The sequence below is a fragment of the Vipera ursinii genome, assembly GCF_947247035.1.
Source record: "Vipera ursinii genome assembly, chromosome: 4".
Classification (NCBI taxonomy): Eukaryota; Metazoa; Chordata; class Lepidosauria; order Squamata; family Viperidae; genus Vipera; species Vipera ursinii.
Window position 1 is genome coordinate 20,462,408 of NC_139514.1, and position 134,400 is coordinate 20,596,807.

Genomic DNA, 134,400 nt, shown 5'->3' on the forward strand with positions numbered 1-134,400 from the left:
TTTTAAGTCTTATTTTAAGACCTCGCTACTAAATAGGGTGTGTGGACAATCTGTATACCAGTTTGGATCTTTCTGTGTGTTCTGGAAGAATATGAAGAATTTTGATATCCCTGTCAAGGAATGAGGCCCAAGTGTCTTTATATAGAAAGATTATGTTTACACGATAGCTATTATTGTCAGGCCAACCCTAGCTATTTTGGCATTGCTGGTAAAATTAGTTTTGCTGTCTTTCCTCCCAGAGGCAAAACAGTGTAGCATATGTCTTCAAATTTTCAGCTGAAAAAAATCAACCACCTGGATAGTATTATTTTTTATTACTGTGTAGTTGAGATTTGCGTGTTGGAAAGAAACTAGGGGAATACCAGCCAAGGTTAACTACTTTAATTTCAGAGAGAGGAGAAAAGAAACATACTTTGATATGCTGTGACTTTGACTGAATTTTATCCAGAGAGAATAAACTAATTGTCTGGATCCACTGGGGTTTTTATATTGGATATGATACGGAGTTTGCTTTTGTTACTTTGTTTAGCAATTTATCACTGAAACTAGATGGGGAGAGTGAAACCCTGTAGGTTTTTGAGGCTTTAAATCCATCAACAGTGGAAATCTCCCGGGCTGTCTGCATGGAGTGGCCCTTGACCCTTATTAGGATGCACTCAGAAGATAGAGCTGGTAAAGGACTGTTAGATATAGGATATAGGACTGTTAGGTTGTTGATATAGGATGCCCAGTGCTTTTTTTGTAATAGAACGCACCGGAACAGAGTTCCGGCCCCTTTTTCCGACAGATTTTCCAAGTTTTAAAAGTAACTTTTGAAAATTTGATGTTTGGTCCACGTGGACTTGAATTGCCCTGTCGAGCGTAGCAGGTTGGCGGCAAAATCATTAAAATGGTGCATGCGGGCTGCTTGTGTGTCGAGTCTGATGCATGCGTACTTCGTCCACACTGGTTGTGATGGTATTGCTCCACTTGTGGCACTGCTCGGCTTGTGATTAACAAGATGTGAGTTCCAGCACCTTTTTCTTACAAAAAAAGCACTGCTTATGCCCATTTTTCACACTTACAACCATTGTAGCATCTCAGTGATCATGTGATCAAAATTTGGACGCTTGGCAACTGACTCATATTTATGGAAGTTGCAGTGTCCGAGGGTCATATGGGGAAACCAGATTTACTTAGTATGTTGTAGTATGTTGTTATAACAGTAATCAATTACATACACACACACACACACACACACACATAATATAGCAAATATTATGAGTCTCTCTGTGTGTATGTGTGTGTATACACACACACACACACAACTACTGTATTGTGATTTTTTAAAAAAACCTACCGTATTTTGCATATTTCACTAAGAATTTTAAACCTAATTCCAGGGCAACTCCCTCCCAAGGCCTCTGATTACCTGAAACAAGGCTGCTGGATGGCTATCGGTGAATGCAATAAAGGTGGAGAAATATTGATGTTTTGTCCCCTTTTACTCTAGCATGTCTAGCTCATGACTGATTAGGTTCGCTCCTTCTCAACTGAGCCTAGAGATGCTCTAAGCAAGTCCTTTCCTACTTCATCTCCCTTAGCCTCTCTGTAAACCAGGAGTTCCAGGATCCGTGGCAGCAGATAAATTGAGTGTAATCAGATCCATAGCCCTAGCTGGCCTTTTATAGCTGCAAGGGCTTTGGTTTATTTTTTTTTATTTATTTATTTTATTTTAATTCCATTTATATCCCGCCCTTCTCCGAAGACTCAGGGCGGCTTACAAGCTTAGCAGTAGCCTTCATTCTATGTATATGCCTGCTTATTAGGGCTTTCACACACACACACCCCAAGCGGCATTATTACAAAGTCAGCTTAATTGCCCCCAACAATCTGGGTCCTCATTTTACCTACCTCGGAAGGATGGAAGGCTGAGTCAACCTTGAGCCTGGTGGGACTCGAACCTGCACTAATTGCAGGCAGCTGGTGTTACTTAAGGAGGCGTTAGCCCACTGCTCCACCAAGGCTCATGGTGAACCACGCAGCAGCAGACCTTCCAGAACAACCTGACGGTCCCATTGAAACATAGTTGGGTCCATTGATTGCCTGGGGTGGAACAATCTAATAATTTTCTATGGTTCCTATGACACACTGAAACAAAAGCTAACTGTACGAGTTTGATTCACATAACATAATAACTAAAATGTGGATGTCCACTTGGTGGTTCTGTATGTGATACAAGTGTATAGCATAAACAGTGAACACAGATGGAAGTCAGTCTCCTGAACAAGGAGTTTTCAGTGTTCCTACTCATGAAAGCATGAGGATAATAATCTAATGAATGCTAAAAGCAGGTTTGCAGGCCAAAGTTACTAAAGAATGAGATGAATGTTTCAGATAAGGTGCATTTCTCCATATGTCAAGGGCAGGATGAAATAAGCCACAAACCAGGAAATCTTCACAGTTGAATGGGGACAAGGGATTAGCTTAGTGTTCAGTGAATTGTACAAATCCAAATATAAAACTATAAAGATTTCAGATTTCATTCACTTATTAAATTTGTAAACTGCCCAACACCCAACAACTCTGATTATTGTAGCCATGAAGTTTTCTTGGCAGAATTATGGAGGTGTCTTGCAGTTGCCTACTTTGAAATTTCTTTTCCAGCTTCATGTTCTTAGATGATAGGTAGGCCTACAATTTCCAGATAGTTCTTATCCTAACATATTGTTCTGTTCCAGCCTATGACCGGCCCTGTTTGAATGTCAGGGACAACCCCCTTTTTATAGTCAACAGGCTGGAAAAAACCCAACCAAATTTATTGACAAAGAAATCAAAAGTTCAAACAAGAGTTAAATGAAAAGTTCAAACAAGAGTTAAACAGGAATAACAGACCAGGACTCTAGCAGAAGATCTTCAAATGGTTGCCTTCAGTAACCAGCACCTCCCACACCTTCCCCTTTTATCAGCAGTCCCAAGGTGTGGCTTCTCATTGCCTTCTCCTGAGTTGCCTCATTGCCTTCCTCTGTTTTGTTCTGCTAGATTGCCTCCTGCTCCTAGCGTCCCTGAACAGAGCCAGCTGTGGATCATCTCCTTCCAATACCTCATGCTCACATGGCTGAGTCTGATGAGGAACAAGATGGGAGGGGCCAGGCTGAGGGTCCTGCAGTGCATCAGAACCTCCCTCTGATACCAAAGGCTCTCCAAACCCCTCCTCCTCCTCCTCTTCAGAATCATCAGACTCAGCTGCCGGAACCACAGGCTGACGCTGAATCACAACACATATCTACTTTTTGATTCATTATGTGCCTCAATTTGTTGTTCACTCTTAGTAACCTCATAGATAGATAAACCTTTTAAGGAACAGATGTACATGGAGAAGATCTTTCAGGTCTTCCAACTGTGCATTCACTGCCCCTGCAATTGTGTCTATGCACCTTATTATTGCCTTGTTCTTTTATTCTTTTCCTTCTGCTTTCTCAGCATTAGATCCTTCTCTAGAGAGCTGGGTTTGTATAACATGTCTGAAGTAAATAATTTGAACTTGGTCATTTGTTTTTCAAGTGAGAACTCTGAGTTGATTTGTTCAATGATCCACTTGTTTGTTTTCTTGGTGGCCCATAATATTCTCAGGAATTCTCCAACAGCAAAGTTCAAGTTCCTATCTTGCTTTCACTTTTATTGTTCACTTCCATAGAGGTGTCTGTGGAATGGGGAGCAAGTGGTTGAGGGAGAAATGATGCAGTATTGCATTGTCAAAATACAAGCTCTGTCCCCTGTGCATCGTGATGTCCTCTGCATGTACAAAAGAGGCTCAGATTGAAATGGACCTAGCTTGATATAGTGTTTAAGGTGCTAGAGATTATAATTCTAATGCTCTCTTACACATGAAAGCTGGTTGGGTCATTTGGGGCAAATTCCCAACCCACCTTAGATGGTTGTTGTGGGGAAAATAGGAGATAGGAGCCTTATGTATGCTACCTTGAGCTATACAAAATAAATACCGAATATTCTAACCAAAATTCATGTTGGGGGAATGGGCAAGGATATATTTATCAGAAGGAGACTTATGTAAAGCTGTGTGCATATTTAGTATGTTGCAAAATTAATGTGGGAAAAATTGTAAGATTGTTAGAGGATTCCTTTCTTCCTGTTACTTAATGACCATAGAGTAGATGAAAAAAATGTCTGTTTTTCTCCTATTGCTCTGAAATACCTCATTAAAAGAAATACACCTGGCACCAAACCAGTTTTAGTTGTATAATAGTACTCATGATGTATTTAAGTACCCTTGTCCTGGATTAACTTATACAATCAAGGGAGCATCTGAAAAATAACAGTTTTAATATTGACTAGACAGCCTATATACCCTGTTGGGTCATCGTTTCAGAGATATTTCCTTATCTAAACAGAGAAACAGATTGATCAAGGGGAGGCAAAAGAGTGGCAGGAACAAAAACAATTTCCAACTTCCTGCCAGCTTCCCCATTGTGTTTCCTTGTAAAAATATGGCAAGGAGCATCGGAAATTTCCCTTCCCTTCCTTTCCCATCCTGCAGGTAAGTGGTTCCTGCTAGATGTGGGGGATAGTGAAATATTGTGAGATTGGCTAGGAATCTATCACAGAACATTGAAAATGAAAATCATATCAATAGCCAATAGCACTGAAGCAGCCACAACTTTCCCAAATTTCATTCCCCTGGGAGTCCGAGTCCCAGATTTTGCACAGATTCTGTAAGTTAACCCATCGGTTGCCCTATGATGCTGTTTCATCCAGTTAAAAGTCATGACAACAAAGGTTTTTAGTTGTATATAGATTTATTAAATCTTTCTCCAAGCAGCCCTTCATTTTTATAAATCTTAAAAGAGTAATATGCAATTAACATGATCAAACAATTTATACAACTTGAAACTAAACAACTTGAACTACTACTGTTTTGAAGGATTTGCTTCCTGAAATGAATTTTGCAAATCCCAAGTAGAAAATGAAAGTGTAGCCTTAACTTGTCAAATGAACCAGGGTATATTCTATGATATATTGTTGTTTTAATTATGTCTTTATCAGTTTTTAAACATCTCTTTAGTCTGATATATTAAATGATTTGGATGTCTTCAGTGAGATTAGAAAAAGAGAAGGAAAGTCAATATAAAGTGACTTCTTAACATGATTCTTGGAATCAAGATGGCAAAATAAGCTCTCCTATGCATAGTCTTATGGAACAAAGCAGAAAAGAGATTTGATTAATTCCTACAGAATTACCTGATGCTCTGCCTTTGTTCAGGTGAATGCAACCATAGGAAATAACCGCAGGAAGCATCACCAGTCCAACCCACTGCTTACAGGCAGGAAAATGAAGCAGTATATCTTGACAGATCCTTATGTAGCCTCTTCTTTCAAATTTCCAGTTATGGAGATTTCATTTGAAAGAGCCTGTTATTTTCATAGTTAAAGCAGAGCGGAGAGATATTGAAGCATGGGATTCAAAAGAAGACATCTTCGATTTTTTGGATTTCTTTGAAAATGAAATGGACCATAATGAAACTTGGAATTGTGGTTCCAAAGCACTCTATTAAAAACATGATTAAAGATACTGAATACAGAATTTCATGAAGAATTTGATTGAACTGCTACCTAAAAGTCAGACTGTCTGTCACCTTAAAACATTTATTGGGGGTGGGGGTGTGATCTCTAAAGTTCAGTTTTCTTCCGTGCTGACATATTGCGTAGCTTCTACCAAGAACCCACTGTCAGGACATTTTCACAAATGATGCTCAAAATCAGAATACAAAAATAATTTTAAGAAGCTCATATGAAATTCAGTACCTTAGCTAAATTACCCAAACAAAAAAAACACCTTTGAAATTATTTAAAGCCAATGGATTTAGCTGGATATCAGGAGAAATATCCCAATGATAAGAGCTGTTCAACAATGACATGGGCTTTTTAAGGAAATGATGAATTCTGTTTACTAGACATTTTTAATGAGAGACTGGGTAGTATTTGTGGAGGATGCTGTAGCTATGGATTTCTGCATTGGGTAGGGACTTGAAATAGGTCATCTCCAAGATGCCTTCCGACTATTAACTTCTGATTCTACCATTTGAGTTTCACTCCTGTGACTACACGAATTATTATAGGCAAAAACAGAAACTTTACAGTATTTGCCACTGACTTCTTCCAGAACTTTTTGATTCAAGAAATCAAGGACTAGGAGACTAGCCAAAGTCTTAGACTTTCCAATGGTTTCCTATTCCTGTCCTTCTGTAGCTTTTTTGAAAAGAGTAAGGTTGCTGCATCTTCAGTTAAAAGCTATTTTAACTGAATTTCTGTTTCACAATAACATCCCTGGTGGGCTCTGCACATCATCCAATGTCATAGGATTGGTTTAGGATGTTGTGTGGATACAACCACTGTGGTGTGCAGATTGTGGTTTAAAGTTAGGTATGAATACAATCAGTTGAAAATCAACAAAACCTACTTGAGCATGCCTTGTTGCAACTTAAGATGTATTATTTCATAGGCTTAGATGGAGAATACATATTGCATCAGGCTGCAGCAAATGTTATATACATATTTCTGCAGGGCAATGGTGATTTTATTAGGTACTTGTGAGGAACTGAAATAGTAAATATACAGGCAATACCTCTCACATTTCGTATGTTTCAACTTAGTTTCAAAACAAGTTAAAAATGTTTGACATCCCTCTTGCCATCAAATTAAAGGTGGCATTCTGCTAATGCTTAGAGCAGAGGTCCCCAACGTTTTGGGCACCAGGGACCGGTTCCATGGAGAAAGGTTTTTCTGCCTGCATCCCACAAATGGGGCTTTGCTTGTTTGTGTGGCCCGCTTGCTGGCATACTGTGGCCTGGTATTGGTCCATGGACCAGGGTTGGGGATCCCTGGCTTAGAAGACAACTCCATGCTGACTGCAAACTAATTCTTACTTTACAGGGCTGAAAACTCTCTATATCTATCTATCTATCTATCTATCTATCTATCTATCTATCTATCTATCTATCTATCTATCTATCTATCTATCTATCTATCTCTATCTCTCTATCTATCTATGTGGATCTTTGGTCATTCAGGTTTTTCCCCGCATAGAGTTGAAGGTGTAGAAGCAACGTTTCGACAGAATCCCATCCGTCATCCTCAGGCTGGTGGCTTCAGCTTCCTTCTTCTGGGAGAAGCATGTGGTAGTGGCTGTTTGTTCCTCTTTTTGTCTGTCTGTCTGTCTGTCTGTCTGTCTGTCTGTCTGTCTGTCTATCTATCTATCTATCTATCCATCCACACACACACAAATCCTGTGGCTGAACTTCGATGATAGGGACACTTACCACCTAAGGAGGGTCTTCTTCACAACCGAACCCCGGAACATTTTCAGGAGGGTCACAAAGAAAAGAGCTCCAAGTGCGTCTCTGAGATTGGCTTTTGCTCAAACCGTCTGGAAGCCTTCAAGCCTTCAGCCAGCCGTTTTGTAGAAGACCCAGGTTCCCACGTGCAGAACGGCATCCCAGCCTCCGGGCTGGGGAAGAACTCTGGGCGGGGTTTCCTAATCAGCTTTGCGCCCCGGCACAATAAAAAGCGCAAGCACGTGGGCTACTTCTCAAGGCCACCCTCACCTCGCGGCGGTGCGGCTGGGCGGCGAGGCTTTTCTCCTTTCCTCCCGCGTGGGTTCCTCAGCAGCCAGCTGTATTGCTGCAGAAACGAAGGGCGCCCGCCTGAATTTGGAGCCGCTGGAGTGCAAACGGCTAAGCCGCGTTACAAAAAAAATGACCCGAAACAGGGTTAGGCAGAAGAAGTCAATGGCTCTCAGAGGAGGACAAGCCCACCTCAGCTGCCCTCAGAAAAAAACGCTCCCTCCGCATTCAGGGGAAGATTCTCGGGGAGGAAGGCGTCCCGAAGTTTTGCAGCCTGCTCCCCCTCCAGACCAGGGGTCTTCAAACTTGGCCCTTTTATGACTTGTGGACTTCAACTCCCAGAATTCCTCAGCCAGCTTTGCTGGCTGAGGAATTCTGGGAGTTGAAGTCCACAAGTCATAAAAGGGCCAAGTTTGAAGACCCCTGCTCCAGACCCACCCCCCTCCACCGTCTTCTGGTGGTTGGACTTCCGGGTAGCAAAAAAAAAAAACAAACCTCCGAACCTCTGAGGTCTCTCTCGAGCCCCGAAAGGTTGTTCCGTGCGCGAATTCTGGAGACGCGTGGAAGCCTTTTCCCAGGGAAGTGGTGAACGCGGGCTTTGCCGCTTTCAAAAGCGCGTGCGTTCGTTTGCAGAGCGCGTGTTTCTCCCACCATAAAACTCCGTCCCAAGTAAACGCATTGAAGCTTTTGTTTTTGTTAAAAAAAATAAATAAATACCACTGAGCCTCCTGGGAAAACTGGACCGGGCTGAATGCACAAATATCAAGCTTTGAAGGGTGGGGGGTGGGGGGTGGGGGGTGGGGGGGTCCTCCCTTTTACATACTCAGCGGATTCAATGACCAAACACCTAACCCAAAGCAAAAAAAATAAATAAAAAAAATCAAATCCCAACCAGCTTTTACTTTGATCTAAGGCCGTGCTGCTCTTCCTCCCTCCCCACCTCCCTCCCCCCCCCACCTCTTCTGTGAGCTCCTGACTCAATTGCGGCTTCAAAGTTTCTGGTCCGCATCGTTTTCTGTCCTACTGCATACCACGGACCCAGGAGTGTCGCAGACCAGTAAAAAAAAAAAAAAATGGGTGCGTGCGTATCGGTCCCGGTGAGAGAGCGAGCGAGCGAGCGGCGATTCGATCGCCTGGAGCAGGCTGGGTGTGGGGTAAGCTGTCTATTGCAGCAGGTAATGTTGAGCGCTAGGACCTGGGAGAGCCTCTCCGCCGCCCGCAAGCTGGACTACCTTAAACCCAGCCCAATGCCTCTTCCTGCGCCACTTTTCCCTGCGTGCTTGGATGGGAGAGCCACAGACGAGAACCGCAGCAGCTCGGGGCTGGAGTACAACAACGCCCGGCCCAGCTCTACCGAAAGCTACACCTGTTCCGAAGCAACTCGACGAAAAGATCCCCCGCACTTGGACGGAGCTGCCTTGCCGCTTGCCTGGGTGGTTCGGGGCTGGACCGTCTCTCCGGGCTGAACCGAGGAGCATCCGCGTAGGATTCTGGATAATAGATCTGGACGTCAAAAAGTTTTTTAAAATATTATTATTTTAAGAAATCCCGTTCTCCTTTCGGGGGGAGGATTTGCCTCGGCCAGCAAATGTGAATGTCCCCCTCCCATTCTTCTCCCCCCTCCCTTTCCCCTCCTTTTTAGGATTCATGCTGATAGATGCAGCCTGGTATAGACTAAAAAGAGCGCATGTCTTTTGGGAAGCAGAACCCATAAAAAAGCCTGGCGGCGGCCGGGAATCTAAGATGCCATATATCGATATTGTATGTCCCCACTGCCCTCTGTAACGCCTAAGGCGTCGAAGTTGCTATGGTCATTCCGCTCCTAAACCCAATGGAGAAACTACGGATTTTTATTCTTTTTACGGCTGAATGGGCAGAAGACCTCACCGCCTGCTAAGAGCCCCGGGAACATAGACCTCGTCCGCTGCTTCTAGACCCACAACCCGAGGGGCTGAGAGCTATGTCCCGGTGCGGAGCGAGCGCGCTGCTTTTTTCAGACTGAGTGGCGATTTGACCTTGAACCTGAGGCCAGCCGAAACAGCGGGCTGCTTTTACTCTGGTGTCACTCTGTTGTTTTTTTGTTTGGAATCCGTGCGATTATTGATGGATTAAAACAGAAATCTTTTCCCCCGCCTTCCCTCAACGTAACTGCAAGTGGAAGGGGAAGAACGGAGTGGGAACACATTCTTTAAAAAATAAAAAGAAAAAAAGAAGAAAAATCTTAGGTTGGCCACCAGCAGTTACAATTTGCTGCCAAAAAAAAGCGCTTACCTTCCCCCCCTCCTCCTCCTCCTCCCCTCCCCCGCTCCTGATGGCTCCTTTAGGTGAAGTTGGGAACTATCTCGGGGTCCAAGACGCGGGGCCCTTTGGGAACGTGCCCGTGTTGCCGGCGGACAGCCCGGTTTTGTTAAGCGACCACCTGGGGCAGTCCGAAGCAGGTGGACTCCCCCGGGGGCCTGCGGTAACGGACTTGGATCACTTAAAAGGCATCCTGAGGCGGAGGCAACTCTATTGCAGGACTGGATTTCATTTAGAGATTTTCCCCAATGGTACGATCCAAGGAACCAGGCAAGACCACAGCAGATTTGGTAGGTATGGGCGATTAACCCCCTGGTGGCCGTGGGAGGGCTATGCCAGAAGTCGTCCTGACCCCCTTTCCTGCGCAAGGTGGGGGGGGCGGGGAGGAAAAGGAGTGGGAGCTGCTGGGGGATGGCGCCGTGGTGAAGCCCAGCAAGTGTCCAAGTAAGGGTGGGGGGAAAAAAGAGCACCATAGCTTGATAAAAATCACAGATGCGGCCCGCGCTCTCTCTCTCTCCTTCCTTTACTTAGGAGTAAATGCAAGCGTTGATAACCAGAGGGAAGGGTCCTCTTTCCGCAGAGGTGCAGCCCGTCTTCCTGTGAACCCGTTTCCAATCGGGGCAGGAATTCTCTGTCTGTTTAGCTGGGCGCCTCTTCAACTCTTAAGTAAGCGCCAAGCAAGCAGACGTGCAGAGAATTGGGCTTTTCACTTTCGTAATCCTGCAAAGTGTTTTCACGATCTGTTCTCCCTACTCCCCTTTCCTATCTGCTTCCATCCACCTGCCTGAACTGCAGCAGACCTTGTCGGCCGTCCCTGCGCTAGCTCTTCCGCCGCTAAAGGGACCCCTCTTTTTTCCAGAGAGAAGGACTGTCCGGACCGAGCCAGCCCCGCTGACTGTCGGTTACCGGCACAATAAACCAAGATTCGTTTGGTCCCGAAATAATTCTAGTACGATTCTTCTCAGCCAGTAGACAGCTCTGCTTCCCCAGGGTCTCCCATCCAAGGAAGTCGCCCTTTTTCATCTCCTGAAATCAGCCAGGTGACCAAGTTTGAAAGATTCTGTTCTGGAAAGGAAAAGAAGCCTTTGCTTTATCTTCGCGTTTCTGTTGCATGGGTGGGTGTCCGCATTCTTAGATACCCAATATCAAATAAAAGACCCGCGCTGGCTAGCAGCTAAACACGGACTTCGCTTAAAGGTTTTTATTTTTTAAGACCTCTCTCAAGGAATCTTCTCTGTGACTCACCATAGACAGCCGATGAACTTGTTCAGCCTTTCCCAACTAGCCTTACTCCAGAGGTCCTGGAATCGCAAATGCCTTTGTCCACAAATAGCATGATTTGAGAATGATGGGAGTTGTAGTTCCTATCTCTTGGCGGAGTGGGGGGCGGGGCGGCGGATGCCATGCCACACATTCATAGGGACCGTCCGTGAGTTTTGGTTTATATCGCTGGGTTTTAAGTCGCGGGTCTGATTTAATTGCACGGACTGAACTTTGGAAAATGGATAGAATGAAGCAATCCCACTTAAGAGAGCCGGGCTCCAAATGCTGTTGGAAGGAGTTGACTTGCGGGGAAATCCACCTGACTGCACTTGGCCCAGATCATAAAACATCAAGTTCAGCGGTGATTTCCCTTCCCTTTCCACCGTCATGCTTTAAGGCCAAAATCTCCATTTCATGTCTTTTACTGCTTTCAAGAGCCATTTGGAAATGCCGCAGTTCTGCGAACAGGTCTTGTTATAACCCTCCACCTCCTTTTATATTCTTGCCTGAATTGCCTTTCCTTAGCTCTGAGGACACGCATCCGATTTTCAGCCCCTCCACCAACCCCCGCCCGGTTTTCGAAGAGAATCGGACTTGCGAAGCTCCTAGGAACACCTTTCCTAATAAAAGGTTGTTAAAAGTGTGGCCCGTCTCCTAGACGCGGGGGGCGTGTGTGTGTGACATGGAAAGGAATCCAAGAGGCGGTAGCAATGCCCGAGGGAAGAAAGTTGGGCTATTAAACAAGAATTGGTTTGGAGCCTGCTCTGTCTTCTGCACGCCCCTTTTGCTCCGAAATGGCTTTGCGTGGCCCTTACGCAGCGGTTGAGATCTGGTGCAGGGTGTGAGCATGGCTATATGTATATGTATAGGGCTATACGCGCGCGCTCTGAAAGACCGGACTGGAAGCGTTACGGTACATTTTCGGGCGCGAGGTCGAAAGCCGGAAGCGGCGGTGTGTTAAAAGGCGAGATCTGCAGTCGGGTCTAACGCTCAGCACCAGTCCGCGGACTCAGCCGACAGCAGGTGTACGGTGGCCGAGCTGCTGCTGCTGCTGCTGCTGCTGCTGCTGCTGCTCCCTCGCGCAATTGCGCGGCGGCAACAGCAGCAGCTGGAAGACAATGCCGCGGGGTCCTAAACTCCGCCTTCTCCTCCTCTCGCCACTCCCTTGAGGTGGCCTTGAATTGAATAGTCAATCCCCTTTACAGGAGAACAGTTCTTTAAAAACAAATATCTAAGGCAGCGTTTCCCAACCTTTAGGAACTTGAAGATGCGTGGACTTCAACTCCCAGAATTCCCCAGCCAGCTATGCTGGCTGGGGAATTCTGGGAGTTGAAGTCCACGCATCTTCAAGTTCCTAAGGTTGGGAAACGCTGATCTAAGGGGCACCGCTATGCCAGCGGTTCAGAGGAATGCATCATTTGCAGTTAAATTCAAGAGTCTTCCTTTGATTTAAATGGCTATCCATCTTACCTGCCACAACGCCAGCCTCTTAAAGTGGAGAAGACCGACCCTTGTGGAAGTCTTAAGAATGGTGAGACTTAATTAGTACTCCGAAGCACTCAAAGAATCCCAGGAGAGCAGATCTGATGGCTAAGAAGACAGTGGCAAATCACTTCTGCATCGTTATCAGGGAAAACATCATGGGCTGTCCATGTGTAGTTGACTTTGACTCAAGGAAACTTTACTTAGGGGACTTTATTACACAGAATGGGGAAATTATGCCAGCTAATATTCTGTTTTATAAATCAGAAATACTGTTTTGTGCTTCTCTGAATGTAACAAAAATCCAGCTGTTTTCTTCACTTATTTGAAAAGAATAGCTTTGGAGTGATGCACAGGAAAAATTGAAAGATTAGGTAAAGTGATAGAGCTTGATGTGGTGATATCCTCTTTTCTAGCATGATGTTTGCAGAGTTGTCAAAAAAAAAAGTCAAGTGGCATCCACCACCATGCAATCCAACCCTTTACCCTTTAAATGTTCATCACAATACACACTGAAAAAAGGTGGTGCTTAGATTACAGTACTAGTTGTTGAGGTTTGTTTTTACATCCACTGGCAATACCCTTGTTTTCTATTGGTGTTGGAGTTCAGATCTGGTAACTTTGGGCTGGGTAATTGTGGTTGCTGAAGTCCAAATTGTGTAGAAAGTGCCAGTGTGGTCAATGTGTATAGTAATAAGTAGTAAATATGGGTTTTTTCATCACAGGAAATTATACAGTGAAAATTATAAGCCTGCAAACCCCATGACCACCCATTTAGGGCAGATTCCACTGAATTCAGTAGCTATTTACATTTAACTTATTACTCCACCATTAACTGAATAAATCCAACTTCCTTTGTTGATAGGCCATATTTTCAGCATGCATATTGTATGAAGCAAACTCACAGGTGCTATTTCTGAAGCTGTGCAGCCTGCAATCTGATTTACAGTATGTCCAGCTGTTGTAAAGGAATCCTGATTGTAGATGAACTAGATTAATAGAGCAATAAACATGAAAGAAATAAAAGCTGCATGCACAATTCAGATTCCTGGAATGGCACCTGCAGAGCACAGGTGACTCCAAAAGAATAAAAAACACCTGTGCTATACATTATATTTTTTAGAAAGAGAAAAACCTAGGAAAGAGCCTCCCTGAATATACTTGGCAAAACATCAAGCTTTATATATCTTGACTTCTTTTATACCTAGTTTGGTTTCTAGATTCTACAGAGACCAGGGCAGTTATATAAAAGCTGTAGAATATGCTTTTTAAGAAGCTTGCCTTTTTATTAAGATTAGTAGCAGAAATTCATTCACTCAAAATGGAGTGTGTAATGCCATCCCTAACACTGATTTCCGTTCAATTCAGAGGAATATTTTAGTATGTTTGGGGACTGCAGTTAGTAATGCAACTAAGATATTCATAATAACTTCTAAAAAAACTCTTCCAGATGTGCAGATTCCAAATTTCCAGCATATCTAGAAGGCACTGGGTCTGGAAAGGCTGTTCTACAGTCTATCTCTCAATAATTGTATATAGTTTTCAGGTTATTTACCCATTTATTTAGGCAACCACCAAATCTGGACTGCAAAAATTCAGGCGATTCATGGTAGAAATATAGAAAACTCTTTGCCGTTTTTCTAGCAATTATACTGATTTTTGCATTTGATTTAAAGTCCATAGTAGCTTCATGCCAAAGAATCTAGTGTATAGATTCACTGTGGTGTTTATACCCTCCTCACATTAATAAATGTGTTCAGCGATGTAAAAAAAACCTATCTGCCATTTTTATCTTGCTGTAAAGTTTACACCAGAATAAATCTGTTTAAACTGTGATAGTGTTGCTTTTTCCGCAACATTTTTCTTTTACTCTTCTGGACTTGAAACGCGATTCTGGGTGACCAAGCCCATTTTTTAACATGTCACTATGCAAAATATCGCGTTCTCCCCAAAATTTAGTCAGCAACGTGTCTCTAAAATCCATGATCTCTAGAAGTAGGGTGGAAAGGCGTGCCTCTTGGCGTTGGCCCTTCTCTGCACTACTACCACACGAATCCTTCGTGGTTTTCTGTTACTGCCCCTCCCCTTTCCGCAGTTAGCTGCTGGCAAAAGGAGGGAAGAGAGAGAGAGAGAGAGAGAGAGAGAAGGACTAAATCGCAAAGTAACCATCCACAGCTTAGTCAAATAAATTCAGCCCGAGTAATTAAAGGCCGCGGCATTGAGACAGAACGCACGCGCCATTTGGAGCCGCGCGCTGTATTCAGTGAGCTCTACGCAATAGCGGGCAGGGAGAACCCGGCCGCTGCGTGACAGGACGGTTCACACACCTCACGGATAAGGGTGGAGGGCCAGTTCTGACGTAGAGAAACCCGTGGTGCAAGGTTAAGTCCCAAGCGCCGTTCTCAGTCAGGGGTGGGGGCTGGGCGCACCTCTCCGTGAAGCGCGGAACGTGCTCAAGCGAGGTCTTGCGAGGCCCTTCAACCTCCCGCAGTGCACCCAAAAGTAGAGGGCTGGGCCACAGGAATCCGGAAGGCCCCTAGGTGGCGGCGAGCAAAGCAAAGCACAAACTCCTGGAGGCCCCGCGGTCGTCCGGAATTGCGCAGCACAAAGATGGGAGCCTTCTTCGCGGCTCCAAGCGGCTTTCAATGTCAAGCTCCCCCCCCCCTCCTCCTTTTTGTAGACCAGGGGTCTTCAAACTTGGCCCTTTTATGACTTGTGGACTTCAACTCCCAGAATTCCTCAGCCAGCTTTGCTGGCTGAGGAATTCTGGGAGTTGAAGTCCACAAGTCATAAAAGGGCCAAGTTTGAAGACCCCTGTTGTAGACTGTCCGTCGGGGCGTAAAATCCAACTACCGCAGCAGGTGTGTGCTCCCTTGCCCGCCAGTTCCTTAATTTCCCCGGAGCGGGCTAAGAAATTCAGTGGCAGATAATCGCTGGGAAAACGGAGAAAGAGGGACCTGCGCTAAGACTTTTGGGGACAGTATGCGGAGGAAGCCCTTCTCTGGTGTTTTTTTTTTTTTTTGCCCAGGATATCCGCTGCTTTCCCCGGCTGAGGCCTTTGAAGGTGGTGCCGAAGGCGGAGGAGAGAGAGGCAGACGCGCGAGCCTCTCCCTCGGAGGAGTGACCTCGCCTCGTGGCCCGCTTTTATTTCCCTCGTTGCCTGCGGCTGCTAAACAGAGCTTGCTGCTTCGAGAGCTATTTTTGTCTTTTTCCTCGCCCTTTCTTTTCCTTCCACCGTGCAGCCGCAGAACCAAAACTGAAATGCAGCCTACAGGCTTGTTTTAGTTTGTGCTCCCGTGTAAACTGAGGGTTAGGTGTATGTGTCTTCCTTCTTTATGGTTTCCCATTTTCTCCCTGCCCTAAAGAGCTTGTACAAAAGATGAGGTATCAAAGACCGCCGCTGCTGAAGGAGACCACCTTATTTTCTACTTGTTCAGAAAGCAAGATTAGAAAATGTGACGACAGCAAAAAATGTTCAGGACTTTTGTGTGTGGGGGGGGGGACGTTATGTAGGTAAAAATTGCTTGACATTGCAACATCTGATTGGGAAACTGCCCTTTACACCAGGGGGTCTTCAAACTTGGCCCTTTTATGACTTGTGGACTTCAACTCCCAGAATTCCTCAGCCAGTGTGCCCGGCTGAGGAATTCTGGGAGTTGAAGTCCGCAAGTCATAAAAGGGCCAAGTTTGAAGACCACTGCTTTACACAATTGGAAAGATTTAAATGGATGCTCATTTACCAGGGAAGAGGAACTGAGGAGCAGATCATGCATGGAACAAGGGATTGCTTGGTGTAGGTTTATCCGACATTATGGTTCTACAGTTGGTTTTGTACAGCGTGCCAGGCTAAGATAAGAGTTGGACAGTGTGTAATTTTTGTATGGAAGCCGGGTGATTCTCTTAATATGTTGGGCGAATCAAAACATCAGGTTAAGCTACAATATGGCTTATTATTTGGGCAATGTATGTTATGTGGGTCTAATGGTGAAAAAGATAGAAGAAAGAAGGACCATTAGCATCAAGGTGAATAGACTTAGTTACCATAGTGATAAGTACAGTGTTGGAAAAGTTGAAGGACTAGGTTAGGGACAGATCATGAAGATAATATATCTGTAGTCGGTCAATAAAGTCTTGATGTTATGTAATAAATCAAATGTAATGTAAACTTAGGAAATGTGCTTTTAATTCAAATTTACATTTTAGTACATTGTGTGAATCCATCCTGTGGAGGAAGTTAAGCAATACAGAGTGCTTGGGGCCATCTATTTGCTTATTAAGATAATTTCCTGGATAAGTCCCAAATTCCATAGTTTTAATCTATCCATACTATCTTAACCTATATTCATATCAGAAGTATTTAATCAAATATGTAAAGGATATTACTGACTCTCCAAACAATTTAGCTGAGGATTCATATTTATTCAGAAGAACAGAAGCACTAGAAGGGGAGGAAGAGTTATGTTAGAAGTATCTATAAGGTAAAGTTAAAGGTTCCCCCACACATGCGTGCTAGTCATTTTCCAACTCTAGGGGCCGGTGCTCATCTCCGTTTCAAAGCCGAAGAGCCAGCGCTTGTCTGAGGACGTCTCCGTGGTCATGTGGCCGGCATGACTAGACGCCAAAGGCACACGGAATCCTGTTACCTTCCCACCGTAGTGGTCCCTATTTTTTTACTTGCATTTTTACATGCTTTCGAACTGCTAGGTTGGCAGAAGCTGGGACGAGTAACAGGTGCTCACTCTGTTAGGCGGCACTCGGGATTCAACCCGCCAAACTGCCGACCTTCTGATTGACAAGCTCAGCGTCCTAACCCACTGAGCCACCGTGTCCCTATCCCAAGTATCTATACCTGCTCAAAAATCTTCAAGAATCTTGGGGGAAAAGGGTCTTTGAAATGGAGTTGAACTCTAGGAGGCAATGGGACTGCATCCATACAAGCATTTGGGGAAGAGATTTATCATTTGCTTCTTCAAAGATTTTTTTTCCAGCAGTCTAATTAATATCCCTGGAATTTTCATCTGGTCCCTCATCAAGCAAACTTTAAAACTTAATAGTAGACTGTTGGAATGCTATAGACATAATTTATCTTATTTATAACTATATTTGGCAATCTCTTCTGACATTATGATTAGCAAGTATTGAAATGTTTGTTGGATGACTTAGCACTTAATTAAATATGACCATTAAAAAGCTAACGGTCAGGTTGTTCCATCTCCTTCCCCACCCCCCCATCCAGAACTGTTTCATCACTAGATTTGACAGTGTGTTTGGCTGGACCTATTGGAAAAGTTTGACTTCTGTCATAATTTGGGATTTATACCTATGGATGTGGCCTTATTGAATGGTGTAAATTTTCTGCCCATGATCTCTCAGGTAGATTGATTAGATAGGCATGTAATCTGACAAGATTGTTTTTTCCTGAGAAAAAAATACTGATCACTAGCAGAACTCAGTTCGGTCAGAGTTATGCTTTTCTGGTAGTACAGTTTAAACTTAAATTAGCAGACTAACATAACCTTTGATGATAAACATGAAATATTAAATAAGTTGGCTTAATAAATAACCTTTATTGTCATTTTTTACTATGGGCACAATGGCACACATTAAAAATGAAATTTAGCAGAGAGAAATATAAAATGATCTTAAGAAAAATAAATGAAATCTACATGTATAAGATAGGAGTATTCTGACTTGGTAATGATACTGGTGAAATAGGAATAATAGCTTATTGACAACTAAATAGAAGTTGATATGATGTGGTCGCCAAAAGAACAAATGCAATTTAAGCTGCAGAACTATAGCTTCTAATAATTGTTCCACTTTATTCTCCATTCTGCTTACCATATTTTAAGGAGGATTTAGACAATAGGGATGATCAGGAGTCTAGGAATTAAGTTCTCAGGACAGGTGGAAGGAACAGGGCATGTTTAGCCCTGAGAAGAGTCTGTAGGTAGAGGCATACAGGAGCACTCTGTAGCTACCTGAAAATATATTGCCTAGATGGCAACCTTGGCTCTTTTATGACTCGTGGACAACTCCCAGAATTCCTGAGCCAGCACAGCTGGCTCAGGAATTCTGGGAGTTGAAGTCCACGAGTCATAAAAGAGCCAAGGTTGCCTACTCCTGGCCTAGAAGAAGGTCTCCCATGCCTTAGGACAGGATACGGAATGCATTTTGAGTTATTTTATTTATTTTATTTTAATTCCATTTATATCCCGCCCTTCTCCGAAGACTCAGGGCGGCTTACAAGCTTAGCAGTAGCCTTCATTCTATGTATATGCCTGCTTATTAGGGCTTTCACACACACCCCAAGCGGCATTATTACAAAGTCAGCTTAATTGCCCCCAACAATCTGGGTCCTCATTTTACCTACCTCGGAAGGATGGAAGGCTGAGTTATGGGAGAGCAAACTCCAACTGAATATTAGTAGAAGATTTGTGCATGTGTGCACCTTTGAATTAGTGTTGACTCCTGGCAATTGCCACGACAAGTCTGCAGTTTTCTTTCCAATATTTTTGAGAAGTAGTTTTCCATTGCCTCCTTCCAGGCAATGTGTGCGACCGGCCCAAGGTCACCCAGCTGTCTTCATGCCTAAGGTAGGACTGGAACTCACAATTTCCCAGTTTGTGCGCCATACTAGGTCTCTTAGTTCAAAAGTAAAATCAAGTAACTAGAGAAGTGGTGAGCTCCCATTTACTGACTATATTCAGGTGAACATTGAGCAGTCATCTGCTAAGGGTGCTTTAATTTGGATTCTTGCTCTGAGCAGGTAATTGGAATCAGCTTCAAATAGCTCTTCATTCTGTTACCATAGTTGTCTTTTCTGTACATGAGTGATAGGCTGTCTTTAGGCCCAATAGTCCTTTTGGCATTTTTTGGATCTCTCAGATAGCTGGAATACAGGACAGTTTCTCTCTTATCAAAATGACTACCATAATATCCTGGGTACTGACACCTTTTCCACCTACCTGAAGGAAGCTGTTGAAATTGCTTTGTCTTGCCTCAAATACTTTCTACTATTCAAGTTAACTTTTGTCTTTTTTCCCCTGGGCAAGTGTGCATACATACACACTAAACTGTGGGCTATGGCAAATTTTTAAATTTTCTAAGAACAGAGTGTCCTCTATTTAACAACCATTCAGTTAGTGATCATTCAAAATTATAATGTCACTGAAATGAGTGACTTATGTCCAGTTTTCATACTTAATGACCATTGCAGCATCCCCGTAGTTACATGATCAAAATTCAGGCACTTGGTAACTGGCATGTAGTTATGACAGTTGCACTGTCCTGAGTTCATGTGATCACCATTTGTAATCTTCCAGCCAGCTTCTGACAAGCAAAGTCAGTGGGGGAAGCCATATTCATTTAACAACTGGTAATTTGCTTAACTGGCAAAAAAGGCAAAACTCGGCTGTCTTGCTTAGCAACATAAATTCTGGGCTCAATAAGTTGAGGACTACGACTACCTGTATATCTTGCAAAGACCCCCAAGGAAGTAACATTTATAAGATTTTAGGCCATCACCATTTTTGGCATCCATGACATTTATCAACAGTCTATATGTCAAACTGCAGAAGTAGGGTACTCCCTTTGTATTATAAATTCTTTCCTAAGTTACTTCTCACAATAAATGTATGAAACAGTAAACACCACATAGTTTGTTGAAGAAAAAATGAGATGGAAATTAAATCACATATCTTGATTCTTAGAGGTTCCTGCAAAATATAAGCCTTCCTGTCACATACACACCTGCCTGTTTTAATGATGGGCATTTTAAAAAATGAAACATTGGGCAGGTGTGTGGGTTTTCCCTTTTCTACAGAGTTATAGAGTCCTTAAATAAAAGATGCCTGTTAACTTTTATTATTTATTCTGTTCTGGAAGCAGAGCCAACACTTTGAAATGGGGAGGCATTTGGCAAATATATTTCCCATTACCTTCAGATAGTTTTCTTTACATTTTTCTCCAGGCAAAAACAATTTCTGAATGGAAGATAATTAATCCTCTTAGATGGAAGGACAGGAAATTAAAAAAAACAGCAAAAACATGTTTCTGGAGAGGGTCTGAAGAGTCCCTGTTTTTTTCATTCTTCTGCAATCTGTGACCTTCCATTCATAGCTTGTGACTCCAGCTCACATTGGTGATGATGCAGCAGTCAGATCTTTGCAAAGACTGGGGAAAAGCTGCAGCTGCAACACAGTTGGGATTTTCAGAAAGACTGCAGATGAAATGCAGTAACTGCATATTCTACATTCAACTATATTGCCAACAGTTTTATGGAATCTGATGACACAGTTGCAATGGGCAGGATATTTTCAGTTCAACAGATAGAAAATACCCGTATCATTAAGCTGGCCCTCAAACCTACATAGTTCTAGTGCAGGGGTAGGCAACCTCGGCTCTTTTATCACTCATGGACTTCAACTTCCAGGATTCCTGAGTCAGCATAGCTGGCTCAGGAATTCTGGGAGTTGAAGTCCATGAGTGATAAAAGAGCCGAGGTTGCCTACCCTTGTCCTAGTGGCTTGATATATTAATTCCCTTTAAACCGGACCTTTTCATTAGTTCTGTGGGTACATCCAACTGATGCAAGTATTGTTTTTGAACAAATGATGCAAAATGAATGGATTAAAGGGAAGCTAATTATGAATCTAATTTAATAAATACCTTCAGATACTGTTATACACACTGTAGTTTTGGTTATAAGAGGGCTTACATATATCCTCCCCTTCTCAGGATCCTGTTTTGCATCATGGGTGCATGGGAAGACACAATTTGTCTTGATTTCTTTTTTGTGTGGAGTTGGGGAGAGGGATTTAATTTCCAGCTTTTCTAATACCTGCAGCAACTTAAATAGGGGATTTGAAAGTACTGTATTGTCTCTTTTAGGGGTTCAGCTATATAGCAAACCATATGGTTTGTTTGGTATAGGCTTAGCGTGATGGTTGGTATGTGCTTGTCAAATTTTTATTAGATTTCTTTCCTGCCTATCTTGCCTTTGGATGATTTATGACTTGGTATTTTACAGCCCCCCCATTAAGTTGATAAGAGTATCCAGCATGTGTATTCCAAGCCAACATTTTTAAAAATTCTGGTGTTCATAATTTAGTGATTTAAGCATTGTCAGTCTCTGTTACAGAAAATAGTGTCACAGCTGTACCCTGGATAACTCTCATTGCCATGTCCTACTTTTTGATGTACTGATTGTTACCTCATTATTTCCGAGTTGGAAATTTCTCCTTGGTGTTTAAAATTCTCCTTGGAACTTGGAAGTATTTCAATTTTCAGCCATTCTTTTTCTTTGAGGAGTACAATTAGATAGTTTTACTTGCTAAGAAACATACATGTGAAACTTGCCCACTTCTAAGACTAATACTTTTGGCCTTGTGTTACTTTATGTCTTCTGAGATTTTCTTTTTGAATAAGTGATGCTCCGTTTAATACTACTAAGTTGAACTATAACCCTATATCCTTTTCTCTATTTTTTTTCTTTTTCTTTATACGTAAATACTAAACTCTGATTAATTATAATGCTCAGGGAAGATAGGTTCCAGATTCAATCTGAAATTGACTTGTTTGAAATTAATCATAGTTACAATTAACTGTAGAGTGCCATGATCCATTGCAAACAGTTAATGTAAAGCAATTTTTAAAAAAACTCTTTTGCCATAAATAGTGCTGATCTGATTGCTAATTCTTATTCTATCTCAGTAAAGATGCCAGGGAATGGTAGTTTGTTTTTAATGTGGAAAAAGTAAGAAAAGCAAACGATAAATCTTCCTGGGGTGTTTTTCACCCATCAAGCACCACCTACTAGTAGCAAAAACAGCCACCAATTAATGTCTCTTGTGGGAATGGGTGAATGTAGCTAAGTACCTTGAACAGCGGGATTAGCAGTGGTCAAGTTGCCCATTTAATATATCACAGGTATAGAGGTGTCCCTCACCTGTTATCTGTTAGGCATGCTAATTCTGAATGTGGGCCTTGCACTCTTCTGGAAGCATGCTAAATCTGTTTCTCAGGACAGCTTATCTGATGGATTGCAGTCATGAGAGCCACAGAGTGAAGTGGGAAGGGAAAGGAGTTTTCCTGAAGGTTCTGTTCAGTACAGATTTTAGTCTTTGCTGGTGTTCTGGAAGTCAGGTGGTTTATTTTTTCTGAAGATGATCTAGCACTCTTTCAAACAGTGCTAGACCTATGTTAGAAGCACTTGGTTCACTTGAAATGGGAGGGGGTGATGAGGAATGAGAGAGTTCCATCCTCAGCTAGTTCTACCCTAAGGTAAAGGTAAAGGTAAAGGTTCCCCCGCACATGTGTGCTAGTCGTTTCCGACTCTAGGGGCCCGTGCTCATCTCCGTTTCAAAGCTGAAGAGCCAGCGTTGTCCGAGGACATCTCTGTGGTCATGTGACCGGCATGACTAGATGCCAAAGGTGCACAGAACGCTGTTACCTTCCCACCGTAGTGGTCCCTATTTTTCTACTTGCATTTTTATGTGCTTTCGAACTGCTAGGTTGGCAGAAGCTGGGACAAGTAACAGGTGCTCACTCTGTTATGTGGCACTCGGGATTCGACCCACCAAACTGCCGACCTTCTACCTAACCCTGTCCTAACCCACTGAGCCACTAGTTCTACCCTAGAATAACCAAAATGTCATAAAGAGTAGCTGCTTTCCATGCACCTCCTCCGTACAACAAATGATATCACCATGTGAAAACCCTTTGTAAGCAGAAACACCAAAAACCCTATAGGGAATGGAACCAGAAATATATAGATAGCAGAACCCATTTCTTTCCTGTTTGAACTAATGTGTGCAGCACCGAACCCATCTGTTCTCGAAAAACAATCCCCCCACCCCCAAACTGTTAAACCCATGTAATAAGGAAACTATGTAATATTTGATCAATGCTTTGGAAGATGCTGGAAAGGCAGTCTGAAAACAACTGTGTTATGCAGCCAAAACCAAAATGGCCTTGGAGGCCAGTGTCCAGTGATTTCACAGGAGAAGTCATACTCAAAGCAGCCTAAAGTAGCCAGTGAGACTGCCAAATCCCAACCTCTAACCACATTGGTTGATTAAGAGTTCGAGATTGCATTCATAGTATAGATAGAACAGAGAAAGCACAGTCCCAAGAGTGGAATAGGTGAAGATGGTTTTAAGCAGCCTCAATTGTGGGCTGGGGATGAGATGATGGTCTGAAGATGACCTTAAGGTAGAGGTAGAAACATAGAAGAGGCATTCTTTCAGATTCTTTGACACCAAGTTGTGAAGGCATCACATCTATTGATAGGTAGTACTTGCCAAAGAAATAGGTATTTAATGCATACACAACAGTAATTTTGTTGATACAATTGTAATTTTAAATCTATAGTGGTTTAATGGATTGCATATAAATAGCAGTTATAGGTTTATTATTTTGTTAATAACGTGTTAATTCCTTCAGTGCTAGAGGGAATTCTGAAGAACCTAGGATTGTGTGCTGGGATCAGGATATTCCAAAATATTTAAATGCATTGCTTAGTAATGAAAGTTCTGGTGCCAATTGAGGTCATAAGTTGAGGACTATCTGTAAGGTAGCACAGCAGGATTTGGGAGAGATTTAAATGTTAAGGGTGACAAAAAGCTTTATTCCAGTATTAGAAGGACTGCCAGGAGAAACATCCTTCTATGGGGCTTAACAGTAAGGTAAGGTACAGTGGGATAGATTGCATTACAAAGTATTTAGTTCTGCTTTTGTGGAGAGCAGAACAGATGCACAACAGTTTTATTTCAAGGAAGCCTTAGCTCAGCTTCAAATTCTGGATTGAAGAAAAGCTTGGATTAAATCTTCCAATTCTACAGCTGGGTAGAATTGGGTAAATGTAAATCAGAATGTGGACTTCCTGATTTTAAAGATCTATCAGTTATGCTTATAGCATATCATATGAACCTAGCTTTTCTGGTTATATTCAATAAATGATCAAACAGATAATAGTTTAGCATGTTTTGTAAATATAGGTCACCTTTTTGCAGATGAAAAATATGTTTGGTCGCCTACCTTTTAAATGTCTCAAGGAGAATTGCAGTAAACTGCATACATTCAACAGCAAAATGAAAACAGTTGAATGCAGATTGAAAGAATGTTACATTATACCCAACAGGAAATGGCCATATGCAGCTGGCATGATGATTCATAAATATCTTTACATTCTGATGCACAGATTGTGTGTATTACAGATGAGTAATTCAGGGCTATTCTTCATAGCCAAATTAAAGTGCTATCTAGAAACTTATACTGCTATCATGCCAACTGAAACTTATAACGGTATAACTTTTGCTATCCCATTGGTCGTCCCTAGCTTGTAATGAGCATAGCGCTAGCAAGCATTGCTGTCTATATACCATAGATGGCATGGTGGGGTTGGGATGAAGATTCTCTTGGCTTCATTTTGCTTCCATTCCACTCAATATCACCAACTGGAAGAAAACATTCTATAATTCTTTTTAATACAGGATAGCTTAGACAAAAGGTAAATTTTGACAGATGGCTAAACTAGCAAGTTTAATCATTGTTCAAACTTGTTCTGATTTTGTGTAAATGTTTTTTATATTCAAAGGGAATAGTGCTTTCCTGGAATAGCTCAGTGGGTTAGGACGCTGAGCTTGTCGATCAGAAGGTCGGCAGTTTGGCGGGTCGAATCCCGAGTGCCGCGTAGCAGAGTGAGCGCCTGTTACTCGTCCCAGCTTCTGCCAACCTAGCAGTTCGAAAGCACGTAAAAATGCAAGTAGAAAAATAGGGACCACTACGGTGGGAAGGTAACAGCGTTCCGTGCGCCTTTGGCGTCTAGTCATGCCGGCCACATGACCACAGAGACGTCCTCGGACAAGCGCTGGCTCTTCGGCTTTGAAACGGAGATGAGCACCGGCCCCTAGAGTTGGAAACGACTAGCACGCATGTGCAGGGGAACCTTTACCTTTACCTTTACCTTTAGCCCAATCAACAACTGAGTTATATTCTGAAGCATCAAAAAGGGAGCTAGGTTTTTCTATCCTGCTTCCCTATCCTGCTTCAGAACGATCCATGCAAAATTATGCAAAAAATATGCAAGTATAGAGAAATTGCCCAGATAAAAATTTAGTCAGCTTGTTCTAAATGTGCAATTGAGGTTCTAATGCTAGGCCTTATGAAGCCATGACTTTAATGACAAAAGCTGTGAGACCAATTTTCATGAACAGTGGCATTATCAAAGTCTTGGTACATGTAGCCTTTCAGTTAAAATCATAATTGAGCCCACGGTTATAGTTGTAAGTCATAATGGTCATAAAGTGAGTCACCACATGACTGCATCTGATTTTACGACCGTTTTTGTGATGATTGTTAAGCAGCAGTCATAAGGCAAACCCATTGCTTACTAAGGGTGGTTTTTGGCGGAAACCAGAAGTAAATGCCATTTTCTGATAAAAACTGTTTAAATTGTTTTCACATGACCATGGTGTGCTGCAAATATCTGTAAATGAGGGCCAGTTGTGGGGAGGAGGAGCAGCTGTTAGAACTTCAAATCCAGGTTGTAAATCCCATTTTTGGAGACTGTTGAATGGTTGAACTTTGAATGGTTCCTAAGTGATTGGTCATAGGTTGTATAGAATTTAAGGAGACAGGCTTCAAAATGAGAGATCCTTGTATTTAAGATACAGTTTATTTCAACATATATGTGGGAAAACCCACATTATAGGTAGTATTATAAACCAAATCCAAATCATTTTGTACTTTGATTATGGTGGGACTCAGATCTGTCTAACATACCCTAGATTTGTCACTTTAAGTAGCAATAGCACTTAGACTTATATATCACTTCATAGTGCTTTATGGCCGTCTATAAGTAGTTTTACAGAGTCAGCATATTGCCCCCAACAATCTGGGTCCTCATTTTACTGACCTCGGAAGGATGGAAGGCCTGAGTCAACCCTGAGCCGGTCAAGATTGAACTCCAGACTGTAGGCAGGATTTGCCTGAAATAGTGCATTCTAACCAACTCCAAACATCTCCAATACTGAATGCTTGAAGTATTATAGCAAGCATTCATAGTTGCAGTATATAAAAAGCTGAAATCAATGATTTCATAGTTGTTTCAGACTGTTCATCAATTTTGAAAAATCTGCAATAAATCTTATGTTACTTTCAGGAATTATCCATTGTAAACCAGACCCCTGAAATCAACATGGCAACTACATTTCCAGTGTTCTTTTACATTAGTATGGAAGATACCAGATTTATTAATGCAGAACCCCCAATCAAGGGTTGATTCCAGTTAAGGCCTTTATTGTGCAAACACTTTCACTCACAGGTCTTGCCATTTCATTTTTTTTAAATTCAACCAAAATTTGAGGGAAAAAGGGACTAGACTTTAGATTAGAAGTGTATGGAATCTTTTGTGTGAAAATACCCAAGATGAAAGTTTAATTCTTTCTAATTGACTATGGTAAATACTCCTAGAAGAATATTGATTGTTTTGAATTATTATTTGATAAAACTATTATTCTAGTAATTTTAAATGTGTAGATTCCAGTAGGCCGCCGTCATCCAGGTTGTAAATTGGATGCCTTTGCAATGATGAATAATAAATAAAGCAAAGCTCCATAATAATTGCATAGAACTTTACATGACAAGTTACAGAACTTCCCGTCAATTTTTTTCTGGCTGAATTTCTTTGCTGAGATAGATGAAAGACGTGCAATTATTATTTTACAAAATCTAGTTTGTGCTTTTCTATTAGTCATTTTCCTTATGCATTAGTAGAGATTATGACTTTATTCTCTTCCATTAAAATTCTTTTTCCATTCTCATTCCAATAAACCAGACGTCTCAAACTCGCAATGTCACGTTACATTGCGCAAGGTATTGGGACAGTTTTGCCATTGCTGGCAATGGGGTGGGCACGGCTTCCGCGTGACACATCTGGCCCATGGGCTGGCAGTTTGACACCCCTGCAATAAACCCTTACCTGTTCTCATGTACATTTTAAGCCTGTACCTTTGCTATAACCATTTTTTTGAAGTTTTCAACATTTCACTCATATTAAAAATTGATGTTCAGGAAATGTTTTCTTTAGACATTTTGAGTTAAATTCTGCTTTGTGTTTAACCAGATTCTGAATAATCTTTCATGGATAAATATTGTGCTGCTTTTGCCCTTTAAAGTAGCCTTCAAATGTTCCTTCTAGCCTATCTGCAGGTTCTGCCATGTGAACAGTTAGATCTGCTCAGGCACTTCACTAGAAGGACTTATAAAATAATCTTCGAACAAGTATTTTTAAGGTCTCGTCTTTTGGTTTGACTTTCATAGGAAGCCTGAGTTGCATAATTTCAGAAACTAAGGACGAGTCAGGTATCCCCCTTGCTGACTAACAGATTTTATTAACAGGCCTCAGCTTTCATCAGCTGCAGCTCATTTTATCAGATGCATAGGGTGGCTAGATTGATGAAGAATATAAATTGGGATAAAGTGGGGGAGGGTAGAGGGAAGATGAATTGGTTATGCAGATGCAGATAACATATCAGATTACAAGTATCAATTAACGTGTATGTTAAAACCCGTTGCCTTTATTCTTTATGAATGATTTGTTCTTCTGCAATAATTTAAGGAAAAGCTCAACACTGTTTGTCTTACGTATTAGGACTGCCTGTACCTCTAATAACTGCTGATGTGTTGACATTTTTCTTTTTGGTAGAAAAACATCTGCAATTTTAGCAATATGTCTGAATCAATTAAAAGTCAACACAAATATTAAAACAGGAGAATGGAAGCTAGGTTAATACGCTTGCTTTATATCTTTTGCAGGTATCCTGGAGTTTATCAGTATAGCAGTAGGCCTGGTCAGCATTCGAGGGGTAGACAGTGGACTTTATTTGGGAATGAATGAAAAAGGAGAACTATATGGCTCGGTAAGTATTTTGCAGTTAAAAATATGTCTTTACCTAGTCAATTTTAATATTTTTGTGTCTAATTAGCTTCTTTTAAGATATATTATTCAACCATATCATCAGTGATTATGTAACATGTTTATGTTTATGTTTATTGGACTTATATACCGCCCTTCTCCCGTAGGACTCAGGGCGGTTCACAAGGAATTTAAAATAAATACACATTACAAAAGTTAAGAACAATTAAAATACCGTAATTAAATTTAGTCCTTGAATAAAATAAAAGCCCTATTAAACTCCAATTAAAACCCAATTAAATAAAATTACAATTCAAATTCTCAGTCCTGGCCGGAAAGCTCAAAGAGCCAGGTCTTCAGGTCCTGGCAGAATGAGCAAAGGTCAGGGGCAGTCCTGAGCTCTAGGGGCAGCTGGTTCCAAAGGGCAGGCGCACCCACAGAGAAGGCCCTCCCACTGGGTGTTACCCTCCGGCAATCTTCCTAACATCATTAGGAAGATACCCAAATCTATCAATGCTTATTTCTCATTTTCCCAATTTTATTTAATTCAGTTTTACTGAATCTTAGATTTCATTTAAAGAAAGTCATACATTTTTGTATGCTTTTCTTCTGTGTGCTCAGAATTTGATTTTTGAGCATTATTAATGTAATCTGCTTTATAAGTAATCTGCTTTATAGGTAATCTACAGTTAAATTCACAGTCTAAGACTGCTGGAAATTTAACAATTCAAGTCCTAAAATATTATTATTATACTATAAAACTAGACATTGGGATGAGAGAACTGAATTATAAAAGTGCACCTTTCAAGGAATAATAGAATAATGGTTTAAATCTTTATTGAGGCATAAAATGTACTAGTTAACTTTGGTACTTTCTATCTCTCAATATTTCTATGTCAGGACAATTTTGTATGGATAAAATTTAGGCTGCTTTGAACTCTGGAAGAAATGCGGTATATAAATATAACAGATACATAAATACGATCCTTTTAGTAACTATTGCTATTAGTAATACATAAATATGATAATCAGGTTGTATATGCACTGTCATGATCTGCTGTTTGTGTTATTTTATCTATAATGTTATACTGGCATATCACTTACCTTTATTAAGTGTAGATAAAAACTTCTATAAATCAAAATTAATTCCTGGTGATTATCTAAAAATATTCCTGTAATTCTCAAAAATAATAAAGATCTGTATTATCTTCTGAGTTATTCCAATTTCCCGATATTATCTATAATCCTGGAATTTCCTAATGATCAAAATATCAGGAAAACCACTCAAATGTTTGCTTTTTCAAGAATAGCCAAAGAATACATCAGATGTATAATTCCGGTGCTGTTGGCAAAGCTTTTAAATGGCATATAAATAAACTGAGGTAGGACTTGGTGTAGCAGAATACTTAAAAATTCTAAGGCATTCCAGTCCCTCTGGAACCATAATAGGTTGAATGGCATCTAATAGCTATACTGGAGCATGTTGCATTTGGTGGACACAATAGATGAAAACTGCATCTCCAGAATTCTACGTGGACTATAATATAATTTCCAAAACCTTACATAAGAAGTTGCTTAATATTTTTGTTAGAGTTATCTGTCCTCCTTTCAAGCTTCATAACCAGAGAAAGCAAGTGATATCACTGGCATATAGTCATAATAAATTATCCTCGGGGGAATGCTCTTCTATTCAGAAAAAACGGTCCCACTTCATCTTGTATCTTTTTCGTCCTCAGCTTTAGAAAGTTAGTAAATATTTATAGTTGAAGATGAACTGTCAGTGCATATTACATATCAGAAAAGCACAATAGGAAGGAAAAAAAGCAGAATGCTGAAGTGAATTACTTATTATTGGTGTGGGTGAAATACCTCTTTCTCTCCTCCCCTTCTCTCTCTCTCTCTCTCTCTCTCTCTCTCTCTCTCACACACACACACACACACACACACACACACACACACACAGAGTGTAACCTATTAGCCCCCGAGTAGCAGCGGTTATACTACAAAATACAGCTATGTGCCATGATATTTCTGAAAATAAACGGGCCTGTAAACGAACTTTTTCCTCATCCTACCAAAGCAATTAAGCAGTTAGAGAGTTATTAAATGCATGCAGCAGGCCATGGAAAAAGGGCAGGACATACAGTGCAGGACAATTTCAATTTCCCACACTGGGCAAATCATAATTGATCATGTTCTAGAACAGTGTTTCTCAAACAGGGAAACACAATTATAGAACACTATAACTTACAAATGTAAGTTAGGAGAAGTTGATATAGCATGCAAGGGACATTGGAAAAGTAGCTGGCTGAATTGAATAGTTTTCCATAGACCAACTGTTTAATAGCATGGATTGTCCTCCAGTTATTCTGGAGACCATTGTGAAAGATGGATTGTTTCAGCTCCACATTTGTGCTCTCAAGTTCAATTGAAGGCATGTATTGGGCTGAAAGACCTGAGGTCTGATTCAGTATCTTTTTTCCATGGTATCTGAAAACCATCTCTGAAGAAAGCAGAGGCCTAGTTGCGTTACCATTATAAATGATTATGGCAAGAGACATATAGCACTTTCTTTTCTACTAGTAAATATAAAACCAAGTTAGCAATCTTATGGGCTAGTGAAAGTGCTTATTTGTTTCCCTCCAAATAGGAGATTAAAAAATTAGACCCGGGTATTTAAGGGCCTTGATTTGTACTATGTTGATATCATTTTCAGATGATTATTATGCCTAACATAGTTTTTTTTAATAATGATCGCTGTTTTTGTCTTGGAATGATGATTATTAAGTAAGTTATGATGTCTACATTATGGGGGCAAAGTCTTGGATTTTCTGCCTTAATTCTACTTGTATTGTAGATAAGATGTGTCATTGGTATAAAGAAGGACTGCCAGTTTAGTGGGATGTAGTTCATTGTTAAAATTTGGCACATGGAGTTAAACTGGAAAATGTGAGACTAAAATGCATGTTTGCCTCATTCCTTTCTGAATAGAAATTAGTACAGACAGGCAGTCAGGAAAAACTGCTTTGCCATGGCATGAAGTTATGTAATTGTGTTATCAAAAGTAGTACTGTAGTATCCAGTCAATTGAGGAGAACTAAATCAATTGAAGAAGACTCTCACTCTCTGTATTTCTTCCTCAACTTAATTTGGCCTTTCCTAACCTAGAGTCATTTAATTGAGTGGAATTCAGTTCTCAAAAGTCCTATCCAGCACAAGTACATTTACAGGTATGAATAAAAGGCAATAAATTTGTAAGAACTGAGTTCTACATTCCCCTATGTTTATTCATGTAGTGGTATACCATCACTCATTTCTGTATTTGCAAATTTTATCAATACATCTGAATTCTGTGACCTTTCAGAATTTTCTCTTCAACTCTGTGAAAGCTAAAAAGAGAACTTCCCAGTTGTTCAAGTGCTCTTAAAAAATGATGTAATTTGAATGAGGGAAATAAAATGTAAGTAAACGGAAGAAATATTAAATAGGCACAGATCTCCATTCTTCTTTTTGTGGAACTATAAATGCCTTCTAAATATTTGATGATTTGAGGGGGAGAATGTTAAGAATTTGCAGGGGAAAAAAGCTTATACTTAAAAATGGGTATTTTAGGATACCTTTCTTTGGAAAAAATGAAAAAGTTTGGTCTATAGAAAAACTACCAAACCCAGGTTCTATTGCAGTTTTATTTATATATTAAATTTACATGCCGCCCATTTCATTTTGAAGCGACTCTGGGCGACTTACAGCCTGGTTCCAAGAGTCCTTCTAAGACAAAAAGATGCCATGCAGAAATGCAATTGTACTTACATAATATATTCATTGTTACATATTAGAAATTGCCTTACAATATAACATATGAAAAACATGTGAAATTAGCAATATCATCTAATTGTGTAACAAGATTGAAGACAACAATTGGCTGTCTGAAGTATATTAGTTCTGAAATTAAGTTTGCATGGAAACAAACTGGCACTCAAAAAAGAATGTTATTTAATAGCTACTGCAGTGTAAAAGAAATCTTTAAATGTATGAAAACTTGAAACTGGTTTATTTTACTAATGAAATTGACTTGGTACGTAACTGATTTTGAATCTGAGTGTATCTTTCCTTCCTCAGTTAATTTTGCAATGGGTACCTATGGACATTTTGAAGTACAGAAGCTTTTTGTTGTTGTTGAATAGGAAATGTATGCAAAGCTTAATGAAGTACTTGGCAATGGTGTGTTTGGGCCATATGCTGTGGAAATTCCTATTTCCATTGGTGGGGCTTGCATAGGAGAAATGCCTGGGGCATTGTCCCCCAAGGCTGTAAGAATTGGCTTGAAATGCTGTCAACAGAAGATGGGCTTTACTGCTAAACTGCAATGCAATGAAATGAAAAGTGGCTGTGATCTAATTCTATTAGTTTCAATGAAATGTATCATCTAATATTCATGATCCTTTAGGGTCTTGTTGACACTGGCATAATTAATACCTATATTTCAACAACTGCCAACGGTAGCAGAAATATTGTTATGGTCTGGAGTTGGTGCGTATTTTCCTATCCTCCTGGATTCTTGAAGCATACTGTATGCCAACAAATAGCGCTCAAGGTGCTGGCTTGTTTCAAGTACCATACTGGTATTGGGTTAAAAAAGCTTACGGGGGGAGGGTGTGGTATTCTGGGTGCCAAAGCTAAAGTGTGGCTGGATGCTGACACTGCAGTACTGGCACTTGCCAAATGACATGTATCCATTAGCAAATCTAGTCTGTGTTGAAATAGTTTATTGTTGTAAATTCCATCTTCTGTGCTAGACTTTTAAAGACCCACAGACACTCAAATAACATGGTTATTAAAGTCATGTAAAATGTAGGGAGCCATGGAGATGATCTTGGGGAAAAGATTCAGAAACTATTGCAAAAAGAAAATGTGCAGACGTTTGCCCTGAGCTTTCAGAAAAGAGAAAGTATTAGGAAAAGAGTCACACTTGGCTGCTCCCTGATTCCCAGGGGTATAAAAGGGAGGGATGGAACAATATAATCAATCTTGCAAGAGTCTGTTACTGTGGCCTTTTTCAGTAGAGTTTTATTATTCATGATTCAGATGAATTAAAAGTTTTTGATATTTTGGGCAAGTGTATGTTGCAGTGTTTGAAACTAAACATTAAGAAAACCAAGATCATGGCATCCAGCCCTCTCAATTCCTGGCAAATAGATGGGGAAGAAATGGAGGTAGTGAGAGATTTTATTTTCCTGGGCTCCAAGATCACCGCAGACAGGGACTGCAGCCAAGAAATTAAAAGACACTTGCTCCTGGGGAGGAAAGCCATGGCAAACCTAGACAGCACACTAAAAAGCAGAGACATCACCCTGTCAACAAACGTGCATATAGTCAAGGCTATGGTCTTCCCAGTTGCAATGTATGGCTGTGAAAGTTGGACCATAAGAAAGGCTGAGCGCCAAAGAATTAAGGCCTTTGAACTATGGTGCTGGAGAAGACTCCTGCGAGTCCCTGGACTGCAAGGCAGTCAAACCGGTCAGTCCTAGAGGAGATCAATCCTGACTGCTCTTTGGAAGGCCAGATCCTGAAGCTGAAACTCAAATACTTTGGCCACCTTTTGAGAAGGAAGGACTCACTGGAGAAGAGCCTAATGCTGGGAAAGGTTGAGGGCAAGAGAAGAAGGGGACGACAGAGAATGAGGTGGCTGGATGGAGTCACTGAAGCAGTAGGCGTGAGCCTAAATTGACTCCAGAAGATGGTAGAGGACAGGAAGGCCTGGAGGAACATTGTCCATAGGGTCGCGATGGGTTGGACACGACTTCACAACTAACAACAACAAATGTTGCAGTGTATTTGGATGACATAGTGATTTTTTTGAAAGACCCTTCCTGACACAACCCGAGCTAGAAGGATCTTTAAAAGACTCTACAAACATAAGTTTGTTTGTTTTTGTTACACTGGAGAAATTGTGATTGATCTACCCCAAATTGATGATTTCAATTACAGGATTTCTGCTGAATGCATACAAATGGATCCTTTAGAACAGGAATCCCCAATCCCGTACCAGGCCACGGCATGCCAGCAACCGTTCTGCACATCTCCATCCGCAGGATGCAGGCAGCACCATGCATTCTCTGATCTGTGGAAAAACCTCTTTCCATGGAACCGGTTACTGGTGCCCAAGAGGTTGGGGACCTCTGCTTTAGAAGTATGAGCCATATTTTCATAGCAATTACCTCAAAATGTGAAGGATCTACATCTTTCATGATTTTCCTAATTTCCTAATTAGGAATTTATGATTTTGCAAACTGCATAAACTCATCTAAAGATAAGACATAGATTCTTATGGTATATTCCGAAGCAAACAGCATTTCAGAAATTGAAAGACCTTTTCTCATTACAGCTCCTTCTCAGATGTCCAAACATCACTTTCCAATTCATGATGCAAGCTAGTGCTTTAGAAATGGTAGCTAAAGTAGTTCTCCAGGCACAGGAGGGCAGGATGGATCCCTTGTCATGTGCATTTTATTCTAGATTGCTTCTATTGGCTGAACACAATTATATGAAGGCAGCATTCCAGCAATGAGGACACTTCCTGGAAGGGCAGGACACCTAGTACAAATATGCGTAAACCATGTGAATTCGGAAGTTCTGCAAAAAGAAGAACTTGGAAGATTAGGTGGACGCAGTTGTTCTCCCAGTTCAATTCCTGTATCTTATTTCCCCTCACAATATCAGGCTATTAAATGCCCTGTCACATAAACAGAAAATGATAATCTCCCCCTGCTGTAATTTTGCCATTGCTCAGGAGTTAGACCCTCTTGAAAGATTGGGGCAGAGAGGCAGAATGTTGATCTTGCAGATTAAATGAAAGTGCAGCAACCGGATGCTTACTCCAGGTCTTGGATGGATAATATCCAGGAAGCGCTGCAAGATGGTTCTTCACCTTACATATCTGAAAGGGCAGTATTTCACAATAGCCATTTATATGTTCCCCTTTCTTTAAGGAGAGAAGGTTTATAACAATGTCATGATAATAGAACTGCTGGACATTGGGATGTGTTTAAAACTGCATTGGGTGCTCAGATAGTTTTCATGGTCAAGTGTGAGAATGATGACAGAGATTACATTTCATCTTGTCATGTTTCATGCTGAGCAAAGTCTATTCATGGAAAACTCAGTGACTTGCTTCTCCCTCTGAGTTCCTCTTTTATGACCTGGGATTTTATTTCCCCCCTCCCACACAAGCTGATACTGGCATTCTAGGAATTGTAGATTTGTTTAGAAAAATGGCTCATTTCATTCCTTGCAAGGGGTCCCATCGGCTTAGGAAAAAGCACACAAAGTTTTTGAAAGTGTTTTTAGGTACAGAAACCTAGTCAATCATGATCTCAAATTGTGGATCTCAGTTTACCTCCAACTTTTAGAAGGCCCTCTTCCAGTTATTAGATATTAAAATCCATTTGTCATCTTCTTGACATTCAACCTTTAATGGTCAAACTGAATAATAGAAACAGATTCAGGAACAATATGCTGCTATGTCTCTTGTCTAACGAGATAATTGGACTGAACTGCAAAATTTGCTTACAACAACTTAGTACCTTATAGTTTGCACTTCTATATTTTACTATAATTTGCACAGGCAAATTATAGTTTGTACTTCTGTATTTTGTTCTTCAGAACCCCAACATCTGCAGTTCTTCACACCCTATGCTTTCTACAGGAGAGCTTTTCTTAAAGTAGTTTTGACAAAGGCTTCACGTAAACAAGCTGCAGACATGCACAGGCAAGAAGGTACCAAAATTGCAGAGGGGATTTGACCTGGGTTTCAACTAAGATTTTGTTTTTAGTATGTCCCTCAAAAAGGTTTATTGGCCCCTTCCTAATGGTTCAATAAATTAATCAATGGCCTTTCATCTGCAGTTGCCTGCATCATTGAACACAGCTTACTAAGAAAACTTACTTCTCCCATTCTGATGGACAGAAAAGAGTTATATGAAGTAGAAACTATTCTATAATCTAGTTGCAAGGGAAATGATTGAAATATCTGATTGACCTGGAGGGCCATCCAGAACTGGAGGGATCATAGGAGAACATGACAGACATTCATGCCTATGTTTGTAGATTGATTTCATCTACAATTCCCAGGAAACCTTCATCCCCCAAAAAGATGAGGGGGTCAAACTATTTACCCAAGCACCAAAAGGCAAGACAAGAAAGAATGGTTGGAAATTAACCACGGAGAGAAGCAATCTAAGGAGAAATTTCCTAATGGTGAGAGCAAATAAACAGTGGAATAGCTTGCTTTCAGAAGTTGTGGGTGGACTAGAAGACCTCTGAGGTCCCTTCCAACTCTTCTATGTTCCCATGATTTTTCAATGCTACAAGATGACTGTGAGGATGAAGCAGGCTCTTTGTTTGCCAGCAAGATATACTCCCTGGAGCAGATGAGTACGTAGCTGAGGGGAGGGAATGTTCCATAGTTCTATCTACTTCTAGGGTTGCAGGGTTTGCTGGATAGATTGGGGAAGCCATCAGAAGGAGACACAGTCCAGAAAGAGAAGAGAGGGACATGCCCAATTCTTCCACCTCTGCATTGCAGGACTAATCTAGTGATCTTTGGGAGCTGCTAAGTGAGGAATGTGTGGTTGTGTGTGAATTTGAAATTTGTTCCCATAATTTTGTTCTGGGATTTTTATTCCACTTGGACAGGAAGATTAAGTGTAATGAAGCAGGTGATGCGAAGAGCCATAGAGATAACCTTGGGGGGGGAATCAGAAACCATTATAAAAACAGCAAGGGCAGAAGAGCATTTTGAATCCAGGGGAAAGAGAAAATATTAGGAAGAGACTCAGACTGCCTCATCTTTGACTTCTTGGGTATAAGAGGGAAGGAAGAGAAAACTTAATTGGACTTGCAAGTTTTTATTACCACAGCCAACAATCCCAGTCAAGAATATTTCTAGTCTTTTGGAGTTCAATCCCGTATTGAAGTCTTTTCAAGACTCTCTTATCTTGATATTCTTGATATTATATCAGGAGTATCTCAGAAACCATGAACAGACTGCTGCAACCACATGGAATCAGCGTAGCACACAAGCCAACTAAAGCCCTTCAAAACTTTCAAAGCAAACCAAAAGACCCAGCAACCCCAGAAACCACCCCCCAGTAATCATCTATAATATATATATGTAATGACTGCAACAACTACTATGTAGGACAAACAGGCAGAAGACTGGCAGAACCCATCTATGAACACCAACCAGCAGTCAGAAGACAGGATGAAAACTCTTTAATTTCACAACATATAGACAGACTTAACCATAGTTTCAGTTGGGAAAATGTGACTATTCTAGACCAAGCCAAGTCCAAAGAACACCAAGGAATTTCTAGAAGCCAGGCACTCTGACAAATTAGCTATCAATAGACACATAGACATTAACAACATCTATAGACTATGGAAAAGAGACAATCAACCAACCAAAAAGGGAACAAAAGGACCTAAGCACCTCTCCATCAGCAATCAGACCCAGATCAGCATAGATTAACTCCAAAATTAACATCAGACCTACTCTATTATTCTGCGTTCTATTATTGGGGTAAACAATACCCCAATCAAGAAACTGCCAGAGAAGCTAACAGTAAACAGCCCAACCAAAGAATCTTTAAGAACCCCCATCAACATTGAAAGGGCAAGCCACTAGAATATAAACTGACAGAAAACCACACTCCTTACTGGCAATAATGATGTTACCTAGTTTGGGTAATGAAACCTCTGCAAGAAAACAAGCAAGCTCAGAGAGCACCAAGGACCCCTGGAGTCTTAGATAGCCTCAAAGGACTAACATAAAAAGAGACGTCCAAGCATCTTGGTTTGTCCTTGTTGGTATTGATAATAATAAAAAGTCAAAGTCAGCTGCATGTTGGAAAACACCCTGGACTTGTTAAAGCCTATCATGAGTCTGTATTCTTACGAATGAGTAGGCAGGAATGCTCTGATCATTTCAGGGATTATCCAACCTTTGCTTGAAAGCCTCCACTGATGGAGCATCTATGACCAGCTTAACATGTAGAACACTCAAGAAGAAACTCAATTATTCATAAGTAAGAATAATTTCACCATCCTCTGTTCTCCATGTTCAATATAACATTCCTTTTAACTCCTTGTTTTGTTATGTAGAATAATATTGTATGTGATAATCGGTAGTTTGTATATGAACTACACAAAATGCATGTGACCACTGAATACTGGCCTTGAATTGAATGAAAACTAGTATCATCTAGTTTTCATAAAACATATGATAGGAATACTTTTTAAAAACAATTATTTCAAAATCTCTTCAGCCAGTGAGGTTAGATATAGTGTTAAAAATGAAAAATAGATGATCTTGAAAATACCTCTTGGCTAATTTTTTATGTTATCAAGCAAAGATACTATATTTATATATTTTACTTGTACTATAATACTCAGACAGATTTAAAAGTGATGTACTACTCAAAGCAGTTAAGCATGAGGCTGGTGAACACACAATATAGCTAAGCTATATTTTGTGTATCTTCAGCAGCCTCATGCTTTTAATAGGCAAGTCATACCATAGGACCTGAGATGACTGCAGATTATTGGCACATTTATAAAAGAGAAAAGAGGCCTTCCAAAAATGCTGGCCTCAAACCAGAATATTATTCAGGATGACAATGTTCAATGGTTTAAAGCTGGCTAAACTTCAACCTCTGAAATTATAGTTAAGAACTTATACTAGTAGAAACAGAATTATTGCTGATGATAGTGATGACATAGTATAATTCTTTTTTTTTTCTGTATTACTGCTCCTTCCCTTCTTTCTTTGCATTGCCGGCCTGCCAAAACTGTGCCCTCCCATTGACGGCAATGGAGAAAAAGCTCCAATACGGTGCGCGATATCACATGATGTCACAGGTTTGACATGTCTGCATTAGAATTAGACCAGGTTACTTAGATTAGTTGATGCCAAAAATTGTTCAGAAAGTAGCTCATCAAAGTAATTTCTTCAAAATTATTAAATCAGCAATTTATCATGTGCTGGTATTTAAATATAATGTCATTGAAAAATTTAAACCCAAAAATAAGACAAATGCAAATAAAATTTACAACGAAAAAGAAAAGAGAAAAAAGGGGGGGAAAAGCAGAAAAAACTGCCACGCTCATCATGCTCAGCCGTTGGTAGCCACTTTTCCTGCCCACAGCTAATGCAGGATGAGAGATTAAAAATAGCAAGCAACCTACCAGTCACTGCTCTGAAACCACCCTGACTTAAATTGTGTGAGGGTGGCAACATTAACATGCCTGGTTGTTGATAATGTAGGCTGTGAGGCAGTCCTTTTTTATATATATAAAAGGTAAAGGTTCCCCCGCACATGTGTGCTAGTCATTTCCGACTCTAGGGGCTGGTGCTCATCTCCGTTTCAAAGCCAAAGAGCCAGCGCTTGTCCGAGGACATCTCCATGGTCATGTGGCCGGCATGACTAGACGCCAAAGGCGCACGGAATGCCGTTACCTCCCCACCTTAGTGGTCCCTATTTTTCTACTTGCATTTTTATGTGCATTTGAACTGTTAGGTTGGCAGAAGGCTGGGACGAGTAACAGGCTCTCACTCTGCTACGCAGCACTCGGGATTTGACCCGCCAAACTGCCGACCTTCTGATCGACAAGCTCCTAACCCACTGAGCCACCGCGTCCCTTTTTTTATATATACAGATGTACTTTCCTGCTGAGTCAAGGAAGGGAGGAAAACAAATGAACAGGACTATAAGGATGTGTTCTCTGTGAACTCCAGACTTGAAAATGTAGAGATATGACGATGTCTAGACCACTTCAATATAAGAATAAAGCTGCAAATAATAAAGACAAATCAGATCAATCCTGGTTGAGTTTTAAACTGACTTGACAGGAAGTGGAAAACAGAAAGCCTGGGGGTTCTGCAAGTGTTTTTAGTATATTGTCTCTTTAAATATGGGAGATGCATGGAGGAAAAAAATAGAACAATACACTTGGATCTTTTACTTGTTTTTTCTTTGCACTAAGGTCTTAAAAGGTATTAAGAGAATCTGCAGTCTAGAAGAAGTTGCTATGGGTCAAAACCAATGTGGCGTCACTAGATAGTAAAGAGTACCTTATTTGAAGAAGAAACTATTTAAAATATAGCTGTGGGAAATACTCATGTGTAAAAGCAGTTAAAATATCTTTCCCAGAACCTTATTTTACTCCAGGCAATGCATCAACAGTCATTCTTAAATTGGAGATGACTTTCTGTTTGATGATATCTAAAATTAGGTTTACAATCTTGATTTACTGGCCATGATTAAAATTGGTAGAGGATATGAAGCTAGCAACATTGCTAGCCTGTATTATCTATCCACATTTCTGCTTAGCTCCTGTGCGTAAATTACTAAATGGATATGGATTTTTCTTAGAGCAAGGCAATTCTGAAAATTAATTGTTGACAGTTACTAGATTTGCCAGCATTAAATTTCAAAAAGCCTTAAACAACTCACAAATCTAAGATCTTTCCATACTGTCATGTATTTGAAGAAGGCAAAGCTTTGTCTCAGACCGATGATTGTAATGCTTTCTGCATGAAACTGATTTTAAAAGATAATTTGTTATAAAATGCAGATGAAAAGATACTGATCACAAGTAATTTTAAGGACTATATTATCCCATCTTGTGCCAATATTCCTCAAGTTATGACTGTTTGTTTAATGATGATCTGGAATTATGATGGCTTTGGAAAAGGTGCTTTCAGCCAACTCACGGAGAAATGAGGGAGCTGAAATAAGGTAGGGGCCGAAGAGGTAATAAGGCAGTAATATAAGGAGTGTGGGATGCCTCAGGCAAATAGGGGAGCCCCTGGAAGGCCTGGTGCAGGATGCATGTGAGTTCTCTTCACTTGGGCTGAAAATCCTGCTTGGATTTCAGCAGGGATGATTTTCAGCTCCTGATTGTGGCCTCCCAAATTCTCCCCCACCCCCATGAAGCATCCCACCTTCCTTACCTGGGACTCTGCTTAGACCCGTGAGATCACTTTAATGATCACAACCAGGAGTACTGAGAAGAGAAGTTACATGGGCACCTCACTTCAATCAGCAGCTGAGATCCAGTCCCAGTTGTGGGCTACCTGTATTGGCTTCACTGCCTTGCCAAGCCTTTTTAAGCCTTACCAGATAGATCAAAGAGAAAACATGATCAGAAAAGCTAATTCTACTATATTGTAGAGCTGTAATAACAGAATCTTGCGTGTCTGAAAATATATTTTCCCTGTGGTCTCCTTTGTAGCTCAACAAACTGGGGAGGGTCCTTTGTGAACCTCTTGCTTTTTCTCCACCCAATATCCAGCTATGCCTTCTCTTATCTCGCTATTTCTAAACATCTCTTCAACCCATATCCCAGATACCATTACAGCCTGTTTCCATATATATATCTAAAACAGAAAATGTTATTTATACACTTTCTTATTTTCCTTATTTTGGATGTATTTTTGCTCAGAGTATGCATGAAAAGCCAATATGAATATTTTTAAACATTTATGTGTAATAAAGCATCTTTTACATGCAAACCTTGGAAAATTAGCATGAACGTTATTTTTATAAATACAGGTGGTCCTCATTTAAAATCAGCGACTGTTCAAAGTTATAACATACTGAATGGGGGATAATTATCCTCTCACTTAGGGCCATTGCAGTGTCTCATGGTCATGTGATTAGAGCTTGTGACATTTCTTGCTGACTTCCCACAAGCAAAGTCAGTGATGAAGCCGGCGGGAAGTTGGAAATCACAATCACATGAAGTCCTTTTGGTTAAACAACACATACCTTATGGTCCTTGTTTAATGATTGCTGGAACTGTGGATCCTAAACAGCATGATCATATGGTTTTGTTTACTTATAACCATGTTGCTTAAGATTTGAGTTTTTGGTCCCAATATACATATTTTTATGAGCACTTTCTCACTTTGAAACTTGCATTAACATTTTGGAGAATTGTAAATACCAAATTGTGTTTCAATTCCCATAATGGTTGAAAATTTAAATAGTTTAAAGTTTTACATAGTTTTCTTGATAAGATTTCGGAAGTAGTTTGTCAGTACCTTCTTCCTATGGTTAAGAGAGAGTGAATGGCTCAAAATCACTCAGCTGACTTTGTACCTAAGGTGGGACTAGAAGCCACTCTTTCAATTTCTAGCCTGATAGCCTTTAACTACTGCACTGGAATTATACTCTTTATTAAAATGTAATACAGATTAATTTACCTTCCAAATCTGGGCTAGTTTTTTTTCCACTTAAGAGTTAATAATTAAACAAAAAATAAATCTTTTAAGATTTATTTATCTATCTTAGTAGTTATTTAAGAACATAAGAAAAAGAAAGAAAACAAAATAGTAAAGAAATAGAAAAGATATTTATAAGCAGAGACTTGTAAGAATAAATAAAAAATGTTAATGTTATATTAGAGCTACATATTTATAGTATCATTTTTCAATTTAGAATTTCACAATATTAAAATTAAGTTGATATGTACTGATAACACTGATATAGCTTATATAATATGAATTATATATCAACACAAGAAAGGCCAAACATATCTCCTTAATAGGAAATTCTATACTTATTTAGTAAATCAAACAAGATAATTCTATACAAATCTTGTGTTCTCTCCTTTGGATAGTTAGGGAGGTCCAGGGCTTTTTTTGTCATAGAACACGCAGAACGGAGTTCTGGCACCTTTTTTGGATGGAACCTTGTAGGGTAGGCAAGGCAAGCACTGGGGAGGTCTTATCCCTCTCAGTAGCTGAGGCAGAGTTGATGGGAACAAGATAGAAAGCCTTCCCTGGTTAATTCTAGAGTTAGAACGGGGGTCTTCAAACTTGGCCCTTTTACGACTTGTGGACTTCAACTCCCAGAATTCCTCAGCCGGGCATGCTGGCTAAGGAATTCTGGGAGTTGAAGTCTACAAGTCGTAAAAGGGCCAAGTTTGAAGACCCCTGAGTTAGAAGATAGCCTTCTCTTCTTTACTTACAATCTTTCATTGCCATGTTGAGAAAAAGTATTATGCATGTTAGCTCTCAAAGCGGTTTAAGTCTCTTCAAGAGCGAAGTATTATACGTTTAAGTATTATTCTAGTTTTACAGTATTTTTGAAATTGATCCAACTTCAGTGTAACTTGGCTTTGATTTGAATATTCCAGTAAGTGGAAAAGATTAGATAGATATATTACAAATAAATACATTGAAATATCAAAATAGTTGCTAGATTATGAAACTGTTCTAAAGCTCTACAATTGCATCCTGTAAAATCTACAATTCTGTGGTGTCTGTAGTATTTAGTTTCTCCTTTTACACTTTTTTCAAACGATTTGCTGAATCATTCTGAGTGAGAATAGAACAGTCTCAGTAAATATATGACCTTAAAAGTAGGTTATTTTAATATTCTAGTGACTATACTTAGATATGACAGGACGCTGACAGAGTTATTTGCAGATGACATGGAACTGGAAGAGACAGTTAATACTTTTGAGGGGAAAAATCTAAAGGCCTAGATAAGCTTCACTCATGCACTGATATGAACAGGATGGAATTTAACAGTAGAAATGTAGTTTTGCATCAGGCAGAAAAATGTAAGGCACAAGAGTAAGATGGGAAGATTGACTTGGTGGTACAGGTGGTCCTGATCTTACAGCCTCATTTGGGATCATAATTTCTGTCATAAGTCATTGCGGTGGTAAAGTGAGTCAAACCTGATTTTATAACAATTAAGGTCATTAATTAAGATTTTACAACAATCAAGGTCATTAAGTGAATCACAGGCTCGTTAAACAAATCCAGCTTCCCTAATCAATTTTTTTGCCAGTTATTTTGCCAAAAATCAACTGTAAAGGTTGAAAAATGTGATCATGTGACCTCAGGCCATTGGAACAGGTTGTAGTGTTGATTGATAAGCACCTGAATTGGGATTATGTGACCACAAGGTAGTACGATGACAGTGTCAGTAAAAGTCATAAGTCCCTTTTTTTCTGAGTCCATTTAACTGTGAACTATTAAGTGAATGGTTGTAAGTTGAGGATTAATTGTATTCCATATGAAAAGGATCTGGGTTCCTTGTTGACCTGGCTTAAATATGGCTGCTAAAAAGACAAATGCTATCTTGGAGGCCATTAGCAGAAACACAAACTCCAGATCATAAAAAGTAATTTATCATGAAAAGTAATTATTTTGTCCTGATCAGACCCCACGTAAGGTACTATTCGATAGTTCTTGAGCTGACAGAAAAGAATCCTGATATAAGATTATGTCCCCCTATTACTGATCCCAATCCTGGTACAATAGCAAAATCTGCAAGTGGTGCTATCCTTATTTAATTACTACAGTACAAGTTAAGAAAAAAGATTGGTAGACTCCTGGCTTCATTTCCCTTTCCACCAAACATTTCTTCCTGATGGGAAAACACCCACTAATCATGCTTCTTAATGTGGAGTGAGGCCAGTTCACTTGTCTAATTAGTCATCAGACTAACCAGGGCTCTCTCTAAAGAAAAGGAGGGAGAAATTGATCATAAGTGACCCATGACTCTGATTGCAGGGGAATGCTATTGCTACCTATAAATGACCATGGAATTCAGCTTGTATGTCATGGCTGGCAGCATCTGGAAGTCAACAAGAAATGGGCATGGAAAAGATATACTAGAGCAGATTTTGGAACCAGACAATTATGATTGGCCCACCTGTAATAACAAAGAGAGCAAAATGATTACTGTCAGATTTTGAGGTTCCCACAAAGGTGCTCTTATGAGGGAGAATCTATAGGAGGATCAGAAAAGTCAAGTTAGCATCCACAGCCATGAGAGGAAAGCCTTGCCTTTTAAACAATGTATGTCAGTTATGCAATGCCTATGAAAAAGGGTATGGGCTTTATAGCTAGCTGCACAGTTGAAGCCACCAATTCACCATTCCTGCAGATGCCCCTTTATTCAGATGCAAGTAGACCTTGGCCTGGTTATCCTTCTAGGATATGCTTTTTGATATACCACTGATGCATATGTACATATGCTTAGTAACTAATTGTGCTGGACTTTCTCATTTACTCTTATTCAAAGACAATTTTCAAAGATACCGTTAATTGACCTATTTTTAATTGGAGATACTATATGTGGTTATGCATTTTTGTTTTTCATCCAGCTGGAATGAATTCAGATGGAATGAAATATATTATTGCTTATTCAGAAATGAAGTAAATTGCAAACTATTGCTAACTTGGATTTTTTTTAATGTATATGTTGTGAATGTATTTGCTCCATGGCTATTCAGTTAACAAAACTATTAATCAAATTTTTATATGTGATTGTGTATATATGTACTGTATGCATCTATGTGTGGGGTGTATGTGTGTATATATATTTGAAGTAGTAAAATATAAAAAATGAGATATAAAAAGAGAGACATAAAAATGAGACATAAAAAGAAAAATTAAAAAAGAAATTAGACTTTCTTTCTCTGTTAAGTAATTACCATCCTAAACTTTTCTCCAACCTCTTTATCCTTTTTAATCCCCAAATCCTCAAATCAATATTTTTTTTCAACAAAAAAATCCTTACTGTAAAAAAGTGTTTTTTTAAACCAAACTAGTAATCTCTACCATTTTTGCAAGTTTAGTTAATTTTATAATCCAGTCTCCTACTGCAGGCATTAAACTGCTTCTGTAACATATAATAATCTTAATGCAATTAAAATGTTCCCTGTGATACTCTACTTTTTTTATTAATATATGAAAACTTTGTAATATTGAGATTATTGATGTAATGACAGTTTTTTAAAACAGGAAGAGGTTTAAAAAAGAAATAGTTCTTGTGATAATTTCCCCCCCCACTTTCAGTGCTAATTAATGGCATTAATGGGAGGAAAGATTTTCTTAGATTGTATTAGTTCAATTAATTAAAAATAGCATGAGCCACTCTCAGGCTATTTATTCTGATGAGTGATTCTGTGTTTGTGAACTAGTCTTGGTCTGATGATGTGGTTGTTTAGATCATAAAATTCAGAGGCTCTCATATGTCTGCAAAGAAAGTAATAGTGTCTTCCTGCATAATCTTGCATAATCCTGCATAAGACTTGGTGGAGCAGTGGGCTAATGGCTCCTTAAGTAACACCAGCTGCCTGCAATTAGTGCAGGTTCAAGTCCCACCAGGCTCAAGGTTGACTCAGCCTTCCATCCTTCTGAGGTAGGTAAAATGAGGACCCAGATTGTTGGGGGCAATAAGTTGACTTTGTAATAATGCCGCTTGGGGGGGGGGGAAGCCCTAATAAGCAGACATATACATAGAATGAAGGCTATTGCTAAGCACATTGATTTGTGCTTTAGATTGTAAGCTGCCCTGAGTCTTCGGAGAAGGGCGGGATATAAATGGGATTTTTAAAAAAATGCATTAATTTCTATTATATAGTAGAATCTATGTAATATATAATCCACACATCTCCAAGTTGCCAAGGTTGAGAAATACTGGTCTAATGGATGCTCTCATTCTTGATAATGAATGAATGAATAAGTGAATGAGTTACTTCATGTCCTGTAATAGATGGTAAAACTGATCACATAACTTAATCTAAAACAGTTAAAGAGTATATAATTATGTACAGGCATATTCAACTAATTAAAAGAATTTGAATTCAGTTATCAACATGTGGGAGATGTTTATTTGGACTGACTAATGGCAAAATGCTAGAAATAGCAGTCATCCAATGTCTACAATCCATTTTTTCACGACTAGAGTGCTTCTGCAATATAGGGAGGTATAGGGGCACGGTGGTGCAGCTCGTTGGTGATAGTGCAAGTGGGGATGGTTTGGAACAAAATATTTGGCTGTAAATATTTTTTTAAAAAATACTGTATCCTGTGTTATTGTATAATTCTATTACTCTGGAACTGACAAAATATTAAAAAGATGGAAAGCAAAATATGGAATTCAAAAACTATTTTTCTCTTAAGCTTTAATTTTGTAAACTTTTATTATGATTATATCCCATGTTTATTATAACATACAGTCATGGCCGAAATTGTTGGCACCCCAGAAATTTTTCCAGAAAATCAAGTATTTCTCACAGAAAAGTATTGCAGGAACACATGTTTTGCTATACACAGGTTTATTCCCTTTGTGTGTATTGGAACACAACAAAAAAAGGGAGGAAAAAAAGCAAATTGGACATAATGTCAAACAAAACTCCAAAAATGGGCCGGACAAAATTATTGGCACCCTTTCAAAATTGTGGGTAAACAAGATTGTATCAAGCATGTGATGCTCCTTTAAACTCACCTGGGGCAAGTAACAGGTGTGGGCAATATAAAAATCACACCTGAAAGCAGATAAAAAGGAGAGAAGTTCACTTAGTCTTTCCATTGTGTGTCTGTGTGTGCCACACTAAGCATGGACAACAGAAAGAGGAGAAGAGAACTGTCTGAGGACTTGAGAACCAAAATTGTGGACAAATATCAACAATCTAAAGGTTACAAGTCCATCTCCAGAGATCTAGCTTTGCCTTTGTCCACAGTGCACAACATTATCAAGAAGTTTGTAACCCATGGCACTGTAGCGAATCTTCCTGGTTCTGGACAGAAGAGAAAAATTGATGAAAGGTTGCAACGCAGGATAGTCCGGATGGTGGATAAGCAGCCCCAAACAAGTTCCAAAGAAATGCAAGCTGTCCTGCAGGCTCAGGGAGCATCAGTGTCGGTGCGAACTATCCGTCGACATTTAAATGACATGAAACGCTATGGTAGGAGACCCAGGAGGACCCCACTGCTGACACAGAGACATAAAAAAGCAAGATTACAGTTTGCCAAAATGTACTTGAGTAAGCCAAAATCCTTCTGGGAAAACGTCTTGTGGACAGATGAGACCAAGATAGAGCTTTTTGGTAAAGCACATCATTTTACTGTTTACCGAAAACGAAATGAGACCTACAAAGAAAAGAACACAGTACCTACAGTGAAATATGGTGGAGGTTCAATGATGTTTTGGGGTTGTTTTGCTACCTCTGGCACTGGGTGCCTTGAATGTGTGCAAGGCATCATGAAATCTGAGGATTACCAAAGGATTTTGGGTCGCACTGTAGAGCCCAGTGTCAGAAAGCTGGGTTTGCATCCGAGATCTTGGGTCTTCCAGCAGGCCAATGACCCCAAACATACGTCAAAAAGCACCCAGAAATGGCTGGCAAGAAAGCGCTGGAGAGTTCTGCAGTGGCCAGCAATGAGTCCAGATCTGAATCCCAATGAACACCTGTGGAGAGATCTTAAAATTGCTGTTGGGAAAAGGCGCCCTTCCAATAAGAGAGACCTGGAGCAGTTTGCAAAGGAAGAGTGGTCCAAAATTCTGGGTGAGAGGTGTAAGAAGCTTATTGATGGTTATAGGAAGCGACTGATTTCAGTTATTTTTTCCAAAGGGTATGCAACTAAATATTAAGTTAAGGGTGCCAATAATTTTGTCCGGCCCATTTTTGGAGTTTTGTTTGACATTATGTCCAATTTGCTTTTTTTTCCTCCCTTTTTTGTTGTGTTCCAATACACACAAAGGGAATAAACCTGTGTATAGCAAAACATGTGTTCCTGCAATACTTTTCTGTGAGAAATACTTGATTTTCTGAAAAAATTTCTGGGGTGCCAACAATTTCGGCCATGACTGTACATAAACTAACCCAGTGTCCATATGCAGCCCTGGACATCTGGTAATGTGGCTCCACAATATATATATAAGTTTGTTATCTATTGTTATGTATATACAGTAACTATATTATATATTTTATATTATGTTTATATGCGGCCCAAGACAATTCTTCACTCACTGGGGACCAGGCAAGTCAAAAGATTGGATAACCATGAACTGACCTCTTCATATGATACTATGTCTTATCATAGACCATCCTATTGTGTATTCTGTTATAATTCTTTGTAGAAATAATCCAATTCCATTTTCAAAATGGAAACCTGATAGTAGCCTCTGATGGTGTTTGTAATTAATAAGCGTTCCAGAAGAGAAAATAAATTATCTTACAGATGCAACTTATTTTCAAATAATGGCATCAAGTATTTATGGAAAAGCAAATAACTGACTCAAGAATAGACTGAGAATCTTTTAATATAATGGGCCTTTTAATATTAGATAGCATTCTGCAGTATACTCCATATGATCTAATTTGACTGAAGAAAATAAGAATAAAAAAACCCACATTAAGTAAGTTTCTTGCCAGTTTCTCTGACAGTGTATTTGACTTCTATACAGCATCTGGATTTACAACTGAAAGAACTCAAAGTAATTTAAAAAATTGTTCAAGGAACAACAAGTGCTGTATTTAAAGACTATTCAGCAAATAAATAGAAGAGATTGATTACAAAACTGCTTGCATTCTTCTTCTTAGATAAGCTGTGGGAGGCTATTAGAACACATTCAACTTTACCTATTGTAGAATTCAGTAAAATTGATGTTGCACAATGAGGCTGAAACATCAGAGTTGGTTCTTTTTCTCTATTAAAACTTTTGGATGAAGTAGACGTAATAATCACTATGGCTAAATTGCTTATCCATCTAAGCCTTTGTAAGGATCTTCTCCCTCCATACTGTTCAATATGTACGTTTGTTTATAGCATATGATATTAAGGCTGTTTTGAGAAATCCATGGTGAGAGTTACAACAATTAAGTGAGTATATGAACAACTACTTTGATTGTTGAAATTGCAAGAACAATGGAAAATTGTTTACAATATTGGCAAATTTAACGTAAAGGTAAACATCCTAAACTCAAACTCAACTAATGGTGATTACATGGATATCACAATGTACGGACAGGGTTTTTTTGGTACAGAGTGGAAGAGGTTTACCATGTCCTTTGTGTTTTTTAACTTTCCAGTTGAGCCTACAGCTCTGTGATTTCCTTGTGGTTTTAATCTTAAGTAGTAACCAGGCCTAACCCTCCTTAGCTTCTTTCAAGGTCAGCCAAGCCTACTAAGAAGTGGGGGGGGGGAATGAAAAAGACATGGGATGGCAAATTCTTCCTAAAAAAATTACTGTAAGCTTAAGAGCACAATAAAAATCAGAGTGTGAAAAGTCTTGTGTACACCACAAGTTGTATCTGGAACTGAGCTTGTTTGCCTTTCATTGGGTCTTTGAAGGACATTTCCCACCACTGAAAGGGCAGTTTAAGACCATAATAAGAATAGTTCTGGATCAGACCAAATACCTCTGTTCCTTCAATGGGTAACCTTTAGGAAATTCATATGCAGGGTGTAAGAAAAACGATATCTTCCACTTGGTTGTGGTGCTGAAAGTTGTAGTCCTCTTGATACATAAACTCTGTGTGTGGTGGGAATGGTGTAGTCATTCTCACTAAACATGTTCAACCTGTAACTATCACTGCCTAAATATCTCTTGGATTCATTATGGGAAATGTAAGTGGATGTTTCTCTTTCAGATAAGCCCATATGTTCACCACCCGCAATGCAATATAAACATTTTTATTCATCATCTTATGTATAAAATTTCTATATTGCTTTTCCTTGACCAGCTCGAATGAGTGTATATAGATACTGAAATAATTACTACTATCAGAGATTACCTTGAAAGCAATGTAGTTGCTATAAATGAAATTACTGAAAAGAAAATATATGGATTATGATTGTGTTGCACCATACATTTCACATAGAAATATATTGGAAACCACTTGACATTTTTTGATGGGAAATGGTATAATAATGCTGTAAATAAATAAGAAAGAAATACTCACTCCATGGGCACAATAATATCTGCTTCAGCATTGCTAACTTTTTTTTATTAAAAATAGTAGATCAAATCCTGTGATACTGAGCAACTGAATTTTATTTAAAAAGCTTTTCTTTGTATGCAGCCAATGTAGTGTCAAAGAATATGTCATCTGGCAAAACACAGTCTTGCATTTAAGAAGTTATCTGTGCAGCATATTATTAGCATTTGCGTTGCAGAGTAACTTTAATTTTGTTTTCTTCTTTTCACTTCATTAACTTTTCTTCCCATTACATTCTTAATTCCTTGATAGTATAGGTTTCTTTTAGTTGCTACATGTTGTTCTTAAGAGCTGACACTTAATGAATGTAAAAGTGTTTTCTTATCTTCCATTGTCATATGGATTTTTAAAATGTCTGTTTTAAGCCAACTTTAGGGAGTAAGAATCTTGAAGGTATTATGTACCCCTCCCTTAAAGAATATATCTCAAATTTGGTGGTTTAAGGGCCCTACAACTTGCTATTTTACAAACTAGTAAAAAAATCCCAAGAAATCTAGATTACATGCTGTATGTCAAACTCGATCGTGTCACATGATGTAACGTGATATATTGTGACTTTTTTGCCTTTGTGGAACCCGGGTGGGCGTGGCCTGCATGTGACGCATCTGGCCCACAGGCCGCCAATTTGACACCCCTGCTATATGTAAACAGAGAAATCCACCCTGATACAGTATTGCATCATAATATGCTATTACTTCATTCAGAGGGGAGTGGTGGTTCAGCAGTTAAAGATGCTGAGCTTGTCAGCTGGAAAGCTGATGGCCTGGGTTCAAGACCAGAGTGCTGCACAACGGGTGAGCTCCCATTACTTGCCCCAGCTACTGCCTACCTAGCAGTTCAAAAGCATGCAAATAGACACCATGTGTCTCGGTGTATAGTCATGCTGGCCACATGACCATAGAAATGCCTTCAGACAACACTGGTTCCCTTGGTTAAGAAACGGAGATGAGAGCACCACTTCCTAGAGTGGGAAACAACTGGACAGAGGACACCTTTACAATCACCTTTACTTCATTACAGAGAGGTGCAGAAATAAATTCTAAGCATTTTTTAATATATGCCTTTATGCTTATAGAAACACTTTTCACATGGAAAATCCTATTTTTTAAAGCAACAAATGTTTTAATGTTTAAATGTTTAGGATTTAGAAATTAATGAAGATCTATTTAATTATGTATCATAATAGTTCAGCCTTCCCACTTAGGTGACTTTTAGATAAGACTTTTCCTAGGAGATTGCTGAGTGAAAAATCCTGTAATCCAATAGATTTGAAGGGCAGTAGGCTGAGAAGGAGTATAGTAATAAGAATGTAGAGCTGTGAGCTGGTCAAAGATGCAGATGCTTAAGAAATAAATGAATTGGAAACCAATAGGAGGAATAAAATATTTAGGCTAGTTACTCATAACACAACTCAACCTCACAAGGTTGTTGTTGTGGGAAAACAACACAGGAGGAGAAAGGAGTATTGTGTGTCTTCATCACCTTGAGTTATTTATAAAGATAATAAACGGGGAAATAAATAAAATTATTGTTTGTCTCCATTCCAAATGTTTAATAATATATGGGAAAATAATCCACTGATGACTTTTTTTCTGCTTATATTTACAGGATAAATTAACCCAGGAGTGTGTGTTCAGAGAACAATTTGAAGAGAACTGGTATAATACATACTCATCAAACCTATATAAGCATGTGGACACTGGAAGACGATATTATGTCGCATTAAATAGAGATGGAACCCCCAGAGAAGGGACCAGGACTAAAAAGCATCAGAAATTCACACATTTTTTACCTAGGCCAGTGGACCCTGAGAAAGTCCCTGAACTATATAAGGATATTTTAAGCCAAAGTTGACAAAGACATTTCCTTCACTTGAGCCCTTAAAAACCAACAACCACTATAAAGGTTTCATGCGGTGGGTTCTTAATTGATTAGCTGTGTCATCACATCAGCTCCACTGTTGCCAAACTATGTCGCATGCATAATATATGATGGAGGCTTGGATGAAACTTGCTGATGGTGTTCCGCACTTAAAAGGTTTGTCTTCTGGAAGAGAGCCTATGCCCATCACTTGATTTATTGAGTGAGAAAGAAAGAGTGAGAATGTTTGAGAGTGAAAGCAGAAGCTGAAGAACGAAGGAAGGGGGGAAAGGCCTGATGCATGCTGGGAAATAGACACGCTTTTAAATTTTTTGGTCTGTTGTATACTTCATCCTAGATCAGCATAGCTGCCATACTTTTGACTCATGAAGAATTTTGGCTGGTGGCCTGCTCAAGTGTACGCTGCATTTTTTTTTTAAAAGCAAAGGCATGGAGGGTATGGTCTGTCTAAAATCCAAACAGGAAAAAAGAGACTTATTTTCAGTTTTGACTGCTCAGTTGAGAGTCACCCCTTAATGAATTTCAAGTAAAGACCTCTTAGTAATACAGGATTTTTTTTAAAAAAAGTTAAATTTATTTATAGAAATCCAAAGGCAACATTTTATTTATTTTATATATTTATTTATTATATAGAGTTTATTTTTAATGACATATGTACAGGCCAGATAGGCAGATTGGAAGCTATAGGCTCTGGAAAACATTTCAACAGCAAAGACTGCTACGACCGTGTGATTAAATTCATACAAGTCAAACATAAAGGTGCATGGAGGCAAGGAGGAATCTAGGGATCCTAATGTACTAAAGGCAACAATATTTTTTGTGCCCATATTATTGTAAAATTATGCACACCACTCATGACTCTTGAGTGCTTACTCTTCTGACTGCTTGTTTCATAGCTTAAAATCTCCCCCTTTTCCTCTCCCTCTCTTACTGAGGATTAAAGATAAAACTGGGTCTTCAAAACTTTAATTCTGTGTCTGTAGTATTTCCTCTTTGATAAGCAACTTATCAAACTTATTTCTACAAACTTCCCAGTTGTGGAATAAAAAACACAAGGAAATAAAATAAGGGTTGGTATATGATATATTCTACTTGTTAAACCTACTGCAGATTATACCAAAGCTACATCATAAATATGTATGAGGTTGTTTTTTTTATTTAAGCAGAATGTCAGAAATATTCTAATGTTTTATTAGGATATTTTTGTACCAGTTAAGGTTCTCTCTCACTAGTAGTAACAAAGGCCAGAGACAAAACTCTCTCTCTTGTAAACTTGTTTAATTGTGCACTTGATTATCTACTCTGAAATTACACAAGTTCCATGGGGGTTATTATCTTTCATGGGAAAAATGCTTTCATTGTGGTCTATCATAATACATATAGGACTCTTGCAGATGACAAGAGTACATTTCTATTGAGAATTACAATGTGGGTGAAAGTACTATACTTAAATTATGTTTCAAATGTTCTTAAAGCATATTGTGCTGGCTGCACTGCATAATGTGTATCAGTGAGGATTGTGTAACATAATGAGTGCAAGCATACCTTTTGTTAGTAGCTATAATTTGGGCTTACCCATAGAGGAGAGGCTTTGTCATAAAGCCCTAAGATCAACAGAGGCCGCAGAAACCTTGACAATGACTGCAGTTCATGCACTTACATGTACATACCATTTCAATAAAAGTTGGCAGCGGAAATGTAGAGAGTTTAGACTACAGTAATATAGTCAGCTCAACATGGCTCTGGTTATAGGCTGGATTCTATGTAAAATGGGAGTGCTCTGTTCTTCCAAGCAGGATTTGCACATAACACTATGCCATAGAATAAAGATAGTAAATAACATGCATAATGTATAACATACAGAGTGGCCCCAATAAAGAAAGTGAGTCTTATTTGGGGGTAGCAAACCTCAGTCTGAAATTAATGTTGTTGCTGAGTTACAAGACCTGGCTTCTGTTCATTATATTTTGTCATCTTCCAAATTCTTGCCTTTTTTTGCTTTCTTTTGATCTTATTTTTTGCAATTTAAAAAAGGAGAGAACAAACCAAATCATTATATTTTTACCTGCAAAACTGATTAATGTTTAATAAAACATGATTAAAGATTTTGGATTAGAATTAGATGCAAAAGTAGTAAAGGAATTGTAGAGGATGGTAGCATATGCATTGATTGTGCTGCAATGCAATAATTTGCTAGAAGTAAAGAGTTGCTCATTGTGAACTCAAAATCCATCTCAATCTCTATTAAAACCAATAGAGTTGTTCTACTGGAAGCTACTAGAAGCCCTTGTGGCACAGTGGTTTGAATGCAATATTACAAGCTAACTGCCCACAATCTGAAGTTCGATCCTGCTAGGGCTCAAGGTTGGCTCAGCCTTCCATCTTTCCAAGGTTGGTAAAATGAGGACCCATATTGTTGAGAAAAATATGCTGACATTGTAACTGCTCAGAGTGCTGTAAAGCACTGTGAAGATTTATATTGCCATTGAAGCAATCCCAGAACTATATATTTATACCATGACTTTCCACAAGAAGGTCTTCTCAAACAACAAGCAGTTTCAGGTCTGAAGTAGCAATCAATTAGGAATAAATTTTGATGAAAAATGGTTAATATATTCAAGATGAATTATTATTCTTTTAATTGGTTGTATGGTTGCCCTTTGGAAAGAAATTGAACAAGAAAATGCAGTAAATTCATATGATCAGTTTTAGGTCAGAACAATTTCTTATTTTCTACTTGTTTTGCTGAAATATTAAATGATCTCTACCCTTGAAGTCAGTGAGTTAAATATTTTCCTGCCATTTCTAAAATAATCAGTGGTGCAAGATTGTAGTTATGAAGACACAGACATACTTACATACTATGGGAGATGGAAAACAAATATGGGATTATTATTTTAGGAATAAACTTGTGTCAAATGTATCCATAGTGTGTAGCTAATCTACAACACCTAGTCTTGGGTAATTTCTAGATGTGATAAGATGCAGCTGTTCACAATTAGTTTGTTGGAGAGCTGTCCTATATAATTGTCAGCTATATTTATGTGAATGCCATAAGCAGCATCCACAAGGGGGGGGGGAGAGTCATCAAAAAAGTCAAGATGGTGGTTATGACAACACACTAGAAACTACCACTTTGTGTATATTTGTGAAGTTGCATGTGTCTCTTGTAATGGCTTGATGCCATCTTTCCTTTTTTTTAACCACCTCCCCCCTTTCCCAAGACATTGCTGAATGGCATAACATGTACATTATTCATTGTTGGTTTAGCACAAAAATGTTCATTTTATTAGGATCAATGAGAGCTCTCCATGACATTAAAATGAAAAAGGTCTTATCAATCTATTTTCAGTTCATATTATAACCAAATATAAGACACTCTGAATTTATTATGAATTGCTAAGCAAATTAGACTAGGATCAATCCTTTGAAACTGACACCTAGATTGACTCCAAGAAACACCAAACATATAATTACAAAAAAATTAATACTATAAACTATATAAATATATTTCAAGTGGTACCTTAAATACTGAACTGAGAATCAAACCTATGAAATCTAGCATGACTTAAGTATGACCAGGATTGAACTGTTATTTTTTTGCTCAGAGCTAATTATTTAAGAAGTTTATTCTATTTTGTAATAACTTTTTTTACCACCACCTGTAAGTTATCTTTTTTAACCTTTGCCTCACATTGAAATGAATCAGTTGCATCTTTACCTATAAAGTAGGCACATGCAATACAGTATTAAATAAAAAGTTCAGAGCTCACTGACAATGCATGAGCAATCCATCTAGAGCAGGGGTGTCAAACTGCCTGCCCGTGGGCTGGTTGCATCATGCAGAGGCCACGCCCACCTCAACTCCGGCAATGCAAAACAAGTTGTGATACATCGCGACACATCACATGACGTGGCGAGTTTGACACCCGTGATCTAGCGCTTTATAAAATTGCCTACCAGAGACTGCAGACATAGGTGGCATGTCAAGCACCTGATAAGCCTTAATGCTGGTCTGTATTCAACTTGATGGTTCACAAGTTACACAGACCTCTTGTTTAAATGGTCAAACCACTTTCACTGGAAATATGCCAGAGTTTTTAAGATGACTTTAAATATAAATTACTTTTCAACTCCATCTTTAAAATTTGAACCATAAATTGATCATCTTACGAGGAAGTGGGATAAAGTACAGCATGTTCAACATCTGATAGCAAAAAGATGTACGCATGTATATCTATATGGATAAAAGTATGTATATGTATATCTATCTATATGTATGATAGATATAGGTGTGTATGTATGTATGTCTACCTGTGTAGTTGCATAATGATGGATTCAAGGAGCAATAAGCATCCAGATTTGCACTATGTCCACAAAAATGTTAAGGACACTCATAAGCAAGGTCAGCTTTGCCACAACTGACCAGAATAAATAAGACCATATTTTTAGCCTTAATGTGGAATTTGCTGGGGGTGGGGGTGGGGTTTGATCATAGACAGATCATTAATATTACTTAATGTGTTTTAATTTATTTTTTTGTATTTTTTAAAGAAAGGACTAAAATAAGCAAGAAAAAAATGTTATGACTTTGTGGCAGTTGATATAATAAACTATAATCAATATATTCAAATAACCCATAGTGTTGTGTTGGATATTTGAATATTTAGAGATAAGGAATTATCATAGATGTTTTCTTGAACATGGATATTTTGGCTCATAGTAGCAGACTTCCGAGCTTTTTGTACCATATGGAAAACAAGTAAAACCAATGACTGACAATTTCTATTCAACAAAACACTGTTTTTCATGTATCACTCTTATCCATTTATGTCTCTAAGCAGGACACAATAATTCCAAAATAGGGCTTAAGACAAATTTTATCTTTCTCCCCATAAGGCATTAACAATTAAATATCAAAGGTTGCACCTTTAATTGACCCTTGATATATAGACATTTGTTTTTCTATTAATAGTGTGGCCTTATAGATGATGGCTTATTCCAAACAGGACCTATAGACAAGGCTACATCTAACACTTTTGCATTTGGAAAAGGCAAAGAAAGTACCTTCTATTAAAGTTCTCCAGGTATGGTGGAAAAAGTCAAGATACCAGATGTGATTTTTTTGGGGGGGTGTCTAAAGTTCACATTGGCTTCTTTTGACTGCCTATTGGACTCCAAAAAACAAGAAAGATATAACGAGGTTTTTCTAAGCAGTTTCTTTTATTGTTCCTTGCCTAAAGCTGATTACTTTCACCATTAAACATATACTCTGAGAACAACTAGTGAGGAGTGGTTTTAACTCTCTTCATTGTCTTTTGTTCCTCTGTAATACATTCCCTTCCTCCTGGGAATCTGCACTACATCCCATCACACTGCTTACATATTTCTTGGCTAAATTTCAGAAGTGGTTTGCCACTGTCTCCTACCTAGGGCTGAAAGTGAGTGACTGGTCCAAGGTCATCCAATTAGCTTTGTGCCTAACTCACAGTCTCCTGTCCCAAAGGTGCTTTTTCAAGAGGCAATTACACTTTGTTTTTCCTTGAAGGCGTTTCATTTCTCATCTAAGAAGATTCTTCAGTTCTGACTGAATGGTGGAGAATGGAAGGATTTATATTCCTTGTAGTCAGGCTTTTGAAAAAGCACCTTTGGGACAACCATGACCAGGATGACTGAGAATTTCCATAAACATCATAGTCTCCGGGTTTCTAGCCTGTGATATACTGTGTATAAAGAGCAAACTTCAGTCACACCATCATAGTGACCATCTTGATTTTACTATAACCTACCAAATTCACATTTATAATATGAAGAAACCCTTACTGTTGCTATTCAGTTCTACATGCAAGTAAGCACATAACACTGGCACTTTTTAATAATTCACACAGACAAAAATGCTAAATCCATGAATGTTACCCAATTACACGAAACTAAATACAAAAAAGATTCACACTTGTATGCATTTATTTTTAGGATTTGCAGTTGACTATCAAACTGTACTCACAGAATTGCCTGTCAGTGGGTCATACAAAACAGTTGGACATCAAATTTTACTCACAAAACTGCCTGTCAGTGGGTCATATGAAACCCCTTAAATTTTGTGGGGCAATTTTGTGTTCTTCAGACATACTTTGGAATCCCTGGAGCTATTGAATTTAACAATTGGTGATGCCTAACTTTGGTTTCTATATGTTATTTATCAGATATCAAATTTGACAAATTTCTAATCTATTATGTATCAGCTTGGAATAATACGGTACTGAGACCTATTTTTCAAAGGGGTCTTCTGACAACAGTACCAAAAGGACCAATCTATTTTCATGGAAATCAGTGAGATTCTCCCTTTTAACAAATCAGCCTTGTTGCAAAAATAATTGGACCGTTTCTGCAGAACACAGACAAAACTAACTGACGTTTGTAGTACATTTTTCATCATGCCATTTAAGCAAAGAATCTATATGCTTTTCTTAGAACAGTTGAATCCACTTCTTACACCATCTCCCCTTTTTTGGTATTTTTATTTTAAGGATGCATGTTCTTGTTCTCATTTCACCTGCAAGATTGAGAGCTGCTTTTGTATTTAGCACAGTCTTTATCTAAAGAGTAAAATTGTGTCCTGCATTCAAAACATTTTTTTTTATAAAATAGTCCGATTTCACATTCACATTTACTCTACCTACATTATAATTATGGGTAATAGCATTTAACCCAATGTTCTAGTGATTCACCTTTTCAGTTGTTTAGGAGCAAAATCTCCTTGATTCATCTCCCCATCATCACTTTGGAGATGAATTCTGTAGAACGCTGATTAATCTCAGATTACAAGTTTCAGAAGGCTGACTTTAATTCACTCATGAAAGCTAACAAAGGTTTTTGAACAATATTCTGTAACAACATTTTATTCACACCTGCCTTAGTTTTGTACTTCACAGAAACCCATTTTTAATAGTCACTGAATTTAATAAATTTATGAAATCAGTTCTATAATTTATCCAACACAAACAAACAGAAAGCATCTTTTTATGGATGGAGAAAAAAGCTTGCCGTGTCTCAATACTTCGTCAAGAATATCAATTCTTAAAGCTAAACCTAGAAGCATAAATAGTATACAATTTCAATTATTGTTTCATGTAACCTTTGATATGCAAGAAATTAATCAAACTATAGGCAGAATTCACCTGTTTTAGGATTCCCATGGAAGGGCAGAAGCTATAGTATGACAATTCAGGGTCAAAACTAATAAGGCAATTATAGGAAAATTTAATAGGAAAAAGTACTTAAACTCTGATCCTTATCAATTGCAAGTTCAATAGTCTGGCAGGAAATCAACAAGTTTACAGCAAAGGTCAAATAAATAATAGTGAAAGACAGTTCAAAATGCAGAATGTTGAAATCAGCCTGCCACAAACAGTAGAAATTGTTTCAATGTTTAAGAATTCTAAACAAAGACTTTTATACTGGAAGCTCATAGTCTTTACCCAAAGATACTGATCAACAGTGATTACAGGAAATGGGCTACTCAAGTTACTCCAGGAAGACCATTATTCTGAGTCAACCTGGTACTTCTTTGCTTTTTTGCCCTTTAATTCTTGGCATGTTGCCCACGCTCTCGTGAACATGAAGGCTATATCAGCCTTAGTCACTGTGACCACATAAAATTGGTCTTCTTGGTATATTTCAGCCAACTCTTAGTTTCTTTTCCTTAGAAAGGATGATGTGGGGATAAAGATGACAGTATAGAATTAATGAAGATCTGATTCCCTGTATTATAAATATGTAAATTTATGCTTTAAAAAAGCTGATTCACAAGTCATTTTGGCAGATCTTGTGATGGCTTTTTTCGCTTTTTTATGCACATTCTTTAAAAAAAATACCAGTGCTGCAATGAGTCAGCAAAAGTGCAAGAAAATCTTGCAGTAACATCTGTCAGTTTGCAGTGGAGAGGTTTTCACATTTTTAATGCCAACAACTCTGCCTGTCTGCTGACTCCAAAACAAATTCATTGAAGCATAATGCTTATTGTTGTGCACAGAGTCGAAAATCAGAAAAAGAGTAATTTTTGGATCTACTTCAAAACATTCTCTCTCTCTCTCTCTCTCTCTCTCTCTCTCTCTCTCTCTCTCTCTCTCGATGGACTGAGATATTCTAAGTAAATTGTTAAGCTCGAAGCGTTATTATGTCATAATATATTTATTTCTGATGTTGTTGGATTTGACCTAATAGTAGGGATCACTGTTATTTTTGAAGAGCAAAATAATTGTTAGTTGCTAGTACAAAATGAGAGATTGGTGGGTGTGCACATATTTTCTTGCAATGGAGGCATCCTGTGTCCAGATAAGAGGACAGTTGCCAGTGCATTTTTTAAATTGATGGAAGGCCCTTGGGAGGAACAGGGAAGCACTGGGTTTTCAATACATAGGACACACATTATTTGACTTTAATTGTTTTCCGGTGAGACTGGTCTATCAGGGCTACCTGGTCTACCCAAAATATGGGACAGAGCATCCTGCTTCCACTTTCGCGCCTTTCAGCCCCAATCTAGGAGCCTTCACAGGCAGTCACATTCTGCGACAGACTGTGTGTTAAATTTAAGTTTACCGACAAAGAATTAAAGGGAGACTAGTATAGCTATTTTGAGCTATTTAGCTCTCATAAGTTAGCCATACCTTTTTGAGATTCAAATCTCAGAAGGGTATGGCTAGCTGATGAGAGCTAAATAGCTCAAAATAGCTATATTAGTCTCCCTTTAATTCTTTGTCGGTAAACTTAAATTTAACACACAAATTATTTGACTTTACATCCTAAGTGATACAAATGAAACTCTAGATATGGAACAAAATTTACCTTGTTATTCTCCTTGCTTGTTTTGGACAGCTCTCTATTTCACTGGATTTTCAATTTAGGTAATTGCAGAAGTATCTACTACTAGAGTTGATGTAGGATAAGACAGATTGTAACTAGAGGTCACCAGCAGACTCAAGGACCAAAGTAACTAAGAAATAGAAAACTTGCCTGTCACCCATCCTAATTATTGCAAAGACCTAGTTGCTTAAGGAACTCCATACATTTATTTAGCATTGAGAATAGTATTCTAGATTGGTTCAGAAGGATTGTGTGCTCCCACATCTTTATGTTAGGAGAAAAGGGGTATGACTTCTGCTTGTTACAACCACAATACACAAAAACAGTCCTGACAACACAAAAGCAATCTTGTCCTAAACTTGTCTAGTGCATCATCAATCCATTGCCTAAGAAAGGCAAACTAAGACATGTCAGGCTCATCTCAAGATCAAGAATACAAAATGGAAGGTTTGCAGTGACAGGTTGGAGATAACCATAAGCACAGATCCAACTGCAAAAAAGAGAGGAGAACTTGAAAAAAAAATCTTGAAAAAAGAAGCCTTGTTCACATTTGTCTGCAGTACCATTAATGTATTGCTCAAAAAAAGCACGCTAAGATATGTGAGTTAATGTCAAGATCTTCAGTTAAAAGAAAATGCAGCTGGGACTGGTGTCTTTTACGGGAAACTAAAACTGATGTAGTTGTACCTTTTTTAACTTTTAAAAAAGACAGATTTTAATAAACTCCATGCTGTGATAAACAAAATTCTATGGAGGAATAGCTAGTGAGAAAAGGAGTTCAAATTGGATGAAAATTTCATTTTTAAAAATCGAAACATTAAAAGCACAGTGACAACTCCAGTGAGAGAAAAATGGTGGATGGAAGAAACATCAGTCATTATGATTCCACAAAAAGCTTCATCATGACCTGAAAAAAAGGGCGCATATAAGAGATGAAAAGGTAGGTGGAGTGAATGCATAGTGAGAAAAAGGAACTCTTGGAATGAGCTGAAGTTGGCAAACATGTTATGAAAAAGCCTTGTTTAGATGTGCTTAAAAGGCAAGGAAAACTATATCAATTATGGAAGTTACAGCTTATTTGCATATCCTGCTTGTCCAAATGCAAATACAGACAAACCATATAATTCCTTTGTTGAGGAAATGAACACACGTTGTCCTCAACTTCCTGCTGTCACCAAGCAAAGGGAGCTTCTATTATCTTTTCTTGGTCTACTTCAAGAATGGTCCTTTTCAGGAAGCCTCTGAAGCAAATGATTCTAAGATGACCTATTCTTCTGCTTGGTACCAAAGATGGCACACAAGATTGATCTTAACAATATCTACTGTTAATAAATGGTTTTAAAAAACATAATGGCTATGTGATGATATCTTGATAAACTCAAATGAACTTACTAAGAGACCAGACCTCTGAGACTGAGGTACTATCACCTAAAAGATCACAACATCTATTATGTTCATTCTCTTCAAGCCTGATGGTTGTGGCATTACATGCAAAGTGATCTCAAATGTGAAGTCTGCGTGTTATATAAATGAGTTTCTATAGTTAGATAAATCAGCTATTTATTTAGAATAATTCTTACCAATACATAGTAGGAAACGTATTTATTGTAAGTATTTATATACGTTCCTATTCTAAGTACTGAAAGGCAAGTTACTGAGGTTAACTGAAAGTCCCAAGTTATTTTGTTACAAAGTAGGGGACAAATATTACTCTCTGGACAGAGATAAAACATAAGTATTTACAATTCAGTTATAGTGCTGCTGCTAGTTAAGAGCTCTCCTCTATAGAAAACAGGTCATCTATGGTAGCTATACCTAGCTATTTAAGTGGCAGTATTCTGTCCTTCAAAAGTGAGTTACTTGTTGTAAACTTATGTTTGGCTCCTGACCACTGCATAGATAAATGCTTAATATTATGACGCGTTTAGATGTAGTTCTTTCAGGATATCCCAACTTTTTGATATTATATATCTTCTTCATTCTCTATCTCTATTTCTCTATATCACTGTATTGATATACCTCTACATCAGGGGTGTCAAACTGCCGGCCTGCAGGCCAGATGCGTCACCAGGAAACCGCGCCCACCCCATTGCTGGCAATGGGAAAAAAGCTCTGATACATCGTGCAACGTCACATGATGTCGCAAGTTTGACATTTCTGCTCTACATTAATTGACAGGTACTTCTTGAAGTCCATGAGAGCCAAATTATCAACTATCGTGAAATCTATTATTCAAAAGTGTTTATTTTTTCCCCACTTGTTGTTTTTCAGGGTCCAATGTTCCAATACTACTGGTAGGACCACTGCTATATATTATTCGCAGGCTTATAACTCAGTAAAATTTGCAGTTGCACAACTTGACAGTCATGGATGAAAACTCATAAGGCAATGGTTCAGCTTGCTTAGAAAGCGGGGAAAATCTTATCCAAAGTCAACCCCATTAGGAAAAAAATCAGGCAAGTCAGGGATAAGTCTGCAAAGTGCTAAATCAAATAGTTACTTCCTCTGCCTCTTGGATTTTTTCCCGAAGTGCACAAACCTGTTTTTTTTCTTTTTCTCTTTAAAAAAAATAAAGTGTCAGAAATGTGATTGGGTAAACATGCAAGGGCTTGAACACAAAGTAAGTCGACCACTTGAACAAGTGAAGAGAAGAGAGAGAGAGAGAGAGAGAGAGAGAGAGAGAGAGAGAGAGAGAGAGAGAGAGAGAGAGAGAGAGAGAGAGAGAGAGAGAGAGAGAGAGAGGAGAGAGACAGGAAACAGCTCTGGAGCATCTGTGTATTCAAGGGAGGAGGATAGGAACCTCCACAGAAAGGGAAGAAGATCATAACCATTTATTTGGAGATATGGTTGCATCAAAGTTAGTAGTCAAGGGCTGGTATTATGAGGCAGCATTTCCCTTGTATTTCCATTCTTCTTTTTCTAGGTCATTGGCCTAGAGGAAAAAGCATGAATGAATAAATGGAGCAAGAAGAAACAGCTGCTGCTCTTTTTCTTCTGATCATCTTTGGAAGCACTGGAGGCAAAGAAAGTGGACACTGAAGAGAAATAGTTGGGGAAAATTTGGGGTATTTTGTCAAGAGACTCAAATGCTGTTTCATGATGGTAAGCTACAAGGTTAGAAACAAATCAGGTGCCTTACAAAAAGTGTCCAATTCCATTTCATAATGAGTATGAAACAGAACCAGAATAACATTCCATAATAATCATTTTGAACTAGAATGACCAGGGATGTAATTGCAAGAGAATGTACTAAAATTAGCATTTATAATATGGTAGCTTAGCAAGTGAGGTGGTTTTGCCAAAAATAACTTTCAGATAAAACCATGAGTATGTTCAAGAGAAGAACACTATAACAGAAATGTTGTAAGTAACCACTTTTTTAAAAAAATTAAACCACTTTTTTAAAAGGCTTTGGTGTGGAAAGAATAAGCATCCTTAGGTATCACCTTGATTCTTTGCAATAAAATCATGGATTGAATCTTGATGAGGTCAAAATTAATGTGTTGAAATTAACGTGTCAATGTATAATATATTAAAAGTCCAAGAATAGCTTCTTAGTTCAGCTAGGCATTGTAAAAATAAAGATTTCAAAATGTGGTGAAGGAGGAGGAGTTTCCCTCACAGCTTGTATGCCTTATGGTTGGCTGAAGGGATTAGGAGAAAATGAGAAAACTGTCAATCTGTCAAGTCATTTCCAACTGATGTCAAGAAGAGATTGCTGAACTGAATGTCATATCCTTTCTTTAATGAAAGCAGCTGTTTTTTGATAGCAGGGGCAAAGCATAGCCATTTTGAAATATTGCCAATTGTACAGCTGTAGTCCAACGTACTTCTAAAATGCCATGTCTAATTGGTGATGCACTAATCACTGGTTACCAATTTGTGTATCCAAGCTGTGTCTAATTTAATTAATTTGTGGCAGAAGACATTACAATTTCATAGTTCAATTTCTTTTGAGTTGCAGAAGCTCACAGGAATGGGGTTCCCCGGCAAAAATCTGTTACTTTCTAGTAAGAACTGAATGATGTAGTGGTTAAGGTCTTGGAGAAGGAAGAATCCGGCTTTATTTCACCCTCAACCATACCAGCTTATTGGGTGACTTTGGGCCAGCCACTTTCTTTCAGTCCAAACAATCATATGGTTGTTGTTGTTTTTTGCAGAGAAAAATAGGCGGCGAGAACAAGATGTAAACTTCCTTCGACTGTACAAAAGGTGGGATATAAACCAATTACACATTGTCAGCGTGGCCTTTCTTCATACAATAACCGTGAGAGGCCAGAGATTATTACCATAAATGTCCCCATGGAAATGAGTTTATCTTCTGTTCTGTCCTAAAAGATTTTGCACAACTTTGTAACAGCAGATGTAGAAAATTCAGGCAGCTATCAAAGGTGACAGGATTTATTTCTGTTCTTTGCATGGCACTTTGTGACAGTGCAATACAAAGGTACCATTATACAGACCAAGCAGGTTGAGACCAGTAGCTTCTATTTTGGCTGATGCACGGAATAAAGTCCAGCCAAACAACAAGGGAGGCCTGTTAAAAAAATGCCACATGCAGGTGGTCTGAAAAGAAGAGCAATGTGGCCAGAGAGATGGTCTTTTCCACCCTTAAAAACGACTGCCTTCAAGATTTAAAACACAATTCCTGATTTTCTAAAAGACTAACCTCTGGTCTTAGCTCTCACTGATGAGTTAAATTTAACTTTAGTGCTTTTAAGAAAGGATTAGGTGTTAAATATATGCAGAAGAAGTTTATGAAAAAAATGGATTGGGTTTAGGAGAAAAAGATATGGTTTTCACTTTGGACTTGCCCACATTTATTTTGTCCTATCCCCATGCAATTCCCAAGATCCACAAGCTGCCTTTCACTCCCTTACTCCTCCCCAATGTTTGGCACCTATGGTCTAAATGAATATCATATTCCAATATACTGAAATCCATCCTAAGCTGCCATATATCAAAAACATCTCAGAAACCATCAACAGACTACCGTATTTTCTGGTGTATAAGATGACTTTTTAACCCATGAAAATCATCTCAAAAGTTGGGGAGTCGTCTTATACGCCCAGTCGTCTTATACACCGGAAAATAGTACATAAATCAATCGAGTGCCCCTGTTCTTGCAAAGCAACTTCAAGCCTCCTTAGTCCAGTCCCCCCTCCAACGTGACTCTCCTTTCCCACCCCCAAGAGCCTCTCAGCCCCTTCCCCTCCCCCTTGCAAACGTGGGTGGAAGGAAAAGCCCCTTTCGGCTCTGGCTTGGCTGCAAGTCAGCGAGCCTGGGAAGGCACGCCCTCCCCTCTCACTGTGGAGGAAGCAGGGCAGGCTGGAGTCTGGCGGGAGCCGGCAGGGCAGTCCTGCACACGCGCGCGCTCCCCGTCTCCTAAGGAGTCCTCGGGGAGCCATGGCAGGCGCCTCATGCTCTTCCCTCTTGAGGCAGCATTGGCGGAGCTGTCTGGCATCGGGCCGGAGCTCGGCTTGTCTGTTTCAGGCTCGCCTGCCTGCCTGCCTTCCCTCCCTAGTGGAGGCAGGGGCAGCCATTTGTGTCTGACTCAGACCCCTCCCTCTCCAGCTCGCTCGCTTGGTTTGAGACTCTCCCGGGGACGCCCGGAAACGCACCTAGGCCCAAAGGCCTCAAGCCAGCTGTCCTTTCCCTCAGCCCTCGCTTCTTGGTGCCCTTGCAGTTAAATGTAGCCCCTGGAACCGGGCGGGGAGGTTTGCAGGAACATGGCGGGTAGGTAGCACCTCCCTTCCACCCCAATCCTCCTCCTTCGTCCCGTTGCGAGAGCCCCTCCCTCGAAACAAATAAGTCCCAAAAGGAAAGGCAGCGTGCCTGAGAGAGACCCCCCCTGTGGGCAACTCTCCAATTTGGGTGGGGTATCTGGGCCTCTCCGCCCGTGTGCAGGACTAGCACCTGTGGGGAGCAACTATGGTGAAAGTGTGGGGTTGTTGTTTTCTCTCTCTCTCTCACCTTTAAAAAAAAAACCTCTGCAGCTCACTCGCGTTTCTCAGTGACAGTGAGGTAGGAAGGGCTTGTGGGATTTGTTGGCAGGGGGAGGCGTCCCCCTTCCATCTCTCTTCCCTCCGAGTGGGAATGGGAGGAGGGGGTGAGGGCGAGGTGTGCGCTCGGGTGCCAAAGGAGCCCGTAATGAGGCTGGGGTGGAGGACGCCGCGCGGAGTCCCTGAGCGAGAATTCATGTTGCCTTTTGTTTTGTCTTAATCCGCCTGCCCAGATTAAAAGAGGTCAACAATGCTCCTCTGCCCCTCCTGTATTTCATCCAAGGCATCAACCGCACTTGAAAAGAGAGGGGTTCCCTCTCCCCATTTCATTCAAACCTCGGGGGTACCCCTGAGTTTCCGGGTGAGAAGGAAGTGGGCCCACCCCCAGCCCTCCCCAGTTAGCAGCAGGGCTGGGAGGGCCTTCCATGTGCAAGGGGGAAAGGGAAAGAAAGGCGGCGGTGGCGGTGGCTGGAGGTACTCACATCCGTCTATCTCCTCCTGGACGTCCTCCTGGAGCAGCGACAGTGAGACGGGAGGGCGTGCCTTCCCGGGCTCACTGATTTTCTGGCGTATAAGACGAAAAATCTTGAAAATCATCTCAAAAGTTGGGGGGTCGTCTTATACGCCCAGTCGTCTTAAATGCCGGAAAATACGGTATTAGAACTACATAGCATCACTGTAGCACATAAACCAGCTAAAGCCCTCCAAAACATCCTAAGTAAACCAAATGACCCAGCAGTCCCATCTGCAACATACAGTGTAAGGATTATAATAGCCACTGTATAGGACAAATAGGCAGAAGATTAGCAGAGCGCATTCATGAACACCAGCTAGCAGTCAGAAGACAGGGTGAAAACTCCTTAATTTCACAATACATGGACAGACTTTAGCATAGTTTCCACTGGGAAATTGAACATCCTAAGTCCAAAAATGCCAGAGGATTCCCGGAAGCCTGGCATTCAGACAAATCAGCCATAAACAGGCACATCTACATACCATTCAAGAGATAAGCAAAAAGTCAAAAAGAAAGCAAAAAGAGCAAAAGACTTCTTCCTCAGCAACCTAGACCTATATGACCAAAGATTAATAGCAGGATTAGCATTAGACCAACGATCAAGAAGCAAACAATACCCTGATAAAACTACATACTTAGACAAACAAGCTTGCAGTAAACAACAGCTCAAGGAACCACCAAGACCAGGCCCAAGCCACTAGTATATAAAATGAAAGCAAACTCCACTCCCTATGAGCAGTTACTTAGTTTGGTAATGAAATGTCTGCAAGAAAACATCGAAGCTCAGAAAGCATCAAGAACCACACCATCTTTGTCAAGCACCAGCCTATATTAGTAACAGTTATAATTTATAATTTAAACATCCTATTTATATTACACCCAATGGGCTCAGCAAGACACCATCAGTCGCTGACTGCCTTTGACTAATGGTTCTCAATATTTATTTTGTTGGATAATTACTGACTTTATAGCATGCTTTCCTATCAAATTTACCTGGTTTCCCATTCCCTATTTTATCATCATAATCTCATATGAAGTAATACAAGGGTTGGCATTTATTTCATCAAATATGAACAGCATCTCATCAAAGTACTTTGTGTAGCTATGAATGCACATACAGCAACTATGGTATTGATTGGCCAAAGTCAACCTGTAAGCTTCATGGCTAACTGGAATTCTGAATTTGAATTTTGTTGATTGTAATTCAACACTCTGCTACACTGCAACATTTAAGTGAGTAGTTATCTTTTTATTTGCAAGTGCATACATGTGTTTTGTTTTTCGTTATCTCTTCTAAAGCTGATTGAGATTGTGATATAGCAACTGTAAAGCATTAGTCTGGACCATGGATTTAATATAAAATTTTACTGTGAGGGAGCCAGTTTGTGTCCATAACCATATAAATATGTGACCTCACCTGCAGCTACATTTTAAGAAGCACTGCTGTAGACTTGACAACCATAGATATGAATCTCTTACTACAGGAGAGTTCATTTGGATTAACTTTCATCTGGAAGATTCAGCAGCGGTCTGCCATCTATTATGTATCCAAGTGGAAAGGCAGCCACATCGGTGCAAAATTTGGAATGACATGTGTTATGAAGTTCTCAGAGCAAAGTCAAGCCTAGGATAGGAAGCAACTAAATTCATTTAATAAGGACCACATGACATGCATAACATATCCAGTTCCACAACATATGAAAGACTCTCAACACTGAGTTTTCCTGCTTTTAATTAAGATGTAAACTTTGACATCAAAGAGATGCAAAATCCCCAATTTGCTCAAACATAACTTTTATACCACTTAAAGGAATTTTACAAGTTGGAATAAATACTCTGGCTTCATGCATATTGGATTAATTGTGCAGTTTTAGGAATTTAGCTGGAGTCAGCCAATAGTAATTCCACCCCATGGCATTCCTCATTAGATATATTTTAACTTTTTTTAAACGCAACTCTGGTGCATAGAAATAAAATATGAGCGATATACTGTATATGGCAAGTGATCGCTTTTTTGAATTTGAATTAGTAATGGACTGTCTATTTGAATGAGAAATCAGAAACATTTATTATAAGTATAGATAATAAGTGGCTAGAGAAAATTTATCTTGCCTCAAAATATCCTGATAAATCTAACTTCCTGCTGTTTTTTTGTGATAATAGTCAAATAAGTGTGATTTAATTTACAGTAATTCACAATTAGTCTAAGACTTTTCCCCCACTTGTATTTAATGGATAACATCTGCTTTCTGCTGTGCTCCTTTATTTATTCATTAAATATGATCCTTTTCAGAAAAAAAATCCAAACTTGGATGTGTTTCTGGGCATTAGGATCAGGAGGATAAATGGATCCTATAAGGGGTTAATTTATTGTTAATTGGGTTTTGTCCTTGGTTGCCAACACATGTTTTTTTATATTGTCATTTATCTTGTATTGGGTTTTACGTGGTAATAACTACCCAGAATCATTATGGTGAGATGGGGAGCTATATAAATTAAATCAATCAATAAAATATTAATAATATAATACCTTAAGGTGATAGCACCTGGTGGTAGCTGCAAGGTGTGTAAAATGTGTTTTCTTTGCTATCCATTACATTGGAAGCAGAATCAGGTGGCCGGTAGTGGTTGAGATCAGAACAGAACTCACTGGCTATTTCAGGATATTTATTTATTTATTTTATTGGATTTGTATACCGCCCTATTCCCGTAGGACTCAGGGCGGTTTACAGGGCAGTTAAAACCATGAATACAAAAAGTTAAAAACAAATAAAACAATTTAATTAATTAATGTGATATGGTCTCACATCTTCCCTTTCAATCCCTGGACAGTCACCTTATCTCAGGGGTGTCAAACTGCCAGCCTGCAGGCTGGATGCGTCATGCTGAAACCATGCCCACCCCATTGCCGGCAATGGAAAAAAAGTCACGATACATCATGACACGTCACGTGACGTTGCGAGTTTGACTCCCCTGCCTTATCTCATGCTATAGACACCTCCCTGAAGGGCTGGGCTATCAGAATTATTATGGGTTTATTTCTGGCTATAGGTTTAGTGTAAGATAGAAATAGCAAAATAGTGGAATGATCCCCATGGCATCTAAGAAAGTACAGAGGAATTTGGCATTTCTTGCTCATATAAAGAAAGGAAAGGAAGCACAGGTAAGTAAATGTGGTTTGTGTTTCATTGCCTTCATGACTTTGATCTTTTTTTTTTTAAAAAAATGTCATGTTATTCTGGTTCCATCAGAATGGGGTAGAAATATAAAATATGTTCAAAATAAAACACTGCCTTCTCTCCACCCAAAAGCCAATAAAGATTGTGTGTAATTAAAAAGCAGATAATGTACATACAGTATTCCTGGGGAACAAAGGCTAAAAAGGAGTAAAGGTAGTCCTCAACATACGTCCATTTAGTGACTGTTCAAACTCACAACAGCACTGAAAAATATGTCTTAAGACCATTTTTCACAGTTGCGACCTTTGCAGCATCCCCATGATTATGTGTCCAAAATTCAGATGTTTGGTTCATATTTATCCCAAGGTGATGTGATTAACTTTGGGACCTTTTGACAAGCAAAATCAATGGGGAAGTCAGATTCACTTAACAACCGGGTTACTAACTTGTCAACTGCAGTGATTCACTTAACAACTGTGGCAAGAAAGGTCGTAAAATAGGGCAAAATTCACTTAACATATGTTTCACTTAACAACAGAAATTTTGGGATCAATTGTAGTTGTAAGTTGAGGACTACCTGTATTGTGGAAAAACTATCTGACTAGAATTCTGAGGAACTGTTTGTTTGTTTGTTTGTTTGTTTATTTATTTATTTATTTATTTATTATCTTGCAACAATCTACTATTCCATAAAAAAGCGTATTCAGATTATTTAAAACAGAATTATGTGCAAATAAAGGGACAAAGATGCAGTTACCAAGATGATTCTGAGCACTTGTCTTCTGTTCCATCAGATTAGTAATAACATAAACATCTTTTAGTTCTTGAAAATGCTACAAATTTATTTTTTGTAGTGACTTACAATCTGTAAGTAGTTAAGAACTGAATTGGAAATTTAAGCAAGACTGTCTTCCCTATATATTGCATGTCACACCACAAGGCAAACTTGGATACTTAGACTCAACTCAGTTTTTAAGGGAGAAATATCTGACATGAAGATAATATCCAGACACCATTTTAATGTTTATAAATATTTTGATGTTAGGAATTGAACTGGACAAATCTTGGGTGAAGAACATCATAGAACATAAAAACTAGTTTCTGAGGTAACTCTAATTATGGGAATTACCGTATTTTCCGGCATATAAGATGACTTTTTAATGCATGAAAATCTTTTCAAAAGTTGGGGGGTCGTCTTATATGCCCAGTTGCCTTATACACCGGAAAATAGTAAATCCTTGGGAGCAGAGACGTTAGTGGAAACGGACAAATCCAGCGCTCTAGAATGGTGAAAGACGACCTCCTCATAAATAAACCGACCAGCCCAACCAAGGCTGAGGCTCCAGCTTACCAGCGTCCTACGGCAGCAGCCCTTTTTTTTGGAAGGGAGCGGGAGTTAAGCGTGTGCTGAGCCGCTGGCGCTCCGCGAGCACGAGAGCTCAAGGGAGCATGGGAAGCCAGGCGGAGGCCGACCTGACATGTTCGTGCAGAGCTAAGCTTCACCTGACCCTGGGAGTTTGACTTCAGGGTGTGGTGCCGCGGCAAACCTATAGCAACACTCACCCGGGAAGGTGCAGCTCGGGAATTGCGACAGGCAGACCGCAGCGGAAAGCTGGCGCTGGGGCTTCAGCAGCCCGGGGTCGCCCCTCCGCCCTGAAGTAGAAGGCGGCCTTGGGGAGGGTGTGTGTGTGAATCTTAAACTTGCGGCGCAGGGCTGAGCCCGTTTCTTCCCCCCTACTCCTCCGCCGCCCTGTTCATTAACTAACCTATGGAAAGAACCACCTTCTTTCAGACCTGGTGCCTCCCCGAAGTGTTGGGCCACAATGCTCGTCGCTCCTGGCCGAAACAGCCAGTGCGTGTGGCTGAAGTAGAAGAGGCGCCAACGTGAGAGGAGACGAAGTTTAGGCAAGGCAGAGTAAAGCTGATCTCGAGGCCAAAAGCTCTTGATAAACCTTCACCTAATTGAGAAGCAGCCCTGACTTCCTACTTACCCGTATTTTCCGGCGTATAAGACTTTAACCCATGAAAATCATCTCAAAAGTTGGGGGTTGTCTTATACGCCCAGTTGTCTTATACGCCGGAAAATACGGTATCAATAAACAATAAGAAAGTGACTTTCCCATAGCTATTTCATATTTTAAATGATAGTAGCAGATGTTTATTACCAAATGGAATGATGTGAACTGAGAAACTGAAGAGTACATTTGGTTTTTCTGAAATGTTTTGAATAATCACTTCAAAGCCTGTCAAATTCCTCTGTACATCTGTGTATTTTTCCTGAGAGATAAAGCAACTACACATTAGGTACACCTGGTCCGCAAAGACATGTATGTAGGTATTTGTTGGCATAATAGATATAATTATAGTGTGAGTAGACAGACACTTAATGTAAGCATTACTGAAAAATTAACACTTAGGTAATTGGCTCTTTTCCACTATTATATGCCAGAGTAAAAAAAAAAGCAACGAGAAAGGCAAAATATTAGTACAGTGCATTTGGCAATCTAATATTGAATTATGAAATTTCCAGAAACACTACATACACAATTACTTTATATAATTTCTTTTAATTGTTCAATTGAAAAGAATTAGCATATATATTAAGGAAAATTGCTTGATTACTGGATAAAAATATTGACACTTAGAAGTTCATTGAGAGAATGCAGGCTGCTGAAGGCGAGGTGAACAATATAGGTTGGTTTGGTGCATGGTTTGGTTTGTTGGTTTTTTTAGCTGGTGTGAAAATATATGAAACATGTAGTTATACACAGAAAAAAATACATTTATATGCCTTACTGATAGATTTCCTATACACATCCAGTAAGCCATTGTGGATACAAAATGCTAGGCTGATCTGATCATAGTTCAATATACTGTATGCCCTTAAAATAATGAAACGTGACTTCTACAAACTTTTGTATCAGCAGTCCAGGAAGTGTGACTGTCTGTAGAATATTTTGTTGGTAGAAAACAGGTCTTTGGCACCTGTGAGAAGGTGCTCCTGAAATTCACAAACCTAGACACCAGATGTATAAGGAATGGTACGTTTTTGCCATGTGTCCTGACAAAACAGCCTCAAAGGTGCTGTGTTACTCCTTGGCCATGTTGCTTCCACAGGTTCAATATAATACTCTTTCCCACAGATAAGGGTGATCTGCCATCTTGAGGAATTATGTAGTCATGGCTGCTTCTATAATTTTAGCAGCTGTGTAATTCAGTTACTTCCTGACGATAAGGTCAACAGTAAGGTAACATCTACTAAGGGCAGATCTATGGAATCAAAAGTGTCAGATGGCTGTAGAATGGGAATAAAACTAGCAAATGGTTGGTTACATAGTAGGTTCACTTATTTACCCAGTTACCCCAAGCTGGGTGCACTCCAAATGCAGTATTACCACCCTTGCTGTTGCTGAGGGTTTTGGGAGTTGAAGTTCATAAATTTGCCTGATGCCAATTATACATGCAGAAACAGCTTCTGTTACAACTCAAGTTATTTATTGCAGTCCTAAATCCTTAACTCTAGAACCAGAAACATATTGCAGCATACAAACTTTCTATTTAGGGAATGAAAACACAAAAGCTTATTTTTCAGATAGTCCAGAGAGATAGAACACTAGTTCAAAAATAATCCATAAGTAATTAGGATTCAATCCAGAAGTCCTCCAGAGAATCCCAAGCAGATGGGTGGATAGAATAACAGAATAAAAGAGTTAGGAAAAATTTTATGAGTGGGTGAAAAAGTGAATATGCTTAAAAGACGGCTAACACTAATTTAGATGGAAGAAAAATGAGGAGATAAGGAGGGAGACCCAGGCGACACAGTATTGCATAACCGGAGGTAGTATAAAAATTTATAGAAGTATATATCATATATCAAGAAGGTCAGATTTATAGAAATATTGACATAATAGAAATTTAATGTTATCATACCTAATATAGATATTGAAAATCTAAGGAGAGGAGCTGTTCGGACTTTACCCCTGAATTGTATCAGAAGAGGAATGGGAGGGAAGAAGGGAGAGGAGAGAGGTAAGAGAGTAGAGGAGGGGGAAGGAAGTAGGAAGGTTAGAGGAAAAGAGGAGGAGAAGTGGGGAGAAACGGGAGGGGAGTGGTGAGGGAAAGAGGAGAGGAGAGGAAGAAGATGGAAGTAGGAAAGAAAGGAGAAAGGGAGAAAGAAAGTAGAGAAGAGGAAAGAGAGAGAAGGAGGGAGGATACAGTGAAAGGGGAAATGGACGAGCAGCACCCAAACTTACGTGTATGTATCTATGTATTGCGGTATATTTGTTGATTTGTTTGTGGAAGAAATGGAAAAATAAAAACGAATATAATAATAAAAGAAAAGAAAAGAAAAGAATTGGAAGGGAGTTAGCAGGCAGTAGAACATTGATAGCCATAAAAAGCCCATCATTGTGCAGGCTTCTTTAACTATAACTCTTTCTGCTAACTTAACTACTTGCTGAATCACACTTCTTTCTTTTGAGTAGATGGTTTGACTTTCTTTGCTCTGCCATTCATAGTTTGACTAGCTCAGGTTCTGGGTTAGATGACTTAGCTCACAGCTGTGGTTCTTCAGATGTGATCTCTTCAGATCATTCTTGTGGCGACGACTGAAGTGAGACACTATACTCAAGATGATCCCTGGTTGGTAAGAGTGAATTGTACCATAAACTTAAAGGCAAGAAATTGTAAGGCTTTTGTTATTTAACATTGGATGCCACAATCTGTTATAGTGCATTTCTATTCAGAAGTGTTCATGAACCATACATGTGAGGGTTATAAAAAAGTAAATCATACACCGTAGGAAAGGTGTTAGCATATCACCTTCTTAGCCACATTCTGTTAAAGTATGGTAATTGTAGCACTCTGGAAAAAGACCAGAAGATTGAGGCAGAAGAAGCTGGCACCCACTAAGCAAGGAATAGGGAAGGTGTGATGGAAATAAAAATAGCAACAACCATCCTTAAAGTGAATATATTTTTAATCATTTTTATTGCATCAGCTCCAAATTACGTTTACGTTTACGTTTTATTTAATTTGTATACCGCCCTTCTCCCTAGGGACTCAGGGCGGTTCACAGGGCATATAAATAACAATACAATACAATACAAAAGTTAAAACAAAGATTAAATCAGTGCCCAATTAAAAAACAATAATACAATTCTAAAACAACAATTTAAAACCCAACTCCCCCATCAGGCCAGACCGGCTAATTCAAATAAATGGGTCTTCAGGCCACGACGGAAAGTTCGGAGGTCTGATGCCATCCGGAGCTCCACCGGCAGTTGGTTCCAAAAAGCCGGGGCACCCACAGAGAAGGCTCTCCCCCTGGGGGCCGCCAGTCGGCATTCCCTGACCGGAGGCACCCTGAGGAGGCCCTCTCTGTGGGAACGCACAGGGCGGAGGGGAGTTGAAGCCGGCAGCAGGTGGTCCCCAAGGTAACCCGGACCCATGCCATGTAGGGACTTAAAGATCATAACCAAGACCTTGAACCTCACCCGGAAGACAACTGGCAACCAATGCAGCTCACGGAGCAAAGGTGTAACATGGGAGTACCGGGAAACTCCCAAGACAACTCTCGCGGCCGCATTCTGTACCAGTTGGAGCCTCCGAGTGGTCTTCAAGGGAAGCCCCATGTAGAGAGCATTACAGTAGTCAAGGCGAGAGGTCACGAGCGCATGAGTGACCGTGCACAGGGCATCCCGGTCCAGATAGGGCCGCAACTGGCGCACCAGGCGAACCTGGGCGAAAGCCCCCCTAGTCACGGCCACTACATGATCTTCCAGGGTAAGCCGTGAATCTAGGAGGACTCCCAAGTTGCGAGCCCTATCCACGGGGGGTAAGAGCTCACCCCCCATAGAAAGAGATGGAACATTTTGAATGTCCCGGGATGCCGGAATGCACAGCCACTCAGTCTTGTCAGGGTTGAGTTGAAGTCTGTTCCTCCCCATCCAGACCCGAACCGCCTCCAGGCAACGGGACATCACAGCGAGGGCATCACTGGGGTGGTTTGGGGTCGAAAAGAAAAGTTGGGTATCATCGGCATATTGATGATACCCAACTCCAAAACCACGAATGATCTCACCCAGCGGTTTCATATAGATGTTGAACAGGAGAGGCGAGAGAACCGACCCCTGAGGAACTCCACAAACGAGAGACCTAGGGGCCGATCTCTGCCCCCCTGCCAACACCGACTGCGAACGTCCCAGGAGATAGGAGGAGAACCACCGAAGAACTGTGCCTCCCACTCCCAATCCCCTGAGACGCCGCAGCAAGATACCATGGTCGATGGTATCGAAAGCCGCCGAGAGGTCTAATAGGACTAGGACAGAGGAATATCCCCTGTCCCGAGCCCTCCAGAGATCATGAAAACTATATAGCAATCTAGTTGAGGTTTATTACCGTGGGGACATGAATAGCTGTTTATTTATTTGAGTTTCATCTAGTAGTTTATATTAAATTTAAGGTGATTGTATAAGTGCTTTCCTGTTAATACTGTGGCAAAAATTAAAATGTTTTGTCTAGCACATTGCACAGAATTCTCCAAGAAAAATTGGCATTAGGAATTGCTCTCTATAAGAGCACATGTAGGGGGTGATTGTCAATAGTAAGTAACTGCAAATGGTCCCTTGAATATATTTTTTCTTTTATTTTTTCTTTATGGAGAGTTTGTTCTAGTATCCATTGGAACATGCAGAATGTATGTATGTGTCCATAATTAGCAAGCTATCAGTGGCAGAAACTTTGAATTTGCTGATAATGCACATGTTAAGAACTGCTTCATAAGCCCAAAATGTGCACGGAAATAAGCACATCTTAGGAAAATGTTCATTTTGTTTTTGGTTAAATCAATATTTTGTAAAGGTGTTAGTTGGAAAAAGTGGGATGGATTATTTGAGTCAATTCCCATTATTTTCAGTGGATTGGGAGAATATATAATACATATATAATTCCATTTTTAATCCCTATTTTATGCAATATACATTACTGGGGAAAAACTGGTTTGAAAACTCTAATGGTTATGGGGTCCCTGCCGTTACTTCTGTGGCCAGGTGCCCATTATTGTGGAAAAGTTGTAAGCATGGAAAACAAGGAAGAAGGTTGAACTCATGAATACACGTTCCAGCTTTATGTCCCAGCTTTGGAGGAAAAAATCCAACAAGTAGGTGCAACTAAACTAAAATTAAGGGAGGTTTTGAACTGGAACAAAAGTGGTAGTTCTGATACACTGTTAAAAAGATGCATTTCTCTAGAATATTCTCCAACAAAAATTGTGTAAGCTAATATGAAATGATAGACAAGAGTTTAGGATTGTGCCTACCTATCCCCTTGGATTACTAGAAAATGGATTCTGTTGGAAATCAATTAAGCATGTTTACACTTAATGTTATTATGATTGGGTTATTGCTGGAGTAAAACCGAAAAGCTTAATGAAGTTTCAGAACATTTTAAGTGCTCTGGATTCATTATCTTATATTTGTAGCCTTCTGACATCAGACCAAGAAGTCATCCATCATTATAAATTATTGCTTCCATGATTTGCAGGAAGTGATAAAACATTTTAAAGGCCAAATATATACATGATTTCAGCATACAATGACCTGTTAAACAGCAGATGCTGGGGTAGTCTTGCAACAAATGCATTAAAATATTGCTTTTTCATACCAAACTGACATTATTTAGTACTAGGCAGTTTTTTTAAAAAAATGCTTAGATGTTCTTCATCATAGATTATGGTTTTCTTTTCATATGTGATGTTAGCAATTTACTTACTTTGTGTATCATGGGAACATATTCCAGATATAGCAACAGTGTTCAGATCTTTAAAAGAGAATGAGAAAAATAATCTCATTTTGGAACCATTACATTTTGCCAGAAGTGAAGAGCAATTTGTGGCATCTGAAACCTATTCTGAACCTATTGCCTCTTAACCTATCTTTCATTCAGACTTGTTAATCTATTCTACACTCATAAATTGGGCATGCATACATTGCATCCTACATATTTTTCTCTTGGAAACTTAAGAGGCACTGAAGACTGAACAAGACAGGATTCAGAAACCAGTCATTCTTAGAAAGACTTGGATAGGTGATGACCTTGTGACTGTCTGTGAATATCTACTTTTAACATTTCAAAACAATGCTCAGTGGTAATACTACCAACTTTTTCATGTGTCACAATTCTCCAGGTATTGAAAAGAGATCAAAGGTTATATTACATTATATATCTACTTCTTCTAGAATAGGTAGTGGATTGTAATAAGTTTATTTTCCAAATGCTTGGTCCTGAAAAGAAGTTCTAGCTCACTACTTCTAGTTTGGGTCCATTCCTTCATCTCTATGGCTAAAGATAGCTTTCCTTTATGTATAAGTCCTGGTCAATAATCTAAACAGAAAAGTACAATACATCAGTAGCTTGAGAAAATTGAATATAAGATAAAGTTCCCCTTCAGTCAAGTTTGGCTTCTGGCGATTGAATATACTAGTACATTAGAAGACAATATTTAGTTCATGTTTGAACTGCAGAGTCCTTGGTGCTCTCTGAACTTGGTTGTTTGCTTGCAGATGTTTCATTATCCAACTACTGTAGGTAACATCATCAATGCAGATGCTACCTAGTTGTGTAATGAACTATCTGCAAGCAAACAACTAAGCTTAGTAGGCATCAAACTCTCTATATTTAACCATGTTGTTTTCTTGGCAGCCATATATAAGTGGTTTGCCTGTTATTGCCCAGAATCACTCTGTAAGGGAGATGGGTAATTTCTAAATGTAATGAATAAAAATTAACTTCTGGGATTATTTTTTCAACTTTTCTTTTAGCCTACCATACTGGGATTTCCTATGAGTCTTTCCTCCGAATACTAAACAGGTTGGACTTTGCTTAGTTTTTTAAGATCAGCGAAAGTTGGCTAAGTACATCTAGTGTGACAAAAATGTAAATGTATCTATGCCTAAGATTGTATGTGATTGTATTGTGATGATTATTGTAGGTTGATCAAAAGGTTTCATCCAACTCAGGATTCTTATTATTGAAAATATGCCCCTGTGATCAAAATCTAAACTTACAGTTGAGCAGTTCCATATATTAAATTCAGATCTGTAGAATGTATTGAAAAATTAAAACACTTAGATTATTGTAGTGTTAAGACGTTAGGCTGGTAGGAATTGTGGAGCCTGGGAGAATTTAAATTAATTTATTTAAAACATAGCTATAAATGTTAATATATAAGACCATCTTATAATGAGATCTGAGTGGATGATTTAAAATGAATTTTAAAGGATAAATATTCAAGGAACCACCAATGAAGAAACTACATTTCCACCAAAAGTGTCAGGGTAAGTACTATATAAAGTACTATATAAAGAGCAGCAAACGCCACATACATTTGCACTGATGATGTTACCTAGCTAGGTCATGAAATGTATGCAAGCAAAATCTCCACAGCCCATCCATGAGCTACATATGGTTTTTTCTATTGGAATTTTGAATGAATATCTTCAAAACCCAGAGATTCAGGCAATCTCATTTACTTTAGGCCCCCTGTCCTGTCAAAGATGTATAAATTCTTGAAGGGATAACCTGTCATGAAGGGAGCACTGTGATGATTCTCAGAAGCTTTCCACGTGATAAAATATGAATTATATGTCAGATGAGGTGCTCAGGAAGCATCCTCAGGTTCTAGGTTTTACATGTTCAGGCTACAATAATTACACTGAGCCCTGATCTTGAGATCTGGTACTTGGTTCATCTGCTTTGTGCCATAAACTAGTTCCTTTTTGTATCACTGAATTCGTTGTTCTTATTGCTGAAGCCATGATATCAATCTTTTATGAATTCCTTCATTCCTTTTAACACCGTTGCCCCTCATGACATTAAGACATTAAAGCAATTCTAACCTTCAAGATTTCAATGCAAAATCTACCCCTGCTAAAACATTAGTGAAGGCTCACCCCAATTCATCTAATGCAAATCGAACATGTGCTCATAAATAGATGCAATAAATATGAAAAACGGCCCCACTTTCAATGTGTGCTTCTGTATTACTATAGCAGAAATAGAAATATGATTTATTATATCACTACAGGTTGTATCAGAATAAAATGTAAATGTAAAATGTTAAAACAGTTAACATAAAAACAAATGTAGGAAAAAAATTATACTAGAGAAAGAAACCAATATTAAAGTTGTATGATGCCAGAAACCAAGCCATTTAATGTGGACACTCTCCAAAGACTGGGGGCAAATAGTAAACTTTCAGTTTACTTTAAAATACAGGGAATTTATAAGATAGAAAAAAGCAAAGAAAAGCAGTTATAGAAAAAGGAGAAAGGGACAGAAAAAAGCAAATGCCCCCATCTCTCCAAGTCCTTTTCTTTCCTTTTTTGGTATTTTATACTATTTTTTGGAATTTTAATAAAATTTGGAAAAAAACACCTCAGGGAATTTATTAATAAAGACAAGGTAGGGACAGATGTTAGTTTTACAGAAACTGAGGTGAGGAATTCTAACATGGGGAAAATGCCCTTCCCCCAAATACTGTTGAACTGCCACTTGATGACAGCAAAATATATTGGGCATTGTAGTTTGGAAACTTTGACAATGGTGTTTCTCAATCTTAACAACTTTAAGATGTGTGGACTTCAACTCCCAGAATTCTCCAGCCACCAAGCTGACTGGGAAATTCTGGACATTGAAGTCCAAGGTTACGAAACACTGTTTTAGAGGATTACCCTATTCCTGAGCTACAGATTGTGTTCTTCTGTGGAACAACGTCTCGCAGTTTATTCCATATGAATTCTGGGGACTCACAGCATCATCATTGAGTCTTGTTCCAAATGTAGCTGTTTGGGAGAAATATGGAGGCTGAGCTAGTTGCTAAAATATTTGTAAAAAGTTGACATTTTTGTTACTCCTGTTTTACTGGCATCTTCCTCTGCTTTCAGCACCTTCTCTCTTTCTCCTCCAGTATTGCCAAGGTAAAAAAAAATCTAACTATGAGGTCACTAGGAGTAAAAAACAATTTGATGACACATAATCAATAAATTGTTAAAAATATCCTCCCCATGCTTATCCTGTAGGAATATGTTGGCATAGCAGTGATCCTTGAATAACTTGGTAATACATGCTATGGCTAGAATGCCTGACCTTCCAAAGTCCTCAGTTCCCTACCAAGTTCTGAATTTCTGTTGCCCATCTGGAATATAGGTTCTTTGAGAAGAGTAATTATCACCTCTCAGGAGAATGCTGTAGAGAGGAAGGGAAACCAGAATACATTTTAGTTCATATCTGAAAAAAAGAAAAGAAAAAAGCTTGTTTAATGGGTTCTTGGTGTGATTATTTACACATAACTTTACTCTTCTCTGCTCTCTAAACATAGATAATTGCCATGGCAACTCTTATATTTCAAGGCTCTTCCATTTGGGCTCACACCTTTCTTAAAGAAGTCCAAAGCCCAGCAGTGTGAGTTTACTCTTGTAAATCATTTTTAAGTGGGCTCTTTTATTATTTATTGTTAGACTTCTGTCAGAATTTAACAGAGAATGGAAGGCAAGAAAAAAAATGGGATTCTTATTTCTTGCTCCTCAGAAAAATATTTTTAGATGTTTAGGCATATTTATTTGACATATTTTAAGACAAAAAACAACATTAGATGTAATTTCTAACTTGGGTACAAAATAACTGCTTTTTCCCAATGCATGCTACAAATTCCTCAGAGGAAAACATTAACAACAGCCTGGTCTACTTACACCACACAGTTAAGTGGGTCATGGAAGAAGTGCTTTGTTGTGTACTACAAAACCCAATTGATTGGCCACTGAATTAATCCTGAAGGGTTCCCCCTTCCAGAGGGGCTAAAATAACCTCTCCTGGTCCATTAATTCACCCCCTCTATCCAAACTACTTACTGGATTAGGTTGAAATTCTAGAGATGCCTAGCAAAAAGCAGAATGTCTCCAGACCACCCATTTTGAGTGTGGCCCAAACTCTAGGGTGAAGAAAGGGTATAGAAATAATAACGACAATGTTATATTTATGTTATATAGATAAATTATAACAAAATATAATTAAAAGATTTTTTAAAATGTGTGTAACAAGCTATCATTGGCCTAAGAAAATAAAATTATTGTTGCTATTAGTGCTATTGTGTGGTGATTCTCTTTTTCCTCTCCCTCGATTCTAATGATGCATAAACACCAATACTGACTATTTATTTAATAAATTGATATGATTGCACATTTCTGAGATAGAACTCTGGGAGGCAAGCAAAAATTTTAAAAAATGAAAAATTCACACTTAAGAACGTAGTTCATTGTCCAATATGGTTTTTCTGGGTTTCTATAAATTACTCTGCTGTAAGGTTGCTATTGGATAGCAATGAAACAGAGAAGGGGGGCACTGAGAGATTCCATGTCAGTTTAGATAACTCCCCCCAAAGCATCTGATAGATGCATCATATATTGCTCTGTGTAGACCACAAATGTGGTGAAGATTCCTGAGAATATCACAGACATCCAATGAAATAAACAAATGGATCATCAACTAAATTCTCACTCAAGTTATAAATGACCAGGCTCCCTCCATTAAAACAGAGAAGAATTAACGTTTCTTACCCAGGAGTGGCTCAGTGGGTTAGGATGCTGAGCTTGTCAATCAGAAGGTCGGCAGTTTGGCAGGTTGAATCCCGAGTGCCGCGTAACTGAGTGAGCGCCTGTTACTTGTCCCAGCTTCTGCCAACCTAGCAGTTCGAAAGCACGTTGTTCTGAACCAGCCTGCTACCGGCCTTGCAATAAGGCAAACCCCTGTTCAAACAGTAGAGACTGGAGAGCGTCTGAGGCTGAAAAGCGTCTGCCAAGATTTATTACTCAAACAACAGAACAAGAAACAAAAACACTGGAACTTGAATCCTCAAACGGAAGGGTTGCTTTCAGCAACCAGCCCTTCCCCAAACACTCCTTTTATTTAGAGATCAGGGCGTGGCCTCTCTGTGCCTCCTCCCGAGGAGTCCCACAGCCTTTCTCTGTTTGGTCCTGCTCGACTGCCTCCTGCGTCGGGCGTCCTTGAACAGGGCCAGCTGTGGGTCATCATCCTCCGCACTATCGGGCTCACGCAGCTGAGAAGAGGGCCCCGGCTGGGGGCTCTGCGAAGCCTCCAAACCATCATCAGCCGGTTCGTCTTCCACACACTCCTCCTCCCCCTCATCTGAGTCATCCGAGACATCTGAGCCGGCTGCCGGACCCACAGGCTGGCCCTGAGTCACAACACACGTAAAAATGCAAGTAGAGAAATAGGGACCACTACGGTGGGAAGGTAACAGCGTTCTGTGCGCCTTTGGCGTCTAGTCATGCCAGCCACATGACTACGGAGACATCCTCAGACAAGTGCTGGCTCTTCGGCTTTGAAACGGAGATGAGCACCAGCACCTAGAGTTGGAAACGACTAGCATGCATGTGCGGGGGAACCTTTACCTTTACCTTTACCCAGGTATGGTATACAGAAATTAAATCTGTTTGATATTGCCCAAGTATAATCAAGAACATTAGAGAAGCAAATATTAGAAAGCCCTACATATAAGAATTTCTCTTCAAGAATCTTGCCCTCTATATATGCAATCTGCACAATTTGAATCCCAGCTTTTTACATCCCACTTTTCCAAATCAGCGGTTGTCTGGTTACCTTGTTCCTGGCCTTGAAGTTTTCTGCTGTCTGTCCTGTATTTGATTGTAGTTTTTGCTGGCGCTGTGGTTAGAATGCAGTATGGCAAGCTAATTCAGCTCACTGCCAGGAATTTGATCCTCACCACCTCAGGGTTGACTCAGGCTTCCATCCTTCTGAGGTTGGTAAAATGAGGATCCAGATTGTTGGGGGCAAGGTGCCGACTCTGTAAACCCCTTAGAGATTGCTGTAAAGCGCTATGAAGTGGTATATAAGTCTAAGTGCTATTGCTTTCGCTTGATTATGTGTCTTCAAGTCAATGCTAATTCTTAACAATCATGGATAAATCTTCTATATGGCATGGGTCCGGAGTACCTCGGGGACCACCTGCTGCCGGCGTCAACTTCCCTCCGCCCTGTGGATTCCACAGAGAGGGCCTCCTCAGGGTGCCACCGGTCAGAGAATGCCGGCTGGTGGCCCCCAGGGGGAGGGCCTTCTCTGTGGGCGCCCCGGAACTATGGAATCAGCTGCCGGTTGAGCTCCGGATGGCACCTGACCTTCGCTCCTTCCGATGCGACTTGAAGACCTACCTGTTTGAACAGGCCAGCCTGGCCTGATGGGGGATGCGTTGGGGTTTTTATTGGGGATTTTTTACATTTTTCTACTGTTTTTAGTTTGGGCTCATGTTTAATTCTCTTTTTAATTTTTGTAATTTGTATCTTTATATATGCCCTGTTCACCGCCCTGAGTCCTTCGGGAGAAGGGCGGTATACAAATATAATAAACTTAAACTTAAACATATATGACAACCTGTCCCTAAGCCAGTCTTTCAGGTCTTCCAGTGGTGTACTCATCACCACTGGAACTGAATCCATCTTGGGGTTGGTAATCCTGTTTCCTTTCCTTCTATCTTTCCAACATTAGAGCTTCTCCAGACAGTTAGGTCTTTGCATAAGGATTGCATGGTGTTTCTCCCATGATAGTCTCCATATCCCATCATTGCTCTTATTGGGAAAGGCAGCTAAACTCAGAACTCTTTCTGGCTTCTGTATTAGGAAACCCATTTGTTTTAGTAATGTAGGTCTGTGTTTGGGTAGGTATGTAGATACAGTACAGGTAGTCCTTGACTTATGATTGGTTGCTTAGAGACTATTTAAAGATATGCTGGACCTATATGGAGGATACTTACAACTCGAAATTGCAACGTTGCCTCGCCTCCATGGTCACATGACCACATTTCAGGCAGTCAGCAGCTGGCCAATATTTTTGGCCTTTTGCAGCTTCCTGCAGTCTCGTAACAGCTTTACCAACCCCACCAGCATTTTTGACAATACTGGCCCATAGGTTTGCTTAACAACCATGATTTTCATTTAACAACCATCACAAAAAAGGTTGTAAAAACATTGCTTTATGGCCATCACAGATTGTGACCGTTTTCGGCAGGCACCATTAAAATCTTAAGTCAAAGACTACATGTAGTATTTAGGAGACCTAATCCACCATTGGCTGTAGCCCTTCCAACTTGCTCTCTGGCATCACCTTCTGGTCAAAAAGGGCATTCACTAGCTTGCCCTATTGTGGCACTCAAAACAGAGGCATTTAGAGTGAACAAATGTTGCAACTGCTTATCCTTTTCACTCAAATATGCTTCCATTATGTTATTTATATTCTAAGATATATTGTGTCTGATTGTTGAGGAATTTGCTGAAAATTATGCTAGAAATGATTGAATTCTGTCTAATGATAGTAACTTGCTTTAGCTTCAAATGTAGGTCCCCATCTCTTTTTAGTGTGAAACTAGTATGCATTCAGATTTTTGTGAATGCTATAACAAAATTCAGCACTGTAATTTAAATGCAGGATGCAGGAACTAAAGAAAAAAAATTCTCCCCCACCCCACCTCTTCTAAAGAGAGAATAGTTGGTTAGGCATGTCAGAAAAGGAAAAGGAAAAATAAGGCAGACAAAAGAAATGGATTTGTGTCTTGGATAAAAAATGCTTATGTTTTCCTTCAGATTAGAGATTTTAATCTCTTTGTTTACAGTTCAGAAATCTTTCTCCAATTTATTCTTGCAGCTTCAGTGATATATTATCAAAGATCTGAGAACTTTTAAGGCAAGATGGCAGGACAGAATTACTCAAGAATAAATATATCCTTTCTTATTAAGTTGAAATCTATGATCTACGAGGGAGACCCACGTGTTTCATATATTCTGTTTTAGTAATTAATACAACACTTCCAAATTAATATAAACAATATATTTTATTGAATTAAGATAGATTCTTTCAGAGCATATACAGACATTCCTTTTTTTGTCTCCAAAAATCCACACTGGCTGAGTTTATCACATAAAACTGGTTTGTTTAAATATAACTTGTTGAACAAGCCATAGTGGTCTCATTCACATTGCAAACTAAGCTATATAAACTATGGCTTATAAACTGCATTCCCACCATGCATCTTGCTAAGTCAAAATTGAAACCACATTATTGGTTAGCATGATATGAGCCATGCTGGTATCATTTCATCAGGGACCATATGAGTGATTGAATTCCTTTCTGCAAGGGACAAAGAGGGGGTGGGGCTGTCTGATTAAGGACAGACAAATTCAAACCTGCATGCCATCATTTAGCTCCCACATAAAACTTTGGGATCACAAGGTCCAATATTTTCCTGGGCATCAGACATTCCCACCTCACTACCTTCAAATGTATGCTAATCACTGCAGCTAATGTAAATTAATTTCCTCCATTACCATGGCTTTAGCATCAGAAAAATTGTCCCCCCCCCAAAAAAGATCAAACTCAAAGGAAAACAAAGTAAGGCTAGGAGGACATTACTTGATTCTTTGGAGTCTCCAGAGTTGGGGATTCCCACGAAATGAGGCAGGCTGCTCTGCCTCTCTGTCTTACAACACCAAAGGAGCTGATATTAGTGGGCAATTATTTGGACTTCTATAATTTGGAAAGCTTCACTTGCTGCTTACCAGATATAAAGCAATCCAAAGTGCAAGACAATAACCAGTTTTAGTTTCATCTTTAAATCCTGGATTCCATAAGGCCGAGTCTGTAAGAAATGATGTTTGTTTTGGATGACATATTATAAGTAAGTTGCATGACGTGGGTCTAGCCATGAACATCCTTCTACATTAAGTCTCACTTAAGCTATTGTTCTAACACTTAGCACCTTGCCTTACTCCTTCTGTATCCATTTGGATTAACTCCTTAGTCCTCTTTCTCTCCAACTGAAACATTGACCAAGGATCTGAAGCTATATTTGCTCTCATTTCATCCTCTAATTCTGTTGTTTATGACCCTTGCCACTCCCTCCCTTGTTCCTTTATCTCCTCCACTGCTGTAATATTGATTGTAAATTCCTTGGGGAGAGGAATTCCTATCTTTTCTTATCATGTTATTCTGTAAAGCAGGAGTGGACAATTTTTTTGAGATTGGAGGTCCATACTGAAAGCTGCATAAATGAACAACAACAACAACAATAATGTAAATAAATGAAGTCATGAATTTCTCATTCCTGATGTGAATTTCTGAACAGTGGAAAATATTAATAGAACCAGGGATCTATTTTTCTAGCATCAAAATGGACAGAATTTCATTTGAACTGCATATTTTAAAGAAATTGACCAAATAGAACTTTCTACTCAGTGGGTTAGGACGCTGAGCTTGTCGATCAGATGGTTGGCAGTTTGGCGGGTCGAATCCCGAGTGCCGCATAACAGAGTGAGCGCCTGTTACTCATCTCAGCTTCTGCCAACCTAGCAGTTTGAAAGCACGTAAAAACGCAAGGAGAAAAATAGGGACCACTCCGGTGGGAAGGTAACAGCGTTCCGTGCGCCTTTGGTGTCTAGTCATGCCAGCCACATGACCACAGAGACGTCCTTGGACAAGTGATGGCTCTTCGGCTTTGAAACGGAGATGAGCACGGGCCCCTAGAGTTGGAAACGACTAGCACGCATGTGTGGGGGAACCTTTACCTTTACCTTACATTAACATGAAGACCAAAACAATTTTCTTTCAGATTGTGTATGTCTCTATATTGTTTTTGAAAGAGTTCTCTACCCCCCAAATAATTACAAAATGTGTATGTTTTGAAGAATATGAAAATATAAAAGTGAATTTTCATATGTTTTCCTTTAATTTCCATATTAATTAAAAAATGGGTTGGATAGGATTTAGGATTGATTGAAATAGATCGGGAGTAAGCAAAATTGAACGCAGTGGGAGGTTTAGTTGACCATACTGTTAACAATGGAATATGTTGTGAAGTATTTTCATATGGCTAACTATTTATTATATACTATGATTACTACAATCAGTTCTCTGGACTGATCCATTTATTTCTTAAAAAGTTTTGATTTATTTTTATGTTAAATATTAATCACCTTAGAGGAGAGATGGGTGGCATAAAAATTAAACAAACAAGCAAACAAATAAATTTGTTTCCAGATCCATTTGAAGTGCATCTATTGATCCATAAACTTTAAATAATTAGGAATCAGTTGAAACAAGCAAAAAATATCCCCCCCCATATGTATAGCTGGATTTTTAAATCAGGTCTTGTCTGGACAGTACCAGCAAGGTAATCTTCCCAGTGGTGCTTCCTAGTTGTGAAATGTTCTCTCCAGTGTGATTCACTAGTGCACCATGTAATGATACTTTTGGTGCCAAAAGGAGATTCTCTATAGCCTTAACAATATTATTGACTAGTTTTTTTTAAAAAAATCACGTGCAAATCCTAATTTATTTGTATTATTTTCACCTTGGTTTATGCTGTTGCTAATATAGAGGTTTTTATCATTTTGACTTTTTTTATTGTAAGCTGTTCAGAGAGCTGAGGTTACTGCTCAGTATGAATGTTGCAAAACAAATACCATATGTTGTGTCACAAATGTACAGTTACAGTGCTTAATCATTTGCTCTCACAAATTCACGAGACATTTCTGTTTACCTTCTGTAGTTTTGGTTAGACAGAGGAAACTGCTAATGATAAACTGATGAAACCATTTTATATTTCCAATTAATTAAATGTCTGATATTTTTCCTCTGTATTCTCCTCTGGATCAGGAAATATTATTTCACAAAACATAGCAAATAATCTCCTGATTATTATTATTATTTGGTTTTTACAAGCAGCATTTCCCTTCCCCTACAAGCCCTAAAAAGGGATTTATCCATGCCTTTGAGGGCTGGTACAAATGTATCCAACCACCCACAGTCATTACATGTATAGGTATGGTTAATTCACAATGAATCTATAAATACATTTCATGCTGTCAGTAACCTAGGGGACCACTATATTTATTTCCCTGGCCTGTATTTAATTTCACTTTCTGGTCTTTACTGGTCTTTGATTCCTCCTGATGGACCTAATTGGACTTGGGGACTGTCATGGCACCAGCTGGAGTTTTCTAATTCTGGATTTACAAGGTAAGATTTTCTCCCTGATCAAAAAGGAAGAGATATGATACCTCCTGTGATTCTTGGGATACCTTCAAAAATTTCAGCCTAAGCCATCAAAAGGAAACTACTTTATCAGTTTTGAAACGCTGCGTAATTTCATAAGACATTTTATAGCCTCCTCTGAAAGTATTTTATGGCCTCTTCTGAACCTATTTTCCAGTTTTCTTTCAGTGTTGCAATATCTATAGACTTTTATGTATCTCAGTTGTTTGCTCGCATTGGAATATATAAGAATAGCAGCTGAAAGACATAATAGTATGCAGAGACATCAAAACAAATTAGATGCTTATATGGAAGTTTATATGGAAATATGTCATTAGGACAGAAATGGCACAATAGTCTATTGGTAATATGCTTCAACCAATTATTCTTTTTCATTCTGTATTGATTGAGTTATAAAGCTGTTGATCTGTAGGAACTTTCTCCATCTTGGTACAGTCACAACTAATCTACCAGCCTAAACTGAGAAAAGGTATTTTGAGCTGTGAAGATCACACAAGCCTATTAAAGTACTACTTCTCTACAAGCATAGATGGATGGATAGAACAATGAAACTAAAAGCAAACTTTTCCCGAGTAGACTACCCCCATTTAGGGTTTTAGGCAACAGCGAATGAGCCATATCTTTTCTACAGCACTTAGATTTTAATTATTTGTTGAAAGATAGAGATGTAGCACACAGGAGACACTATTTTAATGTTTTAAAATTTAAATCAGTCAGACTGAAAACCATTGAGGCCTTTAAAGATAGGTACAACAGCATCTGTAATTGGCAATTGGCAAACACTATAGATTTTTCAGTATAGATATGTGAACTTGGTTCATGCAACAGTCAATAGCTTAGTTGCCACTTTTCTGAATTTCTTGGCTAGATGGCCTGGTGGCAGTAACCATGAAGCCAAATGTGCAGGAAAGAAAGAATTAGCAAGGAAATACCCTTATTCACTTTGGGCAAGTGTCCCCAGCTTGACATATTCCTTGGTGCTGCATAACTCTAAGTCAGCAACTCTTATACAGGGAGTCAGACCTTGTGAGAATATATTTTCCATCTTAGACTACTTCTCTGGCTGGGTCACTGTAACAACCAGATCATCTGCGAATGCTCTCAATCTATAATCCTGATCTCTAATTTGTATCCCCTTAATTTTTTCCGAATTCCGTATTTTAACCAATAATATCTCTAATGTTAACACAAATAACAAGGGCGATAACGGACAGCCTTGCCTTGTGCCCTTCTCAATATTACATACTTCTGTCAAGCTATTATTAACTATAATTCGGGCAGTTTGTTTTTGATATAATGCCCTAATCGGTTGCAAAAAATTTTCCCCAAAATCCATTTTATCTAAAACTTTCAACAAAAATTGCCAATTCAATTGATCAAAAGCTTTTTCAGCATCTAAGAAAATTAGCGCCGCAGAGATCTGGTTGTTCCTTTCCAAAAACTCTAACACATCAACTATATGCCTCACATTATTTTTCATTTGCCTACCACTAATAAACCCCGTTTGGTCCCCATGAATCACCTGTTGCAGAACCCTCATCAATCTATTAGCCAAAACCTTAGCAAATATCTTATAATCTGTATTTAAAAGCGATATCGGTCTATAATTTTTAACTTGAGTAGCATCTTGGTCTTCCTTCGGAATCAAGGAAATAAAAGCTGTTCTCCAAGACGGTGGCACCTTTCCCCCCCTCTGGATTGTTTGGAACAGTTCCTTTAACGGTTTTATCATCTCTATTTGTAGATTTTTGTAATAGGCCACAGTCAAACCATCCTTACCTGGTGCTTTATCCACCTTCAATTCCTTAATTGCTGTAACAATTTCTTCTTCTGTAATCAATTGATTAATCCCTTCTTTTTGTACTTGCGTAAGAACCGAGATGCTAGCATTTTCCAAATATATATCAATGTCTTTTTCATTAATTTTCTCCTTAGCGTATAATTTAGAATAAAAATCCACAAAAGCGTCCTTGATAAGGTCCTGTTGAAACACAACCCTTCCTTTATGCTCAATCTTGTCTATATTAGAAGCCCTTTGTTTTTTCCTCAATCTGTAAGCTAACCATCTACCTGGTTTATTAGCGTTGCAAAAAGTATTATGCCTGGCAAACTGCAGATTGGTTGCCACTTGGTCAGCCATTAATTTATCAAATTGTCCTCTTAACAATTTAATAGCCTCCTTAGTCTTCACATCCTCTGAGTTCAAAATCAAAGCCTTTTCTTTTTCCTTTATTTCATTCTCCAGTTCTTTCCTCCTAGCTTCCACAGCACGTCTATGTTTATTATTCATATATATCAACACCCCTCTCATGTAGGCCTTACTAGCATCCCACACCATATCCATAGAGGTACCTTTGTTCATATTAGTTTCAAAAAAATCCTTCATCCGCTGTTTACATTCTTCCACATTTCTCTGATTTCTAAACAAATTCTCATTTACGCGCCACGAGCACCTGTCCCTTTTCTCCTTATCAATCTCTAACCAAACTGGACTATGATCAGAGATAGTTCTTGCACAAATCTTCACCTTTTTAGTCCTCAAAAAAAGTCATTAGTCACCAAAATAAAATCAATCCTCGAAAAAGATTGATGTCTATCAGAATAAAAAGTATAGTCCTTTTCCTGCAAGTGTCTCTCACGCCAAATATCTCGCAGTTCCAAGTCATCCTTCATTTCAAAAAAAGATTTAGGCAGTCTAGCATGACTTGGAATGCGCTTAAAAGCTCCAGCCTTATCCATCTGTACATCCAAAACACCATTCCAGTCCCCCATAAAAATAAAAGATTTATAATCCAACTGGGTAAGCTTTGTATGAAGTAAACAAAAAAAGTCAGCCTGTTGTTGTTGTTGATTAGGGGCATACAGTCCAACTAAAAGCGTCTTTTTGCCTTCTAGCAACAAGTCTATCAATACATATCTTCCATGCTTGTCTGCTTCAATTAAGTCCGCTGTTATGGCACTTTTCATATAAACAACCACTCCATTTTTCTTATTCACTGCAGAGGCAACAAAGTGCGTACCCAGTCTTGAGTTCAATAAAAGCTTTTGGTCCATAGCCCTAATATGAACTTTTTCCAACTGAAGTAAACTGCAAGAAGCAATAATGCAAGAGTAAGGTTTTGTCTTAGGCAAATCATGTTTGGAAAGTATGTTGAAAAGATGATAGAACTTTTAAAAAGCTGTTTTTAAAACACAAGTGATAAAAGTAGGAGAAAGAAGTACCCACAGACAGCACTCTTGCAATGTATCAGGTACTATATCATTTGATACAGCAAAAAAGCATCATTTGCAAGCAGATCACTGGGGATGTGAACATAAGGTTAATGCTTCTGAACATGCAGCTGATAAGACTTCAAAACATTGGATGGACTTTGCTCTCGGATAGAAAACTATTCCAGAAATTTAGGAGATCAGGAGTAAGAGGTAACTTGTTTAAAGTGAGATTTGACAGCCCCTTTTTATCGTGACTGTTTCCTGAGAGACAGTTTATGGAAGGTGGTTTTATGATGCATTCCTGAAACATCTCCAGATTTCAAATATGCAATATAAACCACCTTATGAAAACTTCAGAGCCAGCCTTGATTTATAAATAGTTCCACACCTACTTCAGATGTAGGGGAATTTTTTAGATCAAGTGGCCACTTAAAGAAACAAATATACAGGTTAACACAGAAGAGCTTGTTTAAGGGCCTGAAACTTCTAGATTCAAGAGACCACCTCAAAGATTAAAGCTTCAGCTTTTGGTAAGAGCATGTAGAACAACCATTGACTTGAAGCAAAAAATATCTCATATACTTATATGGTTTCTGTGTGTGTCTCTGTCTCTGTCTCTGTCTCTGTCTCTGTCTCTCTCTGTCTCTCTCTGTCTCTGTCTCTGTCTCTCTCTGTCTCTGTCTCTGTCTCTCTGTCTCTCTGTCTCTGTCTCTCTCTCTCTCTCTCTCTCTCTCTCTCTCTCTCTCTCTGTGTGTGTGTGTATGTGGTGTTTGTGTATATGCAAACATACAAATATTCTCCTTGGCATGGCTGCTGTCGATTCTGAGATGATCTTCTGAAAACTTTTCTAGCAGGCATGCGGTCCATCATCAGTCCTTCTGTCAAATCTATTTCTTAATATTCTATTTTTAGTCTAAAGGAAATAGAAACTAAGATACAGAAGGCTTCAGTGTCAAAGATCAATGTAAGATGGCTCCTACCAAAGAATCTGTTTTAGGTAAGGCTAGGAGATGAAACAATGCTCTTACAAGGACCACACCCTGTTTATTTCTTGCTCCCCAACATTAAATATGTGAATATGGTCATGAAACAGGCCTTTGAAAAGGTCTGGGGTCTCACATATACAAAGTAAAGAAATGTAATCTTTATAGCAGGTTTAGTAGCCCTTTTTTACCTCTCATGAATGAAACAAGAAACACATACAAAACTACATTTTACTCATTAGTTTATTTAATGGCCTTCTTCAACTGGCAGTAGATATTCAAGCAAATAATGTTAAGCAAAAAGGGAATTAGCTAAGTTAGCATGATTTGGGTTGTTTTTTCAGGTGAAACAAATTTTTTTTGAAGCAGTGTGAAGTGAATGAACTACAGGTCCATTTAGGAGCACTGATAGCATTGGAACAAAAAGGATTACTCTATTAAAATGGTTACACAACATGTCATTAAACAATAGCAAAGGGAGAGATTTAGCTTTTGACAATGTAATAAATTTATATTATTACATACCGAGACTTGGAAAGGATAATTGGTTGGGGTGACTTAAACCAAAAAAGTGAAATGGAGAAAAATAGAATGCAATTAAAACAAATCAGAGTATTTTTCATTATTTGAGCTTCACAGCTTCGGTCTTTTTCCTTCTGAAATGTTGTAGGTTATTTACTTAAGGGTATATTTACAATAAGGGGACGCGGTGGCTCAGTGGGTTAGGACGCTGAGCTTGTCAACCAGATGGTCGGCATACCGAGTGCCGCGTAACAGATTGAGTGCCTGTTACTCGTCCCAGCTTCTGCCAATCTAGCAGTTCGAAAGCACGTAAAAACGCAAGTAGAAAAATAGAGACCACTACGGTGGGAAGGTAACAGTGTTCCGTGCGCCTTTGGTGTCTAGTCATGCCGGCCACATGACCACGGAGACGTCCTCGGACAAGCGCTGGCTTTTCGGCTTTGAAACGGAGATGAGCACCGGCCTCTAGAGTCGGAAACGACTAGCATGTATGTGCGGGGGAACCTTTACCTTTACCTATATTTACAATGCTTGCTATTTGTACAAAATTTTGGCTATTGTAGTATAGTTCGGCTATTAAGTTTACAAGATAGCAGATTAGAAATGATAATGAGAATCAAAAATGCATAACAAGCTCTACCTTTGACAGATAGGAAAAATATGTATATTTTTTAATAATGTGTATTATATACATAATATATTATTAAGAGCCCTGGCGGCACAGTGGTTAGAATGCAATATTACAGGCTAACTCTGCTCACAGTCTGGGATCCAATTTTAATGGACTCGAGGTTGGCTCAGCCTTCTGTCCTTCCAAGGTCAGTAAAATGAGGACCCAGATTGTTGGAGACAATGTGTTGACATTGTAAATCGCTTGGAGAGTGCTGTGAAGCACTATGGAGTGGTATATAGGTCTAAGTGCTATTGCTAAGTGTGAGAGAATGGATTTTAGACAGTAGATTTCAGTTCCAAAACACAAAGATGAATGTATATTTTTTCTTTCTATTTATTGTCTCTAAGAACTCAAGGAATCAAACAAGGTGGCCTCCCATAATTTTAATCCCATAATAACTCTTTGAGATGTGTTGGACATTATGTTGAAATAAAACAATTGGGCCAAAAAAGATTTATGATCACACAAGAATTTGAGTTTGGATCTTCTGGCCCAAGTCCAACACTTTAATCAAGATGCTACACTACAGCATTCAGTATTCTTGTTAAATTCTTAGGTATTTAGTCTTCAGTTTTTTATTTTCATACATGAAAAGTATATATACATGTTCAAAATGGCATTTATTGCATTATTACTTGGGGTGATATTTATCAACTTATGTGTCAAGATCTGGTGCAAGTGAGAGTGTGAATTTTTCCCCAGGAGACTGAACTGCTTATATTTTGAGGCGAATCATTTGTTATGAATGTGATACCAAAGAAATTATTTTAATAAAAGTTGCTTCATTATCCAGAGTACAGTAAATGACTGGCCCTTACTATTAATAGTAATACTGAACTGTTTTAATCTTTCTAAGTAATACAGTACATCAAATAGGACAATCTGTCATGGTTCCGACAGACAGAGATGAATAAAGCAGAACTCGGAGGCTTGCAAATTCCTCAAAGAACATGTTTATTAGTTACAAAGTATTGGCATGTCAAAAGTGAAACCAAGTCTGGAGACACATATAACAATTCCCCAATACAAAGTTTAAAAATCCCACCTCTAAAACTATGCAAGCAACTACATTCCCAAATACATCTTGTCGGTGGGCTTTTTTTGCAATGCCCAGCCTGCAGTCTTGGGAGCAGCCAATGACCTTGGTTCCCATGGAACAAAATATTATTTTGACTAGCAAAGTACCTGGGCAGCCCCCCTTCCTCCGTTCTATGTGGTAACTGAAAATGAGTAGGAAAAAATGCTTATTTGTAGAGTTGACACAATCTCCCAATCAATTTCATAGCAATATGAACATAGTTATGACAATGTTCTGATTTGTAATTCTTCTGTAGTATATGAAACAAGTTTTGTTTTTGTACTTTCAAATACATTCTGATAGATATTCCAGATTTGTTATGCCCATGTTTTATGATCTGGAAAGGCATCCTTATGATGTTATATATAAAAATGTTCACCTGTCTTCAATAAATACACATTAAAGTATGCAAGTGAATTGTGTGCCAAAGTTGCCTTTTAAAGTATGTGCAATAAAGGCATAGGCAAGTTGCTGGCAAAATAAACTACTTTTTTTAAAATGCAAAGAATAAATTAATTGTTTCTGAATGTTACTGAAAATTGCAGAATAATAATAATAATCAACCCCTTTGCTAGTATTTTAATGAGTATTTTAAAATTCTTGATTAAAAATAATATAAACTGATTTCAACTGAGAAAGTGACATTACAGGCTGCATTTGAAAGGGTTTTGTCAGCCCCAAATCCAAAGACAACACAGCAAAATCCAATCAAGTCTTTTATGTGCCTCCGCCTAATGGACAGAATCTTGCCAAACTAAAACTATCACTCTCTACCCTAATAGATTTATCCTGAGAGATTCTAGGGTATAACTACCCTGAACCTTTTCATTCCTTACCCTTTCAGCTCAGGATTAGTCAGTCTTTTATTCTGAGTCAAAATCCCCCCTCCCAACTGCTTTCCAGGTATCACAGGCTTAATTTTAGTCCATATTATGTATAATGGTAACTGAATTTTGGGTGTTTTGCAAGTGAAACAGTGACACTCAGAAGTAATAGAATGATATTTTTATACTGTCGAAGGCTTCCTAGGTGTGCTGATCATATAGAATTATAATAAATGTAGAGTTTGCTTGCAAATTGTTTATTACCTGAATAGATAACATCATCTATGGTAATGGATGTGGAGTTTGCCCTCTGTTTATATGCAGTAGCTTTCCTTATCAATTGTGGTGAAGTGATGGTAGTTTTCTGCTTGTTATTTTCTTGATTGGGGTATTGTTTTCTGCTTGATTACCTAGTATTGGCTGCTGGTATTTGCCCTTGTTTATATAGGTGTTGGCTGCTGGAAAGGATGTGTTCTGGTTTTTCTGTTTCTTTCTTAGATTTTTAATTGTTTTATTTAAACTTCTGTAGCAAGCCAAATGATTTTTAAAAGATGCTTCTAAGATTGTAAAGAATTCTGACTGATCACCTTCATCATCATCACAATACATGAACAGACTCAACCTTAGTTCCATCTGGGAAACTGAGCATCCCAGACTAAGCTGAATCCAAAAAAACACTAGGGAATTTAAAACCATAGGAGTTGCTATGGAAACCCAAGAAAACATAAGGTAGACAATCATACCAAAGACCAGAAGAATAGAGAATCAGAACCAACTTAGAGCAAAGAACCTTCAAAAACCTATAGAAAGACCAAACTATCACCATCCTCCCAGCAAACAAAGGCAAAAAGCAGTTATCATAGATGTTATACCCCCCAAAACATCAAACCAACATAGAAACTGAACAATTTAATTGAGAGAACTCTCTATGACTTAACCAATAAAGGTCAAATCACAAAAGAATAGTGACAGATGAAAAACAGTAGACCCATCCTCCCATGTTTCTATGAACTTCCAAAAATAAACAATCCCACAATGCTTCCTTGTTTAATGGTATAGTGACCAGGAACCCCAACATATAACATAGCCAAAGAACTTACAAAAAAGCTTGGACATCTCAAAAAGGGCAGAAAATATTTTATTAATTCCTACTATATTTTGTTCAGAGAATCAAAGACGTGAAAATAGAAGATGAAATTATAGTTTTGTATGATGTCACAGCACTCTTTACGTCCATTGATCGGGAACTAGGGAAAGTTTAAATGTTGTTTAAAAATCAAAGAAAACATCTCCAAAACCCAAAGAAAAACTCAGAAAAATGTGGCCATGCATGCAACCCAATCAGTCCCACTTTTCATTGTTGTTCTGCCCATTGTGGCTTTCATCTTTGCAGAAAATGTTGAATGCAGTATCTGGCCACCAAATTAGATCCAGGACTAAGGTTCTAGGGACTATAAAGCAGCTTTTCCCATCCGGTGGTTTAAAGCATAGTTGTCCAACTTTTTGGCTTGCCTGGGCCACAGTGAGTAAAGATGTATCTGCCTATAAAACATATAATATACTTAACATATAAATCATGCAATGTTAAAAGTTTACAATCTTGTGGAGCCATCTTACCAACTATCTAGGGTCACACATGGTTTGTGGGCCGCAAGTTGCACATGCTTGGTTTAAAGCTTCAGCTTCTACTATACTGCCATGCTGGGTATAATATTGGTCAAGAGAAGTCTAATTCATCTGAAAGCACCATGTTTAAAAAGTCTTATTGGAGCATTACTGCTAGCCAGATTGAATAGAATGTGTCAAACGAATACATTAGCTAACCAATTATAGTGCATATATTGATCATTATTGTTTATATATAACCTATGGATAAGAACAGATATTAAATTTCTTCCTGCTTTGCTGCCCCAACTGAGTAAAATGCATATTGTAAATATGTATGGATTACACTAGTTAAAATTTTAATGTGATATATGACTTAAGCTGAAGTTGTGATGGGCTGCTATGACCCCCCTCTAAGTAGCTTTGATTACTCAAGTGACCACTTGAGAAGGGAATGAGGGCAAATGTTGAAATTATTCCAAATTGCTAGTTGAACTTACAATCTGGCTCCATGTGGGTAGTGTGGGCAGCCCAACACATCTTCTTGCAGGTATACAAGGCCATTTTACTGATAGCTCTAACTAATTTTAGCTTGGGAAAACAAACAACTGTGGTTTTATTCAAAAACTGCAGTCATAACTATGTCTTGAGTGACCTCTTAAATAATCTTGATTCTGACCTCTTTTCCTCGATCACCTTGCAAGATACAAAAATGGACTGAAGTTTCCTTTCTCAATTCAAGTGGTGGGGAAGAAAGTAAATATCTTATATAATGACACTAAAAGACTAAATAAGTAAATTTAGTTACAGATTAGCCCTTAACATAAGAACAATTCAATTTATTTTTTTTATTTTAATTCCATTTATATCCCGCCCTTCTCCAAAGACTCAGGGTGGATTACAAGCTTAGCAGTAGCCTTCATTCTATGTATATGCCTGCTTATTAGGGCTTTATAATATATATAAATCTTAATCATAGTATTAACATTTCATATCTGTGGTTATGCTAGTCTACAATATTTTGTGTCACATGCAGTCTTAATTTACAGGTCATCTGGACACTGGAGGAGGAAAAGGGGCTTGGTCTAGAATTGTAGTATGCAAATTAATAGTTAAAATGGGCACACCACTTTTTGCATCTTCTACAACAAAAGTGCTCTTTCCATGTAATATCTTTTCAAGCCTGTCTAAAACAAATAGCATTAGAATCTCTAATGTATCTGCTTGCAATTTATAATTATTAGTGCCATAAATTCAGATTAAACAATATTTCATTCTTACCTCTTTCTTCTTTCAAAGTGGATTTGTGTTTGTATTACAAAATAGAATGTGACTTTAATTTTTGAAAAAGGCAGCTGTAAAGAGATGTTTTCAATGAGGTAGATAGAGGTAGATAGATAATCCCATAATAATTCTTACTACGCACTACACTTTGATCTGCATCACCATTTGGTGGAAGAAAAATCTTGCAAAAATCTGCAAGGAATAAAATATTTTAGTAAGGAAAAAAGGTACATAGAAGAATAGAGCAAGTACATATATAATATTAACTTTATATGTAGTGCGTTTCATATAAGAATGATACAAATATAATCCACTCCTTATTTCAAAGAGAATATAATTTTTGCTTGCAAAACTTGGTACTTATCCAATCCAATCTTTCTTTAGGTTGGCCAACTGCCAGAGGGAGTTGGATGCATATAATTTAATAATAATAGTCCCCCAATGAGGCCTTACCTTGATGTAGTTGTGGGGCTTGCATGCTCTGTGGAGGATGAGATCTATGGCAGAGGCTCAATCATACTAGACAGGTCACATCAGAGGAGCCAGGAAAAGAGTGTCTCTTCATTAAACAATATGGTGAGACATAATTTACAGAAACCCAGGGTTGTTGCTCAGGTCAGCAAGGACTACCCTAGATATTTTGTGTTGGAATTCCTGGACATCTGGTGACAAATGGATTACAGAATTCAGGACTGTTGAGTTGAGCAACCAGGGCCAGCAGCTGCAGGACTACTGGAAGAAAACTTGTTTACTCCTCACAAATATATAAAGACTGAAAAGGAAGATATAATATTCTGCTATTACAAATCAAATCCAGCAAAAAGAGGATATCTGAAAAGAAATGCACAATTCTGGAAAGAACAACTTCCAGAATCAGAAATAACAAAACATGGGACGGCAGATCGACTTTGATTTATAATTCAAAACAGATATAATTCACAGAAGCAGAATTGGAAGAACTACAATAAGTCAACCTAAGGCAAAGAAATCAAAGCTTCACCAGTATTAGCTCAGACTATAGAGGCAAACCAGGAGGTGTCAGCAATAGAGGAAGTCAGACTACCTCTTGAATATTTTTCATTCCGAAACCAGGCACCCTTTCCTGTATCTTCTCAGAAAGACCAGAATGCTCTAACTAAAAAAAGAATTGAAATGAAGTATAACTGAGCATCTAGAAACCCACATAAACAACAGAGTAAGGTTGCATACACTGAAGCTTGTTCCAAAGAAATAGCTAGCATAGAAAGTACCAATACCAATATCAAATACAAGCACCAGATAACCGAAAGACATAAATAACTGATGCACAGCATTACTGCAGTTATAACTGAATAAGTTGGCTGCAATGTCAACAAACAAGAAAATACAAAGTGCACCACCAATATTAAGTTGGAAAATAAGATCAGCAAGCTGAGATTAGATGCAAGCAATTTAGAACAGGTGGAAGAAAAGAAGCTGATCACAAACAAGAGAGTTTGTTCCATACAAGAAACAAGGAAAATTAAAGAAGCACTAGAAATAATAAAGCAGCAAATAACAGCTACAGCTAAGGAGATCAGCAGTTACAAAGCTTGAATTGCACAGCATTGCAGAACCTCCAATTTAATTGAATCAGAAATGTTTCTACCAAGCCATTAATGGAGAGACTGCAATGAACCAGTTAACAGCTGACAAAGTTCTGGGCACGACCATGACACAGCCCAAAGAAATACAAGAATGCAACTTGGATAAAGGAGATGGATAAGAATAAAAGAGAAGCTACAATGAAAGAACTTGTAATAACAGAACAGAAAAAAGGGCAAGGAAGATCAAGATTGGTCAGCATCAGGTGAAGATAATCATGTTTTTGGTTGAAACATCTGACAAGTCTCCACTCATTTGTTGTCAAGCAGTTTAACAACGTTCTGCAAGGAATTGTGTTAAATCAATGGCAACCTATATTTATTTTAAGCAGTGATTGATTATACTTTCACTCCAATATCAGAGTGGGTTATCAATTGCACCAACTTTACTTAATTGATGAGGTTGGAGGGTAGCACACTCTGAAGCATGATTATTCAAGGATGTTTCTCATAGCCTTCTGTGATAACTTCTGCATTTAGTTCAAGGCATGATTTAATATGCACAGGAACTCTAGCTTTACTTGAGAGACACATTTTATTGTGTAGTGCAGACATGTCAAACACAAGGCCCGGGGGCCAGATCTGGCCCGCGAAGTGGTTTCATGTGGCCCATGAAGCCATCCTGGAAACAGTGAGGGAATGGCCCCCACTGCCTTGGCCCTGGCCCAGAGACCCTCTTCCTGCCAGAGACCCTCATATCTGTCCCACTCCTGCCCAGGCCCCCATAGGCACTCTTGATGCAAACGATGTAGAGCTGGCCATACCCACCCAGTAGGCCATACGCACTCTAGCCACGCCCACCCTGGCCATACCCACCCGGCCCCCTGAGGGCAACTTCAATGGTGATGCGGCCCTCAATGAAATTGAGTTTGACACCCCTGGTGTAGTGGGTCCGAAGCAAGGAAGAGACGCCAGCCGGTGTGTGAGTTCAGCTCTTTATTGGAGGGGGGTAGTGAACTGGGGGATGAGGGTTACCTGGCCTCCTTAAATACCTAGCCAGGTAAGCGGACAGCCAATGGGGTTGGCCCTAGGTTTCCCGCCGAAACTGGGTTCCCGCCAAAACCGTTCAGGCCAACGCCCCCTGGTGGCTGTTGCTATGCAGGTGCCTGCATACATAACACATTTCTCCTTAGAAATTACTCATCTGTTTGCAACAGTTGGTTGCAACACTTTATCTCTTCCACATACAGGTGGAAGTGAAGTGGATCCATGACTCCAAAAGAGGTGAGATAGAAGTTAAACAGAAGTCTTCAGAAAGAGGAACAAAACAGCAGAAGCTATTTATATCAACGGTTACAGCTTAGATTGTCTGTTCAGATGCTTTTCTTGTTAAGCTTGGATGAAGGCCTTCCACTATACTGACCTTATTCATTTGTCAAAGTGTGTGCATCTCAAACCTAGAAAATGCCAAGTCACGTCTATGACAGGTTCAGGTAATAATACAAAAGCAGACATGACTTCAGCTGTTTTGTAAACTTCTTCTGGAGCCCATATATAATGTAAAAATGCTTGGCTTTTTAAAGAACTTCTTGGGGTTTTTTCCCTATCACACTGAATCAGCACTATATATATAACTGTGAGCAAACAAAAATGTTTTATTTGCATAAGCCTTGGCTGAGGCAGAAAGTTGCTTTCTTTTAAGAATTTACTGCTGTGTATACATATATTGCATCGGCTTGTTTAGATAACCTAGTCCTAGTGAGGAGAACAAGAAAAGAAAAAAATATTTCTGAACTTGCTATCCTGACTTTCCACTGAGCATATTTTTTTAAAAAGGTAAGAAGGATTTTGATGATTAAAAGGAGCATAAGAGTGAAGGAGCATAAGATTGTTGATGTCTTTCTCTCTCAGTCCAAGCTCTGAAGAAAGCCTGCACACTACCTAAAGTTCCTGCACTGATAATGCCCCCCCTGCCTCCCCTGCCCCCTCCCACAATTTATTTATTTATTTATTTTATTTAGTTATATTTATATACCGCCCTATTCCCTGAGGACTCAGGGCGGTTTACAGGAAATTAAAAAATCCAAAATACAAAAATTAAGAACCAAATTAAAAAATATTAAATTAACCCTGTAGTCAGTTAAAAAGAACCCCAAATTAAAAATTCCTCCTCAGTCTGGGCCCGAGAGCTCGAAGAGCCAGGTCTTCAGGCCCCGGCGGAATGATCGAAGGTCGGGGGCAGTTCTCAGCTCCACCGGCAGCTGGTTCCAGAGGGCAGGCGCTCCCACCGAGAAGGCCCTATCCCTGGGTGTCACCCGCCGGCAGTCTCTTACCGGCGGGACCCTGAGCAGACCCTCCCTGTGGGAGCGCACTGGGCGAAGGGCATTTGACGCCGGCAGCAGGTGTTCCCTCAGATATCCCGGACCCAGGCCATGTAGGGCTTTATAGGTGATAACCAGCACCTTGAATTTCACCCGGAGGGCAACCGGAAGCCAATGCAGCTCGCGGAGTAGAGGTGTTACATGGGAGTATCGGGAAACCCCCATTACAACTCGCGCGGCCGCATTCTGCACCAGTTGAAGCCTCCGAGTGGTCTTCAAGGGCAGCCCCATGTAGAGAGCGTTACAGTAGTCCAAACGGGAGGTCACAAGCGCATGAGTAACTGTGCGTAGGGCGTCTCGGTCCAGATAGGGACGCAACTGGCGCACCAGGCGAACCTGGGCAAAAGCCCCCCTGGTCACGGCTCCTATATGGTCTTCAAAATTGAGCCGTGAATCCAGGAGGACGCCCAAGTTGCGAGCCCTATCGACGGGGGGTAACACCTCACCCCCCATCATTAAGGATGGAATAACTTGGTTAACCCGAGATGCCGATATGCACAGCCACTCAGTCTTGGCGGGATTGAGACGAAGCCTGTTTCTCCCCATCCAGACCCGAACCGCCTCCAGGCACCGGGACATCACGGAGAGGGCATCACTGGGTTGGTTCGGGGTGGAAAGAAAAAGTTGGGTATCATCAGCGTACTGATGATACCCCACCCCAAAACCACGAATGATCTCGCCCAGCGGCTTCATATAGATGTTGAACAGGAGAGGCGAGAGAACCGACCCCTGAGGGACTCCACAAATGAGAGACCTCGGGGCGGATCTCTGCCCTCCTGTCAACACCGACTGCGAGCGGCCCTGGAGGTAGGAGGAGAACCACCGTAAAACAGTGCCTCCCACTCCCAGCCCCCTGAGACGCCGCAGTAAGATACCATGGTCGATGGTATCGAACGCCGCTGAGAGATCTAATAGGACCAGGACAGAGGAGCAACCCCTGTCCCTAGCCCTCCAGAGATCATTCACCAGCGCGACCAATGCCGTCTCCGTGCTGTGTCCGGGCCTGAAGCCCGATTGGTACGGGTCCAGATAATCAGTTTCCTCCAGGAACAGAGGGAGCTGATGCGCCACCACACTCTCAACAACCTTCGCCAGAAAGCGAAGGTTGGAGACTGGACGGTAGTTGTTTAAAACAGCCGGGTCCAAAGCAGGCTTCTTGAGAAGGGGTCTCACCACCGCCTCCTTCAAGGCGGCAGGAAAGACACCCTCCTTCAAGGAAGCAGTTATTACTGCATGGAACCAGCCTCGTGTTCCTTCCCGAGCCGCATAAGCTAGCCAGGAGGGGCACGGATCCAACAAACAGGTGGTGGTGCTCAGTCTCCCCATGATCCTGTCCACATCATCAGGGGAAACAGGGTCGAACTCAGTCCAGATAACGTGCTCAAGACCGCCTGATTCCTCCACATTAGACTCTGCCCAGTCAGAGTCCAAGCCGGTCCGGATCCGAGCGATTTTGTCCGCCAGATGATGACTAAACTCCTCGGCTCGTCCCTGCAAGGGATCCTCTCTCACCTCCTGATTAAGGAGGGAGCGAGTCACCCTAAACAGGGCGGCCGGGCGATTATCTGCGGACGCGATAAGGGCGGCAAAGTAGTTAGACTTCGCCGTCCTTATCGCCGCAAGATAAGACCTTATAAAGGTTCTTAACTGCAATCGGTCGGATTCGGACCGGCTGGATCTCCAACCACTCTCTAGACCTCGTCTCCGCCGCTTCATCTCCCGGAGCTCCACAGAGAACCATGGGGCCCAACGGGATCTGCGTCGGGTCAGAGGTCGCATGGGTACAACGCAGTCGAGTGCCCTGGTGGCTGCCGTTTCCCAGGCCTCCACCAGGGCATCGACTGGGCTGTGGGTAAGGGTGATAGGTATAGGCCCAAGCGCCCTCTGGAACCGATCTGGGTCCATTAGGCGCCTGGGGCGGAACCACCTGGTCGGCTCCGCCGCCCAGCGGCGGGGGATGGCATGACGGAAAACTAGCCTCAGGAGGTAATGGTCTGACCATGACAGAGGGGTGATGGACGGAGAACCCCCTCCCAGATCATCCAACCACTGTCCAGACAGAAACACCAGGTCAAGAGTGTGACCCCCCTCATGAGTCGGGCCCTCAATAACCTGGGTCAGGCCCATGGCTGTCATGGAAGCCATGAACTCCCGAGCTAACTCCGACGACCCTCCCAGTGATGGCAGGTTGAAGTCACCCAGGACTACGAGCCTGGGGAACTCCACCGCCAACCCTGAGAGGGTGTCGAGCAGCTCGGGCAGGGCTGTTGCCACACAGCTGGGCGCCAGGTATGTAAGCAACAAGCCCAACTGAACCCGAGGACCACACCTCAAGAGGAGGGTCTCACTCCCGGCCATCTGGACAATGGTGGCCTCCCGGGGACACAATGTCTCCCGAATAACCACTGCCACCCCACCACCCCTGCCCTGAGCCCGTGGCTGGTGCAGCACCCGGAAACCCGGCGGGCATAACTCGGTGAGAGGCACCCCTCCCTCCGAGCCCAGCCAAGTTTCCGTGATGCACGCTAGATCCGCACATTCCTCCTCAATCCGATCAATTTGAAGCCCCTGAGGGAATTTCAGCCAAGTCTTACGTCCAGTTGTGATAGACACAACTTTACTGACCATCAGGAATGGAAAATAACTGCTTTATGTCATATCTCTGTTGGTTTGCTTTACCCTGAATTAGAAGGCTCAGTAATGAGGAAGACATTTGTCTACCTTACCTTTAAATTCAAAATTTCAAAGTCTTTACTTCCTAAACCAATCTGCAAACTAAAACAGTTTGAGTTTGTGTGTGTGTGTATGTATGTGGTGTGTGTGTGGGGGAGAGTTGATAATACAGTTCCAACTGCCTGGTTGTCTTTTTTTGATCTCTGCTTTCAGCAGAGGCCCTGACCATCCACAGGAAGAAGGCAAGAGAATGGAGAAATGAGGAAAAACTCTTGCATACTGGTAAGTGTTGTGGTGACACAAGTATAAAAGAATACTGCACCATACCACCACAATGTGTATTTTGTTATATGGATATTACTGTAATTAGCATCAGGAGGCTGTAATTAGCATCAGGAGGCTCTAATAGAGACAATACTGAGTTATTTTATAATGCTATTGTTACATATCCCTAAGGTGCTTTTTCAAAAGGCAACTGGATTTTGTTTTTCCTTGAAGATGTTTCGCTTCTTATCCAAGAAGCTTCTTCATTCTGACTGAAGATGGAGGATGGAAGGATTTATATTCTTTGCAGTTATCTGATTATTAGCACTCTTTCAGAAACAGTACTAACAAAAGACAGCTAACAACCAGATGACTGCAAGGAATATAAATCCTTCCATCCTCCATCTTCAGTCAGAACCGAAGGAGCTTCTTGAATGAGAAGCAAAACATTTTTAAGGAAAAACAAAGTCCAGTGGCCTTTTGAAAAAGCACCTTTGTGACAACCATGATCTGGATGACTGAGAATCTCCATAGACATATTGTTACATATATGTAACAATCCTACGAAGATAATGTATTACCTGCTTTGCATTGTCTAAATTACATTAATCTTGCAGACATGTCAGCCTAAACATACTCTGCAAAACACCTCCTTCAATACACTGCATACTGTGAATGCCAAAATTCATGGGCATTTTTTACTATCCTGTTTCTTTAAATTTCATTTCCATAGAGTGTCACCTGGAATTCATGGATTGAATGATTCCGATCTTTGGAGATATAGACATATCATCCTAATCCAGGTTGCAGAAGTTGTTTGTCAAGGAAAAAAATCTGTGGAAAATTGGAAAGCAGAAAATGAAATGTATGAAAAAATAGAACAAGCAAACTTTTATTGCTAGAAAAGGTGATTTGAAATTTTAATTATTAGCAAAGTGTGATTTTACTGGAGAAGACTGGAAAGAAATTAGCACAGTGATCAAAAAGTGTAACTAAAAGGCAGGTGTGGGCAAAGAAATCATTTGCAAAGTTCATCTTCTGGAGGAGATAAGGGAAAGGGAAGGATAAGAGTGAAAAACAAAGTATTCCTTAATATGTAACTGTTTCCTGTGCCTCAGTGCCATATAAAGAAAAATGGGATAGCAATTAATGTGGCTCTGTCCACTTTCTTCATTGGCTCCACCCACTTTTCACAGAGGGCTCCATCTACTTTGGACCTGCAGATTGTGACATCATGCATAATATTAAAGATGGCCCTTGACTGTAACAAAAGACTATTCACTTATGCATTATGCGTATTGTAAAAAGAAACAGTTCTCCCTTTTTTTTGACAAACTGTTTTTAGTCTAGTCATTATCATCATCTAGAAAGCACTTTTGTATGTCTTCTTAGTCAAATTAAATATCTGGTGGCTCTCAGTGAGGTTTCCATAATGCATATCAAACTAAAGGTTTCATTTGAAATGCAGTATTTTGTTGTTCAGTCGTCACGTTATGCCAACCTCCTGTGACCCCATGGGCCCCACAGTATGTCAGCGACAACTGTTCTCCACTGTCTCCCACTGCGTCAATGACACTAATCATCTCATTCTCTGCTGTCCCTTTCTCCTTTTGCCTTCGATCTTTCTCTGCATCAGGGTCTTTTCTAAGGAATGCAGGATATGTGCAGTTTAATTCTTATTAGGATTGATCAGACATACCTGACCAGATATTTTCTATGGGGTTCAAACCTTCTATCAGGAACTCTAACACAGGCCATTGTACTTTACACATCTGAATACAGTGTTAGCTTTAGGAGCTATCCAGGTCCTGGTGCTCAGCAATATGTGTAGTCATGGGATGCATGTAGCCATTTCAGTACCTTCATTTTCAATTCTAGGGCTATTTGCTGAATCTGAAATCATTAGTTTGTTTGTCTTTATATTTCATTGCAATCCTATTTATATTACTGCACCTCTTGATTTTTTTATTATTAGATCTTGCAAATCAGTTATCAAAATGGTATGATCAGCATAACATAGATTATTGACATGCAGAATACTAGAGTTGGAAGGGACCTTGGAGGTCTTCTAGTTCAACCCCTACTATGGCAGGAGACCATGTAGCATTCCAGACAAATGGCTGTCCAGTCTCTTCTTAAAAGCCTCCAGTGATGGAGCACCCACAACTTTTGCAGGCAGGCTGTTCCACTGGTTAAGTGGAAAATGTCTTCTTAGTTCTAGGTTGGGTCTCCTTTTGTTAAGCTTCCATCCATTACTTTTTGTCTTGGCCTCAGGTGCGCTGGAGAAACCATACTCATCTCCCTCCAATCCAGGTTAAATAAATAATGACAAAGTGTACAGGTTTATCTCATTCCTTTGTTGACATGTTTCTGTGCTGATTCTAGCCTGTTTATCCATTTGTCTAGGTTGTGGTTCCTACTTGTGTATAGATTTCACATGATGACTAGGAGATACTCTGGGATTCTCATTTTCCTATCAACAATCCACAACTTAATATGGTTCATACATTCAAAGGCCTTTTCATGGTTAATGAAGTACATACTTTCTTTGGATTTCTTAATTATTCACTGTGCATTATCAATAATATCTATTATTCCTCAGCCTTTTTAAAAACCAGATTGAACACCTGACCTCTTCTTTTACATATAGGGCTTTAATTTGCATTGGATGACCTCAAGCATTATTTTGCTATCATGTGAATTAAAGGTATTGTGCAATAGTCTGCATACTCTGTTAAGCTTCTTTTCTTTGATATTGGTATGTCAATTGATCTCTTCCAATTTTTGACCACTTTTCCCCACAAATTTGCTGGTATAGTTTGATTAGAATTGTGACTGATTATTTTTCTGTTAGTAATTACTGAAGTGCTGATCTAACTTCATTCTTTAGTACTAGAGGTTCTTGTAAATAGAGAATATCTTCTAAGGCAGGGGTGTCAAACTCAATTTCCTTGAGGGCCACATCAGCATTGTGGTTGCCCTCGGGGGGCCGGGTGGGTATGGCCAGGGTGGGCGTGGCCTTCTGGTGGGCATGGCTGGAGTGCGTATGGCCTACTGGGTGGGCATGGCCAGTTCTACATCATTGGCATCAAGGGTGCCTATGGGGGCCTGGGCAGGAGTGGGACAGATCTGGGGGTCTCTGGCAGAAGGGGGGTCTCTAGGCCAGGGCCAAGGCAGTGGGGGCTGTACCCTCACTGTTTCCAGGATGGCTTCATGGGCCACATGAAACCACTTCGTGGGCCGGATCTGGCCCCCGGGCCTTGTGTTTGACATGTCTGTTCTAAGGTGAAAAATAATGCGATTCATCCTTATAATCTTTCTTGAGGTCTTTGCTTTTCTTGGCTTTGGCTTCTTGTGTCTTCTTGACAACTTCCATTGCCTGTCCTGACATTCAATTTGCTTTCTTCTGTTTCTTGGTCCTTTTTCTTCACCATTCATCTCTTGTAATTTCTTTGATTTTATTCCACAGCTCTTCTGGTTCCCTATTAATGAGGTTTAGGTATTTAAAATTATTCCTGAAGTTCCCCTTAAAAGTAGTAGATATATGCTGAAGACTTTATCATGGAAACTGATTAACCTTTTTCTTCCATTTTAGTTTGCCTTGAAATTTGTACATGAACAAATTTCTTTTCCATAGTCATCTCCTGGGCATGTCTTTGCTATTATACCTGAGCTCTTCCACTTTCTTATACCAACAAGGTGGTCAATTTGATTTCTGTATGCCTTTTCTGTTAACATCCAGGTATGTAGGCACCACTTCGTTTGCAATGAAGAAATTACTGGATTGGCAGAAACAAATTAAACTGTTCCCCGGATTTTCCCCTCCTGTTTCTTAGGCCATACTGCCAACTACATTTTCCTTGTTATAAATTCCATGGTTGGCATTCTGCTTTTGTTTTCCAGATTTTGTGCATTTTTCTGCACATTCTAAAATGCACTCCTTACAATTCTCAGTAGTAAATGGAGACCAAGTGCAGTGAAAAGATTTAGACCAGTAACTCTGTGGTTCACTGTTCAGCCTCTTAGCTATTTCGTGAATTCTTATGGGTTGAAAATATACTTTTTCTTTCTTAAACAAAGCACGAGTACTTTTGCATATAATTGATATATTCTCTCATAGCACTAATGTTAGCAGCCAGGGAAGTTATCAGTGTGTTAGGTGACTGTGGTAGCACTTTCTTTAACACAGAGCTAAAAATAAAACAAGTTTTCCCTTAGGGAGCAACACTGTTCCCCCCCCCTTCGCCTAGAAATATTTTACAATGCTAATGCTTTTCTTTCCTTCATTTTTTTCCAGTAGCATGCCTTTGTTCCTTATGCTGGTCTCCTGTCAGAAGAAAGACTGAGGTTTTGAATATACAATAATATCGTCTTGACTGGGTGAAATTTAGTTCAGATCTCTGTGCAGAGCTTTCTCCCTGCCCCCTCTGTTATACTTCGCAATTTGTCATTTTCTTAGGATGGAATGACATTTTAACTCTGCCAATGCGTATTTCTGAACCTGTTTGCTGACTACCTAAGTACTAGGGAGAGGGGGGATAGTGATTGTAGTTTGGTAGGACCAAGCTGGTAAAATGCTCTCTTGTAAATGCCTCCCCTCCCCTTTTCTCCAAGTTGGAGTTTTCTCCAGTCCAGATCTGTGAAAATATAGCTTCATTTTCTCTGGGAAAAGAGAACATGTCAAGGAATAATTTTAATAAAGAATTTAGTAAATTTGTATGCCACCTGACTCTCTGACTCTGGGTGGCCCACATCAGTAAAAGAAATTACAAGAAAACATGTAAATGTGACTCTCTTGTGCACAAGGCCTGTGGAAAAATAAGGTTGTCATGGTTCTTCTAAAGAACAACAGAGTTGGGGCCATCCATCTACCCGTCTTTCATCTCTACTCTGGCAATATTCCCAAGCTTATTAAGTGAAGGTTAATCCATTTTCAAGATAAAAGAAGTGTAATAAGGGAGTTACCAATTGTCTACTCTTGGCAATCTGGACCTATTTCTGATTCTATTTTAATTATGACTTTATAAAATATTCAGACCAGAGTTTTTCAAACTTGGCAACTTTAAGATGTGGGGACTTCAACTCCCAGAATCCTCCAGTCAGCTTGATAAACACTGGTCTAGAATTTATAGACCATTCTGCCTTTTCTGCCTTTCCCACTTCTTCTCCCTCTCCCTCCCATGCAGGCACTTCTGATTCCGGGTAGCTTAATTTTATATGCCTATAAGTAAGATTACTTAAAAAAATAATAATCTGTATTTATTAAAAGAAAATTAATATAATTAATAACTAATACAATTATAGTTTATTAATTGTCAGACTTCAAGAACCAAAATAATTGTTGCAATTCTTCTAAGCAGATTTCTATATTGTTCCTCATCTATAGATAGAAATCTTGTCCAACTGCTTGCACCATAAAACATATATTCTGGGATCTATTAGGAAGGAGCTGTCTTCACCCTCGTTCTCTCACACAAACTATCTAAACTGGGTTGTCTCTTGTTCTTCTGGAATGCACTCCCTCTCTTCTGGGAATCCAGACAACATTCCAACACATCAACATAAAAAAACTCACATTAAAGACTAGTATATAAATATCAAAATTTTGGAATTTTTCTCCATCTCAGATACAGTAACATTAAAGCACTCCAAGTGTATGGGAAATTTGGGCCAATGCTTTGCTGAGGGAATAAAGTTTTCATGGTTTCTGGAAAGGAAAGAACAGATTAGTCTGCTGTCACCTTTTGCTCATGCAGGATCCAAGTCAATGTTGTATGAAGAAAAATTTAAGTTAATCTCTTCTTCTCTCCATCTTCTCATGCTGTTGCAACTTGATCATGTTGCTCTGCTTTCTTCCTCACCTGATCCTAGCAAATAAATCGAACTCTGTCAAAGGACAGATTAATCGAGAAGGATCTTATTGCACACAGCCTATTTTCTCCTCAATTGGTTATGTTTCATAGTTGGTCACAAATTTTGGTTCGGTGTCAATTTAATCTGGTTTCTCAATGCTACTGAAGATTTTCTGAGATGGAAAGAATTTCAGACAATTTACTTAAGCAAGTATTTTTGTATTGGATTTCTTTGTATTGGTGGGGAGAACAGGGATTTTACTTACTATTGCTTAATCAATTTATGTAATAAAGATAATTTAAGATGCAGTGCTTAATATCATAGCCCACTGGAAACTGAAAAGTCTTTCTTTTGAATAAGCATATTTAGGGTTAGGGACATTTAGTATAGAGATTTCCCATTCAAACACTGAGAAAGCCAATCTGTATTCACAGGGTACTTTCACTTTAAAATGAACAGGAAAGCTAAGGTGACACTAGCTCTTTGTTGTACTGAACAGTCTATGCAAGGACAAGATTCATTGTATTTGATATGTTGGGGATACTGTGGCTCTTTGTCCACAACATAATTAATTCAATCAATCACTATCAAAGTCAAGTTTACTTAGTGGTGCTTCTGGCAGCATATGGTCATACCAACTGGGTCAATTTTGAGAATACTATCATTTTTTTCCAGGTTGTGTGGAATATCTGTTAGGATTTTGTACAGTTCAGAAGTAATTCAGGATTCTGTCCCTCCCCCCCAATAACTTTGGGGAACATGAACTGAGCACCTCTCTGCTACTTCCAAGCAAGCCTGATAAAGATACAGCTGCTTTAATGAGTTAGTAGAGAGGTGGCTCAGTGGGTTAGGACAGTGAGCTTGTCGATCAGAAGGTCGGCAGTTTGATGGGTCGAATCCCGAGTGCTGCGTAACAGAGTGAGCGCCTGTTACTCGTCCCACCTTCTGCCAACCTAGCAGTTCGAAAGCACGTAAAAATGCAAGTAGAAGAATAGGGACCACTACAGTGGGAAGGTAACAGCATTTCGTGCACCTTTGGCATCTAATCATGCCGGCCACATGACCACGGAGACGTCCTCGGACAAGCATTGGCTCTTCGGCTTTGAAACGGAGATGAGCACCGGCCTCTAGAGTCAGAAATGACTAGCACGTATGTGTGGGGGAACCTTTACCTTTACCTTAGAGGGGTGCAGAAGTCAAGTACTCCAGAGTTCTGAAATTTTTTTTTTCTGAATCTCTGGTGCAGCTCAGTTTGGACATTAAACACAGCAGTAAATCTTGGCCTCCAAGGAATTCAGTCCTACATTCGGTAGGTAGCTAGAAATAGAAGTTTTATTAACTTGAAATAGATGTTGCTTTATGGAGATAAGAAATAAATCCCATATACACAAAATATGTGCCTGTTGAAGAATCAAGTTTATTTCAGAATAAATATGGGACTAAAAAGTTCCATTTAGCTTATGAGTAGATTTTAGAGGGATATTGTTATTAATTTTAGTGTTAGTACTTTGTATGTATCTATGTTAAAGGGGAGTTAAAGCACATTATGAATTTGGTTAATTTTATATTATGGATAATTTTTAGTTAGAATATGATTATTATATCTATTAATTAATTAATTTATTTAATTGGATTTATATACCGCCCTTTCCCACAGGACTCAGGGCGGTTTACAGGGTATTTAAAGCAAGAAATACAAAAGTTACAAACAATTAAAAATAATTACAACAGTCCCTGAAAAAGTAAAAAACCCTAATTAAAATTAAAATTAAAATTCTATAACCCTGTATTTAGCTCTGGGAAGTGGGGGGGAAGGGGGGTGGTTTGGGGTGGGTGGGTTTTGGGGATATGTATTGTAAAATCTTTTTTTGTAAAACTCTTTAATAAAAAAAAATCAAGTTTATATACAGTATATTCAAAGCTGGTTGTGTGCATGTACAATATTCATATACTGTATGTAGGTATGTGTGCAAAATCTACACGTTAATGGGATTTTAATGTGTTAACTGAGCATCAAGGATGTGTGTATTCTGCTTAAATATGGAGTCTGTCAAGTTTTATACATTGGTAGAAGAATAAATTCATTTAAACAAGAATTACTGATATTTGTCAACATTTAAATTAATGTTTTATTAGGTAAATGCCATGGAAGAGTGTGTTTGAGCAATTCAGTCAAGGTGCCTTGGCTTTTAAAAAGGTTATTTAATTTCTCACCCTTTTTTCTTTTAGTGTTAATGCTGCATCACACTGTTAATAAAAGAAAACAATTTATAGCACAATGAAAAAATTGGACTAAGATTAAATACAAAGCAAGGCATTTTTATTCTCATTGTACACCACCCAAACTCATTGTACAGAAAGGCAACCTTAAACATTTTAAAATAAATATACACAAATAGGTTTTGTATGCGGCTCCCTAGCAGAGTTATAAATACAGGCAAGCTGCAGGATTTTGAGGTTGATGGAAAGGAACATAGTGGCAAAAACAAACCTAGCAGACAAAATGGAGGTTGCACCCTTTTCCTCTCTGTCTTTAGATATGATCAGAGTCCAGCTCAGTTCATGTCTTTGCTTAATTGTATCAGCTCCAAGTTCACGCTTCCTGCTCCCAGACAAAGACCCCCTGCAAACCCATCTAATCCAAAAAATAGAAGCCTCCTCACCAGCTCACAGTGCAGCACAAGGGCGTGTTTTACAAGCATATTGCAACTCAGAAAACCCTAACTTTCCATCCTCCATCAGCTGATGACCTCACCATTCAATCTCCTTTAACAATGGATTTTGCTATGCTCTTGAAGGGGGCATCTTGTCTAAAAATAGATCCAGATACACCAGTAAGGACATGCTTAGCTTTCCCAAACTAGTCAACTGATTTTTCACCTTGTAGCCTTCAACTTCTATTTAAAAAAGCTTTGTTTTTCCATGGTTCAGGGTCCTCCTTCTTGTAAAACAGGTGCCCAATAAATGCTTCAATAAACACGGTTCTTTTCCTCAGTGTTGTGCCCTTTTGTCAAACTAAATATACGATAGAGGAAAGTACGGAGGCTGAGTTATACAGTAATCAAGGGAACTGCATATACTGTAGTGTATTCCTTGTTCTTCAGTGCCCCATATCTACACATGACTCATATGAGATTATACTTTATTTCACAAGCCAGCTACAAACTGTGCCATGGATTTTAGTAGAGTTGCTAGCATTATTAGATCACATTTTCTCATATACAGTATATTGGTTAAAAAATAGCATTGCTCACCAAGCTGCCTCTGACTGCAGACAGGATTGTGGTCAGAATAGAGCTGTTGAGAAACAAAAGGGAAACATTAGAATACTCCAGGAAATCCCAAGCAACAGAAATAGAACAATTTTGAAGGGATAGAAATCAAAGGAACAAATCTCCCCAAAGTTTCTTATGAGGAATGAGCAAAGTCAGGACCATGAAACATGAAAAAGGAATGAAATGGAGTTTCCTAGAAGAAAACATCGCTGGATTGATGGAACAATGCATTGAACAATTTTAGCCTTACCATTTATGCTAGAAAAGTGTCAGGATTGTAATGTTGCATGGAAGGTAATAAGCATCAAATACAAATCAACCGGTTGTGAAATCCAATGTCCATCCAAAAGGTACCCATGGAATGTTCTCTAGAGTCAAAAGTTCCATTCCTTGAAAGAAGATATTATTAGAATTTGTAATAGTCCCGTACATCCAGACACTACAAGGCTGGAAAAGCTTGGAGTAGATATGTCTTCTGTCTACATATAAAAGACATATCTGCTCCAAGACTTTTAGAAAGTAAAGGGTGTTTATTATTTATCATTGATATAATATATTATGTATGCTAATACTAATTTAATTAACAAAAATAGAATAAAGTTTTATTGGGACTTTTTTATGGTAAAAGAGTCTTCAAGTACCCTAAGGATCAATAATGATATTATGACATGAGGCTTCATGTACTAGAGTACATTTCATTCAATGTATGAAGAATCACTCTTGTCTTTAGTTTTATATATATGGTTGTGTGTATGGGAATTAGAAGCAGGTAGGTGAGAAGGAAACAGTGCACACTATTAGACTGGTATATAAAATTCAACAGACCTTTCATATCTGTTAATTTGACAATTCTGGATTAATTCATATCAATTGTGGGACAGTTCTATTGTCTCTGTTAAGGCTACATGCGTTGATTGCATCAATCAATACATTGGAGCCTTTTTTTTGAAATGCCTTTACTATCAAAGACACATGCTAGAAAATAGTGACTGCAGCTTTGAAAACAATTACTGCATACTATATATGTAAATAGACTGGGTATCAGGAGAATGATCCTTCAAATATCTCTAAAAAGGATCTACAGAATTCCATGAGAGAGTAGGAAAATCTGGAATCTATAGTGCAAATAGCAGCAGAAGCCCAGAGGTTGCAAACACCAAAATGGGTAGCTCCTGATACTTCTTTTTCTGCTTTCTTTTAAGCTCAAACTTTCTCTCACACATTTTCAAGAAAGCTGAAAATTGTCGCAGGCATAATACAGATTTTTCAAGTCGTGTTGGCAAATTATGAACCTGACTCATTTTCTTTTAGTGGTTTGTGCAGCTGTTCTAACTATAATTACTGTCAAAATAGGGTAGCATACCTTGTAATTTCTCTTTTTCAATTGTTCACAGTTATGCTGGAATGAATGTGTTGAAGATATTGTTGATATCTTCAATAAATGCAAATTCACATGGTTAGCTTACACACAATCCCCATGGAGCAAGATCAGTGTCTCTACTTTCCTTTGAACTTTCTTGAAACAACAACTACAAAAAAGTCATATCAAGGTGAAAACACAATTTTGCTAAAAGGTTATACTCAAACATTCATAACATTGAAACAAATGATTGCAAAACATGTTTATCTGAAAAGGGGACCTGCAATTAGAAACACATTGATGCTTTGAAGACCACTCACAGCTGCCATGCTGGCAGGGAATTCCGGGTGTTTAGTTCAACTACATCTACAGACTGCCAAACTGAGAAGGGCTGTTCTTATTTCTGAACTTATTCTCTATTCTGGACACAGTATAAGAAGCTGGTGATAAATCATGCAGCTTTACAGAGCTTGGTCCAAGCATTCCAATAGGATCTCTGCAAACCACATTCTAAACCACAAATGGAAATTGATTTAACCTTTCAGTGGAGCTTGTTCTGCAGTCAGTGAGACAGTAATACAATATGTGCCGACCTGCAAAATAGCTTTTTAGAGGTGTGTGTGTGGGGGGCATCCTGGAGGCTGGGGTAAGGAGAATTTTCAACATTTTTCTGGGTCTGGGTAGAGACAGTTTTTTTTAAAAAAAATTAACTTTATGTTTAACCTTTTCTAACAATTTTCTCTATTTTTCCAAAAAATGGCAGGAAACAAAATTATTATGACTTTTAATTGGAGAAAATTCTAGGGGCCACAAAAAGAGGGTTGGGAATTGGCATAAGTCCCTGGCTAAGCTGGGTTATCCAATGGAGATCATGGCACCAACAGCAAACTGTGATTCTAGCAAAATAATGACATTTGTGCAGTGATGTCACGATGGAAATCATGCCCTTGTGTACAGGTAATCCTTGACTTACAACAGTTTGTTTGGTGACTGTTCAAAGTTACAACAGCACTGAAAAATGTGACCATTTTTCGTTGTTAGGATCTTTGCAGCATCCCCATGACCATGTGATCAAAATTCAGTTGCTTGGCAACCGTTGCTCTCTCCCAAGGTCATGTGATCATCTTTTGCGAACCTCTGACAAACAAAGTCAATGGGGAAGCCAGATTCACTTAACAACTGGGTTACTAACTTATCGACTGCAATGATTCACATAACAAATGTGGCAAGAATGGTCGTAAAATGGGGCAAAGGTTACCTAGCAAATGTTTCACTTAATCACAGAAATTTTGGGCTCAATTGTGATCATAAGTCGAGGATTATCTATACTTGGGTCCTAATGTCTGATGCAAGGACAACAGTGTTAAACTCATAATGGCTTGTTGATTGTTTCATCACTTGCCCCTCCTTGTAAATACTCATGATAGGAATAATAAACATATTATACATAGTCAACAAAACTCTCAAGGCCATGTAAAAATATTTTAATCTCTTCCAAATTTAAAATCTTTAAGTGTATTATATTAAGTATGGCCTTATGGTTAATATATTATTAAGAGTGGCCAGGATCTACAAAGACTATAATCCAGGTGTGACCCTATTGCAAATGCTTTGTGGGTCAGTTTTAGTCAACATGGGGAGAATGAGAGCTATTTTAGTAGATGCATCCAATTTGCTAGAATGTCATGGAACACTTTTCCACTGCAGGCTTACTCACAATCTGAGCTTCTTTCAAAAGCATTGTAAGACTTGTTTGGGCTGGTCCTTAGGGAAGGGTGTGGAATTTTAATTGAGTGAGATGAATCTAATCTGCTTTGCTATTTATGTTCATAATATAGTCAGTATTTATCTATTGAAATTCCCACCAATGCATTCAAGTTGAAAAAGTTCACAGAAGAGATAATTTAAGTATAATAATGTTAAAAAACCCCTCTGAATATTTCAACTACTAAAACCTCTTTGCAGCTAGAGTATATATCAAAAAATAAAATGGATGGAAAACCACTGTACAGTAAAATGAAAAATACCTGGGATCAATAACATCAATGAGACACTCACATATAACAATTTAGCCAATAATTCATTTTAATAAGTAAAAGATATCCTAGCCACAGATAGCTAGCAGCAAGAGACTAACCAAGGAATTAATAAATTATGTGTAACAGCAGGTTCTAGTCAAGAAAAATGGAATAGTAGTAATTTATTAGCCTCTCCAAGATCATGTTCTCCAGAGGAACTGAACCCTGACTTTCACAATCCCTTAACAATCCAAATTTCTGGAGGTCATAAGACTTGGGGTAAGTTGCCATATGCCAATAGAACCCAGATATCTAAGTAAATGTTCACTTTAATTCATGTAAGAAAAGTCTGATAACCAGATAGTACTTCAACAGCCAAACAGGAATTTTCTTCTTACCAGGTTTTTGTATTTGAGACAAAAAAGAGCATCCTTGCCTTTTTGGGACTACTAGGCCAAAGGGAAATCCTAGACAAAGAGTCACTTTTGGGTTGCTTTTGAACAAGCAAGTATGTGAATAAAATAAAGCAACCCTCTCTCTAAACCAGGGGTGTCAAACTTGCAATGTTATGTGACGTGTCATGACGTATTGTGCCTTTTTTTGCCATTGTCGGCAATGGGGTGGGTGCGGTTCCGCTATGATGCATCCAGCCCGGGGGCCAGCAGTTTGACACCCTGCTCTAAACATATCTCCTTATTAAAGAATCCATGAGTTTCATCAGTTTGCAAACCCCTTTGTGCTGTTTAAAGGGTTAAAAGCTGTCTCCTTAAGAGATAGTGTGCTGTTAGAGCATTTAGCATTTAAAGGGTTAAGTGTTGTCTCCTTAAGAGATGGCCTCTGGGAAATGTAGTTTAGTTGTTGGTCAGTTCTATGTCTTATCTACTCATTGGGAGGGACTTCAAAGTTTATTACAGGATTTCCTGGCTACATGCCAAGGTTGTAAAAGCCTTTGTCTAATCAAGCCTCATGCATGCCTCGGCTGATATCCTCAACCATGCTTCACTGATATGGGGTAATTATTTCTTTTTACTATGTGGATGGACAGGATATGAAACATGTGACAGATGTATCTACAGCAAACTTGAGTTACTGCTTAGAATTCCTGATCAATAAATATTTTGTTTAAAACCATTCTGTGGAGTTGCAACTATCTGGACAATGGTTAACTCATTTGCCCACGTTCCAGAATACCCTTGTTTATGTCTTCCTGTAGCTTCCTCTTCCAAACATTTTGTATCTTCTCCTTGAAAAATTATAATACAGTACAATTAGCTCTTATTCTCTGTTGTCAGAGGGAGATTTGGCTTAAAAAAATTGTCCAAGATATTTTTTGATCACCACTTGAGATACTACTAATGCTTCCCAAAGCTTCCCAGCTTTTAAAGAGAACTTTAAAAGATTCCTTGGTGCTGTTATATTGTTGTTGTTGTTAGCTGCGAAGTCGTGTCTGACCCACTGCGACCCCATGGACAACATTCCTCCAGGCCTTCCTGTCCTCTACCATCTTCTGGAGTCCATTTAAGCTCACGCCCACTTCTTCAGTGACTCTATCCAGCCACCTCATTCTCTGTCGTCCCCTTCTTCTATTGCCCTCAATCTTTCCCAGCATTAGGCTCTTCTCCAGTGAGTCCTTCCTTCTCATTAGGTGGCCAAAATATTTGAGTTTCAACTTCAGGATCTGGCCTTCTAAAGAGCAGTCAGGGTTGATCTCCTCTAGGACTGACCGGTTTGATCGCCTTGCAGTCCAAGGGACTCGCAGGAGTCTTCTCCAGCACCATAGTTCAAAGGCCTCAATTCTTTGGCACTCAGCCTTTCTTATGGTCCAACTTTCACTGCCACATATAAATAGTGCTAAATAAAATGTGTGGGCAAACAAAGGTCACCCCATGCCTTGTGACATTAAACCCTAGATCCCCAAAGGCAGAAGAGCTGTCATATTTTTGGTATCCATTCCTTATGAATATGTCTAGGGCTGGAAGTGGATGAAAGGTACCGTTAGCATTTGCTCTGTCATTTGCTAAGCTTTCCAGAGGTGAGTTAGGCACATAAATCCATATACAAAACTCATACAAAAGGAGTGGGGTTTTGATCACACAGCCACAAGCACTATCTTGCTTTTTTGACACATCCCCAGCAGACACTGCAAAACTCTTGTAGAATAACAGTTTCTGACAGAGCCTTCTAGCTAAGCTGCCTAGTGGATCATAGGCATCAAAGTTTCTTTAAAAGAAACTACTATGCTATAATTCACATATCATACTCAATTATAAATTGTTTGAAATTTAGTGTGATTCAGCCACTGTGGTTTGTAAACCATGATTTATGTTTAATGTGTGTGAATCTGGCTAATTATGAAGTATTCAATACGCCATAATTAAACAATTTATTACTGTAAGGTAAGAGTAAAGTAAAGTTTCTAGTCTCCTAGGCAATAGAAGTCATAAGCATACTGTAGAATGTTCCCGGTGTATCTTTAAATCCTCCAAATATAATTTGCTCCTTTTAAATATTATAATCTGCCTTCCAAGATTCAAAATTTAAACAAGGTGCCAAGCTTATTCCTTGCCAACTCCAGATTTTCATGGAAAAGATCTTTGCTTGAACCTCTGGAGCACTGCATCCACTTAAGCACTGATAATATTGAAGAAAATAGAATAAAAAAAACAAAAAAACTGATTTTCTATGTCTTTGTTATGTTCATGCAGAAGTCAGCCCCACCATGTTCAGTGGTCCTAGATAGGTGTATATTGGGTTAGCCTGCATTATTTATAGAAGGACTAGAGGTGACATAACAGCAGTGTTCCAATATCTCAGGGGCTGCCACAAAGAAGAGAGAGTCAAGCTATTCCCCAAAGCACCTGAAGGCAGGACAAGAAGCAACAGATGGAAACTAATCAAGGAGAGAAGCAACCTGGAACTAAAGAGAAATTTCCTGACAGAACAATTAACCAGTGGAACAACCTGCTCCAACACTGGAAGTTTTTAAGAAGAGACTGGACAGCCATTTGTCTGAAATGGTATAGGGTTTCCTGCCTGAGCAGGGGGTTGGACTAGATGACCTCCAAGTTCCCTTCCAACCATCATAATCATCATCATCATTGTCATCGTTATCATCGTTATTATTATTATTATTATTATTATTATTATTATTATTATTATTATTATTATCTTAGAAATTACATTCTCCTTGTAAGCTTGCATTCTAAGAATAATTCTAGAAAATGCTCCACTCTGTTCTACTTTCTTCTACTGAAGTATTTCATGAAAGGAACACAAGTCCTGTGCAAAAAGAAAATTCTCAGGGTTAAGCCCAAAAGCTCTGGAGCAACCAAAGCAGTACAGGGAGTCCCCAATTTACCGCTGTAATTGAGCCCAGAATTGCAGTCATAAGTTGTTTTATTCATTAAATGAGTCACCATCTGATTTGTGTCAAGAAAGACCACAATTTAGGCTATGTCAATAATTATCACCCAACTGTTAAGTCTGCACATTGTGCTAAATCATGACATGGTGTGTTTGGTCTCGATTTAATGTGTGCTATGAAGCCAACAATTGCAATTTGTAAATTCCATGGTTTATTTAATAAACCTTGACTAAAATTGTGCTGTAGCATGATGTGTAAATTCAGCTATGTATTATTCTGAATTTGTTCATATGACAAAATCATAGTTAGATACATTTCCCCAGGTATCTGTATCAGTGTTAATCTGCTTTCACAGGGACCCAATGATTACATGTAAAATAAAACATATCGCTGGAGTAAGAAAAGTCTTGAATCTCCTCTGCAAGGATGAGTTGGTTGCTTCTTTTCAGGAAGCAAAGCTAAAAAAAAATCCTTTGTGAGGAGAAACATGCATTTTCATGATTGTGCCCCAGGTGTCTTCTCACTTCCCCCACCCGCCTTTTTTTTGAAGGGAAAAGGTTGACATTTTACAAGGAAGTGGCATTTGTGTCTTGTGAAATCTGCTTTTCATTGCTATGGAAACAACAGGAAAGAAGTCCTGAAGATACCTCGGCCATCAAGGTGCTGGCTTTCTTTCTCATGAGCTGGGCCAAGAGATTTTAAAATAAGTACAGGAAATGAATAATAATTAAAATATTCTTACAGTGTTCTCCACTCTGCTTACTATTGGCACTGCAAATGGCAGGACAGACCAAACCTTTGGTGGGACAGAGCTTGCTAAACAGTGGGATCACACCATGTGAGCGGAGAATGAAAAAGAGAAAAGGTTGGTGTTTCTGTGTGTGTGTGTGTGGGGGATGTTGTTTCTCCCAGGTGACGCACCTATTCTATTCAAAATGGCAGGAAGCAATTCCATCAAATTTCTGAACATCTCACAAAGGGGCCTCAAGACATGTAGGATACGGTTGCCCACACTGGCCCATGGCCTAGTAGCATTTGGGATTGGATTGTTGCCTTTTTATTAGCCCAATCACCTTGGGCTCCTCAGAATAAAAATATCAGCAATGAAGCTAAACCTTACATGGACAAACTTGCCCTAGGATACTGAGACATGCTTTAGCCAAGGCTGAAGGCATCTTTACAAGTACAGGTGGTCCTCGACTTATGAACACAATTGAGCCCAAAATTTCTGTTGCTAAGTGAGACAGTTAAGTGAGTTTTGCTCCATTCTGCAACCTTTCTTTCCACAGTTAAGTGAATCACTGCAATTGTTAATAACACAGTTGTTAAGTGAATCTGGCTTCCCCATTGACTTTGCTTGTCAGGTCACAAAAGGTGATCACATAATCCCAGGACACTGTAACCATCATAAATAGAAGGTAGTTGCCAAGCGTCCGAATTTTGATCATGGGTCTATGGGGATGCTGCAAATGATTGTGTAAAAATGGTCATAAATCACTTTTTCCAGTGCCATTGTAACTTTGAATGGTCACTAAAGAAAAAGTTGTAAGTCGAGGACTACCTGTATTACTCTTTCCTCAGCAAAGATTGATACATTTCAAACCAACAGTGCTCTAGCTTATGTGTGCAACCCTACAACTCACTTTGTTTTGCTGTACAATGTGGTGCAGCAATACATGCTACTAAGGAATAAATGACACGAAGCACCATGATGCATGTGAACTTGGGGACAGATTTTATTTACACAGTTGTGGTTGCCATCTTGACTTTTTTACCACCATTTCTTTCCTGTACATGTCCCTGCCTTTCAGCTGCAAAGAAAATACGAGGGCCAGGCTCTAGGACATGAGTGTCAAACTCAATTGTGTCATGTGACGTATGGTGATGTATTGCAACTTTTTTTGCCTTTGCGGAGCTGGGGTGGGTGTAGCCTGCGTGTGATGCATCCAGCCCGTAGGCTGCCAGTTTGATAACCCTGCTCTAGGAGAATATATTCCCACGCCAATCAGTCCTGACTAAGTTCAAATGGGAAAGTCAGTTTTTTTTAGTGTGATTGATATCTAATTTGCAGTTTGAGATTCAGTTTGAGCTATTTTGTGATTTGATTATCAAACATGCCTACGTTTCAATGAAGAAGTAGTTAAACACCTGTACCCGCTCCCTTTTTGTTGGAACTGGATGAAAATAGCAATGATGGTAGGCCCCTTAGATGACATTTATCTAACTTTTTATTCAGTAAGGTCTTAAATTCTAATCAAGAAATTCTAATAGTAGTCTACACTTCTTTATGGCAGGTATGTAGACTGAAGGAAGGATAAAAAAACAGCCTCTAAAAATGCTGAAAGAGCTAAGTCAGAATTGTTGTAAATGTTATACCCCAACTTAAATATGAGAACTCTAAACATGTAAACTTTTACTTTTTCAGTTTGTGTTTCTAGGGTTCCAAGCTTTGTATGAAGTGAAGAATAATCACAGATCTGCCCATGTAAAATAATAGGTATTTGGGAAATTGTACAACATAAAGGCAGGATAGAAATATAATGGACCAACGACAGTCAATCAGCAGAGGCAGCAGAAGGTGAATGACATAGTAAACTACAATGCCTTATAGAAAGAGCAAAACTGGCATGAGTAGTTTCGTATTCTTAAAATTCTTTACATTTAGCTGCAAATGTTAGCATATCATCCATTTGTTTATTGTTGAGAGACTGTCCCAGTCATGCCACATTTGAAAGTTCTGTTCCAAGAGTGCTCAGTGGGCTGATCAGCCTTATGACCATCTTCAGAGAACTGAAGTAGAGGGTCCCAGCACACAACCAGAATACAAATGAAGCAAGAGAGGGCACATTGAGGAAATGGATAAAGTCCAAAGGAATAGCAGCCTTGCCATCCCCCAAGATGCTCTGAGGTGCACAGAGTGCTTGCAGAAGTTGAGCCAACTTACTGGATAGGACCATTGGGATTTATTTATTTATTTATTTATTATTTATTTATTAATTTAATTTATATACCGCCCTTCTCTCAAGAGACTCAGGGCGGTGAACAGGGCAATACATAAAAATAAGATACAAAAATTAAAATTATTAAAACATAATTAAACCATGCCCATAAATAATACAGATTTAAAATTGAAGTAGTAATAAAATCCCACCCCATCCCATCAGGCCAGGCCCGCTTGTTTAAAAAGATGGGTTTTAAGATCGCGCCGGAAGGAGCGGAGATCGGGCGCCATCCGGAGCTCTACCGGAAGATGGTTCCATAAATCCGGTGCACCCACAGAGAATGCTCTCCCCCTGGGGGCCACCAGTCGGCATTCTTTGACCGGCGGATTGAGTTGCAGGACTCTGATTGATCACTAGATGGAAGCAAAGAGGCAATAAAACCTCTGCTTCCATCTAGTAAAGATAAAGGTAAAGGTTCCCCCACACATGCGTGCTAGTCGTTTCCAACTCTAGGGGCCGGTGCTCATCTAGTAGTTTTATGGAATTTTGCATCCCATCTCTGGTTAGCTCTATTGTTGACTGGCTGCTCATGTCAGTGTTAAAGACCTCATCAGACCACACAGCTCTCACAGTCTTCACCATGTTTAGAACTAAAAGAGCAACACTGCCTATAATATCTTTAGAAACTGGAAGTTTTAAAGAGGGATCTTTCCTGGTCTTGCCACTTGAGATCTATTTAATTCAAGTTGTATGGAATCAAACCTGAGAATCTCTGCACTCAAACCATGTGCTCAGCTACTGGGACAGGAGCTTCACAGCAGCACAGATCTCTGGTTATACCTATGATTAAATTCTATATGTCAGTACCTTTCTTTCATTACACCACCCATTATGGAATTCAATTAGTTAAGAACCTGGGATTATGCTTCTTCTAATGGAGATAGGGTATTTTTGGAGTCTATTACAAAACATGATAGAAAGTCCTTTGCATTGGGGTCTGAATTGATTTTAGAATGTTTGACATTTTTCTGATTAATGTTGCTTTTTAGCCTAGCCTTTAATTAAGAAGGGGCATTGTTGATCAATTCCAGCATTTTATTCAGAGAGGAAAGTGTTGAAATTACTGTTAAACTTGTTTCACAAGCCACACATAAGGGTGGTAAGAAACAGAAATCTGAAAGCAATGATTGCCATTCACATCGCTGGAAGAGAATCCCATTAACAAAGTCTCAATTACAACTGCGTTGTCAGTTTTTCTCCCCACCAGTGCTTCTGAGTGAAAAGCTGCAGTGCAGCCCATAATTCTAGACAATCAGTGCTAAAAATAAACTTTCATCCTGCTGGATACAGCAGTTTCCCAATAGGCAAACCCTGGGATTTATGCTGCAAAGGAAACAGTTTTAGTGCAGTACTTACACCACAACTGCTTTCAGGCATGGCGTGGGACCTGTTTGGAAAATTAGGACTCCTCCCAAAGTGGGTAAAGATCTCTGCAGGAGATCTTGAACATTCATCTTAGAGCATAGAGAATGGGATGAAGATATATCACTGAAAAGATAGAGACTGATTCTAGGAGCTAATTGAATCAAAATTGGGGTAAGAAAGGTGTGATAGCAATGCAGTTCAGTAGCAAGCAAGACTGAGGCTATCAGACCAATAAGGCAGGATAACAGGCAACAACAGAGGTCTGAAGGCTCCTCTGCAGTGGTGGGATTCAAATATGTGAACAACCGGTTCTCTGTGTGGATGCCGCTTCTGGAAGTCCATTATGGGTTTGGGCAACAAAAAATTTAGCTACTGGTTCTGCTGAAGTGGTGCGAACTGGCTGAATCCCACTAGAGTCTTCTGGACAGTAAGACTCTTGATGGATGGATAATTTGCTTCTTTGGTCAGTAGTGCCAGGAATGTTGACATGAACAAGAATTGGCAAGCTTGGGTATCCTAAGAGAAATCCACCCATCTATGGCAGGAATTAGTTGTATTAGGCTTGTGGCTTGCTGGCATTTAATTAGCAAGGGCTGCACAGGAAATACAATGCCAAATGGAGAGGCAAGCCTCAGAGAAAGAGGGTGGTGCAGAACAAATGTTAAAGCCTTCCCAACTCTCCTATTCTTAAAAGCAGTTAATATTTAGTTCCATGCTTGTTAGCTTGGCACATGTTCACTCATTGTCAAGAGACTAAAAGCTGCCCCAGTTTTGGAGAATTTCAAGTGAAGCTTGGCTCCAAGAGTAAGTACTGAAGTGGTCAACCTGTATCAGCTTGGTGTATTGAGAGCTGAGATGAACTTCTCAGTGTGCTAGAAGAATTCAAACAAAATTATAATATTCCACTAGCACAAGCAAGAGTAAAAATAAGGCTTGTGGCTGGCCACATTCAAGAAGCCGGGAGCTGAGGAAGTGTGTAAACCTCAGAGCAAGACTTGAGGTTAGTCTGTCACCCAGAAAGAGTTCTAATACACAGAGGTTAATGAAGTGCTAAAATGCATTAAGAAGTCACAAGAAAAACAGTACCATATCTACTGAATTCTGTCTAAGGGAAAAAAGGAAGAATTAAATTTATAACAGATTGAGTGACTGGTCCAAAAAAAGAATAGGCAGGAATTATTGAATTACACATCTGAAAAGGATGTTGGAGGCTATCTGGACCAGTCAACTGCATCCTTCACATGTAACCACCCAGCTTTTGCTTAAATATTTCCAGTACAGAAGTCACCTCTTTTGTTTCAATCTATTTTAAGAAGTTTCTTGTAATGTTTAACTAAAATCAACTTCTCTGAAATTCCCACCCATTGGCCTTTGGGGACACCACTCACTTCCATCTTCTGCATACAAACCTTTTGTATATTCAAAAACTGCTCTCATATTTCTTTTCAATTTTTCTTTTTCCCCAAGCTAACATACCTCTGTGTCTTTGGTTTTTCTCATCTTCTGTCACATCAAGACATTTAAATATTAGTGATTATTCTCCAGAGGTTGATCCGGTGAACATGATCCACCCTACTCTGCAACGTGTTGTTGCATTTTAAGGGCTGGGAGAAGGCTAGCTTGCCTCAAGTTACCAAAGAATAAAGAAGAAATTTAAAGGAATCACTCTTGGTTTATGCCACTGGTAGGCAACCTCGGCTCTTTTATGACGCATGGACTTCAACTCCCAGAATTCCTGAGTCTGACTCAGGAATTCTGGGAGTTGAAGTCCATGAGTCATAAAAGAGCCGAGGTTGCCTACCCCTGGACTTTATGCACTGCCTTGGTTCAGAAGATGTCATAGTCAGACTTTCTAGATGCTTATTAATTAAAAATGAGATCTTAAAAGGCACTGACGGCCCAGCTCACAAATCCTGCAAGAAATCCATTTATAAATTTAATAATCAACAGCATTTCTCATCTATTGCTTTCCCACAGTGTTCTCCTCTCCACCTTTCCTCCCAGAACACAAATTGAGATAATAGCATGGAAGCTGTGGTGGGACTGAAGGCTGATTTTTGTGTTTGTTTGTTTACTGATGTATTTGTTTATTTTTTACAGAAGGAGACAAGGTTTAGATCTGACAGACTCAGAAGTTTGACCACATGATTGCAGCCACCATCTTGACTTTTCTTGACTTCCATAAAGATATTCAGGGAGAAATTGATAAACCCTGTTAAAGGGTTGTTTTCCAGACCAGTGAATTCAGAACAGATGGCACTTTCCTGTTTATTCCTCCCTATTTCCTTTGGCAAATTCCCAGTGAAAAATAACTGGGGTTTGCCCAAAACTAAACACAAACACAAACAAAAGCCAATGCTTTCACTTATTTATTATTTTTGGAAACAATGGCAATGATTGGTAAAGGAACATGACTGAATAGTTCTGTCTCTATGGAGGATAGGCATGAACTATTGCCCTAGACAGGAATGTGGTATTTGTTTCTTGTTCTATTTCCTATAGTTTATGAGGCTCATCACTTTCACAAAAGCTTTTGACGTTTGCAAAGGATGGGGTTTATATTCAGCAAGTGAACTGGGAAAGGACATATAAATACAAGACTCATGCAATTTTTTGTGCCTTTGAGTAAGCCTTTTAGGCAAGATTTTGGAAGTGGTTTGCCATTACCTGCTTCCTGGGCTGAGACCAAGTGACTGGTGTTCTGTACCAGCCTGCTACCGGCCCTGCAGAAAAGGCAGGGACAATCCCTTTACAAATGGCAAGAGGCTGGAATTAAGCCTGCCAAATTTATTAAGATAAAACAGAGCAAAAAAGACACCAACCATGAAACAGGAGCTATGAAACAGGAACTAATCAAGCGGTTGCCTTCAGCAAACCAGCCCTCCCACGCATTCCCCTTTTATACAGTTCAGGGCGTGGCTTCTCTCTGCCTCCTTCCGAGGTGCCCCATTGCCTTCCTCTGTTTACTCCTGATTGACTGCCTCCTGCGTCGGGCGTCCTTGAACAGGGCCAGCTGTGGGTCATCTTCATCCACGCTGTCAGGCTCACACAGCTGGGTCTCCGTCGTGACCAGGTGGGAGGGGCCTGGCTGAGGGCTCTCATCAGCAAGCTCTTCAACCCCCTCAGCAAGCTCTTCAACACCCCCCTCCTCCTCTGAGTCGTCCAACCCAACTGCCGAACCCACAGGCTGACCCTGAATCACAACAACTGGCTCAAAGTCATCCAGCTGGCTTTGTGCTTATGGTGGGACTAGAACTCATAGTCTCCAGTTTCTACTCTGATGCTTTACCATTACACCATCTGGCTTTTTCATGCAAACTACAAAAGTGCAATCCAAGCATAGTTACACTGCCTGATTTTCCCTGATAGTGTGCTTCAATTTCAAAATGCAACAGCACTATATTTCATGGAGGAACACAGGAGGGCCTGAGCTGCTATTTCTTAATTAGGAGGAAAGAGAGAAGTGGAGAGATTGTGGACCTGATCTTTGTTTATACCATTTTTCTTTCTTTCTAAAGTATGTCCCTGAGTGACTTGTCCAAGATCACACAAGAAGCATTTGGCAGAGGACTGAAATAAAATTGGTATTCTTTACCATTTAATCACTGTCTTTCATGCTCTGCTTTACACATCATATTTACAGCCATTGCAATAATATACCCCATTTGGCTCCTATCTCTGTCTTGAACATTTGGCTTTCCAAAGGTCTGGTATTTCTTTTTTTGGGTGGGGGTAAAGAAATGGAATTTATGAAAAACAAAAAAGAAGCATACATGGGCACACATGTGCGTACACCCAGAGACTGATGGAAGGGAAAGTTTTGGGTCATGTCCTGAGAAATGAGAAATATTAAAGATTCTTCAGAAGTCACATGCTGAAAATCAGAAAGATTTAGACCTGTATTACCTTACTTGGAGCATCGTTTTCCAGATGAGAGTTCTCAAGATGACTTTGGAAGAATTTGGAATTATTGGAAGACAGTAGCCTAGGGAAAACTTTTACAGGAGAAGGAAGTTTTTCTCATTGGCTTATTTAATGACATATGAACTCTGTGTTGTGTGAATCTGTCACAGATAGAGACAGATGGCCTCCTCAGTTTGAAGATGTGATATAACTACAGAGGTGTTAGGAGCACAAAGGGCATGCTGGCTGGGAACTCTGGAAGCTGAAATTCTGATGCCTGTCAAAAACACAATTTTGGCAAAAACTCACAGTACGTTTCTGGAAGTATGTTAAGAGAAGACTTAAAATGAAAAAAAAATGTATATTTCATTTGCGTGCCATCAAATCCTTCTACACTCACATGCACGGCCTTGTCTTTAGAGATAACAGAAAATGTTGCTCAATGCCCAGAATGAATTTTGAAGTTTCTAATTAAATTACATTTCAGATTATTAAACTGGGAAACATTTAAGTATCCAAGATTATTATTCAGCATAAAACCCATGTTGACCTAGTGCAGTCTCCTCCTCAGCCAATTAACCCACCTCTATGTTTAGGGATAACTATGTCAATAAACTCTTGGGCATTTTTAATTCTACCAGCAAGTGAGTTAAGGAGCTTCCCACTTTTTTTTTTAATATAGCCTGTAAAATCTTGGGATAACAGAGATCAGCTTCGCAATGAGCAAATCATGAACATACCTGCTTTCTACCCATTTCATTTCATTTTCCTTTTTTGTCTCCCATTTAGCCTGAGAACTGAACTGAAGTCAACTGAAATGGCCATAGAGACAATCACAGAGATGGCCTCTGAAATGGTCCAGGAGATTGTTGGGCTCTCTAGAATGTTATTTCGGCTATAGACAGGAAAAGAATTACGGTAGTTAATTCTCTGGATATAGCTTGCAGATATAGGGGAACTGTTTTGAGTTTATTCTAATCTCTTTAGTGTTATTTTGTGGGGCTAGTGGACTCAGTATTCTTGTCCATGTTATACACCTACCCATTAGGTGCACCATATGGACAGAACTAAAGAAAACATGCTTACTACATGCTATATTCTCTCATTCTGGATCCCTGAAATGTAAAGTCCACATACATCCATGTTATAGCAGATTCCTGAGTACCTACTTTCATATTACCCAAGTTCCACTGCAGTAAACTGACTGTAAAAGTAAATGTTTATTTATTTACTTCTCAATCAAATTTGTATGGCTGTCCATCTCACAAAAAGTGACATTGACTGTCCAGACAAAATATTCCTTTTGGTCTGAAAGGAAATGAAAAATAATTAACAAAGAAAAGCAGCTAAATGTGCATCTGCAGTGCCTCCATCCTTGTCTTGTGCTGATGAAAATAACTAGTGAGGGAGCTGGGAGATAAATTACCTCAGGTTAAACACAAAATTAGTATGTTAATTGGAAGCAAATTTGCTATGGAAAAGAAAAATAGATGAGGTGTGTTTGCAGGTGTGTAGGTGAAGGCACAGACAGCAAGTGAATTCTGCCTAAGAGGAATCAGATGTACTCATTTCAGAGAAGCAGAAAGAAATAGTTCAGTAAATGAAATCCTTATCTCTATATAAATGCTAAAAGGCGGAGGAAACAAGAGCAATGCTTATCCAAGGTCCATGCCCAGATGGATACTACTGATGTCTGTGCAATCTTTATAGATACTGCCAGAAGACTAGTTAATCATAGTAATATCTACAATTACTGATCATAGGAGATTCTACATGTGTACACAAACTAAGGGACTGAATAGTACTAAAGGACTATGAGCTTCTATTTTTTTCCTCCTCAGTTCCAGTCCAATTTAGAGTTCCAGAGCACACAGATAATGGGAAAGTAGAAAATCCAGGTGGCAGAAAGTCCATATTTATAATTAACCTGTGCTGTCTACAGAGATTCTCAGTTATCCAGGTCATGGTTATCCCAAAGATGCTTTTTCAAAAGGCAACTGCATCTTGTTTTTTCCTTGAAAACATTTCACTTCTCATCCACGAAGCTCCTTCAGTTCTTCAGTCCAAACTGAAGAAGCTTCTTGGATAAGAAGCGACACATCTTAAAGGAAATTACAAAATCCAGCTGCCTTTTGAAAAAGCACTTTTGGGACAACCATGACCTGGATAACTGAGAACCTCTGTAAACAGCACAGGTTAATTATTCCAGCTCCATAGCATCCTATGTTGCTTG

General features: G+C 39.4%; 1 protein-coding gene across 2 annotated transcripts; it reads left to right on the forward strand.

The window, feature by feature from the left end:
• Positions 1–9,175: 9,175 nt before the first annotated feature.
• On the forward strand, positions 9,176–54,235 carry FGF9 (fibroblast growth factor 9). 2 transcript variants are annotated; one of them, XM_083361868.1, is made up of 3 exons: positions 9,176–10,207; positions 28,482–28,585; positions 53,002–54,235. In XM_083361868.1, the coding sequence occupies exons 1-3, from the start codon at positions 9,931–9,933 to the stop codon at positions 53,245–53,247; spliced, it is 627 nt and encodes a 208-aa protein (XP_083217994.1). In that variant the 5' UTR covers positions 9,176–9,930; the 3' UTR covers positions 53,248–54,235. The 2 variants fall into 2 exon arrangements, with proteins under 2 accessions (XP_083217994.1, XP_083217995.1); XM_083361869.1 differs by lacking the exon at positions 9,176–10,207 and adding an exon at positions 16,031–16,117.
• Positions 54,236–134,400: the final 80,165 nt, after the last annotated feature.

Excerpts from the sequence above, each read along its gene's own strand:
- FGF9 (XM_083361868.1), top strand. The coding sequence starts at position 9,931 with ATGGCTCCTTTAGGTGAAGTTGGGAACTATCTCGGGGTCCAAGACGCG. Across the intron at positions 10,208-28,481 it reads GCAAGACCACAGCAGATTTG|GTATCCTGGAGTTTATCAGT; the intron begins GTAGGTATGGGC and ends TATCTTTTGCAG. Across the intron at positions 28,586-53,001 it reads AAGGAGAACTATATGGCTCG|GATAAATTAACCCAGGAGTG; the intron begins GTAAGTATTTTG and ends TTATATTTACAG.